At 42.2% G+C, this 139,631-nt stretch overlaps 5 protein-coding genes, 2 long non-coding RNA genes and 1 pseudogene across 9 annotated transcripts in view; 7 read left to right on the forward strand and 1 right to left on the reverse strand.

Moving 5' to 3' along the window:
- The first annotated feature begins 12,176 nt into the window (after window positions 1-12,176).
- Window positions 12,177-15,881, forward strand: LOC133128605 (myelin-associated glycoprotein-like). The gene is made up of 4 exons (XM_061242263.1): window positions 12,177-12,248; window positions 14,085-14,173; window positions 14,678-15,034; window positions 15,448-15,881. The coding sequence occupies exons 2-4, from the start codon at window positions 14,128-14,130 to the stop codon at window positions 15,483-15,485; spliced, it is 441 nt and encodes a 146-aa protein (XP_061098247.1). The 5' UTR covers window positions 12,177-12,248; window positions 14,085-14,127; the 3' UTR covers window positions 15,486-15,881.
- A 163-nt stretch (window positions 15,882-16,044) lies between these two features.
- Window positions 16,045-27,556, forward strand: LOC133128534 (vascular cell adhesion protein 1-like). 3 transcript variants are annotated; one of them, XM_061242145.1, is made up of 6 exons: window positions 16,045-16,654; window positions 16,952-17,221; window positions 17,308-17,604; window positions 24,571-24,667; window positions 24,888-24,933; window positions 25,513-27,556. In XM_061242145.1, the coding sequence occupies exons 1-6, from the start codon at window positions 16,327-16,329 to the stop codon at window positions 25,774-25,776; spliced, it is 1,302 nt and encodes a 433-aa protein (XP_061098129.1). In that variant the 5' UTR covers window positions 16,045-16,326; the 3' UTR covers window positions 25,777-27,556. The 3 variants fall into 3 exon arrangements, with proteins under 3 accessions (XP_061098129.1, XP_061098138.1, XP_061098146.1); XM_061242162.1 differs by lacking the exon at window positions 16,045-16,654 and adding an exon at window positions 16,750-16,853; XM_061242154.1 differs by lacking the exon at window positions 16,952-17,221.
- A 7,029-nt stretch (window positions 27,557-34,585) lies between these two features.
- Window positions 34,586-44,445, forward strand: LOC133138802 (myelin-associated glycoprotein-like). The gene is made up of 7 exons (XM_061257897.1): window positions 34,586-34,589; window positions 35,172-35,519; window positions 35,914-36,222; window positions 36,629-36,925; window positions 37,670-37,766; window positions 38,859-38,910; window positions 44,110-44,445. Exons 1-7 carry the CDS (start codon window positions 34,586-34,588, stop codon window positions 44,443-44,445), a joined length of 1,443 nt encoding a protein of 480 aa, XP_061113881.1.
- An 18,750-nt stretch (window positions 44,446-63,195) lies between these two features.
- On the forward strand, window positions 63,196-106,894 carry LOC133138865 (myelin-associated glycoprotein-like). The gene is made up of 8 exons (XM_061258021.1): window positions 63,196-63,295; window positions 67,657-67,745; window positions 68,417-68,773; window positions 84,730-85,038; window positions 102,594-102,884; window positions 103,633-103,729; window positions 104,836-104,887; window positions 106,559-106,894. Exons 2-8 carry the CDS (start codon window positions 67,700-67,702, stop codon window positions 106,892-106,894), a joined length of 1,488 nt encoding a protein of 495 aa, XP_061114005.1. The 5' UTR covers window positions 63,196-63,295; window positions 67,657-67,699.
- LOC133128673 (uncharacterized) lies at window positions 73,225-75,711 on the forward strand. Its single transcript, XR_009708773.1, has 2 exons — window positions 73,225-74,142; window positions 75,108-75,711. It is a non-coding gene; the product is annotated as an uncharacterized LOC133128673 (long non-coding RNA).
- Window positions 98,429-101,119, forward strand: LOC133128690 (uncharacterized). The gene is made up of 3 exons (XR_009708779.1): window positions 98,429-98,627; window positions 100,463-100,512; window positions 101,032-101,119. It is a non-coding gene; the product is annotated as an uncharacterized LOC133128690 (long non-coding RNA).
- Window positions 106,895-118,605: 11,711 nt separating the features above from the next.
- LOC133138943 (free fatty acid receptor 2-like) lies at window positions 118,606-119,597 on the reverse strand (annotated as a pseudogene).
- Window positions 119,598-132,045: 12,448 nt separating this feature from the next.
- Window positions 132,046-139,631, forward strand: part of LOC133139006 (myelin-associated glycoprotein-like) — a 31,677-nt gene continuing 24,091 nt past the window's right edge. The window contains exons 1-5 of the mRNA XM_061258277.1: window positions 132,046-132,094; window positions 135,331-135,403; window positions 136,222-136,578; window positions 137,978-138,286; window positions 138,887-139,183. Of these exons, the coding sequence (XP_061114261.1) occupies window positions 135,358-135,403; window positions 136,222-136,578; window positions 137,978-138,286; window positions 138,887-139,183 (1,009 nt within the window). The 5' untranslated portion in view covers window positions 132,046-132,094; window positions 135,331-135,357. The remainder of the gene's footprint in view (window positions 132,095-135,330; window positions 135,404-136,221; window positions 136,579-137,977; window positions 138,287-138,886; window positions 139,184-139,631) is intronic.

Here is a 139,631-nt window from a genome sequence, read left to right on the forward strand (position 1 = left end):
CCTGATCACTCCCTACTCCCCAGCTAGACCACTCCGGTCTGCCAGCTCTGGTCGCCTTACGATTCCCTCTCTACGGGCACCTGGCGGTCGAGCTGCACGTTCACGCCTGTTCTCCGTTCTGGTTCCTCAGTGGTGGAATGACTTGCCTACCACTGTCAGGACAGCAGAATCCCTCCCCCTATTTCGACGCAGACTCAAAACACACCTCTTCAAACTCTACCTTAGTCCCCCCTCCTGATTTACCCCGCCCCCCCCTTCTGATACCCCTATCCCTGTCTAACCCCCCCCCCCCCCCCAAAAAAAAAAAAACAAAAAAAAAAATATTGCACTTATATGACGACTATATGTTTAGAACAGCAGTCCAGGTGTATTTTTCTAGTTCTGGATGTGATGCTTTGACTTGTGGTAGAACCTATGCACTTGTAAGTCGCTTTGGATTAAAAGCGTCTGCCAAATGAATTAAATGTAAAATGTAAAATGTACATTTTCTCTGAAAGTTAATTACAGGCTCACATTCTGGGCATATTTCACAAAAAGCCACACATGAGCAGTTCCTCTTTTGTGTGAGTTTGTTCTGTTGGTCATTGTAGTGGAGTGCAGTGGAGAGAGACTGGATGTTCTTCTGTCTGACACGTTGAAATAAACTGGATATCTTTATTCATCCTGTCTATAATAGAAGCATTTTCGGTTCATTTTATTGCGGTTTTCAGTAAAGGAATATATCAATTACTTCTGAATCCACAAATAAAGTGTTTGCAAAGCATTAAAGGTAAAATTAAGTCGATAGATAGATAGATCGATAGATAGATAGATAGATAGATACTTTATTCATCCCGAGGGAAATTTTAGGCATCCAGTAGCTTATACATACACACATATACACACATATCTCACACACATAAAGATAAAAAATCACTCACAGAAAAGTAAGAAGTAAAGAGCATGTGAAGTGATTACAAAGGCCTAGTAGGGACTGGCCCTGTGATATATTGACCATGATAAGGTGCTATGGTAGATTGTGTGCAATTGTGGTAGTGCAAAAGTACAAAGCAAACAGTCAACAGTGCAGGGATTTACTCAGTGCAAGTTGTGCTTGTTGTTAAGTCTGACTACGGGCATACCATGAGTGTGAACATAAAATAATTGCTTAACAAAGAATAATAATATAATTTAAGCATAATAGAGCATAATAAGTCAACAGGGGTAAAAGTGAGTCCAGATTGTGTAGAGGGCTAATACAGCCTGTTAGGACAGTCAGACAGATATTGGTTAGAGGATGGTAGACAAAGGTGATGTGGTGGAAGGAGCAGAAAGAGACTCATGCTGAAAAGTCCAATTCTCTCCCCGTTTTGTGTGATGTTGTATAAAGACCCCCATGCTCTACTTTATTGTGTGGCTTAAACAGCAGTTTAGTTTGTTGATTGTCCAGTAGTCGATGTTGGGTCTATTTATCTTAAGTAAATATTACTGTTCCTACAAAAGTCATACTAATGAAGAAAATCATATATCTTATCATGCCTACTGCGCCACCATTACTCAATGCTCCCGGGATTAGCATTATTGCGGAATCTCAGTTCGGCAGAGAACTCAGAGGCTGAGGGTCTCGCCAACACAATCGGTGTGCAGTCGGTGTGCATTTAGAGGGCTCCTTAGAGCTAACTTGACAAGAACCGATGTGGAAACGTAATTTAGGCTGTAAAGGTACAAGAGGAATTACAGTCATGGAGATCACGCAAGTTACAAACAAAATAATTTATTCGCAGGCAGGCAGGTTATTAGCTTTAGATACAATAGTCAATTACAAAATACACAAATTAAGAATAGAGTAAATAATCATACCTAGCCTGCTTTGGCTACACACAAACACAGAACATACATAGTGTGGGAAGCCACAGACTTCCCTATACATCTGCTACACATGTACATACGCAGAATATGTGTCGAATGCGATCTTCCCTATACATACCCAGGACAACGTGTACTGTGTGGGAAGTCGATTGCTGTCACCCTCTGGTAGGACTGCAGATATGATTTGCCAATGCGTTCCTCCAGCACCGACGTGTTTAGCAAGCTAGCTCGCTCAGTAACATAAATACAGATACATTGAAACTGCTGCCTTGCAGGCTCACTGTGGAAAGGAAACCGTCAAATGTGAAACCATTTTCTTTGTACCTGTTGCATAGTGCGTGTTACTTGATAAAGAGTTTACAACAGCTAGGCCATATTGCCCGTCTTTAGTTTTCCACAGCTCTGACAATTCACTGTTTAAACTACAAAAATAAAATACACCGATCAACCTGCTTAAACCAGTTTTTCATGATTAAAAATGCTTTAAACTGTATACACTTGTCTATAAACACTTAATATTTAAATATATGCATACTTGTATAAGCAGATTATTGTAAGTGATAATAGTTGGGGGGTGCATAGTTATGTTATTTCAATACATAATATATTTTTTCGAGAGACTGTTGTGTGTGAAAATTCCAGGACATCAGCAGTTTCTGAGATATTCAAACCATCCTGCCTGGCACCAACAATCTCAGACACAACACTCAAAATGGTAAACAGTTGCTCGCTGAAAAAATATTTGATACATGGTTCAAAATGGTTATTCTTGTGGTTCTAAATAAAGGGAATAGTGGAAACGGTAGAAGAGAGTGGAATGTTTTAACAAAATCAGAATACTGTAAAAAATATATAATTACAACATACAGTGGGGTTGTTTCACAGTTTTTGTTTACAGTTGCAAACAAGCATTTTTTGATGTAATGTAATTGAACTATCCCCCCATGAGCATACTTCTTTAGCCCCCACTTTCTCGGCACCCATACAGGCGGGAGCCTGTGGGGGAAAAACCTATGCATTGTTCCCAAAACAGATGTCTTCCTGAACCCCCTGTAAATCACCCCCTCCTCTCACATTTATATCAGGGCTCAGGCCTTAAACTCATCACTCATGGCCTTTACGGCATGGGAAGGTTTGGGAGAGCACCTCCTGCAGGGCCCAGACATTCTTCTCTTCATCCTACCTTCATTACTCTTTCCCTCTCATCTCCCTCATTCCTCAGTCACTGAAAAGATGCATAAAGCATTGGATGTTTCATGACAAAGCCAGTTTAGATATTATTCATGTTTGGTATCATTTTCCTTGGCTCAGTATGACTGGTGCAATGGTCTAATTTCCGAGGACATCATAACCATCCAGGAACCAAGGGAAAACTGTGCGGAAATCTGTCCCTGTGAAAGCAATTGTCCTCACCCCCTGACCGAAATCTCACTGCCTAGGGAGACCTGGCTCTAAATTCCAAATGGGCAAGATCAAAGGCCTGATTTTGGATTTAAGGAGACTAAACCAAGCAAGTAACCGACTTCCCACACCGTGCATATTCTGTGTCTGTGTGTAGCTGAAGCGGGCTGGGTAAGATTATTTACCCTGTATTTCTTTTATTAATTTCTGTATTATGTAATTGATTGATGAATTCTAAAATAATGACCTACCTGCCTATTACAGTTTTTTACAATCGTTTTCACACTTCTCAATACCATGTCCACTTTTTCAAAACTCTTCACACAGTGTGCTTTTGAAACACACACCTGAGCACATCAGTTAACATTTGGTGCAAAATGCACTTCAACCACCAAAACACTTAATATTTCACCCAAAAGTGACTCTTGCTGCCATAACTATAGCACATGCTTTCTCCCATAAGACTACTTTGTCACTCAATGTTCAATGAACTACAAAACACAAACAACTTGGAGCATTGCTAAATACATATATTATGTGTTTCCCTTTCCTCTATTTTTGCATCCACAAATATTTCAAGCCAAGCAGCTAAAGAAACTTCTGATCTGTTGGTTTGCCTCTCACAATAGATGTCATGACTGAGTGTGGTAAATTGTAACTGTAAATTAATGAATGTTTTACTATATTGGAAACCCAGAATAACAATTTTTACTGTGTAATGTAAAACAATATATGATAAAGAAACAAATCACAAAAGCAACAGTATTCTTCAGAGGGTTTACAGTATTTTGACATTTGTTCTCACAGTGCAATATACTGTAATTCAGAAAAGAAAAATACAATACAATCAATTACTCTAAATACATTACAATCAATACAGTTTTTTACAATCGTTTTCACACTTGTCTCAATACCATGTCCACTTTTTCAAAACACTTAACACATTCACCATATCATTAGACTATGTGAACTAAACTGTGGATATTTTTGCATTGCTTTCATACTAAAGGCATTCAATCACCACTTCTTCCAAAATTCATGAATACCTCTCTCAGTCAATGTTCACTACCAGCAAAAGTTTGTCCAAATACAGCAAATGTTGCAGACATTTAGGTACTCTGTTCAAAACAGTTAACTTTCAGTTCAAAACCCAATAAAATTCTGATCATTGTGGAAGGAAATATGCTGCATTTTGGCAGAAAAATGAAACTATATGCTTGAAATACGTAAGACAGATCATTCTGATTTGAGCAGAAAGTTTATTCAGTTTATTCAATTTTTTTGTTTGCAGCCTTGTTACCATCTGTGCAAAAGTGATCATACTTGCATTGAAATGTGCATGTATATAGGATAAATATAGATGTAGTTGTTACTGAAGAGATTTTTCCGCTATTACTGCTGTATATGTACTGCTGAAACACCTGGCTGTCATTTCAGTGAACAACCTGCCCAGGTGTTTGTTGTTTGTGCCCCGTTACCACATACACAAAAGGGGCCATCTTTGGATTGGCATTTGAATTCTTTAGCCTTGGTGGGGAAAATGGATGCAGCCAGAGGCAGAGGAAGAAGACGTTGTGGAAGAGCAAGAACAGTTGTGTCTGATGAAATCAGAGCCACAGTCATTGGTAAATCATGGTCTGTCCCTGAGGGAAGCAGGTTGAGGGTTCAACCAAACTTGGCTAGATCCACAGTGGCTTCAATAGTGAGGATTTTCAGGCAAACCAACAGGTACTATACAGTATTTGCAGCATTCTGACTGAAGGAGTTCAATTGATGTGTATATTACAGCAGTACTGTGATTTGAAAAGTCTCCAGATGTATCAGTGCACATTTGTCTGTGACACACTACAGGACCCAGCGGTTACCTCACACAGTCACACAGGGGGAAGGGGAAGAATGTTTATGCCTCAACAGGAGGATACAATAGTCGGGATGGTCATTGTCAACAACAGCATCAGGCTAAGAGAAATATGCAACAACATAATCGCAGACAACAACATATTTCCAAACACTGACAGTGTAAGCACTACAACCATTTCAAGAGTGAAACATCAGATCAGCATGAAACGGTTGTACACTGTCCCCTTTGACAGGAACTCTGAGGGTGTCAAGGTACTCAGATACCAATATATGTGAAGGTGTAGGGCCACCACCCACATGAAAAGTCACTTCCAGATGCAATGCCGGCTGGGTGTATGGACATAACAGTGGAACACATCCAGGGCTGGAAAAGCCACACAAAGATATGTTTTCCTCGGTGTATAGAAAGAGATAACAGGAGTGATGGAGTGATGTTGATGAAAATCTATGGCCAAATGCAGAGGACAGGATGGATGGGCCAGGCCAACAGTAGACTTCTGATACTGATAGGCAGACAATATATGTGCGAATTACTGTATATAGTGAAAATATTGCTTTTTGGTATGTATTTGTTATTGATTGTAATGTATTTTGAGTAATTGATTGTATTGTATTTTTCTTTTCTGAATTACAGTATATTGCACTGTGAGAACAAATGTCAAAATACTGTAAACCCTCTGAAGAATACTGTTGCTTTTGTGATTTGTTTCTTTATCATATATTGTTTTACATTACACAGTAAAAAATGTTATTCTGGGTTTCCAATATAGTAAAACATTCATTCATTTACAGTTTACTGTAAATTTACCACACTCAGTCATGACATCTATTGTGAGAGGCAAACCAACAGATCAGAAGTTTCTTTAGCTGCTTGGCTTGAAATATTTGTCGATGCCAAAATAGAGAAAAGGGAAACACATAATATATGTATTTAGCAATGCTCCAAGTTGTTTGTGTTTTGTAGTTCATTGAACATTGAGTGAGAAAGTGGTCTTATGGGAGAAAGTATGTGCTATAGTTATGGCAGCATGAGTCACTTTTGGGTGAAATATTAAGTGTTTTGGTGGTTGAAATGCCTTTTGCACCAAAGGTTAACTGATTTGCTCAGGTGTGTGTTTCAAAAGCACACTGTGTGAAGAGTTTTGAAAAAGTGGACATGGTATTGAGACAAGTGTGAAAACGATTGTAAAAAACTGTAACACATACATACCAAAAAGCAATATTTTCACTATATACAGTAATTCGCACATACATTGTCTGCCTATCAGTATCAGAAGTCTACTGTTGGCCTGGCCCATCCATCCTGTCCTCTGCATTTGGCCATAGATTTTCATCAACATCACTCCGAATTGCGTGCCTTTTCCAGCCCTGGACGTGTTCCACTGTTATGTCCATACTCCCAGCAGCCATTGCATCTAGAAGTGACATCTGTTCATGTGGGTGGTGGTCCTAAACCTTTACATATACCTTCATAAACTTCATATTGGTATCTGAGTTCCTTGACACCCTCAGAGTTCCTGTCAAAGGGGACAGTGTACAACTGTTTCATCCTGATCTGATGTTTCTGTAGCATTCTTGAAATGGTTGTAGTGCTTGCACTGTCAGTGTTTGGAAATATGTTGTTGCCTGCGATTATGTTGTTGCATATTTCTCTTAGCCTGATGCTGTTGTTGACAATGACCATCCCAACTATTGTATCCTCCTGTTGAGGTGTAAACATTCTTCCCCTTCCCCCTGTGTGACTGTGTGAGGTAACCGCTGGGTCCTGTAGTGAGTCAAAGACAAATGTGCACTGATACATGTGCTTTTCTGGAGACTTCTCAAATCACAGTACTGCTGTAATATACACATCAATTGAACTCCTTCAGTCAGAATGCGGCAAATACTCTATAGTACCTGTTGGTTTGCCTGAAAATCCTCACTATTGAAGCCACTGTGGATCTAGCCAAGTTTGGTTGAACCCTCAACCTGCTTCCCTCAGGGACAGACCATGATTTACCACATGATCAATGACTGTGGCTCTGATTTCATCAGACACAACTGTTCTTGCTCTTCCGTGATGTCTTCTTCCTCTGCCTCTGGCTGCATCCATTTTTCACTTTTGCATAGATGGTAACAAGGCTGCAAACAAAAAAATTGAATAAACTGAATAAACTTTCTGCTCAAATCAGAATGATCTGTCTTACGTATTTCAAGCATACAGTTTCATTTTTCTGCCAAAATGCAGTATATTTCCTTCCACAATGATCAGAATTTTATTGGGTTTTGAACTGAAAGTTAACTGTTTTGAACAGAGTATCTAAATGTCTGCAAAATTTGCTGTATTTCTACAAACTTTTGCTGGTAGTGAACATTGACTGAGAGAGGTATTCATGAATTTTGGAAGAAGTGGTGATTGAATGCCTTTAGTATGAAAGCAATGCAAAAATATCCACAGTTTAGTTCACGTAGTCTAATGATATGGTGAATGTGTTAAGTGTTTTGAAAAAGGGGATATGGTATTGAGACAAGTGTGAAAACGATAGTAAAAAACTAATAAATTCTTCTGATTTTACAGTTTTTAACAATCGTTTTCACACTTGTTTCAATACCATGTCCACTTTTTCAAAACTCTTCACACAGTGTGCTTTTGAAACACACACCTGAGCACATCAGTTAACATTTGGTGCAAAATGCACTTCAACCACCAAAACACTTAATATTTCACCCGAAAGTGACTCTTGCTGCCATAACTAGAGCACATGCTTTCTTCCATAAGACCACTTTGTCACTCAATGTTCAATGAACTACAAAACACAAACAACTTGGAGCATTGCTAAATACATATATTATGTGTTTCCCTTTCCTCTATTTTTGCATCCACAAATATTTCAAGCCAAGCAGCTAAAGAAACATTTGATCTGTTGGTTTGCCTCTCACAATAGATGTCATGACTGAGTGTGGTAAATTTACAGTAAACTGTAAATGAATGAATGTTTTACTATATTGGAAACCCAGAATAACTATTTTTACTGTGTAATGTAAAATAATATATGATAAAGAAACAAATCACAAAAGCAACAGTATTCTTCAGAGGGTTTACAGTATTTGGCGTTTGCTCTCACAATGCAATATACTGTAATTCAGAAAAAAAAAACCAATACATTCAATTACTCAAAATACATTACAATCAATAACAAATACATACCAAAAAGCAATATTTTCACTATATACAGTAATTCGCACATATATTGTCTGCCTGTCAGTATCAGAAGTCTACTGTTGGCCTGGCTCATCCATCCTGTCCTCTGCATTTGGCCATAGATTTTCATCAACATCACTCCGAATGTTATCTCTTGCTATACACCGAGGAAAACATCTCTTTGCATGCCTTTTCCAGCCCTGGATGTGTTCCACTGTTATGTCCATACACCCAGCAGCCATTGCATCTAGAAGTGACATCTGTTCAGGTGGGTGGTAGTCCTAAACCTTTACATATACCTTCATAAACTTCATATTGGTATCTGAGTTCCTTGACACCCTCAGAGTTCCTGTCATAGGGGACAGTGTACAACTGTTTCATCCTGATCTGATGTTATTGTAGCACTCTTGAAATGGTTGTAGTGCTTGCACTGTCAGTGTTTGGTAATATGTTGTTGTCTGCAATTATGTTGTTGCATATTTCTCTTAGCTTGATGCTGTTGTTGACAATGACCATCCCAACTATTGTATCCTCCTGTTGGGGTGTAAATATTCTTCCCCTTCCCCCTGTGTGAGGTAACCGCTGGGTCCTGTAGTGAGTCAAAGACAAATGTGCAGTGATACATCAGCTTTTTCTGGAGACTTCCCAAATCACAGTACTGCTATAATATACACATCAATTGAACTCAGAATGCTGTAAATACTGTATAGTACCTGTTGGTTTGCCTGACAATCCTCACTATTGAAGGCACTGTGGATCTAGGCAAGTTTGGTTGAACCCTCAACCTGCTTCCCTCAGGGACAGACCATGATTTACCAATGACTGTGGCTCTGATTTCATCAGACACAACTGTTCTTGCTCTTCCGTGATGTCTTCTTCCTCTGCCTCTGGCTGCATCCATTTCCCCCACCCAGGCTAAAGAATGCAAATGCCACTCCAAAGATGGCCCCTTTTGTATATGTGGTAACGGTGCACAAACAAAAAAGACCTGGGTAGGTAGTTCACTGAAATGACAGCCAGGTGATTCAGCGGTACATATACAGCAGTAATAGTGGAAAAATGTCTTCAGTGACAACTACATCTATATTTACCCTATATATATGCACATTTCAATGCAAGTATGATCACTTTTGTATAGATGGTAACAAGGCTGCAAACCAAAAAAATTGAATAAACGGAATAAACTTTCTGCTCAAATCAGAATGATCTGTTTTACATATTTCAAGCATACAGTTTCATTTTTCTGTCAAAATGCAGCATATTTCCTTCCACAATGATTAGAATTTTATTGGGTTTTGAACTGAAAGTTAACTGTTTTGAACAGAGTATCTAAATGTCTGCAAAATTTGCTGTATTTGTACAAACATTTGCTGGTAGTGAACACTGACTGAGAGAGGTATTCATGAATTTTGGAAGAAGTGGTGATTGAATGCCTTTAGTATGAAAGCAATGCAAAAATATCCACAGTTTAGTTCACATAGTCTAATGATATGGTGAATGTGTTAAGTGTTTTGAAAAGGTGGACATGGTATTGAGACAAGTGTGAAAACGATTGTAAAAAACTGTAACTTGCATGATCTCCATGACTCTAATCCATTTTTTTCGGCCTAAATTCCGACTGAATACTCAGGGGAAAAATTTTGACCAAAAACCAACTGATGGTAAATGGCAGGCATTTATATAGCGCCTTTATCCAAAGCGCTGTACAATTGATGCTTCTCCATTCACCCATTCATATACGCACTCACACACCGACGGCGATTGGCTGCCATGCAAGGCCCCGACCAGCTCGTCAGGAGCATTTGGGGGTTAGGTGTCTTGCTCAGGGACACTTCGACACAGCCCGGGCGGGGGATCGAACCGGCAACCCTCCGACTGCCAGACGACTGCTCTTACTGCCTGAGCCATGTCGCCCCCTGATCGCCCCCTGATCAGTGGCTTAGTACTTTAGTGGAGTCCCCAAGTTTGGAAAGGCAGCCAAGTTCTGCCAGTAAAACGGGATTAGTGGTGCATGGTTCTGGTGATTTGATGTGAAGAGAACCCATGGACGTTCTACGTTGGTTCTTCTAGTTTCATTTGGAGTCAGATAACGAGTAAAACATTATTATTACATGACATTAATGACATTTGGCTTATCCAGAGCAATGTACAACAAAGTGCAAAGTGCATACCCATAACCAGGGATAAGTGCGCTGAAGTACAATTTCAACTACTACCTGCACAACAAGGATAAGGACCAGGGCCTATTTGATCATCGGATTTCATTTTACTTTTTTTATTTATTTTTTCGTTCATACTGCGACACGCAAATGTATGAACAAACCACTTACCTAGCCAAACACTGCGTACCTAGCCAAACAAAACATCTTAATACACAAGAAAATATCACAGGTAAAGACAGCAATTAAGGTTTTGAGGTAGGTAGGGAGGGACAGGGAGAGGTGCAGCTTTAAGAATTGTATCTTCAGTCTGCGCTTGAAGATGGCAAGAGATTCTGCTGTTCTGACCTCCACAGGGAGGTTACACCACCGTGGAGCCAGAACAGACAGTAGTCGTGAGCGGGAGGTGGAAGTTTGGAGATGCACCAGGTTGCCTGTGGCGGCTGAACAAAGAGGTCTGGCAGGCGTGTAGGGTCTGATGATGTGAAAGGTTCTCCGTGCACTTGACGCAATTCAAAGCCCTAGTTGTAATGGAATTTGATGAAATGATAGGCCTATATATTTCCCTTGGTGCAAAATTTTTTTTTTTTAACATTCCCAGAAATCCGACGCTGATGCAATAGACCTAACGCATTTTTCGGATGTCTTTCTGTCACAGCTGCTGAACGTGTCGGCTAACTTCATCTGTGTATCAAAGAGCATTTTGCAACATGGGAGTATATAGAGGAGCATCTTTTCCATTGTAACTATTGCCGTCTGTCTGCTGACTGTGTTTTGGGCATTAATGCTAATTAAATGTATTTTATTTTAACTCTCAGGGCAGACTCTAGTACTTTGTTACATACAAATTCTATGGAGCTGGACTGTTTGGGCAACAATTGTATGATACATACATATTAACAGTTAACAGTTTGGGTGACCACATTTTGCTTTGCGAAAAAGAGGACACTCAGCCCGAGAGCGCACGCCGGGGGGTGGATACTCAAAAGATACTCAAAGATACTCAAAGTTTACTCAAAGATGCTTTGTAATTGTTATGTATTGATTTAAAGTATGCCTCTTCTGTAGAACATGAATGGAAAATTCAGCTATGTAACAAAATAATATCGCTCTATAACAAGTCTTAGGCTTTAGTTATCTCTAATAGAATGTAATAATAGTACGAATAATAGAATAATAGCCTCAAAAACAAATGCTCATTTAACAAAAATAAAAAGATAATTATTCTTCGATCTTTAGTTTTCTTCAGTCTTCCTTGTCTGCCCATTCAGTTACTAAGTGCGATGCGCAATACAAACTGGTAACTGTGCGTAACCCCAGTGTGGCGCCTTATATAACATTATAAATAGTTTATGCGTAACGTTACACTTACGGAACGAAAAACAAGATTTAAAAAAAATAATTGGGGGGGGGAAATAGTCTTTGGAACAAGCAAAGCAAAAACCCGGACATTTGAATGAATTTGTAAAACCCCCTGGACATTTTTTTAGGACCCAAAGAAAGGTCATGACTGGGTAAAAGAGGATGTTTGGTCACCCTAACCAACAGAGAAAGGCACCTTGAAATATTATAGACAGAGAAAAGGACGTTTTGTTTCAGTAGTTCCTCCAGACAATGGTGGATATGTTGCAGATGTCACATTTCAAAAGCATGTTAGTCAAATATATTCAAAGCATCACAGAGGAAGGAGATTAAAGCCACACATAAGCACTTCCTCTTTTGTGTAAGTTTATCCTGGTGCTCGGCAGGCTGAGGGTCAGTGTGCCCTGGAGAGAGACTGGATATTCTTCTGTTCTACAGTAAGTATATTTCCACTGGAGAGAGACTGGACATTCTTCTGTTCTACAGTAAGTATATTTCCACTGGAGAGAGACCGGACATTCTTCTGTTCTACAGTAAGTATATTTCCACTGGAGAGAGACTGGATATTCTACTGTTCTACAGTAAGTATATTTCCACTGGAGAGAGACTGGATGTTCTTCTGTTCTACAGTAAGTATATTTCCACTGGAGAGAGACTGGATATCCTTCTGTTCTACAGTAAGTATATTTCCACTGTCAATAATGAGTGTTTTAAATTAATTACTTCTCAGGATACATGGCTGTCAGTGATTTTGCCTAAAGATGATCAATTATTGTATCAACACTGTATGTCTCACATATTATAATACATGTAGATGTAATCAATTTTATGCTTTTACTGGGATAAATGAAATAAGCTTGACTAAGTTCAGTGAAGTTTGTACAGTGCCAACAGAGTCACAATGAAGACACATGGACAGGTTATGATATTTTCTGTGGTAGGGGGAACCTTTGGGGCAAAATGGGGCATTGCGACCAAAGCAAATGTTAGTTATCAGAGTATTCATTAATTCACGCTGGTTTTTGTTCCAACAACAATTGCACTCCCGGAACTTTAACAAGCTGTAATGTTTTCCTGCTTTTCATGCTAAGAGGGATTTCTTACTATCATAAGCCTCATTATGTCAGACAAAGTGATGCATGCTGAGCAAAAACGTCCTGTAATCACATTGCGCTGATTGTGCTAATTCGCGGATACCTACATAAAAAGAGAAAAACTGATGAACTGAAATGAACTGATCAAATTCTAGACTGAGTTGAATCAACAGCTATTCATTGGTGAAAGTATGGACATATGGCCAGTAGAACTAACCATTTGGTAGATAATGATGAAGACGAAGACAAATCAAATGATGAGCCAAACCTGTATTGCAGGTTTAAGAAATTGCATCGCAGTTAAAAAATAAATAAATAATTACACATCTAATTATGAATTATGTCATTTGATCAGCTAAAATAGTTTACCTTTTTAAGTAATTGTTTGCAATATAACACAATAAGCAGGATTTAAACTTTGGATTCTTATTCGCATTGGTGTGACGACCATGCCTGGTCTTCCTCAGCTGAGGTTGTAGCTGTCGTCCAACAGGTGGCAGTGCTGTGCGCTATCCCTCCCTTCCCCTGGAATGGTCTAATTGTTGATTTCTCACCTGAGAGACCCTTGATAAGTGGCTTCACCCAGATGAAGTTGATTGTATACTTCAAGGGTTCTGATTATCTGTATGTTTACACTAGGACTCGGAACTGTACTGTCCTCTAAGGTCCTCTTAGCACTCATACTTGTGTTTGATTTGCACTTCATTGTACGTCGCTCTGGATAAGAGTGTCTGCTAAATGCCATGTGATGTAATGTAATGTAATGTAATGGCTTGCCTCAAAACATGAAAAGCACAAATTGTATGATTGTAATTTTGGTCGGAACGAAAACCAACATACACAGAAGTGTGTTGAGGTTGGAAACCACTGCCATGGAAAAAATTGCAATATGATCAAATAAAATACAGCATATGCTGCTGTCCATTTATTCAGTGAATAATGTGTAGTTGAGTTTAAGTTGTCAAAGACCTCCCTGACATGACTAGAATATTCTATACATGTAAAAAGAACTTTCAGCTATTTTCTTAAATTGCAATCAAGTAGCCTTCGAAAATAAAGATGCAATGACACAGAATAACATGATTTTATCATCATAAATAAAACGCAGGTAAATCAAATGCATCTGTCCAATCAAGTGAGTCCCTTGCTGCTGGTTTGATGAGTGTTTCACCTCTCCAGATCAGCTCCACCCAGTGCCTCTGCTCCTCACTAATACTGAGACATGATTGGAGCAGAGAGACTCATCCTCATTGGCTGCCTGCTGCAAGGTATGGCTTGGTGTGGGTGGGGTTATAGAATGTTCTTTGGTACATTACAGGGGCTTAAACAATGAGTGCTTTCATGGTGATTTATCATATGAATATGAATTTCTCTATGCAAATTTAAAGGGAAAAAAAGTTATTGGCTGCAAAAAATGAAAAAAATACATTTGTAAGAATATAGAGTAAAGTTAGTGGTGAAAAATAAATCATGCATCCTGTCTGGTCACAATATTTGAAAGAAATATGCATACTTATTTTGAATAATTTATTATATTTATGTTTCTAGGTATGATGTATTGTAGAAGTCGGGTGTTGTGTGCGTGCTGTAGGATCAGTAGTGTAATATTGTGAGAGAGCTGTGCTGTAGGATCACTAGTGTAATATTGTGACAGAGCTGTGTTGTGTGTGTGCTGTAGGATCACTAGTGTAATATTGTGACAGAGCTGTGTTGTGTGTGCGCTGTAGGATCACTAGTGTAATATTGTGACAGAGCTGTGTTGTGTGTTGTAGGAGCCCTGGGCAGAGAGTGGGCAGTCTGGATGCCTCAGAGTATAGAAGCTCTGAGTGGATCCTGTGTGCTGATACCCTGCGGATTTGAGATCCCATCTGAATATGACCCAGACATGGCACAGTGTACACAAACAGTTAAAGGAATGTGGTCGAAGGGCGGAACTCTTTTGTTTGATTCCAGCAGGCAGTCCGGACCTCCTCTGCAGGGGAAGATTGCTGAAAACCTAGCACAGAAGAACTGCACTACAGTCCTGGAGAACCTTCCACTGAGTCATAGTGGTCAATATAACTTCAGATTAGAATGCAATGCAAGACTCAAAGCGACGTTTTCTCAACCTGTTGAAATGAATATCAAAGGTAGAATTATTTCGACTCAATGTCAAATTTGTGTGTAAACATTGTTTTGTTTTTGTTCCATAACTGTAGTACCAGGGACAGCATGGTCTGATGATTGAGAGGCACTGACAAGATATGAATGCAGACAGTGTGTGTGTGAGAGTGCGTTCTGACTACTTTTAATTCTTCCAAAAATCCTGCTCCAAAATTGTGACAGAGGGCTCTGTCCCGGGCTGCGAGCAGCACTACATACACCAAACCGCCATAATCATCCCATGTTTGTGTTTGTTTGTTTCGTTTTCATTCCGCAATTCATACCACAAACACACAAACATGAATGCCTTTGTTACTTTGTTACCATTTATCGTTGTCCAGCGGTTAAATGTTGTAGTTTGTTGTCTGTGTTTTCGTTTGTCTGTGTTGTTAATTTGCAGAACACTTCCGGGTACGGCAGCCTGCCGTATTAAACTGAGGAGCAGAAATCGAGCTGGCTTTCTGGTGCCCATCTTGATTTGCACAGGCGCGTTGCCAGCCAGAATTGGAACGCACCATTGTTCGCAAGTTTGACTGTTGATAACTGGCTTATGGGATAATGTAATCCCAATGATGTAATTAGTCATTTTAGTTAATTTAACAGAACTGTGCAGAGATACAAATAAGATGCAATCACCTGTGTAGGGTGGGGATAGTAAAGAGTACAGTTGTCATGTGGGAGGGGCTAAGCCTTTAGACGGAGCCCCGACCTTCCTTCTGGTTAGAGAGAGGAGTTTTGTTTGTGAGTTAAGAGCCAAGAGTGTAGCTGTGCCATTGATCGGAAAGTAACTCTTTTTCGTGTGTAGTCATTTGTTTTGTTTGTATTTCTCATTGTAAATATATTTATATTATATTTATTTATATTTATATATATATATATATATATATATATATATATATATATATATATATATATATATTTTTTTTTTTTTTTTTTTTTTCATGGAGCACTGCAAATAAATCTGCTGCACTAAAATGTATATGGTGGTGGAGCTGTCTATTGTGTGATCGAGGACCATCAGGCCTACACTAGACGACAAAAATATAACATTCATGCATGTAGTGGCCTTGCAGAATGTATGCACTCAGTACAGAACAGACTTCACATGTGCTGTTGCCTGTTTATTTCATGAAAAGATTGTAATTTATTTTGGAGCCTTTGAGCATTTTTATAGTTCAAATTGAATATTTGTTAGCCAGGCACTGTTGATGTGGTGATTCGTTTGTGCTCTGAGTCCTGTGTGACTCTCCAATCCTGAGACAGACAGTAACCCATCCTCATGTCTCCATGTCTCCTAGACTCTCCACCCAAACCCAAGTTAACCACAGAGGAGGTGGCGGTGATGGAGGGGACCTCTGTGAGTTTGAGCTGCTCTGCTGCAGCCCCCTGTCCCAAACTCCCACCAAATCTGACATGGACCCCCAGACTAAGTGAGAGTGTGGATCAACTGCAAGAGAATGAGGATAAAACCACATCTGTGTCTTCTGTTCTGACCTTCACTGCTTCCCACCTCCACCATGGGCAGAAGATCATCTGCAGGGCACTTTACACACTGCAACAAGGAGGCAATCAGACGTCTGAGGCCAGTCTGACTCTCAGAGTTCTATGTAAGACAGCCACATTTCACAGTATTATTCTTAGATTGAGTAAATCAAGGAATATTGAATAATAATAATAATAATAATAATAATAATAATAATATAATAATAATAATAATAATAATAATAATAATAATCATCATCATCATCATCATCATCATCATCATCATAGTCATAAAATTGACATTTGTTTAAAGCTTTTCCAATGGTTAGTACACTGCTCAGAATTAACAATAATAATAATTATCAATAAATTCAATAAAATTACAAATACAATTATATAATTCATATTTTCATATCTTCTAGATGCTCCTAAGAACACCTCAGTGTCAGTCAGTCCCTCTGGTTCAGTGTTAGAGGGCAGCTCAGTGACTTTGACATGCAGCAGTAAAGCCAGCCCACCAGTGCAGAACTACACCTGGTATAGAGTGAATGGGACAGAGATGAACATTGTAGGAACTGGACAGAATCTCACCTTCAATGTGACTGAGTCCAGTGGCAGTGAACAGTACTACTGTGAAGCACAGAATAAACATGGCAAGGAGAACTCAACAACTGTACTGCTGAATGTGATATGTAGGTTCAGTGTTTGATGATTATATCATATTCATTTTATACAGTATAGAACTGTGTTGTTACTAACTGTGGCACCCTGTGTTCAGACATGCCTCAGATCTCTGGCTCTGGGAGCTGCAGCAGAACTGCAGCAGAGATCAGCTGCTCCTGTGAGAGCCGTGGGAATCCCTCTCCCAGCATGGAGTGGCGTGTGTCTGGACTGCGGGTCACTAACTCTACTGACAGAGTCATCAGGGAGGAGCAGCTGGGGAACACAGGCCTGAGGAGCTCCCTCACCATGCGCCACTCACAGAGAGACACGGCCACTCTCCTCTGCCTCAGTACCAATGCTCTCGGCACCTCCAGCCTCCAGCTCCACGTCCCGTCTCCACAGCAACAGTCAGGTAAATGGACACATTCCTTAACACACATTGGGTCTCATTCATGAAACGTTAGTAAGTCTATGTGCAGATTTGCACATAAATGTCCACGCTACTAAAAACCTACTCCGGATTCATGAACGCCGCGGGAAACTCAGATCTGATCGTAAACTCGTGTGTATGATGATGAATGCCAATCCATCGTAAAGTGAAAGCGCGCACCCGGTAATCAGCAATTAGCATAAATCCCCGCCCATGAATAGACAATGATTACCATATAAGGAGGTGTAGACGCATCCAGTCGACCTGTCAGTCATCATGGCGCAAACAAAGAGAGAAAAAGAAAAAAAACTTTTCCGAAGCGGAGATCGAAATCATTTTGGGTGAAGTGGAGTCAAGAAAAAATATTTTCTTTTTTCTTTTTTTTGTATAGGCAGGCTATATTCTTACCAATGAGCCAGCCGTTCCTCACAGCTCCATCCTCCAAACGCGTGCCAACTGCTATTACGCAGGATAAATGCATCATGTGTCCCACCAGGCCACCGTGCCACAATGTTTAACAGCACACACCTTGCATCCCAGATCAGTTGCACATTAAAGGAATGAAAGTTTTTCCGGTTTATGTAAGCAAATGCATCACCAGATGGAGCCTTGATGCGTACGTGTGTGCAGTCTATGGCACCGATGACACCTGGCATGTTTGCAATTGCACTGAATCCCTGCATCACTTCTACCTGCCGTTGTGCGTCATAGGGAAATTCGCTGTACTCTGGCACTAGTTTTAAAATACCATTGAGCACAGCAGGGAGGATGCGGCTCATAGTTGGTTGCGAAATGCCGGACCTGTCACCTATCTCGCGCTGAAAGGTCCCTGTGGCTAGAAAACCAAGCACAGATAGTACCTGTAGATGTGCAGGGATGGCATGGCTGCGTCTTGTTGGCCTTGTCAGATTAGGCTCCAAAATGTTGCATAAATGCAACAGAATTGGTCTTGGTAGTCGGAAACGACTAATCAACCATTCATCACTCTCAGGCAACATATCTGCCCGATCCCTGAAATACCTTAGCGTCTTAATTGCGACAATGACAAGCATTATTTATGTGCATTCTTGAATTTATACAAGCACTACGCGTGGCCAGCAGCAGGTGTAGATTTTGTTAGTAGCTACGAAAAGATTGATGAATGCCAAAAACCCGTAAATTTCCCTCTACTCACATTTTACACACAAATTCGTTCTGCTCACGTTTCATGAATGAGACCCATTGAGTTCATATCTTGATTTGGCTCTGTAGTCCACAGTTTCAATTTCGTGATGAAAGTATTTACATTTGGTAAAACTGCACATTGGCAGCTTTTATTAAAGGGCATTATACATCTTGGTTTCACCATGAAGAAATTACAGCACTTTTTATTCACAGCCCCCCCATTTCCAGGAAGTGTAATCTTTGGACACATGACTTAATTTCAGTTCTTTCTGATAAGTCAGGTGTTCATTTCAGCCTTAGCACATGCAGAGAAATAAGAAGAAGTCAGAGACGTTGGCCAAACCTTAGGTATACCAAAATAACGGTTTGGAACATTGCAAAGAAGAATGAGATCACTAAGGAATATCTCTATAGTTTATGCCAGAAGAAATCTCACCATAATGAAGAAAAAAAGCTCAAAAACTTGTCCAAAAGATGAGAACAGGCTATTTATACCTATCTATAGGCTATTTAAAGGGACGGGCGATCCGATTAAAGGTAGCAAATTATTTGTTCATTCATAGTGACAACAATGTAACAGCAGTCGTCATACTGACTTAAATGCAGAGCTACAATAAATAAATAAATAAAAATAATATAAAACTGCTAATAAAAGCCTTGCTATGCATTTTGGGAAACACCAGTGCTCGGACAGATAAAGACTCCCAAACGACATTTACCTTTTCGGGAAACTCCAGTTCGACCTCAAGGTATCACTTGTAGGGCCAGCTGTCTTTACTCCGGTCCCTGATGGCCAGCCCTGTTACTGGGTGAATGGGAACACGGGACAGAATGCACCATACCATATTATCAAAGATAACAATTACCTGTGATCCACTGTCCAACACTGCTGAACATGCATGGTCATTGCTCTTCACTGCAATGGTGGGTGAGGGTCCCGCTAATCCCTCAGGTAGACGGTTGAACCTCATGACATCGACTGGACATTCAAATCTTGGCTCTCATCTTTCAGCTCCTCCTTGGTATGACTTCTTTATGTGTTTCTTTGAGTCCTCGGGATCAGTGCATTTGCTAGCAATGAGCCCATTCTCACCACACCTATCGTATAAGTACTCATCTGTAGCTTGCGAGGACCACGATCAGGCTGTGAAGAGAAAACCATATAAATAAAAGTACATACATGTCCTGTTATAAAGTTGAAGTAGAGATGAGGTAGAGGGGTGGCAGGAACACCAGTGGGTGGCACTGTCAGGCAAGGGGACAGGCTTGGTGCTACAGCTGAATCAGCAGTGGCTGGAGGGAGTTGTACGGCTGGTCATGGGCTGGAGCTCCGGGCCATGAGGGGCTGCGCAGGAAAAGTTGGGCTAGCGCTCCAGGCAGGTGCCCATAATGGGGAGAAGAGGACATTGACCAATTACCTGGACCCCCTAACAATCACAGCAGGAGAGAGAGAGGTGCCTGCGTGTGATACGTTAGAAGGATACAACACGGTTATTTGCTACTTAAACATAGACGTAACATGATTGAAGTCCAACATGTCTTTTATCAAAATCCATTGAAACTATTAAAAAGTAACCAGGGATTTTGGACTTGACCTGGCTACAGTCACAATTTTGACAGTTCAAACTGCCACCAACTGCCATGTATGAGCGCTGGAAGTAAACCAGTAAAAGCTATTGTTGCGTCACCATTTTCGAGCTCCATAAATGTAAACAATGGAATGGTCAGTGAAATCTGCCTGTTTTCAGCATTTAACATTGATGGAATGGTGGTAAAATGAGCGCTTAAAAGCCACAAAAACAGTCATTTCATCACAATAAAATTCCACTTAAGCAGAATTATTGTCCACAACACGTAAATTTTACGGTTAAACTGAGATTTTAATCATAATATTCATGTTTATTTCTGCAAAAAAAATGTTTTGGTTGTCCTCCCTAACAGTAGTAACACTCTGCCTTCTGCTCTCTACTGGTCCGGGCTGAACAAGAATCTCCACAATAGGGCCAATGCATTCACCTTTGTTGTCTGACTCCATTTGAATAAATCCAGCCCTTTGATCTTCGTCTAAAAATGGTCCAAATCCAACTTTGGTCAATTTGGATTTTGAAGCATTGCTCTCCAGGTGGTGGGTGCTGGTCAAGAGACAGATGGCTTCACGTGGGCCGGTTTCCACAGTTCTGGATGGTTACCAAGTCCTAGGTTTACTGTTGTGGAAATTAGACCATTGCACCAGTCACACTGAAACAGGCAAAACAATACAAACATGAATATACCCAAAACCTGCTTTGTCATGGAACATCCCATGCTTAATTCATTCCAGTGACTGAATCCTGAGAGTATTGAGACAGAGTGATTGACAAGAGAACAGATGGTCTTCCCTTGTTAGCCTTTCATGCGCCCTAACAAGGTGCAGAGAAGGGACTATGGCCCACTGGAATAGAATGGTGTGTTGTTGCGGGAGGTTGTAAACTTTTATGGCACCACCACCAGAGGAACGCCGCTTCACCTGCTCACTGGCAGTGTGTAGCAGTGCAACTAATAAAGGGTATTCAAACCAGTCCGCCTTACAAAGTGGTTCGATGACTGAAAGTTTAAGAGCCTGTGGTATGTGTCCAGATGCTAAAGAAGCATTCACAATATGTTGGAGTAGTGCTCCAATCACTGGTAGTAGCTCCTTCAAAAGCTTTGTTGGGATAGGGTCTAGAAGACAAGGAGAAGATTTTGAAGAATTAACTATGGTATTAAACTCAATGAGCTCTATTGGAGTAAAAGAGTTTGGATAAGCCATTGGTCCTTCCGAGGATTCTGCATCTATGTGTTGAGTGGATGGAAGGACAGGCCCTATAGGTGGGGTGGCAGAGGAACTTTGAATCTTGTCCCTGATTTTTCATAATTTTGTCATCAAAGATTTCATTTCATGAAATCATTGCTTCTAAACCATATTGAGACACAGGGATCAACATGATTCTTAGTCAGTCTGGCAACAGTTTTAAACAGGTGCCTAGGACTGTTTATATTTTCATCAATTAAGGTAGAGAAATATGATGAAGGTGCTGTAGAGAGGGTTTGTTTATCATTTAGTTGGCTGTCATTCCAGGCATGGAGGAATACCTGCAATTTCGTAGAGCGCCGTCTGTGCTCAAGTTGGCGTGAAGCTTGCTTGAGAGCATGAGTATAGTCATTGTACCAAGGTGCTAATTTCTTATGGCAAACTTAAAAAAAAAGAGGTGCGATAGTATCCAGGGTTCTGCAAAGTATGTTATTTATGTCTTCAGTCAGCTGATCAATTGAGTTAATGCTAGTTGTGTATGCATTTTGGCTGGAGCCAGTGCCCAAATGAGTCTGGGATCTCATTAATAAAAGCATTTGCAGTCCTGGAGGAAAACTTATGGCTAAAGTAGAAAGTAGGATCTGGTGACACAAGACAAACTTGTGAAACCTTGAAAAGTAATTAAATAATGGTTTGATTTGTAGGCATGACTGCTATATTTGCTATTTCTGTGTCATAAGTTAAGACCAGATCGAGAGTATGGTTATGGGAATGTGTGGACTGATGTATATGTTGATCAAAGCCAATAGATTCAATGATAGACAGGAATGCTGGTCTGAGATAATTACCTTCACTATCCATGTGAATATTAAAATCCCCTGCAAATACTACTTTATCTGAATTAACAACCAGTCTGGAAAGGAAATCTGCAAACTCAAGTAAGAAACCACTGTATGGGCCTGGTGGCCTGTATACAATCACAAGGACAAACTGACTGCTTTTTTGTCCGGATGTGCAAAACTGAGAGCAAAAAATCGAAGCCAGATTTCAAAGTAGCATGGAGATTGGAATTATATACAGCAGCAACACCTCCTCCACGACCCTCAGACGGGGAACATGAGTATAACTGTAACCAGGAGGGGTGGATTCATTTAGGGCAATATATTCATCAGTTTCAAGCCAAGCTTCAGTTAAACATAGGATTTCACTTTGCTGATTGGTAATTAATTCATTTGCAAGAGTTGCTTTAGGAGCTGGTGATCTGATATTAATCAATCCAATCAATCTCAGTTTGGTTAGCCACATTATAAGTAGAATGACAGGGTCTGATTTTCTTTAGATTAGCCATACAAATCCTTCATTGGCTTTTTAGCAAAGCTTAATGTAGGTCGGGGTACAGACACTATCTCAATAGTATGAAACCTGGACAGCAGTTCTTGGGAACAAGCAGAAATCTGTGTAAGACAAAAGGTCTGCTGCCTGGCCTTGGCTCTGGTGGGTCAAGAAATTGAATTTCTGACATTATAAAATACATTTCTAGAGAGACGAGCAGCACCCTCTCACAAGGGGTGAAACCATCTCTTCTCAAAAGACCAGGCCTCCTCCAAAAGGTATTCCAATTGCCGTTTTGCTGGGCACTGAACAGACAACCGGTGATTTTGTGATGTTAATCTGCTGTAGACCGAGTGTCTAATCACCACGCCGATAGTATGTTTTTCAACTCCTGTTTGATGAATCAAGCAAAGTGCATACCCATAACCAGGGATAGGTATGCTGAAAGGAAGTACAATTTCAACTGCTAACAGTACAACAAAGATAAGGACTAGGGCCTATTTGATCATCAGATTAAAAATAATATATATATATGTATATATATATATATATATATATATAATACTGCACCACGCAAATATATGAACAGTGCAACTTTCATGACAAATAAATAAATAAATACTTCTTGATCAGTTTTGGTTGTTGTGTGTGTGTAAAGTGTAATTCCTTCCGTTTTCATGAAAACAATGTGACATTGTTGTGGGGAAGCTGTTGCTAACCAGACATTACGAACTGGGCAGGCAAATAGATGTTCAGACCTTTGGTCTTGTGCAGTTATTTCTCCTTTTCTCTATAAATATTGGTCCAATTCACACCAATCCAAGTGTTTTGGTGTCTGGGATAGTCAATAAGCAACTATAATCATAAACCATATTTCTTGGGAGAAAAACTACCATTGAACGGATGTTCTGGTGGAAGCGGCCACTTCCCTGTGTGCTATTCAGAACACGGTGAGTTTACGTTATGGGTAGCGCCATCTTGAAGGAATGTTTTGACCAGGGTTGCTAGAGTGGGCAGAGCTTAGGAATGGTGAATTACCATTTACGTCATTTTCATCACCACTTCATTTGCAAAGATACAGCTGATGCACCAGCAAAGAAGAATGTGGAGGAGCAACAGGAAATGCGACCGGATTTCATATTTCCTTACATTTTTTCATATTTTCTCATTGTGGTGGGTGCGGAATGGATTTATAGCCAAACGGTAGACCAGTATTTGAGGATTTCAAATCTGCACTGAGCTCATTTTTGACAAAAATCGAACCTGACGCAGTTTCTTCAGTATTCTGTAAAAGAGAGAACTACACGATGACACACCCTTTCTCATGATGTGACGCTCTGTCTTGCTTAATTTCCTTATTTCCTTGAAGTAAGACAGAGGCGCGGGACGTGACAGCAATTGTCACATTTGAATTAATATTATGACCATCCATTGCGACGTGCGTTTCTCATTGTGGTGATCCCCAAAATGAGAGGGGAAAGGGATGATAGGCTAAAACTCCTCCTACATGGGATACTTAGAGGATAGGGACCCTCAGAGCTGCTACGGTAGTGAGGAGTGACAGTAGGTTTTTCCCGTTTTGTGAATTGTGATTATTGTTAATAAATGTTAGCAATGTTTATGTCCTGTTGTTGAAAGTGTGTTTCTCTTGTGTGTTTCTAACTGAAATGCCCTTTGCTCAGGTTTGAACATTACCTCACTGTTGATTGGTGCAGCTGCTGGTGTTGGTGCCATGATGGTTATATTCCTCATCAAGAAGGCCATTCAAAAGCAGGCCAGGTGTGTACGCAGGTTTTCATTGTCACCAGTTACAATGGCCAAATGTACTTCTGATTTGAAGGGGCAGGTAGTTTGAAGCAGAGATAATTACAGGGGTATGTTGGCTGTGATGCTTCCATCCAATTACAAGAGAGATAGTGTAAAACTGATCTCAATGGTGAAAATACTGAAAACTGGGCCTGTGATGTATTTTGGCAGTGATGTTGTGTGTTATTCCCAGGAAAAAGACGGACAGCCAGTGTTGTGAAAGGAAGGAAACTGAAGGGGTGAGGATGAGCCCTCTGTTTCACAGTTATGCGCACATGAACAAACATGCACAGCTAACCTTAAAGGTACAATAGGTAATATCAGACTTCTAACGGTCTAGAGAGGATTAGCAGCAACAAAAACCTTCAAACGACATCCCTCCCCCTTCTCTGTAAATGCACTGACGCTGAAACACCACTGGCTGTGGTAAGTAAAACCAATTTTCAACCAATGAACTTGAATTATTGTACAGTCATGGTACAGTTTTGGTACATATTGCCGGCCCGTCAACTGTATGTTTTGGGGGAGTCAACATGTCAGTGAGCCTTTTTCAATGATAGGACCTTGTTTTAACACAAAAATCTTATTTATTGTACCTTTAACTTTTTAGTCATAATTAAAGAACATGCATGGCATGAAACACAATGGAATCTATCATCACTCACACATGCACATACCCACACACGCCCAAACACATGAACATGCAGGCACCTGAACATGCACACGCACACTCCATTAGGGGAACTGTATCTAGAATTTCCCAGATAGGAGCAGTTGAGAAATGCACAGTTTTAAAAGAAACAGCGCTCGCTTTGCAGAGTCCTCCCCCAGCAGAAGAAGACCCAGTCTACGCCAACCATGCCATGGCAACCACCCAACCCAGGGACCCACAGCTGGGAGGAACAGACCCACAGCCCCTGGCAGAGGACCGAAACAAGGCAGAGCTGGAAAACATGCATTACGCCTCGATAAAGCACTCCCCCCGCTCCGTGGAGACACAGGGCCAGGATGCCCGTGAAGGAGCCGCAGGTCACGGTGACGATGTGGTCTATTCACAGGTGGCCCTGAAGAAGAAAACCTAGAAGGGGTAAGCAGAGGAAGGGGAGGCGGACTGGGGGGGAGTCCAACCATTTTTTCTTACCTGGAGGAGCGGCCATTCTTCACAGGAAAAATTTGAGGGAAAAGCAGAATGCAATAATCCACCACGGTCCTTCATCAATCTCACTCCCTCATAGATTTGTAAGCCAGTCATAAGTAACATTTGGTCTCATGCGCTGGTCAGCTTGCTGACTTCCCCCTCCTGGAGTATAGATTGTTAGCCCCCACCGTTGGCACGCATGCCTGTGGGGGAGAGCTAGAGAAGGATTCTTAGAGGCGCCTCCTTGGGCCCTGGAGGCCCCCCTTTTCTCACATTCCTACAGGATTTGAGTACAGGAGTACTGGAGAGGGCATAAAGATGTTTCATGATAATCCCAGGTCAGAATATAGTGATGTTTGGTGTTATTCTGATTGGTTCAGTGCGACTGGTGTAATGGTCTAGTTTTTGTAACAGTCTACCTTTGATATCACAACCATTCAGGAGCCGAGGGGAAACTGGGCAAAAGCTGTCTCTGTAGAAGCCATGTGTTTTAGCCCCCTGCCGGGTGGGCCTGGCTGTAAATTATAGATGGGTGACTCACTTTTTAGAACTAAGGCCTGGATTTCGGAGATAAGGAGAAGAAACCAAACAGTCTGGAATGTCTCCTTTCCTTTCATTCACCCAAATCAGGTTTATCCAAAAGGTATATTACCATGAGAGGCACAAAAACATATTTACAGCATAATGCAGTTATCATGAAAACTCCCAACTACAGCATTCATAGATATGATGGGGCGGCCTGTAGCATGGTGGTTAAGGTCAGGAAGGGCTGCCATGTGTGAGGGGCCTGAGAGCTGGGGTTCCAATGTTGTTTAGACTACCTGTTGGGGAGTTAAGAAAAGAATCCTCCCGAACATTGGTGACCTCCCTGTGACCCCATACCTGGTCACTTCCGAGGGGGAAGACTCCGGACAATGCCACAGTGCCCTCATTTGGGCACTGCTGTCATTACACCGGTGACTGCTCTCTTAGATTAAATATTCAAAACTGCTATTAAGATAGTAAATAGACCCGGTAACACCTTGAAAACATTGCCCATGTGATCCTTGTATTATTGCATTAAGTCTTATGTAATGGTAACAGGAATTGCATGTAAAATGGATAATCAGGAGGGAAGTTTTATGATAACTGCAACATAATAAAACATAAGGGTAATCTGTTTGGTATGGATGTGATCCGATAAAATCAAGGAATCGGATGAGATACATTTCATACCAAATGGAATTTAATAAACTATTGTTTCAGTATCCCAAGGGAAAACCTACACGTCCTCTCTTGGTAATCATCTAATTTTCCCTACTCAACAACCCCCAACGGTGGGGGTCTAAATTCCAGATTTGACCACCCCTCCGGGTTGATTTATGGCACTGCCGCCTGGTTCCAAATGTATGATTTGGCATAAAAGCGAGGGAGACAGACCAATCTGGGAAGATCGTATTCGACTTCCCACACAACATGTCTTGTGTATGTATGCCTGTATGTGTAGCAGGGGAAGAGCGTATTCGACTTCCCACACAGCATATTGTACGTGTATGTAAGTATCAGGAAGATCGTATTCGACTTTCCATACGGCATATTCTATACTCTGTGTTTGTGTGTAGTCCAAGCAGGCTAGGTATGATTATTTACTCTATCTCTATTCTTAATTTGTATATTTTATACTTGATTGTGATATTCTAAAGCTAATAACCTACCTGTCTGCGAATAAACTATTTTGCTTGTAACTTGCGTGATCTCCATGACTCTAATTCATCTTGTACCTTTTCAGCCTAAATTACAACTGAAATACTCAGGGGGAAATGGTGGCCGAAGACCGACCGATCGGCGGGGCGGTACACCTGTGGTAGTTCTAAGCTGTGCGGCCAGCAATTTCTGTCCCTTAAGGGTCGGGGGACGCATGGCTCTTGTAATCTGGTGCGAAGGGAACCCATGGGCGTTACGGCTGGTTCCTGCCAAATTAGCTCTAAGGAGCCCAGTTAATGCTACGCCGACCTGGGCTCGCAACTATCAGGGCAGGTTTGCAAGTATTGTGTTGACTGGACCGGCAGCCTCTGAGTTCTCCACCGAACTGAGATTTCAGCAGTAATGCTAATCCCGGGAGCATCTATTGAGTAATGGTGGCGCAGGTACAAGTCGAATGTAATCACTCCCGAGGTCCGCGTAAGTTGCAAACCCAAATTTCTAAATTATATTTTAAATGGAGTCAGATAAACGAGTAAAACTATAGTAACCACTAAGCGTACAATACGACCCCGTTTGAGAACGGAGAATATTAAGAATTGTACTGATCCGTTTCTGGCCAGCTATAAGCGGGATATGGGGCAGGTCAATCCATATCCGACCCATGGCAACGGACCCAGTATATTCTTAAATATAATTGTGCTCTGTTCTTGTACGGAGGATAATAATTAACCCAACTAATGTTCTCCCAGCAACGCCAGAAGGACAATCACGCAAAACCCCCTTCGGCCCCCGCTAAATTCCGTCATTGGGTTAGCTGTGGGGTTTTACAGATTCATCATTATTACATTACATTACATTACAGGCATTTGGCAGACACTCTTATCCAGAGCGACATACAGTTGATTAGACTAAGCAGGAGACAATCCTCCCCGGAGCAATGCTGGGTTAAGGGCCCTGCTCAAGGGCGTGTCCCAGTCATTTACCTTAACCACTACGCTACAGGCCACCCCGTCATCAGTCCACAATGCATTGCATTGAATGCATTGAAATGCTTTGAAACATATCGGACTAACAAGAATCTACATTATTTCTGACTTGAAGAACCCAGCGGCATTAAGGATGTAGGAGCCGCGTAACCACAGCAACACTTCCCGTCATCTTTAAAAAACACAGATTCCAGAACCATACGACCGCTACAGAGACGAGTTGCAGCTCCAGTTCCAACCTCAGAATCTCTTAATTTGGAACTTCTAAATGTGCAGTCTCTCAATAATTAATTCCTCCTGCTGCATGACCATATGATGGACTACGATAATGGGCTTAGTATTATGTGTCTAACTGAAACCTGGCATCAGCCTGGGGTCTACTCAGACCTTTATGAGGCATGCTCCCCGGGCTATAAATACACTGAGAAAGGCTGCCGCTCCAAACGTGGTGGTGGTCTTGCCATCTCGCACCAAGCTGAACTGCCTGAAATATATAATCTTTTGAATGTCTCACTGTTAAATGCAACCTCCTCTCCCTTCCCATCAGTATTTTTCTTATCTACTGTAAGAACCCCCCAAATACAACAAAAGGCGGATGTATCTGAGAGGTGAAGGAAACATCTGACCAATGCTACTGGAACAGGGTTCATTTAATTTTGTTCGCATTTATCTGACTCCAAAAGATAAATTAAACTGATCCTCTGTTCTTACAGTTCAACAAAAGGAACTGCCAATGTCCAGCAATAGTGATCGTTATCTATTTGTATAGACCCGGACGTGCCTGTGGCCTGTATAGCCTACAATGATACTATGGGGTGCAGGTATCCTAGGTTGTCTATGTCTGTAAGGACTCTAAACTTCTGAGTGTGCAGTGGTGCGAGTCAAGAGGAAACAATTTGAACCTGCATCCTCTTGACTCGCACCACTGCACACTCAGAAGTTTAGAATGTGCAGTGAAGCGAGTCAAGAGGATGCAGGTTCAAATTAATACAATTTATTCGACAATGTGCATTGCAGAAATATAATTATGTGGAAAGGTGCAATATGAATGGCTGTACGTGAATGGTACGCAGAAGGTCGTATTATAGAGTCTCCTCAAACTATTCCACGTTTCCATCTATATACCCCAGGTTTACAGGAAAAACAGCAAATCATCAAATAAAGAGTCACAAGACGGTGGTAACAACAATGGCCCTGCTGATGTTATCTCTGTATGTCCAACACATCTGGTTAACCTTTATAGCACAGCTGGATGCTGACTCACAGGTAACTTGCATTACCTGTGGTTTATTCCTTCAAGATCTTTATTCAGCAACCAATGTAACACACCACCAATGACACCAAACTATTTCCCACAACACAAGCAATCTAAAGACACTAAACACTGTACATAGAAAACCCATGATCTATACAGTACTATTTCACCTCAACAGTTCTGGGAGTGTTCCACTGAATTGCTCAGAGGCAGCACAATGATGGGAGCAATAGTTCGGTATTTTTATCAAACCTTGCTGACTCTGTGTCAACATGGTCAACACAGTGTTTCCTTTTGGGGGTCTGCAGAGAGGCACACTTATGTAAAATGCCCTAGACTACCAACCCCCTAGATCCAACTCATCCCTCACTCCTGAAATAACCCATCTTCTCACATCACTCTGCTCTACCTCAACCAATATTTCAGTCCTCTGTGATTTCAATATTCAACCTTCTAATCAGCAGTTGAATTAGTTGAGTTTTACAACAAATCTCTGAGTGATATATTCAACCTCCATGCACCAATCAGAACCCGGTGGGTTGGCCTTTCCCACTCTGCTCCCTGGTTCACTCCTGAATTGAGAAGAATTAAATCTCCTGGACGCATTCTTGAGCATTGTTACAGTTACCAGGCTCTCTGTCCAGAAACTGGCTTATCGTGAACACCAAAGGACTTCTCCCAAAGCCCTGAAGGAGCCTCATTCAACGTTTTACTCCAACCTCTCCACTGACTCCCCATCTCACACTGGATCAGATTCAAAAACTTTCTCCTCTGTCACGTCTGTGCCCCTCTTCCTATTGTTTTTTCCTTTCTCTGCTTTAACTCCAGTCCTTGATTTACCTATCTTTTCATTATACGTATACGCATTTCCTTCCTGTCTTGTTCCAGCTGTTTCTTGTTGTTTTTCATTCTCTCTTCCCCAGCATCCACACCTGTTAATTGTTTAGTTCATTTGTTCTTATATTTAAGCCTGCCTGTTTTGTTCTTTGGTTGCTTGTTTGTCAGTTCTGTTTTCCTTTTGCCAAGTTCTAGCCTCTATTTTCTGTCCTGTTTACCTGTGTGCATTCTGCTCTGCTCAGCTCTGCAATAGGGTGTCCTGTAGCGTAGTGGGTAAGTTCCATGACTGGGACCCGCAAGGTCAGTGGTGTGATCCCTGCTGAAGCCACAATAAGATCCACACTGCTGTTGGGCCCTTGAGCTAGGCTGTTAACCCTGAATTGCTCCAGGGGAGGATTGTCTCCGGCTTAGTCTAATCAACTGTACGTCGCTCTGGATAAGAGCGTCTGCCGAATGGAATGGAATGGAATGGAATGCTCTGTTTTGTTTTTGGTTTCCTTAATGACGACCCCTGCCTGGCTCTTTGGATTCTGTATTTTTTTGGATTGTGGATTTCTGTACCTCTGCCTTGTTTGGACTAACTACCCGTTTTTTTGACCTTGCCTGTTTTCTGGAATTTGTCTCGTTCTGCCTGTATTTAATAAAGCCTGCCGTATTCTCCTTATCCCTTAGTCTGTGATTGGTTCCTCTTTCCCTTGCATTCCTGACTCTCCTCACTGTTGTAAGTGTATGTGCCTAAACAACAAAGCAGCCAATTATCTTTCAGAACTGCACACTCAACAGCATTCCTGTCCAGTCTTTGACTTTTCACCCCCAAGACCAAACACTGCTCAATGGGGGATCGGGCCTACTTTCAGCTGATCCCCATCAAATTATGGTTAAAATTTTATGTCACATCATATCACGACATCATATTTTATGTCACGCTTTGGGATTACAACAGTGGTATGCAGAACAGCATCTGTGAAGACATAATAAATCAAACATCTAAATAGATAGGCTACAGCAGCAGAAGACCAATAAGTAAAAACTACATCACTTCATGACGTGACCTGTACCATCAACCTCATTATCATTGTATCCTTCAAACCCAAAGTGCTAGAGTACAGAAACGAAATAACATAAATATGTCCCCGTCCAATGAGTTATGGTGCTCACTGAATGTAATTTCGATTGCAGAATTTATTGTTTACCTTTTCTGCAGTTGATACTACTGTTAATGGTATGTGTTCACATACAGTATATAGATTTATTGAGTCTCATGGGCTATTGCACACATTTAGCTCATTGCATATTTTTTTCTTTGGAAGTTGTTGCTTCAGTTTACTCTGAGAAAAAGTAATACACATACAACCTACTTTGTCCAGAATTATCTACACAATGACCAGAAATTCTGAAATGTGTATGGTGCCAGAAGGCTTGAATTGAACTGTTGCATGTTACAGTAGATTTGAAACCTTGTTTTTGATGTTTCTCAATTTTATGTCTAGACTGGGGTGATGGAAGGAAGTATTAAGCCATTAACCACTGTACATGATGGGGTAGATTTGAAAGTTTGCCTTCCTGTTTTAGACAAGTGTTTCTCAGCCCTGGTCCTGGGTATACCCACTCTGTGTAATAATAATTTGTTTATTGAAATGCGACTGCATGGACATAATTTGTTGTGTTGTGAAGGAAATGTTACTGTTCTTCAAAGCAACATTTGTAAGACACATGATCTATTTTGGCGTATTAATATTATCACAATGTGAAAATGAGAATGTTTCATTTCAGTAGTTGTTTCAGAGAAGGGTGGGTAGGTTACATCTAGCCACACATTTCTCTGGAAGTTATTTGAAAATTACAGGCTCACATTCTGGGCATATTTCACAAAAAGCCACACATGAGCAGTTCCCCTTTTGTGTGAGTTTGGACTGGTGCTCTGCAGGCTGAGGGTCAGTGTGCAGTGGAGAGAGACTGGATGTTCTTCTGTCCGACACGTAAGTACACTTCCACCTGAGTAACGCTTGGCGCAGTTAAACTACAGATTCTCTTCAGGCTGCTGATCTTATTGAAGTATATTTAAACAAACTGGAGATCTTGATTAATCCTGTCTATAATAGAAGCATTTTAGGTACATTTTTCTCAGGATTTATTGGGATTTTCTTTTTTTCATCTATCAATTACTACTGAAGCCACGAATAAAGTGTTTGCAAAGCATTAAAGGTCAAATTAAATGTTACAAATACCACCCTGCTCTACTTTGTTGTGTGGCTTAAACAGCAGTTAAGTTTGTTTATTGTTCAGTTCAATGTGTAATAGATGTTAGGTCTATTTATCTTTCGTAAATATTACTGTTCCTACAAAAGTCATACTAATGAAGAAAATCATAAATCTTATCATGCCTACCGTATAGCATCTGTATTTCTCTCATCAACAGTGAGCTCTGCCTAAAATAATTAAATTAATGGATCCATTAGCATCCTGTGCTTAATTTTGCACACAATGTGTACAGTTCTCTGACTATCCAGAGAGCACAGCTACATTGGACCAGCATAGGTGCCCGGTCACACTCTGTTGGTTGGAGATAGTCACGACTGTATTTAGTGTATGAGGTCATTTTCCCATTGGAAAGATGTCATACCTATCATCGCTCTGCTATGGAGTCATATTTGTATCAAAACTATCAAGCATTTCTGATTGAGCGCAAATAAATGAATTTTGTTCAGAAAGTTTCATGAGTAAATATTTTTGTTTAAAACTGTTTTGAAAGAGTGTGGTAAGATAAATATCTCTGGACCATCCTCAACAAGCTTTATCTCTAAAATAAGGCCAGCAGCATCAGCGCTTCCTTTAAATTAAACTTCTTTATTGAACAACATTCTTTGCTGTTGCATGTAGGTAAGTGTATTTTGGTTTTGTTCTCTCTTACCACAAATAGTTGAATGATTAAACTAAGAGTGAATTTTTTTAACAGTTTTGTATGAATCATAATCCTGCACCAAGCAAAATACCCAGCAGTCATGAGTCACACCTGTCCTGAACTCTGACCTCTGCTTTCATTCTGTATCATTCTATACTGTGACAGGCTTTGGTTTGGACGGTCAGATTTTGTTGCACTGTTAAAATGAATGAAGTCAATGAAGGTGGTGATATGATAAAATCTTCTTGCAGCTGTGTTTGGGCTAGAGAGTGATATTTGTCCTGTTTTTGGTTAGGGAGAAGGGAGAACAAGGCCATTCTATTGGATGTGTTTTCAGTATAGGATACTTGGACAGACCACTGGAAGAGCTGCTGTCGTTACAATGAAATACACGTGTGTTCTGAGAAACTCAGAGTCGTGCGGACAGTTCCAGGGTCGAACGTGTAAGGGCTGAACGGTGCTGTTTATTTTGTGAGGTCATGTGTTCATTCTTTTGGCTCTTTCAGGACACCCGGAAACACATAACAGTGCATTTCACGTGGATTCATTGATCTCTCAGACAGATTTATCTTTAGGAAATTCACAGACCTGATTTGAGTTTGTTCCAAGGGTGTTTGGCTGTAGGCCACGCAGGAAAGAAGCAGGTTTCCAATGTTTGGCTATAAATGTATCGACTAAACCCTTCTGCAGTCCCTTGGCCATCAAATATGTAACATATTGAGCCTTATACAGTATATTAACATATTAAGCTTCATACAATGTATTAACACATTGTGGTTCATGCCAGTTTATCAGACGGGCCCTCCCAACATACAAATAATACACAGACATTTTCTAAATAGTACTTGATTTTAATTGTTCTCCAGAGGGTGTTGGTGCTGTGTTCTAACGTCAGTTCCTCTACTCCCCAGAGACATGAATGAAGCGGTGTGGCTCATTCTCATTGGCTGCCTGCTGCAAGGTGAGTCCTGAAAGAGGAGGAGTCTAACTCTATCCTAGAGATGAATGTTGATCCAAAGGGATTACTGTAAATAATTACAGTATAAAAACGTGAATTCAGGAATTGTATATATACAAACTGGTGTAGATAATGGGTGTGGTTGATACTAATTATTATTCCATATTTCAGTCTGCAAGGTTTTTGTTTTAATATGAATAAAAATATTGACACTGAAATTTTGTATTAAGTGTTGTTTGGTCTGTAAAGATGCCGTTGTGCGTGTAAAAGCTGCCCCAAATTTCCTTACACCTCATGTATTCACAGAGCTGTGTTGTGTGTGTGCTGTAGGATCACTAGTGTAATATTGTGACAAGGCTGTGTTGTGTGTGTGCTGTAGGATCACTAGTGTAATATTGTGACAGAGCTTTGTTGTGTGTGTGCTGTAGGATCACTAGTGTAATATTGTGACAGAGCTGTGTTGTGTGTGTGCTGTAGGATCACTAGTGTAATATCGTGACAGAGCTGTGTTGTGTGTGTGCTGTAGGATCACTAGTCTAATATTGTGACAGAGCTGTGTTGTATGTGTGCTGTAGGATCACCAGTGTAATATTGTGACAGAGCTGTGTTGTGTGTGTGCTGTAGGATCACTAGTGTAATATTGTGACAGAGCTGTGTTTTGTGTGTGCTGTAGGATCACTAGTGTAATATTGTGACAGAGCTGTGTTGTGTGTTATAGGAGCCCTGGGTGGAAAGTGGGCAGTCTGGTTGCCTCAGAATATAAATGCTCTGCATGGATCCTGTGTGCTGATTCCCTGCGGATTTGATACCAAGTCTGATTTTGAAAATAAACTGCCACAGGCTAAAATACAATGGCTTAGAGACAAGGATAATGCTGTAGTGTTTGATTCTAAAAGCCAATCTAAATCTCATCTGCAAGGAACGTTCACTGGAGACCTGCCTAGCAAGACCTGCACTACACTCCTAGAGAACCTTCCAAAAAGTGGCCGTGATAAATATTACTTAAGATTAGATGAACCCATCAAATGGTCTTATAGAGGAACATTTCTTCAACTTGATATCACAGGTAGTGCCCTTTCTGGTCAATGACACAGTTTTCTTTGTTTCATTAGTAGTAATGTACATAGTAATGTAATGTCAGAGTGTGTATGGTTAAGCGGCCATTCTTCAGAAAGCTCAACTTCAAAATATACCGTAAATATCCCATACCTGAATGGCATAGCATTGCAGAACGTATGAGGGTATGAACTAGTACAGAAAACATTTGACAACCTGGGCTGCTACCTGTTTATTTGCAGAAAGAATTGTACTTCATGTTGGTGTCAAATTGTCTTATTCACTTTTTATGTTTTAATTTGTGTGTATTCATCCAACACTGTTCATGTGGTAATTAGTGAGTTCTGTTTGACTCTAATCCTGAGACAGACAGTAACCCATCCTCATGTCTCCATGTCTCCTAGACTCTCCACCCAAACCCAAGTTAACCACAGAGAAGGTGGAGGTGATGGAGGGGACCTCTGTGAGTTTGAGCTGCTCTGCTGCAGCCCCCTGTCCCAAACTCCCCCCAAATCTGACATGGACCCCCAGGCTGAGTGACAGTGTGGATCAACTGCAAGAGAATGAGGATAAAACCACATCTGTGTCTTCTGTTCTGACCTTCACTGCTTCCCACCTCCACCATGGGCAGAAGATCACCTGCAGGGCACTTTACCCACTGCAACAAGGAGGCAATCAGACATCTGAGGCCAGTCTGATTCTCGGAGTTCTATGTAAGAGAGCTGGAATGCACAGTATTATTATTTTGATTTAGTAAATCAAGGAATATTAAATAATAACTTCAGTGTCAGTCAGTCCCTCTGGTTCAGTGTTAGAGGGCAGCTCAGTGACTCTGACCTGCAGCAGTAAACCAGCCCACCAGTGCAGAACTACACCTGGTATAGAGTGAATGGGACAGAGATGAACACTGTAGGAACTGGATAGAATCTCACCTTCAATGTGACTGAGTCCAGTGACAGTGAACAGTAATACTGTGAAGCACAGAATGAACATGGCAAGGAGAACTCGACAACTGTACTGCTGAATGTGATATGTAGGTTCAGTGTTTGATAATTATATCATATTCATTTAATACAGTATATAACTGTGTTGTTACTAACTGTGGCACCCTGTGTTCAGACATGCCTCAGATCTCTGGCTCTGGGAGCTGCAGCAGAACTGCAGCAGAGATCAGCTGCTCCTGTGAGAGCCGTGGGAATCCCTCTCCCAGCATGGAGTGGCGTGTGTCTGGACTGCGGGTCACTAACTCTACTGACAGAGTCATCAGGGAGGAGCAGCTGGGGAACACAGGCCTGAGGAGCTCCCTCACCATGCGCCACTCACAGGGAGACATGGCCACTCTCCTCTGCCTCAGTACCAACGCTCTCGGGAACACCAGCCTCCAGCTCCACGCCCCGTCTCCACAGCAACACTCAGGTATATGGACACAATTCTCTTCTTAATCATGTTATCCATCATCTTTATATTGACCATTTGCATCATATTTTAAAAGCAAAGAAATTATACCTACTTTCTGCGTATCTGATCATTCTCCTGTTGCATACGCATGATTAAAACATGCAAGTAGCGGGTCTTTGATTAATTGATAAAATATCTGATAAACTTCAGTTGGGATTCCATCTAGAACTGGTCTTTAACGAGGGTGAACAAGTTAATTGCAGAATGGAGCGCCTCTTCTGTAATAGGCCCTTCACACAGGCTTTTTTGTACAGTGGAAAGTCTAATTCGTTTTTTTGGAAAGAAGGGTTAAAAAGACACATCATGAGACAGGTGTAAATTGAAATGAAAATATATGATTGGCTTCTTCTCTTGAGCTTGAAGTAAATATTTCCCGACTATTTGTAATCTCATTATAATGATTTCATTATACTTTTTTTGGATGAATTTCTATAAGAAAGATGTACAAGCTTTTGACATTTTTCTCCCTCCTTAATCCATTTAGCTTGAAGCCACTTCCTCTGCTAACTATTGCCCATCCTGAAGAACACATGACACTTACTTACCTGTAGATTTCGACATCATGACCCAGTGTAGCACGCCCATATGTGATCTAAAATATAATCATTTCCAGCCTGTTTCTTCCCTCTGATTGGGTTAATAAATGCCTATGGATTTGTCAAATGTGTTTCTCAATATCGAATTGAAATGTTCTTTGTCCAGGTGTCAGCATTCCCTCACTGCTGATTGGTGCAGCTGCTGGTGTTGCTGCCATGGTGATAGTGTGCCTCATCGTGAAGGCCATTCAAAAGCTGGCCAGGTATGCATTCTGCTTTTCATTGTTACCAATTCCTCTGGCCAAATTGACATTGAGGGGGTGGGTAAAGCTGTCTCCTTACTCCCTGAATAAATTAATGAAATAAATATAGTGTGTTGGTAACAGGCAACAGAACAACACCAACTGAGATTGGTGGATTTTTTCCAGCTATTTTTTTACCATCCCTTCTGGCTGAGCTGAGGAAGGGATACTGCAAATCACTCCTTCTTAGCAGGTTTTGATTTGCTGATGTGGTACTGAAATATCTCCCCACTACTGGGGAATATTCTCGCTGCCGACTGTAGTATGCTAGTTTGCAAGTTGATGTATTCTTCAAGGGTTCCGATTGTATCTGTGTGGTCACGCTAGGACCCGGAACTCTGGGGTCCTCATCACACGCATGCACTTTGTTGTACATCGCTCTGGATAAATGTCTATAAACTAATGTAATGTCATTAAATATTAATGAAAGTTCAAATGTAAACACAGTAAAGTAAACAATCCAATCAGGAATAAATGCTTAAAATGTCAGTTGGTTCTCCTTGATGATTATAACGGGAGCGTGCCTATGTTCCCTCAGCCCTCTGTCCCCTCAGATCAATGCTCCCTCACATCAGTCCCTCCACCCAGCGTGTAGTGGTGAGAGAGAGGTGGGTGAACTCTGTCGAGTGCAGAGATTATCCCCCTTGTTTCCACTCATTGATTAATACAGTTGATGTGAAAATAGGTCATCACAATTTTCTCAAATTGACACAACATAAAGACCGTGTACACCAGTGTTAATTTTGTTGACAATAATTAATTTTGTTCCGTTATAGTTTCCGTCAACGACATTTTTTTCACCGATGAAAATGAGAGAACTAAATAAAAATGAATTCATGATGACAAAAACTATGACAAAATATATATTGACACTTTCGGCAATTAATAAAAATAATAGGACATAAAAAATCCAAAAAATGAAATACGACAATACCTGGGTCATGAGCTGGCCCTAGGGCCCCCTTGACGCTGAGGGAACATAGGCCAGACCCCATTATAATGATAGCAGGGCGTGTGGTTTATATTGGTAGTGATGTTGTGTGTTATTCCCAGGAAAAAAAGGGACAGCCAGTGTTGTGAAAGTGGATGGAAGGACACAGAAAAGGTGAGTCTGAGCCCTGTGTTTCACAGTTACATTACATTACATTAATGGCATCTGGCAGACACCTCTTCTCCAAAGCGACGTACTGTTGATTGAACCACCGAACTTACGGGTCCCATTCATTTACCTTCACCACTATGCTATTGGCCGCCCACACACACACACACACACACACACACACACACACACACACACACTCTTATGCCAAAACAGAGTTTAGCCAGTGAGGAAAAATATGTCTGCCTTAAAAGGTGGGAATGTATATTTCATACTCAGTATATCGTAATAAGGCAAATAAGGTACATATTTGGTACAGGTAGCAGTTGAAATTGTACTTCCCTCTCGGGTCTTTCAGCGAACTTATCCCTGGTTATGGGTATGCACTTTGTTGTACGTCGCTCTGGATAAGAGCGTCTGCAAAATGCCAATAATGTAATGTAAAAATAAGGTATGTCATCTCACCATGTTTTTTGAACACTGAATTAGCTCACCGTGTTCAGAATAGTGCAACTATTGAAATATTGAAATAAATATGTCCAGATCGGCTTTGGTTTTTGTGTGTTTGTAAAGCATAATTCCTTCCGTTTTCATTAAAACTTTGTACGAGTCACATACGCAATCTATTTCAGCATAGTGCTCCCCTGTGACAGTGTTGTGAGGAAACTGTTGCAAACGAGAGACTACGAACTGGGCAGGCTAGTAAGGTGGTGTTCGCACCAACTTGAGCTAACACAGTCTTCCAAACACAGGGACGTTGTGCAGTTATTTGTCATTTTCTCTATAATTGCATGAGTTTAGGTGAGTTTACGTTACTAGAATGACAAGAACAATTGCAACAACTTTAGATAAACAGGTCCTGATGGTACATACAAAAGAGTACTCAAAGAGGAAGAGCTAATTGTCTATAAACCATGTCAGTTCTTTTTTTAGACTGGAAGATAATGTAATGCTAATGTAGAAGAAGACGTACCATGCTGATCCAGGTAACTACAGGCCAGTCGGTTTAACATTCGGTGAGCACTTTATTAGGTATTACTATTAGACTTGTGAGCCACTACATCTGGTCTCAGTTTCCATCTCCAGGGTTCTGGTAGTCTGGGGCAGCCTGTAGCGTAGTGTTTAAAGTAAATGACTGGGTCACGCAGGGTTGGTGGTTCTCTTCCCGGTGTAGCCACAATAAGATCCCTTGAGCAAGGCCCTTAACCCTGCATTGCTCCAGGGGAGGATTGTCTCCTTCTTAATCTAATCAACTGTACGTCGCTCTGGATAAGAGCGTCTGCCAAATGCCAGTAATGTAATGTAATGGTAGTCATCAGCCTTCACAGTGTATTCCTGGTGCTTGTTTTTAACCTACGATATGGAGTGTACACACATGTACAGACACATACCGACACACACCATTAGTGCATCACTGTAACCAGGTGTGTGGTATTGCTGCGGACCGTCCACTAGATACGGTAAAGTGTAATTTCGTTATTGCTAATTTGAACAATCTGAGGTTAGGGCTTGAGCCAGTCTGTTTGTTGTATTGCTGTTTGTTGTATTGTTAATCACTCATACTGGTTGCATACCTGTAGAGTGATTGAACGTTTGTTTGAAATTGCTGAGTTTGTCAGGAGTTTGTCAGGAGATTAGCGCTGATTTGATACTGCTTGTGAGCGATTTGTAGGTGCTTTAAATAGGCGTCTTCAGAGCGACGCCAGCGTATATTAGCCTTGCGGTAGTCGTCCTTCTTCATTAGTGCATCATTGTAACCAGGTGTGTGGTATTGCTGCGGACCGTCCATTAGATACGGTAAAGTGTAATTTCATTATTGCTAATTTGAACAATCTGAGGTTCGGGCTTGAGCCAGTCTGTTTGTTGTATTGCTGTTTGTTGTATTGTTAATCACTCATACTGGTTGCATACCTGTAGAGTGATTGAACGTTTGTTTGAAATTGCTGAGTTTGTCAGGAGTTTGTCAGGAGATTAGCGCTGATTTGATACTGCTTGTGAGCGATTTGTAGGTGCTTTAAATAGGCGTCTTCAGAGCGAAGCCAGCGTCCCAGTTTGCTATGCTGTTATGTTTCACCCCATCCCAGTGTGCTCTCTCCCCCGAAGACACTCCCTGCGACGTGGGCCTCCACGGCGTCGGAACCCCTCCAACCTCAGCTACCCCCTGCTCACCCCCTGTAAGGACTTTGCTGTCACAGGGGGACTATGGAACTGCCAGTCTGCCACTCGGAAGGCTGACTTCATCCCTGCGTATGCCTCCCTCCAGTCCCTACAATTCCTTGCCCTAACTGAGACCTGGATCACACCTGACAACACCGCCACTCCCGCTGCCCTCTCATCCTCCTTCTCCTTCTCGCACACTCCCCGACCTTCTGGCCGTGGCGGTGGTACTGGTCTTTTAATTTCCCCCTCGTGGAAATTCTCTGTTCTCCCCCTCTCTGACCTGTCCATATCCACTTTTGAATTCCATTATGTTGCAGTATCCTACCCTACTAACCTTTTTATTGAAGTTATCTATCGCCCTCCAGGGCCCCTGGGAAGCTTCCTTGATGAGCTAGACACCCTTCTCAGCTCCTTCCCTGAGGATGACACCCCGCTGATTCTCCTTGGAGACTTCAACATCCACCTTGAAGCCTCCCAGGCTGCTGCCTTCCTACCGCTACTCCACTCCTTCGGCCTCTCCCTGCAACACTCTCCTCCAACCCACAAGGCAGGCAATGTCCTAGACCTTGTCTTTGTGAGGAACTGCTCATGCTCTGATTTCACTGTTACCCCTCTGCATACATCTGATCACAACTTCATCTCATTCTCCCTCCCTCTTCCTCCCCATCCTCCTCCCCCTCCTCCCACCCACACTTCCTCAGCCCGCCGTAACCTCCGCTCCCTCTCACCCTCTTCCTTTGCCACCACTGTCACCGCCTCACTCCCCCCTCTCGAATCCTTCTCCAAACTCCCCGCTGACTCTGCATCTGCCGCCCTTCTTTCATCTCTCTCCTCTGCTTTTGACTCCCTCTGTCCCCCTGTCTCAAAGCCGCCTCGCACATCCCCCCCGTCCCCTTGGATATCTGACACCCTCCGTACCTCCAGGGCCAGCCTCCGCGCAGCGGAGAGGAAGTGGGGGAAATCCAGAGACACTTCAGACCTCACAACTTACCAATCTCTCCTGGCGGCATTCTCTTCCGCTGTCACTGCCGCCAAAGCTAAATACTATCAAACACAAATTCAGAACTCCGGTTCTAACCCCCGGAAACTTTTCTCTATTTTCTCCTCTCTCCTCAACGCACCGGCTCCTCCTCCTCAGTCCTCCTTCGCTGCTGATGACTTTGCTGATTTCTTCGATGAGAAGGTCACAGTCATCCGCAGATCCTTTACAACCACCGCCCCCCTCACTGTGCCCTTCCCCCCTCTAGGCCCATCCCTTCCTTTTCCACTTTCTCCCCCCTTACAGACTCTGATGTTTCTCAACTCCTGCTCTCCCACCGCCCCACAACCTGTGCCCTTGACTCTATCCCCTCTTCTCTTCTCCAAACTATCACACCTGACATTCTCCCATTTGTCACCTCCCTTGTCATAGAACGAGCCGCTTCTACTCAACTTTCTTCTTTCTTTTCTAACAACAACCTGCTAGACCCCCATCAGTCTGGCTTCAGATCGGGCCACTCGACAGAGACTGCGCTCCTCTCCGTCAGTGAGTCACTCCATGCCGCACGAGCAGCCTCCCTCTCCTCTGTCCTCATTCTTCTAGATCTCTCTGCTGCCTTCGACACTGTGGATCACTCCATCCTCCTGTCTGCCCTGTCAGCAACGGGCATCTGTGGCACAGCCCTGGACTGGATTGAGTCCTACCTCTCTGGTCGCTCCTTCCAGGTTGCCTGGGCTGGTTCGGTATCGACCCCTCGGCCCCTCGCCACAGGAGTTCCCCAGGGCTCAGTCCTAGGCCCGCTTCTTTTTTCTCTTTACACTCGCTCCCTTGGCCCTGTGATCACTGCACATGGGCTATCCTATCACTGCTACGCGGACGATACCCAACTCTTCGTCTTGTTCCCGCCGTCTGATACGCAGGTTTCAGTCCGTATCTCTGCTTGCCTGAGGGACATCCAGAGCTGGATGGACAACCACCATCTAAAGCTCAACCCAGGCAAGACTGAAATGATATTCATCCCTGCTAATACCTCTCCCCATCTGGATCTCTCCATTTCCCTCGGGGATACCACACTCACGCCGTCACCCAGTGCAAGGAACCTCGGCGTGGTGATGGACAGCAGACTGTCCCTTTCCGAGAACATTGCGGCGGTGACCCGGTCTTGCAAGTTCTTCCTATACAACATACGGAGAATCCGCCCCTTTCTCACCCCCTACTCGACCCAGCTCCTGGTCCAAGTGATGGTTCTGTCCCGCCTGGACTACTGCAATTCCCTCTTGGCTGGCCTCCTAGCGTCCGCCATCAGACCCCTCCAACTTATCCAGAATGCAGCAGCTCGTCTGGTCTTCAACCTTCCCAAATACTCGCACGTCACCCCCCTGCTTACTTCCCTCCACTGGCTGCCTGTCATGGCTCGCATCAAATTCAAAACATTGGTGCTAGCCTTCCAAGCAGTTAAGGGGTCTTCCCCAGCTTATCTACAAAAAATCATCAGACCCTACACCCCTGCCAGACCTCTTCGTTCAGCCTCCACAGGCCGCTTGGCACCTCCCCCTCTCAGAACCTCCACCTCACGCTCACGACTGCTGTCTGTTCTGGCTCCACGGTGGTGGAACGAACTCCCCGTTGAGGTCAGAACTGTAGAATCTCTCCCCACCTTCAAACGCAAGCTGAAGACACACCTCTTCAAGCAGCACCTCTCCCCATCCCTCCCTACCTCTCTGTGAACCTTAATTGTTGTCTCTGTGACTTGCTTTGTGTATCGGTATTTTTTAGTTGGCTAGGTAAGCAGTGTTTTGATAGTTAACTTTGGTCACTTTTGTTCTGTTTGTTTGTTTCTTGTTTAAAAAAAAAAAAAAAAAAAAAAAAACTATTGGCCCTCGTCCTTATCTTTGTTGTACAGGTAGCAGTTCAAATTGTACTTCCCTCTAGGGTCTTTCAGCGAACTTATCCCTGGTTATGGATATGCACTTTGTTGTACGTCGCTCTGGATAAGAGCGTCTGCCAAATGCCAATAATGTAATGTAATGTAACACCAGAATTGCATAAACACACTTGTTTTGCAGAGTTCTCCCCAATCAGAAGAAGAACCAGTCTACTCCAACCACTCCATGGCAACCACCCAACCCAGGGACCCACAGCTGGGAGGGACAGAACCACAGCCCCTGGCAGAGGACCGAAACAAGGCAGAGCTGGAATCCATGCATTACTCCTCGATAAAGCACTCCCCCCGCTCCGTGGAGGCACAGGGCCAGGATGCCCGTGAAGGAGCCGCAGGTCACGGTGACGATGTGGTCTATTCACAGGTGGCCCGGAAGAAGAAAACCAAGAAGGGAAAGCAACAGGATGGGGATGGACTGGGAGAGGGGCAGGGGGAAAGGGAGGGGCAGCGGGAGGGCTAGGGAGTGGATTCGGGGGAGAGGTTAGCGGGTGGGGCAGGGGTATGGGGTGGGGCAGCGGGGGAGATGGGGGGATGAAGAGAGGGTGGGACAGGGGCAGCAGTAAGGTAAGGGAGGTGGGGACAGGGGGGCAGGGGGCAGGGACAGGGTGAGGGGAAGTGTGGAGGGGCAGGGGTAGGGGATAGGGTGTGAGAAGGGGGAGGGACAGGGCACCTCGTATTGTGCCTGGAGGTGTGGTTGCTTGTAGGGCCCCACTTCAGATGCATCCAAAATGGAGTTGATGAAGTTGGGGCCAGAGTGTGGAAGTGTGCGTAGGACCTGAAGAAGGAAACGGAGTGGAATTTTGCTGAACTCACAAAAAAAAAGTATACTTGTATTTGTTGTTAATTGTATTAATCATAGCTTATTTACTCTTCTATTGCATATTGGATGTCATTGCATAAGCACTTAAATTGCAATGTACTGTAATGTTATTAAAATGATTTAATCTTGGGTGTTTGTCCGACTCTTTCTGATGCTGTTGTCTGCCATTTTTGTAAAGCCTATGCAACATACAACACAGCACACCCAGTATTAATGTAAAATACATTGTGATCCAGATAAGTGACAAAAATATGCATACCAGTCCTGTATATGATACATATATGCAAACAATGTCTCCATCAAATTCCCTGTCCAGACTGCTTAGTCAGCCTACATCTATACAGTTCTCCATTGATTTGCAAGCTAACATGTGCATCTTGCCGTACGCTCAACTGTCTTTGAAGGAAGGTCAACCACACAGTTAATTCACCTCATCTGTGTGTGTGTGCGTGTGTGTGTATGTGCATGTGTATGTGTGTGTATGTCTGCATGTGTGTATCTATGTATGTTTGTGGCCATTTTACCAATGATGGAGGACAGACAGCAGTTATAGTATTTCCATTTCCTGGATCATATTTGCCCATTTGCCCATGTCATATGTCAAGCTGCATGGTCATGGTCCAAAGAACTTGTATTTTGTGGGTGTGCATGCATGCACTGTATGCATGCAAGCTGCACACTACAACAGAACAATGCTTATCTTTTCTTAAGCAAGATCAAACTAGACATCAAACTATGTTACCTATTTAGCACAGAAGCACACGTCTACTGTCACCCATGACCAAGTTCAGTTTCAGGTTGAGGTCTTGCTTCCTGTTTGAGGAAAGTTTATAGCATTATAAAGGAGTCAGATGAGCTTTGCTGAGGTACTGGTTCTCTACTGCCAAGGTAAGAGAAAGCTCTATGCAAACTTCAATATACTCTTCAAGAACCAATGCCAGATAAATGCATCAAACTGTCATCACACGTACATCAATGGATACATGCTGATATACAGCACTGTATGCAAAGATGTAAGTGTCGTCTTCTTCTTCTTCTTCTTCTTCTTCTTCTTCTTCTTCTTCTTATTCTTATTCTTCTTCTTATTCTTCTTCTTCTTCTTCTTCTTCTTCTTCTTCTTCCTGATCCGCAATTATTGTAAGCCAGTCATAAGTAACATTTGGTCTCATGCGCTGGTCAGCTTGCTGACTTCCCCCTCCTGGAGCATACATTGTTAGCCCCCACCGTTGGCACACATGCCTGTGTGGGAGAGCTAGAAAAGGATTCTTAGAGGTGCCTTCTTGGGCCCTGGAGGCCCCCCTTTTCAAGGGTCAAGGTGTAGATTTGACCCAAGGTGTGAGATACTAATCTCGTCCTTAATCGGACAATCTAATGCTGACATAAGAATCACTTGTGGTAATTGAAATGGAGTTATAGGACATTTTGAACAATAAATGTTAAAAATGTTAGCTCCACCAAAAAGGAACATACAACATTCTTTACAATCAACATTTTGTACAAATATTTATTACTGTCAAATAAATAGTTCTTGAGTAAAAGTATTTATTCATTAAAAAAATAAAGAAATGATCATGTTTATTGCACTGCAACAGGCTTTTCTTTTAATGATATTGTTTTCAGAAAACAAAGCCCTTTTGCAGTGCAGAGCAGGCGACCTTCATTGTGAGGCATTTGCCCATGAAAAAAAAAGAAGAAAAATGCAGTTTGTACTATTTTACAGTATACGCAAGTGTAATTAAAGTTTATATCAATTATTCTTAGTATATTATTTTTTCACGTGGGATGTGTTTACAGCAGAGATCTCAGCCCACTAAATCCCAGCCAATCAGACTCAGCTCAACTCCAGACTGTGGTGCCTGATGTTCTGTGCTCACTGAGAAGCACAAGGCATCAGATTGGTTGGATGTGTCTATTTTTGGTTTCTATGATTCGATTATTTCGATTATTATTTATTGCTTAATTTGTAATATTATATACTTTATTTGACTGATGTTATGCATATGAATATATTTTTTTAAAGGAACAGGGATTATACGAATACAAATGGGGACTACTCCCCCCCCCCCCCCCCCAGGGGGAGGAACAGAAAATGACTAACGACCAAATCAGAAATAAAGCCTAAAACGGCTATAAAAAAAATAAAACAACCCTTAAAAAACAGGGTGAACTACCCAACCAAAATAAGTGCTTAAAGGTGAGCACTGAAAGCCCCTGACCGGGGATAAAATACAACCTAGAAAAAGACTAGGCACGAAAATAAAAACCTTGAGACGCAGCTCAGGAAAAAACGCAAACCAAAATACATTTTCCGGGGACAACGTCCCTCAACCACAGGCTCACACGAGCACGGAAATAAAAGAGAAAGAAAACAAAGAACCTTTAGGAAGGCCTCAGCAGTGTACACACAATCGCGAACTGAACACCTTCCTTACCTAAGTGGATCAGAAACCCAAACCAGCACATTACCTGACTCAGAAACAACTGAGTCTTACCAGCTTTGTGCCAGAGCGAACAGTTGACACTAAAGCGTTGATAGACTGTCAGCACTGGCCTTAAATACTCTCAGGAGGTAGGCTCCCCTGGCACTAATGAGGGCCAGGTGAAAACAATGAGCCCCTGCCCTCTGGTGGCCCCAATCGGTCACTATCTCCCACCATGACATAAAGGACCTGGTTAAATCAAGGTTTAATAATAATAATAATAATAATAATAATAATAATAATAATATTATTGTCCTGCACCGCCACAACTCCATGGGGAACGCCACCTGCCACCTGCCCATAGACACCGCACACGGTCTGCTTATTTTATTATTATTATTATTATTATTTAGTTGTAGTACTAGTAATAGTAGTGATAGTAGTGATAGTAGTAGTAGCAGCAGCAGTAGTAGTAGTAGCAGTAGTAGCAGCAGGGGCAGTAGTAATAGTTGTAGTAGTACTAGTAGCACTAGCTGTAGGAGTAGGACCAGTGTCTTTACATTACATTACTTTACAGCCATTTGGCAGTACGTCTACTTTTATTTTTTTTATTTTTTTTAATAGTAGTAGTAGTAGTACTCGTAGCACTAACTGTAGGAGTAGTACTAGTGTATTTACATTGCATTACCTGCATTTGCCAGATGCTCTTATCCAGAGCGATGTACAACAAGGTAGATACCCATATCCATCGTTGTTATTACTTTCATGATATTATTTTAACTTTTTTTTAATTGTATTATTTTTGACATTTTACAGGTAGTAAATGTACTAGCAGTAGCATGCATCTGGATAGTCCTTTTAGCAGTAGTATTATAATACGTAATAATAATAATCAGTTCGGTAGGGCATTGTTAGTGGATTGGCACAGTCTATATCTTCTGTCTAAATCTCTCTTCGGCATGGTAATATTTATCAACATTATGAACTTCAGCTCTGAGAGTAAGTGATTGTTGAAATGAGATTTCATGTCTCTCTCTCTGTGCTAAAGATTTTGTTACTGTGGTACTGCATCCTTGGGTGTTGACATCAGTGGTGTGCGGGTGTGCTGTTAGCAGTGGTTTTCTTTCTGTGTAAAAGAAGGTAAGGCGATGCAAGAATACAATGTTATCGAGGATGAGCAGTGGCGTTGTTAGGGTCTATCTAGTGTTGAGCCTCCATTACATTACATTGAATCACAGGCATTTAGCAGACGCTCTTATCCAAATCGAACACAGGGACAGGTGCGATGAGGACCCTATTACCCTAGAGCCTAGCCCTGAATTTTTTTTTTGTTTGAAAAATTAAAAGTTGGCTGGTGCTGGACAGTAACTTGCTTGTTTCGGCAATCTAATATAGCCGGTACTTTTCATTGGACAGCGCTGTCTTTCAATTCAGATAAAGGGCAATGATACTAGCATAGCTAGCACACGGAAATTATGTCAGAGTGAGAGATTGAGAAAATGTTATCAAATAATGTTACGAAAGAATGATGGCAATAAACAGTAAGAGATGTAACGTTAGACCACCGGGGACCGGGGTTCGAGATTGTCACTGTTTTTTCCCCCGTTTATTTCCATTTTTATCTCTCGACAGAAGGAAAGAAGAAAGCTCTACACTTGGCAGGCAGCGGTTCAAAGCTGACCCGGCCACACTGAGCGAGGACCAGTGCCAAATGAACAAGGCCAGCGTCGAGTCCTCGGCCACCTACATTAACTGCAACAGTATCCCGCTAACCAGGAGAACACAGGCATGTGCTTTTTGGTCTGTCTGGCTTGATTTATGATAGTGTTGTCTGATCGACAACTACTCTCTGTTTTAGCTGCAACTACTGTGTATACATCAAACGTCTTCTAATACAGTATACTGAGCATTGCCTAAGGCTTGTCTTTGTCAATGAATGTAAAATACGGTCATCATAATAACAGAGCACTTCATTTTTACAGTTCTTTTATAAAAAGTATGTAGCTCAGAGTACACCATTTCCGAAAACATAAAAGAAAGCTAAAATGATGTATTAAAACAGTTCCAAAAAGGACAAGGGCAAATTATACTTAATACCCTCCTATTATGTTTACGACTGCTTTTATGTTTGGGATCAAATTGACACCCGACAGTTTAAATAAAAGCAAAATTATTGCAAAATGAACATTTTGACACTTTGTGTGTCACCTTATAATTGTATGTGACAGTCCTTTTATCCATAGATATGAAAAATCTGTGAGAAACATCTCATTTTAGAGCCTGAGGTGCAGGAAGTGAATGTTTGGCACCTGTATGGGAAAGTGCCACTAGAATAATACACAAAATTATTCTGGTGGCACACAGAATCTGAGACATTTTCTGACAAAATAAGCCTATACAACACACACAAAGTTGGTAGAGGACTTCTGAAAACAAATCATACAGTATCACGGTGAAATAAGGTAATATGAAATATGAAATAACAGGTTTTTAAAAGATGTCAAACACTGTATGGGGTAAAATTGATCCTAAACATAATAGGAGAGTTAAAGGATAAAGAAGAATTAAGTTAATACAGAAAAAGACCAATTACGGAATACGAAAAAGAAAACACATCAGAGTTCTTACATACATCTTATGAGCGCAGCGTGTAGCCAAGTGGCGGTCAAATCATCTGTACACAGAAGTCACAATAGCAATAGCAATAGCTTTCTGCCTACCCTCACCTTCATTTAAGCTTTTTAAATTTAATTTGAGCTTCCATGTACATGTGCTATCCAATGCATGAGCTATCCAACACATCAGCAATCCCATACATAAACTGAGCCTCCTGTACATGAGCTATCCCATGCATAAACCGAGCTTCCCTGTACACGCTGATTGGTACCTTGCTTGGCAGCCTATTTTCGTTGGTGTGTGTGTGTGTGTGTGTGAGAGATAGAGAGAGAGAGAGAGAGAGAGAGAGAGAGAGAGAGAGAGAGAGAGAGAGAGAGAGAGAGAGAGAGAGAGAGAGAGAATGGGTGAATGAGAGGCATCAACTGTCAAGCACTTTGGATAAAAGTCCATTTACCATTTACCAGGCTTGGCAAGTGATCTGATGACCTATTGCATAGTTTCTGCTTTGATTCAACTTATGATTGTTCAACCTATGCAGCAACCTGGACTGCAAACAAAGCATATAAGTACTGCCCCCTGAACAAACTGAAATAAAGTTTTTGTGTGAATGCTTTTGTTTCATTTCTATATTTCATATAATACATGGGGAGAATGTTTTGGATTGATATATTCATATGTATTGATATTATCACATTTAAATAATAAACACTACAAATTATGACAAAGTATTTCCATACACAACAAGGATAAAACATGCTGATCACATTCACACTTGGGAATAATTTTCAATACAGTCTTATGGACTGGAACCTTGCACTTTATCATGAAATTATTATTGCTTTATTCAAAAAGAAAAAAAGGAAAAGTATGTTTTCTTATGAATGAGTGTCACAGTGGAGAAGAAGAAGAAGGAAGTGACGCTGCACAGGAAGTAGGGCAGGTCCCAGCGCATGCCGGATGCAGCCTCGTGCATCTTCAGCGGTAGGAAGAGGAGGAAGAGTTGAGCAGCAGGACGTCGGTGGGCGTGGCCTTGCTCCGGACCTTAACGCTGAAGGCGCAGAGGGACAGGATGCTGGCGGGAAGGCCAATCAGGAACGTCAGGATGTAGACGGACAGTATCACCACATGGTTCGCCCTCATCGTGAGTTTCATTGGGCAGTCTTTGGGCTGATGGTCACTGGCCGGTCTTGTGGAAGCTGAGGCGAACAGCAGGACATACTAATCATCAACTAACATTCAAAACCACATTGTCAATTTACAGCTCTGGAAAGCAAGGAAGACTGATGCCTGGAAATGTCAGGTGCACTCACAAAACAATTATATCCAACCGCCTGGCCTGACCAGCTTCAGCCAGTTGATCAGTGTGACCACCTACTCTACCAGTATAACCAGCTTCTTAATACCCACTTGCTCACATTTTTTTCCGCTTGCTCACTTCACTCGCGATGGAATGTTCCCTGTTCTCTTGTCTGTCTTTGTGCTGGCCAAAGGCATACTATTTGGAGTGTAAGCTACAGTCAGAAAGTTCTGGCTGATGAAATTCATTGTGCAGAGCTTAGCCTTGTGCCTTCCTGAAGAAATGACATTGCTGTAAGTCTATGAGCCTGCCTGATAATTAAGCTGAGAAATGACATTTGGATGTAATATAAATGCCAAGTGAACATGTGTAAAAGGCAGGAATTTTAATTATGTAGTTAAAAACAATTTTGTTTAGCTTACATTTTTCATTCTTCTACAGCTTCAACATGTAATCACCAATTTAATCAAGTTTAGCATATAAAAAAGATAAGATAACACTTTCTTTATCATATGTAGTTTTATTCAATATATTTAATATAAAATATGTAAAAATATGGTTCCAGTTGGCTTTATCTAACGTTAACGTTATCCACTAGAGGGCAGCACTCTATTCGTATTTAGAGTGAATTTCCTCACAGAGCAACAATTCGGTAATTTGATATGGAAGATTATTAAATTGACTTGTAATAAAACGAAATGGACTACATTAAAAATAAAACTGTTCAATAAATCCCAAATGGTGTCTAACATGACCTATTGAATGTCATTCTCACTCCCTAGTATCTGGAATCTGCATATCTCCAGCCCAAGATCTCAAATTGCGCTAGAATCTCGCCGACTCCCGAGGTAGTTTTAAGCAAAAGTGCCAAATGAGCTATAAACTCCAGGGATGATAGCCAGGGGTGTTCTCTAAATTTCCTGAAAAGCACAAGTTGATAGGACACTCGTAGCCACTATGGCGAGTGTTTGTTTGACTGAAGTGACTAGCGAATTCTCAAAATGGCTTCTGTGTTGAATAGGAAAGGAAAGGATAGTTGATTCCAAATGAACCAGTAGCATGTGATTGGACGAACAAAATGTCAATCTTTCAGCCCTGGACACAATGCATGGTGAGGCCAGGCCTCCGTTGCCCACCCATTTTTAGTGATCTGGCCAATCACATATTGGCATGAAAAAAAATGCATTACATTGACTTCTATGAGAATCTCATTTCCTAGGGGAGGCCTGGCCTGGCCTGGCCTCCCTTAATACAAACTGATAGGGAAATCTGGCCTGTTGCTTTACAATTGCAATATTGGGTTTTAGCCATGGGAAAATTTAGATTTATGAACAAAACTAAAATAATATGAATATAAAAAATAAAAAATATGTTTTTTGTTAAAATAAATAAATAAAATAAATATATTTATTGTTTTTTTTAAATCTCTCTCTTCTCTAAAATTATTGGGGAGGCCAGGCCTCCTCCACCTCTATGGAGGAGCCTCCACTGCATCAGACACATTCTCAAAGGCACGGCCACTTTCATCACATTTCCTCTATCCTCTCTCACAGGAAACGGTGGCTTGAGCAGATGTCTTATCATTTAAATGTCAGATTCTTCAGATTCTTTTCGAATGTTAACCCATGCAAAATGTTTTTTTAAATAGAGAAATATATTTATTTTCAGGATAAAACCGCTTGAGATGTACAATACCATCTCTTCTTTCGAGAGGGTTCTGACAAAACGTGGAACTGGTATCAGGGCCGCCGCCCTCTGTTTCAGAGAGAAAGCCATTGCAGTTGGCTGTACGTTATGCAGTGGTGACACTGAATTTGAGAATTAGACAATATTTCAGCATAAATTATTAAATATAACATCTAGATATATCAATATGTTTTTGAAGCATTTTGATATACAGCATCTCCATAATCAAGAACAACTGGGATACCAGCTTCTTTTTTACTTTCATGGTAAAACAGTTCTTTGATCTGTGCAAAACACCAAGGGAACAGCAAATCTTTTCACATAGATAATAAATGTGATTTCTGATAATTCAGAGCGAATCCATAGCCCAGATATTTTACACAATTAACCTTAGTGAGCAGTGCACCACCAGATATATCTAAATATGGGCAGAAAATTTAATGAGCCTTTGCATTGTACCAACCAGCATGATGTAGGACCTGCCAGCTTTAAACCTATATTCAAATGTTCATGGCTGTCGGCATAAGCCGCTATTTAAGATACAACTTGATCGCAATACCATTTTATAAATAAGGCTCATGGTCTATCAGCACGGTATTAGTACACGTGATATGATATTAAGTTACTGTATAGCTAAGCATTCAAAAGGCACATGCACAATGTGCTTCATTCAACTGAGAGCAACTGATTAACCTAGTCAAATTCCTTGTTTGCATGAAAAACACTATTAAGTTATTAACTATTACTTGGACTATTAAGTTGTGTTTTGATTCATTCTGACGAATGTAGCATGTGAAATGGTTGGGCCGTATGTGCTCTCACATGACGTTATCAGTCAGGAAGTCCCCGCCAAACACTGACTAGGTAATGACGGGACTGGGCGGAGAGCCAGAAGCGACCGAGAGTAAAAACCATCCTAAACGAACGTGCGGACGCGCTCGTCACTAGATACCCCTTTCCTACTAAGGAGCGGCCCCAGACGCTCCTTCCGCCTCCCGCCTGCGAAACTCACGAATCAGTTCTGGGTCCAGAACATTCCTCGAGGGGACCCAACAGCGCTCTTCAGGGCCAAACCCCGCCAGAATGCGACGCACCGTATAGACTGGACCCCTGTCAATTAGCCGTGGAGGTGGTGGAGATACCTCCGCAGGGGCCAACACACTTGTCAACACCGGTTTAAGGCGAGAGACATGGAATGTGGGGTAGATTCTCATAGAACGGGGTAGTTGGAGGCGCACTGTAACGGGGTTGATCTTTTTGATCATTTTGAATGGCCCTACGTATCAAGGCGCGAGCTTACGTGACTTGACCCGTAAAGGCAAATCACGCGTGGACAACCACACCCGTTGTCCCACCCTATAGCAGGGCGCCGACCGGCGACGCCTGTCGGCCAACCTCTTTTGGTTGGCAATAGCCCTTAAGAGAGCAGCCCGCACCTTGCTCCAAGTGGTCCGGCACCGTCAAACAAAGACCTCCGCAGAGGGCACTTCGCCCCCTCTCTCCAATTCCGGGAACAGTGGTGGAGGATATCCGAACTGCGCCTCGGAAGGCGAGAGACCTGTGGAAGCATTTTGTAGTGAGTTATGGGCGTACTCCGCCCACGTGAGTTGTGTTGGGGAATTTCTTTTCCTCTTCCGCGTGTTCGTTTAGGTGGGGATGAAGACAGGACACTTGAGACCAAATTCAATGATAAACTATTTAATGAGACAACTTAGTAAGCAAGGAATACAGATAACAACTGAGCAGACTCTCAACCAATTTGCTCAGCTGACATCCAGGAGCGCGCACACCCTTCTTCCAACTTCAAACCACTCTTTATTCCCTCATGAGTCTATGCTGATTGGTCGGCGTCTGTGCTGGACTGACAACATCTGCTTCTCCTCCAATCAGAAGGCATCCTCATCTTTAATTCCAAGAAGCCACAGTATTTTCTTGTGACTTCAAGACAGTTATTTTCGACTGTTAAGAGCGATCTGGGTGACCTAGGTCACCCGCCTAGAAGTTCCTGTTTCCCCTAACTGTTCACTATTTTAAAGGTTGCGATTAACACCATGTGGTTGAAACTTCCTGCATGCAGCGTTAGTGCAGTTGCAAGCACTTTAACATAATTCCACAGTTGGCGGCTCCACAAAGTGGGGTTGTCAATTGCAAGGCACCAGAGCGTGTTTTTGAGTGTTTTGAGTGTCTGCCCATTGGTTTCAGGGTGGAAGCCAGACGAAAGGCTCACCGAAACACCCAACAGAGAACAGAACGCCCGCCAGAACTGAGAAGTGAACTGGGGTCCGCGATCCGACACCACGTTCTGAGGCAGACCGTGCAATCTAAATACGTGGTCGACCACCAATCGTGCGGTCTCCACTGCCGATGGTAGTTTCGGCAGTGCCACAAAATGAGCCGCCTTAGAAAAACGAGCCACCACCACTAGAATGACCGTTTTACCCTCCGATGGTGGCAATCCTGTGATAAAATCCAACGCTATGTGGCTCCAGGGACTCCTAGGAACAGGTAATGGGCGTAGCCGCCCTGGTAGTGGACGGTGGGAGCCCTTGCTGTGCGCGCATACCGGACACGCGGCCACAAACTCACGGAACTCCTTTTCCATCCCGGGCCACCAGAACCGTCGGGACAACAAATTTTTTGTACGGTGAACCCCGGGATGCCCCGCCAGCTGTGAGGCGTGTCCCCACTGTAACACTTGGGCCCGGGCCCCAGCGGGCACAAAGAGGCAGTTAGGTGGACCGCCTCCTGGATCCGGCTCTCGGCGTAATGCTCTTCGCACTGCCGACTCCCCTCCCAAATAATCGGCGCCACAATTTTAACCCCCGAGAGAATTGGTTCATGATCGTGTTCCCTGTCCGTCTTGTCGAAAACCCTAGAGAGGGCGTCGGGTTTAGCGTTTTTCGACCCGAGCGGTATGTCACCGTAAATGAAAAACGCGCAAAAAACAGCGCCCAGCGGGCCTGACGCGAGTTGCGTGTTTTAGCGGTTTGAATATATTCTAGGTTCTTATGATCCGTCCACACCGTGAACGGATGCTCCGCCCCCTCCAGCCAGTGCCGCCAGCTAGTTTGACTGCTAGCAATTCCCTGTCCCCCACGTCGTAATTTCTCTCGGCCTGTGACAGCAACCGAGAGAAAAACGCACAGGGATGCACCTTTTGATCTTGGGGAGACCGTTGAGATAGAATGGCCCCTATCCCCAGCTCGGAGGAATCAACCTCTACAGTAAATGGCAGGGATGGGTTCGGAGTTATCAGGATGGGTTCTGAACAGAACCTTCTCTTCAACTCGACGAATGCCGCCTCCGCACGAGGTGTCCACACAAAACGCGCCGGGGCATTCTTTCTCGTGAGCGCAGTGATAGGTGCGACTACCGTGCTAAAATTACAAATAAAAAGTCAATAAAAATTAGTGAATCCTAGGAATCTTTGTACCTGCTTGATAGATTCCGGGGTGGGCCAATTCTTTACGACAGCGATTTTTGCTGGATCCATCTCCGTTTTCCCTGGTGATACGATAAACCAGAGGAAGGATACCGAGTTTGCATGAAATACGCACTTCTCCGCCTTAACAAAAAGGTGACCCTCCAAAAGACGCGTTAGCACCAGTTTCACATGACGAATGTGCTCAGAGATCGTAGCGGAGAAGATCAGAATATCGTCTAGATAGACAAACACAAACTTCTCCAGCATCTCCCTGAGCACATCGTTGACAAGTGCCTGGAATACAGCGGGGGCGTTGGGAAGGCCAAACGGCATAACTAGATATTCATAATGGCCAGAATGCGTAGTGAAAGCTGTTTTCCACTCGTCGCCCTCTCGTATGCGTACGAGGTTGTACGCATTACAGAGGTCTAATTTAGTGAACACTGATGCCATCTGCAAACACTCAAACGCAGAATTCATCAGCGGCAGGGGATATCTATTTTTCAGCGTAATAACGTTCAGCCCCCTGTTATCAATGCATGGCCTTAAGCTCCCGTCTTTCTTTTTAACAAAGAAAAAACCCGCTCCCGCTGGTGATGACGACGGCCTGATGAACCCATTAGCTAAGGCGTCACGAATGTATTCTTTCATGGCCCTGCTCTCAGGGGCCGACAAAGAATAAAGTGCGCCCCGGGGCGGAACTGTACCAGGATGTAAATCGTACGACCGATGTGGAGGTAGCGTGGTCACGCGTTATTTACTGAATACTTCGGCCAACCCGCAATAAACCCTCGGGACATTGGTTGGAAGCGGGAACCCCATAGCCCCTACCATCTGGTCCTCAACCCTGACTGACTGTGGTTTGAAACAGGCTCTCGGTGTCCCAGTCAGTCCCATCACTGCCCTCACCCTCGTCAATAGGACGATTCCAATCATACTCTGAGTCCCACTCTAGACTCCCTTCCTGCTCCTCCCCCTCCGGCATCCTGACAGTAGGACTAACGGGCTCCTCGTCCAATTCGGACCCTATGTCAGTCTCTATGGGAGGGACTGAAGAAGTATACATATGATTGGAATGAGCAGCGCATTGCGGACCCCACCGGGACACGGGATTGCTCCCGGTGGCCCCCAAACGGGATCCGCATAACCACCCGCTCTGTCTTGTGACGAACCACCCCGGACCCCAATGGGCGGCCGCCCAGCGCCGTAATGGATTGAGGCTGCGGCATCGACCGAACCGGTAGGTTTTTTTGTTTAGCCCACTGGCGGTCAAGAAAGTTATCCAACGCCCCAGAATCGATAAAGGCGTCCGCCCTCACTATGACCCCCTTCCATGTCAGTTCAACCAAAATCACTGTGCGAAAGCTAATACCTTCAATAGGTCCCACTAGTGACTTTCGCTCCACTAGTGGGACTGTTCTTTTGCTTTAAGGTCAGGGCAGTTTCTTATCATATGCCCGGATCATTTGCAGAAGAAACACAGCCCTTCTCTCCAGGGTCTCTCCGACTCTGCCAGCTCTCTCTCGCTCACGTTCCCGAATCTGATTGTCTATACGAATCGCTGCAGAGATCAGCGAACCCAAATTCCCCGGTGGTTCCAATGTGGCCAGAGCGTCCCTGACCGGGTCTGACAAAGCGCCTGTAAGTAGTGTCATAAGCGGTTCGTCAGCCCACCCAGTCTCCCCTGCCAAAGCCTGAAACACCACGGAGAACTCTGCCACACTCTGCCACACTCTGGTCACCCGTGTCATTTCCTGTATGAGGAGTTGGGAATTGTTCATTAAAGGAGTTTGTGCCCGGATCAGCGGATCCGCCCAAGTCAGAGCAGTCCCGGTCAGTAACGATAAAATAAATGCCACTCGGGAATCTTCAGTAGAAAAACGAGAGGGCTGAGCTTCAAAAAAAATCAGGCACTGGGAGAGGAACCCCCTACATTTACCCGCCTCTCCCCCGTACCGCAGCGGCAGCTGTAATTTGGGCTCCCTCACCCCGGGTGTAATGGACTGGTGAGCGGACCCTGCAGATGGGGAAGAAGTGAGTGATTGGGGGTTGTCAGGAGATGGCGCCTGTGCCCGCGATGAGCGGAACTCGCTCGCTAGTTACCGAAAACTATCGTCGAGACCCATCAGCACATCTTGCTGCCCACCTAGCCTGGCCAAGATCTCATCCTGGCGATGAAATACGACTGTCTGCTGCTCCGCTTCAAGAGAAGAATCTCCCATCTCGCTCCCTGAACTGGTCGCTGGCCTCTCCATAATGGCTTTTGTGTTCTGTAATGACGGGACTGGGCGGAGAGCCAGAAGCGACCAAGAGTAAAAACCATCCTAAATGAATGTGCGGACGCGCTCGTCACTAGATATCAGGAGGAAAGGGAATGGGGATACACAGCCACAAAATAACTTTTGAGGGAAAACAGAAATGAAGCCAAAAACGGCTATAAGAAAATAAAACAACCCTTTAAAAACAGGGCGAACCACTTAACCAAAATAAGTGCCAGAATTGAGCACCAGCGGTCGCAGACCGAGGACAAAATAAAGTACAACCTAGTGGTAAAAAGCTAGGCACGAAAATAAAACCTTGAGGCGCAGCTCAGGACTAAAATGCAAACCAAAATACATGGACAACGTCCCCCAACCACCGGCTCACACGTGCCCAAAAGGAAAACCAAAACCCTTGAGGAAGACGTCAGTGAACGTAACACAACCAGCTGAATGCCTTCCTTACCTTTAATTCTCTTTGACAGATAGAGAATGCACACCAGCACAGTACCGGACTCGTAAAGTTCGCAGAGTCTACCTTGTGCTTTACCGGCTTTGTGCAAGAGCGAACAGTTGGACACAAAAGCATTGAAAGGCTGTCAGTACTGGCCTTAAATACTCCTCCGTGGGAGAATTCCCCTGGCGCTAATGAAGCGAAGGTGAAAACAATGAGCCCCAGCCCTCTGGTGGTCACACTGGGTCATTACCTCCCACCATGACAGACTACCAGTGAGGAAGTCACCTCACTCCTCCTCAATTAAAGCAGTGAGACCTGACTAGCTGATGCTCAGGTAAGAACACTTTGGGTTTAAACTGTTTTCCCTGGGGGCGCCACTACGCTGAGTAATCATATTTCTGAAAATGAAATGTGAGCAGAATGCCTCAGTATCAGAGATGGGTGCAGTACAGACAGGAATAGATCTGAATTTGTCTTCAATCACTCAGAGGTCAACCTTACACACCTTATTGAAGGGCTGAAATGCACTGTAGAATCACATTGACTGGATTCAGTCAGCGTAGTGGTTACGGTAAATGACTGGGAGACGCAAGGTTTGTGGTTCTAATCCCGGTGTTGCCACGTTAAGATCCGCACAGCCTTTGGGCCCTTAACCCTGTATTGCTCCAGGGGAGGGTTGTCTCCTGCTTGTTCTAATCAACTGGAAGTCGCTCTGTATATCTGCCAAATGCCAATGATGTAAAATGCAGAAGCTTGTAAAAATGACATTATGTGAACTCATAAATCACCACAGTCACTGTGCTGCACTTATAATTCAAAGAATGCAGGCATAATTGGACATTTTTAAGTTTACACTTTAAGCACTGCAGTGTTCATTTAGCAATGAAAGAGTTTTTTTTCTCACATTTTACTCTCAATATGAACAGAAGCACTGCCCTAAGACTATCAATTTATGCACTAAGGTGTTGCTTTTAATAATTGTGTGTGTGTGTGTGTGCATGTATATGTTTTTATGTCTTTGTGTGCATGGCTGTGTGTGTGTGTTTGTGTGTTTCTGTGTGTGCATATCTGTCTGTCTGTGCGTGTGTGTGTGTGTGGTTGTGTGTCTCTGTGTACGTGTGTGTGTGTGTGTGTGTGTTTGTGTATGTCTGTGTGTGCGTGTATGTGAGTGCATGTCCATGTGTGTGTGTGTGTGTGTGTGTGTGTGTGTGCGTGTATGTGAGTGCATGTCCGTGTGTGTGTGTGTGTGTGTGTATGTGTGTGTGTGTATGTCTGTGTGTGTGTGTGTCTGTGTGTGCGTGTGTGTATGTGCATGTGCATGTCTGTGTGTGTGTGTGTGCATGTCTGTTTGTGTGTGTGTGTGTGTGTGTGTGTGTGTGTGCATGTCTGTGTGTGCGTCTGTATGCTCCATATCGTAGGTTAAAAACAAACACCAGAAAGACACTGTGACCGCACAAGAAGAGGCTGATGACAAGCAGGACACTGGAGATGGAAACTGAGACAGACACAGTGGCTCATTAAAACTATGAGCTTGTTGTATTTCCTTAAAAGCTGATGTCTTTAAAAGCAACCACTTTTCTAGGGTTGCATTAATGACTGTACGCTGTCAGTTGTCACTTACAGTTGGGTGGAAAAATTTGGGCGGAAAAATTTGGGCACCCTTGGTTTAAATGTCTGTTACAGTGAATTGGTTCATGATCAAAAGCAAACCCTAATTCTAAATGGTACAGTTAAACATTCTTCCTGCAAATTGTATTTTCATTTTGTATTGTTTAAAAATTGTAAAACGACAGGGTACCCAAACTTTTGCATTGGGACTTTTTTTTTTTTTTACTCTAAAGAATTAAAATAAATGTGATGTTGCTTTAAATTTGAAGAAACGTGGCATGTTTAACAATTTAGAGATCAGGCTTGCTTCTGTTCACTTCGATATTAATTGTAAAAGGCATTTTGAGCAGGGGTGCCAAAATCTTTGCAACCCACTGTAAATTTGGCAGTTACCTGTTTTTCTGCAACCCTGTGAATTTTCAAAGAGGAGACCAAGAGTTGTCCTTCGAATGGAATCTTGACGAAAGAGTAAAATAAATAAATAAATAAATAAATAAATGTGAATGGAAATGTGCTGTTAGATGCGAAACATATATATATATTTTTTTTTATTTGTCTTTATTTAATGTGCAGACTGATTGCATTACGGATTTATGTGAAACTTTCTTACTACTGCATGAAAGGGCAGTTTTTTATGTTGTTTTAGACCAGGGGTCACCAGCACGGTGCCCGCGGGCACCAGGTCACCCCCAAGGACCACATGAGTCGCCCGCAGGCCTGTTCTAAAAATAGCACAACTCACTAGTGAGCTGCATCTAAAATTTTATTTTATTCTGTTGCTATTTTTTTTTTTTATCACACTTGCATTTATATAGATTTAAAAATGACAATATCTTAAAAATATGTTTATTATACATGAAGTTTAGATAAGTTTAGGTGAACTCTGACCTACTCTAGTTCAAAGGTCAGTATTGTGCATGTGAAAAAACAAACTGGTAGCCAGTCACTGGTATGACTCAGTACCCATGAAGTAGCTCTCAGTTTCAAAAAGGTTGGTGACCCCTGTTTTAGACGATATGAAAAAAGTGTGCAGCATTGAGGTTAGAGCAATGAGGTTAGAAAAAGGGAGAGAAATGAACATTGATTCTTTTTTGAGCGTTTCTTTTTTCTCCATCCTGATACCCTTAACTTTGGTTTAAAATACTGTAAGTTTTACAGTAAACCTACAGAAAACCGACAGCAGGATATGATTTAGGTATTTAGGTATTTTCTGTGATGCCATGATAAAGAAAAGACTGATGGGCATTAATATTGGATTTGTAAAATCTATTAAGGTAAAAACTATTGTATATACAGTATGACAACAATTCTCTTTTATGATTGCTCTGTTAATCTGTCGATATGACATGTGAAATAAATAAATAAAAGTTTGCTGGTTCCTAATTGATTACTTCTGAAACACGAATCATACTTACGACACACAAGCTGGTTGGTGCCTTGCATGGTGTGTGAGTGTGTAGGAATGGGTGAATGAGAAGTGTCTACTGAACAGCTCTTTGTATAAAGGCGCTATATAAAAGCCAACCATTTACCATTGGACAACATTCTCTAATAAGGGGGGAGGCATGGCTCAGGCAGTAAGAGCAGTCGTCTGGCAGTCGGAGGATTGCTGGTTCGATCCCCCGCCTACAGTGTCGAAGTGTCCCTGAGCAAGACACCTAATCCCCAAATGCTCCTGACGAGCTGGTCGGTGCCTTGCCTGGCCCCGATAAATTATAACTACATCGTCTTTATAGTGAAGTGATTCTTGTCAATAATGATGATCAGTACATTTGGTAATATGTTTGTGTGTGCGTGCTTGCTGTCTTTTGTACATTATGGTGGGAGGAAGTACAGTAAAAACACGCAGAGAAGCAGTCTCAAAAGGACAGTACAAATAATAACATTTGAATCATAGCACATACATGAGAAAATATGTTTCCATAAGGATCTAATTCTAATATATTTCTCGACGTATAAAGGTAAGTAAGAAAGTAAGTCAGCCTTTATTTATATAGCACCTTTTAAAACTTGGATTACAAAGTGCTTCAACATAAAACACCACATCCATACATAACAATGCAACTTTATAAAATACCTCATCCCTCTACTAAAATTTGGGTTTCAGTTATTCTGCATTTCGTGGGTGGAACAATCTGCAAAAAACAAAAACTTTGAATTTGATTTGAATAATCTAATGAATGATTCAGTGATAAAAGTATGCTTCAGCTTTTAACCTCTGCTATGCTCTGTAATTTCTGTTACATGACTGTCACATTCCCTTTCTGATGTTTGGAACTTGACTGTGAACCATCTTGTTGGGTAAGATCATGCCACACATACAATGTACACAGATGTATTCCTGCAGTAGCTCATTTTCAGTCTGCTGACTGTGTTTGGGCATTAATGCTGATTGGCTTATTCTGATTGAATTCTCTGTTAATGTGTCATGGAGCCAAAGTAGTTTAATGATCAGAGCAACAATTGTAATTTTGTATTTTTGTTAATACTATTGTATCATGACAAAGAAGAAGTTGATGTTCAGTAGTTTTATCAGAAATGAGTGGAAATCTCAAATTAACCGCACATGTTCTACGTATATTAACCAATAATAAACACAGCAACACATGTTCTTCAAAACACCACATAAGTATGAGCACTTCCTCTTTTGTCTGAGTTTGTACTAGATCTGCAGGGCAGAATCAGTGTGCCGTGGAGAGAGACTGGCTATTCTTCTGTTCTACAGTAAGTCAATTTCTACCTGTGTAACGCTTGGCTCAGTCAAAAGACTGATTATGTTCTCAGGCTTAGCATAAGTTTAAATGCTGGCATAGCATTTAATTAAAAAGTACTGTTCTGAAGCGCATGCATCCTCTCAATAATGCAAGTGTATTTCTCAGGATACGACGTGGCTGTGATTTCGTTTTTTCCTTAGTGATATTACAATAATTAAAATATAATTTGAGCATTGACAGTGTATGTCACATATATGTACACGCTCTGTAAAGGGGAGTGCAGATTGGGAACCTTTACATGTTCGTCTATCATTCAGCTATAAATCCATTATGCTTCACAATGAGAACATATTCAAAAAATAGAAAAAAAAAGTGTATATAAAATCTACCCGAGTCCCGATCGACAGGCGAACTTGATCAAAACATTATTTCAAGACGGCGCTACCTGTTTCATGAAGCCAGCTACCACAATAAATTCTAGATTGTTGCTGGAGATCAGATACCATTTCTTTAAGCTGACAACTAGCCTTACATTTTGCTGTTGAACTTCGTATTTGGGCCTCCAGTCACCAGTGGTGTCCACCCTCACTCAGTAACTTCAGCACCCTACTGTTAAAGAGTATCGCTTCAAAATTAGCCGTGAGCTTACTTTCCTTTAGCACTGAGACGAAGATGTTGAAGATTGGTGAGATTGATTATTGTGACAAATCTTTTTTTTTTTAATTGAAAATGCAGTTGTGTTCCAGTTTGTTCTGCTTTGCTTGTTGCATGCCTCTGCACACACCTTTGCCGGTCACTCTCAATGCTCCAAATAAAACAATTTGCTTCACATCAATTTCGTAAAAATAATTGTTTATTTCAACAAACATAGGCTAACGTTACCGTCTTGAAGCGACCGCTTCCACCAGAAGTTGGCATCCGTGCAATGGTAGTGTTTCTCCTGAGGAATGTGGTTTATGATTATGAGTACGGCAGATTCTTGATTATGGCAGCTTTTTGATTATGGAAGCTTCCCCGCCACACTGTCATGGAGAGCACCATTACCTCTTCACTGTATGCTGAAACGGATCACGTACGTGGCTCGTACCAAGTGTTTATGAAAACCTAAGAAATTACGCTTTACACAAGGAAACGCTGATCTGGAAGTAATTTCTTATTGATTTGTCATCAACATTGCGCTGTTCGGATCATCGTGATTTAACTTCGAGTTCTAAACATGGTGAGTCTACGTTACTGGTAAGAACAGAAAGCCTGCACAAATAATGAACATGCAACGTAACGTGCAAAATAATCTAAAGCACAACCGTCCTGGTTTAAAAGTTAAAGTAAAACTGATTATGGAGCATTACATCAAGTGTATGATTGTCTGCCTCAGCTATTTTTGACGCTGCACCTTCAGCTGTTGTGTGCATCTTTTCGGATATTTAAAACTGCACGATTCACAACATGACAACAACACATGACGGCAAGAGGCTCTCTGTTACAACGCGATCACAAGTTACATTTACATTTTTGTCATTTGGCAGACACTTTTAATCCAAAGCGATTTACAAGTGCATAGGTTCTTCCACAAGTCAAAGCATCACATCCATAACTAGGAAAATACATAGGAAGAGTTTGAAGAGTTTGAAGAGGTGTGTTTTTAGTCTGCGTCGAAATAGGGGGAGGGATTCTGCTGTCCTGACAGTTGTAGGCAAGTCATTCCACCACTGAGGAACCAGAACGGAAAACAGGCGTGAACGTGCAGCTCGACCGCTAGGTGCTCGTAGTGAGGGAACCATAAGGCGACCAGAGCTGGCAGACCGGAGTGGTCTAGCTGCGGAGTAGGGAGTGATCAAGGATTGTATGTCGGGTGGGGCAGTTCCCTTCGCAGCCTGAAATGCCAACACTAGGGCCTTGAAACGGATGCGTGCGGCAATAGGAAGCCAGTGGAGGCCAATGAGAAGCGCGGTGACGTGAGCCGACCTGGGCTGACTGGTGATCAGGCGGGCTGCAGCATTCTGGACCAGCTGGAGGGGCTTGATGGCACACGATGGGAGACCGGTTAGGAGGGAGTTGCAGTAATCCAGGCGGAAATGACGAGCGCCTGGACTAGGAGCTGGGTGGCTTTCTCTGTCAGGAGATGACGGATACAGCGTATATTGTACAGATGGAGTTACAGATGGAGTTCATTTTGTAAGAACATCTCTGTCACGTTTCAGGTCTGTCTCGCTATGTTTTATGTTTATTCATTTTGTATTAGTCTTGTATTGTCTTATCATGTATTATGTTAGTCTAGGTTCGTCATGTTGTTTAGTTATGTTTCGTTACGATTTATTTTCTTGTCATGTTTAGTTATGTCTCGTTACGATTTATTTTCTTGTCATGTCTAGTTATGTTTTCGTACTATTATATTACCTTGTTATGTTGAGTGATTATCGTCTTAGTTTCGCTTTGTGTTATGTTTTGATGCATATTTATTGTTACGTTTACTGGTCGTTGTTATGCATACACTTTTACATGTTTTTCCGCAAACCTTCCGTTCCGCCTTTTCTCTCTCTCTCTCTCTCTCTCTGTCATTTCACTCCCTAATTGTTTCCATTTGTCTATTTACTAAAACTACTAACGCTAGATCAGGATTGGGTAGAAACTAACAAACTAATCATGTGTTCATGTTACCTTACGTTTCTCGTGCATGTCATTTACTAATTTACTAATGCTAGGGCAGGATAGGTTTATTACTAACGATTACTAATCTCCTTGTTAAACTTGTCATCCATCGCACCTGTTTTCCATTTCCTTGCTACGCTCTAACTAATTGTCTGCACCTGTCTACACCCGCATTTATAGCCCAGTCGCGCTACTGTTCACTGCGAAATTGTCTGCCTCTGTTTACCACGCAACTCTTGAGCATTGACCACTATTGATTACACGTTACGATCCAAGCCTGTTACCGACCATTGTTTATTGATTTCTGTTTTGTGACCATCGTTTTTGTACTTTTGCTTCGCTGATTGTTTCATGGTTTCGACTCCCGCTTCGCCCACGACTACGCCTCTGCCTGCCGTCCGTCTGTTCATCTGCCCCGCTGACAGCTCTCCTGCTACCGGACCTCCCTGCACGTCTACCGACTACGAGTTTGCCTCTTCCCTCTGCACCGTGCTTTTTGTTTGTTTACTTTTTGTTTGGCTGGATCTACGTGTATGGACTTTGCTTGTGTTGACTACTCTCCTGGGATTCGTCCCGAATAAAGCCCTGAGGGGTCTTTATATTACTATTGTTTCTGAGTCGTGCATTTTGGGTCCAACCCCCACGCACCCGTCTCAATCTCGGCTATGATGCCAAAAAGCAACACAATAATGTTTGTCGTCTAGTTCCATTTACACTATATGCATTGCTAGTTTTCACAGTTGTATAAATACTACTGAGAATCTCACTTGGATACACTCAGTGAGCAATTTATTAGGTAGACCTACACACCTTCTTGTTAATGCAAATATTTATTCAGCCAATCATGTGGCAGCAACTAAATGCATTAAAGCCTGCAGACATGGTCAAGAGGGTTGATTGTTGGTTCCAGACAGGGTGTATCTCAGAAACACCTGTGATTTTCACATGCAACAGTCTCTAGAGTTTGCATAGAATGGTGCAAAAAACCAAAAACATCCAGCGAACAGCAGTTTTGCAGGCAAGAACACATTGTTAATGAAAGAGGTCAGAGGAGAAGGGCCAGACTGGTCGAAGCTGACGATAGCAAGATGACAATAATGCAAGTAAACATGTGTAACAACAGTGGTCACTGAAAACACTACTGCCATATGAACATAAATTGCAAGGAATTTGAGCTTGCTCACATTTTAGTCAAAAATTAAATGATTGCATAAACAGTATAATCTCTGAATCCGTTCAATGTAATTTGATGCTATGGACTATCTGAATGATGAAACACCATTCCTAACAGAGACTCATCTTTTACATTACATTATATTATTGGCATTTGGCAGATGCTCTTACCCAGAGCAACGCACAGAAGATTTGACTAGGTAGGAGGCAATCCTCCCCTGGAGCAATACAGGGTTAAGGGCCTTGCTCAAGGGCCCAACGGCTGTGCGTATCTTTTTGTGGCTACACCGGGATTAGAACCACTGTCCTTGCGTGTCCCATTAATTTACCTTAACCACTACGCTACAGGCCCCCCCTGCATAGTCATAGCTTTCAAAAATAAAAATACAATGACTGAGAATAACTCAGGATTTCAGCGGAACAATTAAAATGCAGGTAAAATTCTGTCCAATCTGCCCCATGCTGCCGGTTGATAACAGGGCTGAATAGGAGGTTCCCACAAACCATCTGCCTATTGCAGCAGTTGATGAGTGTGTTTCACCTCTCCAGATCAGCTCCACCCAGTGCCTTTGCTCCTCACTAATACTGTGACATGATTGGAGCAGAGAGAATCATCCTCATTGGCTGCCTGCTGCAAGGTAGGGCTTGGTGTGGGTGGGGTTATAGAATGTGCATTGCTACATTACAGGGGTCTTAAACAATGAGTGCTTTCATGGTGATTTGACTAAATACTAAAATTAATTACTTTGTGAAACTAAAGCAGGAAGAAAGCAGTTGGCTACATGAATGAATATATGTAGGAACATTTGTGGGAATACAACCTAAAGTCACTGTTGATAATTAATTTGGCTACACAGTAAAAATGGCTGGTATTAATAGAACTCTAAAAGAGCACACAAGCCCAATCGGGAACATAAACTCTGTGGTTGATTTGTCTTTCAACTATTTTAAAAATGTAATGGCATGTCAAAATGTCCATAGGCTTAATGGGAAGTATTGCATTTACAATGATTTTACTCATGTAAAAGCATGCTAGCGTGCTAGCGTATTTATCTGTATTGAGCCTTTAGGATCACGAGTGTAATATTGTGACAGAGCTGTGTTGTGTGTGTGCTGTAGGATCACTAGTGTAATATTGTGACAGAGCTGTGTTGTGTGTGCTGTAGGATCACAAGTGTAATATTGTGACAGAGCTGTGTTGTGTATGTGCTGTAGGATCACTAGTGTAATATTGTGACAGAGCTGTGTTGTGTGTGTGCTGTAGGATCACTTGTGTAATATTGTGACAGAGCTGTGTTGTGTGTTGTAGGAACCCTGGGTAGAAAGTGGGAAATCTGGATGCCTCAGAGTATAGAAGCTCTTAGTGGATCCTGTGTGCTGATTCCCTGCAGATTTGAGATCCCATCTGAATATGACGCAGAGCTGGCACAGTGTACACAAACAGTTAAAGGAAAGTGGTTGAAGGACAAAACTCTTTTGTTTGATTCCAGCAAGCAGTCGGGACCTCCTCTGCAGGGGAAGATTGCTGAAAACCTAGCACAGAAGAACTGCACTACAGTCCTGGAGAACCTTCCATTGAGTTATAGTGGTCAATATCACTTCAGATTAGAATGCGATACAATACTCAAAGCGACGTTTCCTCCACCTGTTGAAATTAATATCACAGGTAGAATTCTTTCGACTCAATATCAAATATGTGTGTAAACATTGTTTTGTTTTTGTTCCATAACTATAGTACCAGGGACAGCGTGGTCTGATGATTGAGAGGCACTGACAAGATATGAATGCAGACAGTGTGTGTGTGAGAGTGCGTTCTGACTACTTTTAATTCTTCCAAAAATCCAGCTCCAAAATTGTGACAGAGGGCTCTGTCCCGGGCTGCGAGCAGCACTACATACACCAAACCGCCATAACCATCCCATGTTTGTGTTTGTTTGTTTCGTTTTCATTCCGCAAGTCATACCACTGTTTTCATAGAGTGCGCTAAGTTCGGGGGCGCTCACCCGGCTGCTAGCTCACGTTTCCCAGGGAAAACACATGCAACACTTCCACTCCATATTCTCACCCTAACAGTGAAATTGCTCGTTTAAAAAGACACAAACATGAATGCCTTTGTTACTTTGTTACCATTTATCGTTGTCCAGCGGTTAAATGTTGTAGAGTTTGTTGTCCGTGTTTTCGTTTGTCCGTGTTGTTAATTTGCGGAACACTTCTGGGTACGGCAGCCTGCAGTATTAAACTTAGGCGCAGAAATCGAGCTGGCTTTCTGGTGCCCATCTCGATTTGCACAGGCGCGTTGCCAGCCAGAATTGGAACGCACCATTGTTCGCAAGTTTGATTTTAATAAGTTTAACTGTTAATAACTGGCGTATGGGATGATGTAATCCCAATGAGGTAAATAGTAATTTTAATTAATTTAACAGAACTGTGCAGAGATACAAATAAGATGCATATCACCTGTGTAGGGTGGGGATAGTAAAGAGTACAGTTGTCATGTTCCTGTGGGAGGGGCTAAGCCTTTAGAAGGAGCCCCGACCTTCCTTCTGGTTCAAGAGAGGAGTTTTTTTTGTGAGTTAAGAGCCAAGAGTGTAGCTGTGCCATTATTCGGAAAGTAACTCATGTTCGTGTGTAGTCATTTGTTTTGTTTGTATTTCTCATTGTAAATATCTTCTTTTTCCACACAACATATTTTTTTTCATGGAGCACTGCAAATAAATCTGCTGCACTAAAATGTATATTGTGGTTGAGCCGTATTTTGTGCGATCGAGGACTGCCCAAGACCATCCGGCCTATGCTAGACGACGAAAATATAACAGTCAGACGTCATTCATGCATGTAGTGGCCTTGCAGAATGTATGCACTCAATCCAGAACAGACTTCACATGTGCTGTTGCCTGTTTATTTCTTGAAAAGATTGTACTTTATATTGGAGCCTTTGAGCATTTTTATAGTTGATAATATGTTAGCCAGGCACTGTTGATGTGGTGATTAGTGCTCTGAGTGCTGTGTGACTCTCCAATCCTGAGACAGACAGTAACCCATCCTCATGTCTCCATGTCTCCTAGACTCTCCACCAAAACCCAAGTTAACCCCAGAGAAGATGGAGGTGATGGAGGGGACCTCTGTGAGTTTGAGCTGCTCTGCTGCAGCCCCCTGTCCCAAACTCCCCCCAAATCTGACATGGACCCCCAGGCTGAGTGACAGTGTGGATCAACTGCAAGAGAATGAGGATGAAACCAAATCTGTGTCTTCTGATCTGATCTTCACTGCTTCCCACCTCCACCATGGGCAGAAGATCACCTGCAGGGCACTTTACACACTGCAACAAGGAGGCAATCAGACGTCTGAGGCCAGTCTGACTCTCACAGTTCTATGTAAGAGAGCTGAAAGGCACAGTATTATTCTTTTTATTTAGTAAATCAAGGAATATTGAATAATAATAATAATAATAATAATAATAATAATAATAATAATAATAATAATAATAATAATAATAATAATAATCATCATCATCATCATCATCATCATAGTCATAAAATATACATATGTTTCAAGCTTTTCCAATGGTTAGTACACTGTTCAGAATTAACAATAATAATAGTCAATGAATACAATACAATTAAAAATACAATTATAGAATTCATATTTTCATATTCCTAAGAACACCTCAGTGTCTGTCAGTCCCTCTGGTTCAGTGTTAGAGGGCAGCTCAGTGACTCTGACCTGCAGTAGTAAAGCCAGCCCACCAGTGCAGAACTACACCTGGTATAGAGTGAATGGGACAGAGATGAACACTGTAGGAACTGGACAGAATCTCACCTTCAATGTGACTGAGTCCAGTGGCAGTGAACAGTACTACTGTGAAGCACAGAATAGACATGGCAAGGAGAACTCGACAACTGTACCGCTGAATGTTATATGTAGGTTCAGCGTTTGTAATTATTAGATAATTACATTTATCATATTATTATTATATGTGTAGAGCTGTGTTGTTACTAACTGTGGCACCCTGTGTTCAGACATGCCTCAGATCTCTGGCTCTGGGAGCTGCAGCAGAACTGCAGCAGAGATCAGCTGCTCCTGTGAGAGCCGTGGGAATCCCTCTCCCAGCATGGAGTGGCGTGTGTCTGGACTGCGGGTCACTAACTCTACTGACAGAGTCATCAGGGAGGAGCAGCTGGGGAACACAGGCCTGAGGAGCTCCCTCACCATGCGCCACTCACAGGGAGACACGGCCACTCTCCTCTGCCTCAGTACCAACGCTCTCGGCACCTCCAGCCTCCAGCTCCATGACCCTTGTCCACAGCAACACTCAGGTATATTCATATACTGAATGGCTGTTTGAAATACTTCAACTGTATGCTGTAAAGCCTGCACAACACAGTTATAAACTTGATGTAACACTGTTATTACCATTCACGACAGCTTATTAAAGTTTTTTTTAAGTGTCTCACTTTTACTCCACCTTGATACCCTTAACTTTGGCTTACAATACTGTTGGTTTCCTACAGAAAACCTACAGCAGGATATCACGCATCAACATCGTTTTTCTGGTGATGTGTTTCCAGGATCTGTATTCAATGGAATTGGAGGATTAGAATACTCAAATTAAAGTGTAATACACGGGGAATCAACATTTAACCTTTTCATACACAGCACACTGTTGGGTTTCTGTCAATGAGTAAAGTCTGATGTCGTATGAATATTGTTTAGGCATGAATAAGGTCCAACCATTGACGGTTTTTTCCAGGACTACACCCACCACTGGTATATGTTGCCATTGCAGCACTGATTTGTCTGATTGTGCTGACTGTTGGATTCTGTCTCCACAAAAATAAAAGGTCAGTACACATATATCTTTTTAAAATATATATTTGGTATCCAACTGGGGTGGAGAATCTCGTTATGTGGCTTTGGCATGCAGTTCACGCACACCCAATAGACCAGCAGTGCGGCTAAATCGTAATGCACACACTGCTAACTGACTGCTAACCTACGAAGCTACTGGCCACCCTTGACGCTGGAACAGTCAGGCTCTGACCCGACACTGTGGCTCATCCTTGCCCCACATCATGATGCCTTCTATCAGGCACTCAGAACGGGTCAGAACAAGACAAAAGGAATAAGCTAAACTCGATGTTTGGGGACAAAACTGTTATGTACGGCACTGAAGACCCAGACGCAGACCAGGGGATAATCCAAAAATGTTGTTATTAATTCCGAGTTCGAAAGCCAAGAGATCCAAGACAATGCCAAAAACAGAAAGCAAAAGAATAGTGAGTAAACAGGCAAAAGGGTCAAAAATCCAATCAGTCAAAGGGAGAAAGTACAAAAGGGCGAAGGCAAAAATCGAAGTCACTAAAACAAAGCAGATAATCAAAAACCAGGAAAGCAAATGGGCAAACAAAACAAGAGGGCAAGGCAAACTCGAAAATCAAAGTCAAAGGGGTGTCTTCAGGAATCTCAAAAATAGGCATACAAGGAATTTGGCTCTATAAATGATCAACGTTCTGACAATGGGTAAAACAGAGCCTGAGGTTTAAATACATGAGGGAAGGTGACAATCTAGGCGGGGCTGGGAAAAAGGTGGGCTAAACAAATAGACAACAGGTGGGGAAACATAATAGGGTAATAATATAATAACGGGCGGGAGACGAAAACGCGGACTGGATGCACGTAAACAAACATGTAAAACATACGGCTCCGGATTAGGGAGTAGACATTTGCATAGATTGAAGACGTAGTGATAGTCAGAGACAGATGCAAACACTTCACTGAAACTAACTGAGTAATCAGGGATAGCATAGGGAGGCGGAGTTATAGAACAGTGAAGAAACACTCAGAGATTGCGTAAGTGGATTAGTTACGTGAATAATTGTAACTACCCAATAAAAGTGACTGTTAGTTAGTTAGACAGACAGTAAGTGTATTAATCGGATTAGTACTGTACAATATCTAGATTAGTATTAGTTAGTAAGAATAGTGCTTTACAACATTTAACTACCAAGAGAAGCCGGAAGTAAGAACTGCGAGATTGGAAGAAAAGTTGAAATCCTGAAAACTACCGTAAACACCCGAATAGTGGGACACGCAGACAGGGGAGTGACTCGGCTGGTAAACATTCAGACGCAGACATAACAGGGGATAACAAATGTGAAACTGTAATGGAAAACAATAACCAAGGATGTATGAAAATGAAGAAATAACAAGAATAAACATTAATACAAACAGGACAGATACAGAAACAGGTCAAAACAGGTATCAATATGAAAACGCTGGAGAGTATGGAATAAACACATAACAATCTGGCAACTAACTGCACAAACAGAGGGGTTTTTATTCACAAGTAACGAGAGGGAATGGGAATCAGGTGGGGAAACGATCAGGAAGTGAAACAGGTGAAACGAATGAATGAAGTGACAGGGAGACAATGGTGTGCATGGAGGTAACAAAAACATGAAAACGCTAACAACATAGGCTGAATACAGAACATGAAAAACACAAAACCTAACACCTTCACCGAATGAGCCATCCAGCAGCTGAGCACTGCTTTTAAAAGTGAACTTAATGCAGATCAAATATACATTATTCTGTCATTCATATTATAATATATCATATTTTCTTTTTTCTCTTTAAGCAGCATTGTGAATGAAAATTGATTTGGATGGATGTTGCCAGACATCTTTGGCCAATTCCCCTGTAACCAGGCAATTATGCTGTTCGTAAAATGTCATTAACATGAAATCTACCCCATACAGTAAATGATTGAGGTCTGCAGAGACATACTGTGTAAACACATTCTCTCTCTACTCTGATTTTCACGTCTACAGGTTGTCTAGAAGGCTGAAGGTGAGTCTCTCCATCCTTTCCTCCTCTTCCTCTTCTGAAACACACTGACTGCAGCTCAGCCTGATTTCTCCTGTATGTTACATTTGCACCATCTGTGTGACTTTTCCTTTAAAGGGAGGGAGGGACGGTGACACATACGGCAGTCTGCAGCTCGCCATCATCAGCCCTGAATATGACGTGCTGCAGGTGAATAAGTGGGACACTGAGAAATATGCAGCAGGGGGCGCCACTACGCTGAGTAATCATATTTCTGAAAATGAAATGTGAGCAGAATGCCTCAGTATCAGAGATGGGTGCAGTACAGACAGGATTAGATCTGAATTTGTCTTCAATCACTCAGATGTGAACCTTACACACTCAGCGGAAGGGCTGAAATGCACTGTAGAATCAAATTGACTGAATGAAATCAATCAATTTAATTGTAATGCAGAAGCAATAAAAAATAAAAAAACATAAATTACAAATGTGAAATCATAAATCACCACAGTAAATTTGCTGCACATATAATTTAAAGAATGGAGGCATAATTGGACATATTTAGATTTTACAACTTAATGCACTGCAGTGTTCAATTAGCAATAAAACAATGATTTGTTTTTCCACGGTTACTCTCAATATGAAGAGAAGCACTGCCCATGTATGCACTAAGGTGTTGCTTTAAATAACTGCGTGTGTGTCTGTGTGTCTGTGCATGTGTGTGTGTCTGTGTGTCTACATGTGCGTGTGTCTGTGTTTGGGTTTGTGTGTTTGTGTGTCTGTATGTGTGCATGGCTGTGTGTTTGTTTCTGTGTGTACCTGTGTCTGCATGTGTGTGTGTACATGTGCGTGTCTGTGTATGTGTGTGTGTACATGTGTATATGTGTTTGTGTATGTATGTGTGTGTGTGTGTGTGTGTTTGTGTGTCTGTGTATGCATGTATGTGTGTCTACATGTGTGTGTGTGTTTGTGTGCATGCATGTCTGTGTGTGTATGTGTGTGTATGTGTGTGTGCGTGTGTGTGTGTGTGTGTCTGTGTGCCCGTGTGTGTGTGTGCATGTGTGCGTGTCCGTGTGTGTGTGTGCATGTGTGCGTGTCCGTGTGTGTGTGTGTGTGTGCATGTGCGTGTGTGTGTGTGCATGTCTGTGTGTGCGTCTGTATGCTCCATATCGTAGGTTAAAAACAAACACCAGAAAGACACTGTGACCGCACAAGAAGAGGCTGATGACTACCAGAACATTGGAGATGGAAACTGAGACAGACGCAGTGGCTCATTAAAACTATGAGCTTGTTGTGTTTCCTTAAAATCTGGTGTCTTTAAAAGCAACCGCTGAATGTAGAGGGTCACGTTTATTTATGTCCAAAGGATATTTTATGATATGAGGAGGTGATTATATTGTATTCAACCTGCAGAGAAAAACTTCCTCTGAGGGTAATTGGGTAATTTTTTCCATCCCAATTTTTCCTGCTCTTTACAGAATCCATTTTCCACACAGTGCTTTCTTTAAAATTTCCCAAGTTTGACTTTTAATTTATTTAATTGATGTATACTGTAGGTTGTCAACTTAAGTTAACAAGTTTTGAGAACATCAAATCAATTTTGCATCATGAATTTTCAAAGACTGCACTGGGGCAGCATAACAGTACATTTGAAGTATCCAAAACCACAACGGCGTTGCTCTACTCTTTTTTTAATCTTGTTTTCGTGAATCTTTTCTCAATTTCATGTAGACTGTGTGTATGAAGGAATAATAAAAACTTTACACTGGTTCATGACAAGGACATTTTAAAAAGTCTCACCTTTTAACAATGTGACTATTTTAATATACTTAAAAACTCACACATTAAGTTCATCAGTAGTAATACATACACTCACTGAGCACTTATTATTAGGAACATCTTTGCACCTACGTAATCATGTGACTATCCAATCAAGCAATCATTTGGCAGCAGTTCAATGCATAAAATCATGCAGATGTGTGTCAGGAGCTTCAGTTAATGTCCATATCAGCTATCAGAATGGGAAAAAAAGTGATCCCAGTGATTTTGACCGTGGCATGATTGTTTGTGCCAGACAGGCTGGTTTGAGTATTTCTGTAACTGCTGATCTCCTACGATTTTCACACACAACAGTCTCAGTTACTCAAAATAACATCCAGTGAGTGGCAGTTCTGTGGATGGAAATACCTTGTTGATGAGAGAGGTCAACAGAGAAGGGCCAGACTGAGTCGACCTGACAGAAAGGCTACAGTAACTCAGATAACCGTTCTGTACAACTGTGGTGAGAAGAAAAGCATCTCTGAATGCACAACAGGTTGAACCTTGAGGTGGATGGGCTACAAAAGCAGACCATGTCGGGTTCTAGTTCTGTCAGTCAAGAATAGAAAGCTGTCGCTGCAGTGGGCACAGGCTCACCCAAACTGCACGGTTGAAGACTGGAAAAACACACCCTGGTCTGATGAATCTCAATTTCTGCAGAGGCATACAGATGGTAGGGTCAGAATTTTGCACCAATGGCATGAATCCATAACCCAACCTGCCTTGTGTCAACAGTCCAGGCTGGTGATGGTGGTGTAATGGTGTGGTGGAATGTTTTCTTGGCACACTTTGGGCCTGTTAATACCAATCATCCATTGCTTGAATGCCTATTTGAATATTGTGGCTGGGCATGTGCATCCGCTTCTCATTGGCCTCCACTGGCTTCCTATTGCCGCACGCATCCGATTCAAGGCCCTAGTGTTGGCATTTCAGGCTGCTAAGGGGACTGCCCCACATTCCATACAATCCCTGATCACTCCCTACTCCCCAGCTAGACCACTCCGGTCTGCCAGCTCTGGTCGCCTTACGGTTCCCTCTCTACGGGCACCTGGCGGTCGAGCTGCACGTTCACGCCTGTTTTCCGTTCTGGTTCCTCAGTGGTGGAATGACTTGCCTACCACTGTCAGGACAGCAGAATCCCTCCCCCTATTTCGACGCAGACTCAAAACACACCTCTTCAAACTCTACCTTAGTCCTCCCTCCTGATTTACCCCGCCCCCCCCTTCTGATACCCCTATCCCTGTCTAACCCCCCCCCCCCAAAAAAAAAAAAAAAAAAAAAAATAATAATAAAATTGCACTTATGATGACGACTATATGTTTAGAACAGCAGTCCAGGTGTATTTTCCTAGTTCTGGATGTGATGCTTTGACTTGTGGTAGAACCTATGCACTTGTAAGTCGCTTTGGATTAAAAGCGTCTGCCAAATGACTAAAATGTAAAATGTAATGTAAAATGTGCATCCCTTCATGACCATCTTCTCATGGTTACTTCCATCATGATAATGCACCATGTCACAAAGCAAAAGTCGTCTCAAACTGGTTTCATGAACATGAGAATGAGTTTGATGTTATTCAGTGGCCTTCCCATTCTGAATCCAATAGAACAGCTTTGGGATGTGGTAGATAGGGAGATTCGCAGCATGAATGTGGAGCTGACAAATCTACAGAAAATGTGCGATGCAGTCAGTTCAACATGGAACACAATCTCAGATTGAATGTTTCCAACATCTTGCGGAATTGAGGCTGTTTTGAGAGCACAGGGAGGCCCGACGCAGTATTATTATAGTGTTCCTAATAAAGTGCTCAGTGAGTGTATAGCATGTAAACAGCATGTAAATCATGAGAAAAATGTGTATGGTCCCAGAAGGCTTGAATACAGTAACTATTGCATGGTAGAGTAGATGTTTCTCAATTTCATGTGTAGACTGGGTGATGGAAGGAAGTGTTAAGCCATTAACCACTATACATGATAGAGTTGTTTTCAAAGTTTGCCTTCCTGTTTTAGACAAGTGTGGGTAGGTTACATATGGCCACACATTTTCTCTGAAAGTTAATTAAAGATTACAGGCTCACATTCTGGGCATATTTCACAAAAAGCCACACATGAGCAGTTCCTCTTTTGTGTGAGTTTGGACTGGTGCTCTGCAGGCTGAGGGTCAGTGTGCAGTGGAGAGAGACTGGATGTTCTTCTGTCCGACACGCAAGTACACTTCCACCTGAGTAACGCTTGGTGCAGTTAAACTACATACTATCTTCAGGCTGCTCATCTTATTGAAGTATATTTAAACAAACTGGAGATCTTGATTCATCCTGTCTATAATAGCATTTTAGGTTCATTTTATTGTGGTTTTCAGTCAAGAAATTATGTTTTTCTTTTTTTTCTTTTTTATCGATCAATTACTACTGAATCCACAAATAAAGTGTTTGCAAAGCATTGAAGGTAAAATAAAATGTTACATAGACCTCCATGCTCAACTTTATTGTGTGGCTTAAACAGCAGTTAAGTTTGTTGATTGTCCAGTAGTTGATGTTGGGTCTATTTATCTTTAGTAAATATTTCTGTTCCTACAAAAGTCATACTAATGAAGAAAAGCATAAATGTTGTTGCATCTGTATTTCTCTCATCAACAGTGATATTAAACAAACAAAAACCACGGTGCCGAGGGAAGAGGCAAACTCGTAGTCGGTAGACGTGCAGGGAGGTCCGGTAGCAGGAGAACTGTCAGCGGGGCAGAAGTACAGGCGGACGGCAGGCAGAGTCGTAGTCGAGGGCGATGCGGAAGTCGAAACCATAAAACAATCAGCGAGACAAAAGTACAAAGACGGTAGGCGAGGACGTGGTCAAAAACAAGCGGTGGTCAACAAAACAATCAATAAACAATAGTCCGTAAACAGGCTTGGATCTTAACGTGAATCAATCAGTAAATAATGCTCAAGAGTTGCGTCGTAAACTAGATGCAGACAATTTCGCAATGAACAGTAGCGCGACTGGGATATAAATGCAGGTGTAGACAGGTGTAGACAATTAGTTAGAGCGTAGCAAGGAAATGGAAAACAGGTGCGATGGATGACAAGTTTAACAAGGTAATTAGTAATCGTTAGTAATAAACCTATCCTGCCCTAGCATTAGTAAATTAGTAAATGACATGCACGAGAAACGTAAGGTAACATGAACACATGATTAGTTTGTTAGTTTCTACCCAATCCTGATCTAGTGTTAGTAGTTTTAGTAAATAGACAAATGGAAACAATTAGGGAGTGAATGACAGAAAGAGAGAGAGAGAAAAGGCGGAACGCAAGGTTTGCGGAAAGACATGTAAAAGTGTATGTTTAAACAGTAACCAGTCTCCGTAACAATAAACATAATTCAAAACATAACACAAAACAAAACTAAGACGATAACCACTCAACATAACAAGGTAATATAATCGTAACAAAACATCACTAGACATGACGAGAAAATAAATCGTAACAAGAAATAAACTAAAAAACATGACGAACCTAGACTAACATAATACATGATAAGACAATACAAGACTAAGACAAAATGAATAAACATAAAACATGGCGAGACAGACCTGAAACGTGACAATAGGTCTATAATTACTTGGGTTGTTATGATCTTTTCCTGGTTTACGAATTGGTACGATTACTGCTTCCTTCCAACTGGTGGGTAATCTCCCTTCTTCCCACACTTTATTATAAAACTCTATTAAAACTTATTTTGATGCTTCACTAAGATGGTGTCATGGTGGGAGGTTATTCCCGTGGTGACCGCTAGAGGGCCTGGGATCATTGTTATCACCTGTTCCTCGTTTGCATTAGGGGAATGGCCTCCCAGCTGTGTATTTAAGGCCAGTTTGTATGAGCCTCAGTGCTTTTGTGTTACTGTTCGCTCTAACACCAAGCCGGTAAATGCACACGGTAGACTCGAGGTTTGAGTCATGTACTGTGCAGGTGTGTGTTCACTGATTTAAACTTCCTAACAAATTATTCTAAAAGGTAGGAAGGCGTTTGGTGTGGTTCTACCGACGCCTTCCCTAAGGGTTTATTTTCTTCTTTTATTTTGGGCTCGTGTGAGCCGGCGGTAGAGGGACGTTGTCCCCGGTAAATGTATTTTGGTTTGTGTTTATTCCTGAGCTGCGCCTCATGGTTTTTGTTTAGCCTACGCTGTTTTTGGCTAGGTTGTATTTTTATTTCATTGCCCCTGATTGGGCACTCTCTGTGCTCGTTATTCGGCACAGTTACTGGTCGGTACACTCGCCCTGTTCTCAAAGGGTCGTTTTATTTTCTTCAGCCATTTTGGGCTCCTTTTCTGTTTTCCCTATTAAGAATCGCCTTCGGGTTTGTTTTTGTTCTCCCCCCTGTTACGGGAGTTATTCTCATTTTTTTGTCCCACTTATCCCTGTACACTGCCCCTGGGATCTAGGAGGGGTATTATTTAGTCGCACTTGGTCCTCCGCTCCAACCCCACCCTGATAGATGGTGCAGCATAATATAACAAATTAGATCTTTGCCTGGTGATGTTATCCCTGATTTCCTAATTACAAAATTAAGCTCCACTTGAGTGAAAAGTGTGTTTATAATCTCACTCGACTTCTCTCCCTTTGCTCCACTGTTCTCTCTAATAGTTGTCTCTCTTCCCTTTTTAATTTCGTCATTAATATTGTTTGAGCTATGCACTTTCACAAATGTCTCAGCAAGCATTTCAGCCTTCTCCCCATGAGACACAGCTGACCTTTCTCCATTATCTAAAACTGGATATCCATATTCTCTCCTTTTGAAATTGAAAAATAGCCTCAAAAACAAATGTTCATTTCACAAAAAGAAAAAGATAATTATTCTTCCATCTTTAGTTTTCTTCAGTCTTCCTTCTCTGCCCATTCAGTTACTAAGTGCGATGCGCAAAACAAATTGGTAACTGTGCGTAACCCCAGTGTGGCGCCTTATATAACATTATAAATAGTTTATGCATAACGTTACACTTATGGAATGAAAAACAAAATACAAAATAATAATTTAGGGGAAAGCAAACTTTTTTTAGGACCCAGGAAGAGGTCATGTCCAGTTAAAAGAGGAAGTATGGTTACCCTAACCAACAGAGAAAGGCACCTTGAAATATTATTGACAGAGAACAGGAAGTTTTGTTTCAGTAATTCCTCCAAACAATGGTGGGTATGTTGCGTAAGTCACATTTCAAAAGCATGTTAATCAAATATATTCAAAGCATCACAGTAGAAGCAAATTAAACCCACACATGAGCAATTCCTCTTTTGGGTGGGTTTGTACTGGTGCTCTGCGGTCTGAGGGTTAGTGTGCAGTGGAGAGAGACTGGACATTCTTCTGTTCTACAGTAAGTATATTTCCACTGGAGAGAGACTGGATGTTCTTCTGTTCTACAGCAAGTATATTTCCACTGTCAATAATGAGTGTTTTAAATGAATTACTTCTGAGGATACATTGTGGCTCTCAGTGATTTTGTGTTTTGCCTAAAGATGATCAATTATTGTATTGAAAATATGTTTGTCTCACATATTATAATACTTGTAGATGTAATCAATTTTATGCTTTTACTGGGATAAATGAAATAAGCTTGACTAAGTTCAGTGAAGATTGTACAGTGCCAACAGAGTCACAATGAAGGCACATGGACAGGTTATGATATTTTCTGTGGTAGGGGGAACCTTTGGGGCAAAATGGGGCATTGCTACCAAAGCAAATGTTAGTTATCAGAGTATTCATTAATTCATGCTGGTTTTTGTTCCAACAACAATTGCACTCCCAGAACTTTAACAAGCTGTAATGGTTTCCTGCTTTTCGTGCTTAGAGGGATTTCTTACGATCATAAGCCTTATTATGTCAAACAAAGTGATGCATGCTGAGCAAAAACGTCCTGTATTCACATTGCGCTTATTGTGCTTAAGTAGGCGGATACCTACATAAAAAGAGAAAAACGAAATGAACTGATCAAATTCTAGACTGAGTTGAATCAAGTATGGACATATGGCCAGTAGAACTAACCATTTGGTAGATAATGATGAAGACGAAGACAAATCAAATAATGAGTCAAACCTGTATTGCAGGTTTAAGAAATTGCATCGCAGTTAAAAAATAAATAAATAATAAAACATCTAATTATGAATTACGTAATTTGATCAGCTAAAATAGTTTACCTTTTTAAGTAATTGTTTGCAATATAACACAATAAGCCAGATTTAAACTTTGGATTCTTATTCATATTGGTGTGAAGACCATGCCTGGTCTTCCTCAGCTGAGGTTGTAGCTGTCGTCCAGCAAGCATTTCAGCCTTCTCCCCATTAGACACAGCTGACCTTTCTCCATTGTCTAAAACTGGATATCCATATTTTCTCCTTATCCCATTAATTTTTTTAATCATCCCCCATATTTCTCCTATTAGCCAATGGTTTATCCCCTACGCTCTATCAGAGCAAAGCCAGTGTTGCGAGCCTTAAATAATTTCATTTCTATCTTTGGGATTTCTGAGATTGTCCAAAGTGATCAGGGTACAAGCTTTATGTCTGGTACATTTGCCTATGTTTTGAAACTGTTAAACATCAAACATAACATCTTGTCAGCTTACCATCCTGAGAGTCAGGGGTCCTTGGAAAGATTTCATCAAACTTTAAAATCTAAGTTGTGGGCTTATTGTGTACTTGCCAAGTTACTGGGAAGAGGGGTTTCCATGGTTGCTCTTGGGAATTAGGGAAGTGGCCCAGGAAAGCACAGGTTTTGTGGCCCTTTAACAGTGTTGCCTGATAGTTGGAAAACAACTGAACCTTCCCGAAATGTGCTTGACTAAGAGTGGTTTCAAGCTGGGGCTTTATCGAGCTTGTGTCATGGCTAAGAAAAACCTTACTGTCTCACAAGACAAAATTAAGCATTTATTTGATCGCCACGCTGAAAACCGCCAGTTTTGGCCAGGGGATCAAGTTTTGGAGCTCTTGCCTGTTTTGGGATCTCCCTTCAAGGCAAAGTTTTGTGGTCCTTTACACGGTGGAAAAACACCTTACTGATCGAAACTATTTGATTCAGACTCTTTAAATATATTTTCCTTTTCTGGTCTCCATGTTTTGTTGTTGATTGCTTGAATGCCGGTCGTGACATTGGCAAGCCTCAAAACATGAAAAGCACTATGATTGTAATTTTGAATGCAACGGAAACCAACGCAGAAGTGTATTGAGGTTGGAAATCACTGCCATGGAAAATATCGCCAAATGATCAAATAAAATACAGCATATGCTGCTGTCCATTTATTCAGTGAATAATGTGTAGTTGAGTGTAAGTTGTCAAAGACCTCCCTGACATGCACAAAGAATATTCCATACATGGAAAAAGATGGAACTTTCAGCTATTTTCTTAAATTGCAATCAAGTATCCTTCGAAAATAAAGATGCAATGACACAGAATAACATGATTTTTTCATAATAAATAAAACGCAGGTAAATAAAATGCATCTGTCCAATCAAGTGAGTCCCATGCTGCTGGTTTGATGACTGTCTTTCACCTCTCCAGATTAGTTCCACCCAGTGCCTCTGCTCCTCACTAATACTGAGACATGATTGGAGCAGAGAGACTCATCCTCATTGGCTGCCTGCTGCAAGGTAGGGTTTGATGTGGGTGGGGTTATGGAATGTTCTTTGGTACATTACAGGGGGCTGAAACAATGAGTGCTTTCATGGTGATTTATCATATGAATACGAATTTCTCGATGCAAATTTAAAGGGAAAAAAAGTTATTTGCTGCAAAAAATGAAAAAATACATTTGTAAGAATATAGAGTAAAGTTAGTGGTGAAAAATAAATCATGCATACTGTTTGATCACAATATTTGAAATAAATATGCTTACTTATTTTGAATAATTTATTATATTTATGTTTCTAGGTATCATGTATTGTAGAAGTCATACTAGTTGTGCATTTGAGTTTTATCTGGGTCCCATATATACTAGGCTTTGTAGTGTAGTGTATTTTTTCTGTGCTGTAGGATTACTAGCGTAATATTGTGACAGCGCTGTGTTGTGTGTGTGCTGTAGGATCCCCAGTGTAATATTGTGACAGAGCTGTGTTGTTTATTGTAGGAACCATGGGTGGAAAGTGGGAAATCTGGATGCCTCAGAGTATAGAAGCTCTTAGTGGATCCTGTGTGCTGATTCCCTGCAGATTTGAGATCCCATCTAAATATGACCCAGAGCTGGCACAGTGTACACAAACAGTTAAAGGAAAGTGGTTGAAGGGCAGAACTCTTTTGTTTGATTCCAGCAAGCAGTCTGGACCTCATCTGCAGGGGAAGATTGCTGAAAACCTAGCACAGAAGAACTGCACTACAGTCCTGGAGAACCTTCCATTGAGTTATAGTGGTCAATATAAGTTCAGATTAGAATGCAAAACAATACTCAAAGCGACGTTTCCTCAACCTGTTGAAATGAATATCAAAGGTAGAATTATTTCGACTCAATGTCAAATTTGTGTGTGAACATTGTTTTGCTTTTGTTCCATAACTGTAGTACCAAGGACAGCGTGGTCTGATGATTGAGAGGCACTGACAAGATATGAATGCAGACAGTGTGTGTGTGAGTGCGTTTTTTCATGGAGCACTGCAAATAAATCTGCTGCACTAAAATGTATATTGTGGTGGAGCCGTATTTTGTGCGATAGAGGACTGCCCAAGACCATCCGGCCTACGCTAGATGACAAAAATATAACATTCAGACGTCATTCATGCATGTAGTGGCCTTGCAGAATGTATGCACTCAGTACAGAACAGACTTCACATGTGCTGTTACCTGTTTATTTCATGAAAAGATTGTACTTTATTTTGGAGCCTTTGAGCATTTTTATAGTTGAATATATGTTAGCCAGGCACTGTTGATGTGGTGATTAGTTTGTGCTCTGAGTGCTGTGTGACTCTCTAATCCTGAGACAGACAGTAACCCATCCTCATGTCTCCATGTCTCCTAGACTCTCCACCCAAACCCAAGTTAACCCCAGAGAAGGTGGAGGTGATGGAGGGGACCTCTGTGAGTTTGAGCTGCTCTGTTGCAGCCCCCTGTCCCAAACTCCCCCCAAATCTGACATGGACCCCCAGGCTGAGTGACAGTGTGGATCAACTGCACGAGAATGAGGATAAAACCACATCTGTGTCTTCTGTTCTGACCTTCACTGCTTCCCACCTCCACCATAGGCAGAAGATCACCTGCAGGGCACTTTACACACTGCAACAAGGAGGCAATCAGACGTCTGAGGCCAGTCTGACTCTCAAAGTTCTATGTAAGACAGCTACATTTCACAGTATTATTCTTAGATTGAGTAAATCAAGGAATGTTGAATAATAATAATAATAATAGTAATAATCATCATCGTCATAAAATTGATATTTGTTTAAAGCTTTTCCAATGGTTAGTACACTGTTCAGAATTAACAATAATACAAATAATCAATAAATACAATACAATTACAAATACAATTATAGAATTCATATTTTCATGTCTTCTAGATGCTCCTAAGAACACCTCAGTGTCAGTCAGTCCCTCTGGTTCAGTGTTAGAGGGCAGCTCAGTGACTCTGACCTGCAGCAGTAAAGCCAGGCCACCAGTGCAGAACTACACCTGGTATAGAGTGAATGGGCCAGAGATGAACACTGTAGGAACTGGACAGAATCTCACCTTCAATGTGACTGAGTCCACTGGCAGTAAAAAATACTACTGTGAAGCACAGAATGAACAAGGCAAGGAGAACTCGACAACTGTGCAGCTGGGAGTTAATTGTAGGTTTGCCATTGTGTCAATTATATGTTCATTTCAATGTTTTGTGAAATATATATTTTTATACTTTCGCTTATTATAATGTTATTATTACAGAAATATTTACAGGAACACTGACATCTGTATATATTTGACAGTGGTACAATTTCTGTTCTGTTTGAAATGAAATAATGAATAGACTGCAGACTGTCACCTCTAATTTGAGGCTACAGGCACATTGCACATCCTTGTAGGACATACCTCAATTTCATCCATAGCCTCCCTACTTCATAGTACCAAAAGTAATTGGACAGTTGGATTCTGATTAGTCAGCTGAATTCAATCACTTTTCTTGTGCAGGTACAAGAATGTTTTCAGTATCTAGTCTTGATTCAAGGCTTTATTGCCTTTGGAGTCTATTATTGGTGTTTGTCAACATGGGGACTAGAATTGTGACAATGACAGTTAAGGAAGCCATTCTGAGGCTGAGAAATAAAAAAGCAGTCAGAGACATAGGACAAACAGTATGTTTTCTAAAATAAACTGTTCAGAACATCTTTAAGAAAAAAGAGAGCACTGGATAGCTCAGGGGCTGGGAGGCCAAGGAAGACCTTAACAGTTGATGACCAAACAGTTCTCACCATAATGAAGAAAAACTCTCAAACACTTTTCTGACAGATCAGAAACACTCTTCGGTAGGTAGGTGTGGATGTGTCAGTGACAACTGTCCACAGAAGACTTCACTTCACAGAAGACTTTGCCTTTTAAAAGACAAATATTTTTTTCTTCCAGATCCTCCTAAGAAGACCTCAGTGTCAGTCAGTCCCTCTGGTTCAGTGTTAGAGGGCAGCTCAGTGACTCTGACCTGCAGCAGTAAAGCCAGGCCATCAGTGCAGAACTACACCTGGTATAGAGTGAATGGGCCAGAGATGAACACTGTAGGAACTGGACAGAATCTCACCTTCAATGTGACTGAGTCCACTGGCAGTAAAAAATACTACTGTGAAGCACAGAATGAACAAGGCAAGGAGAACTCGACAACTGTGCAGCTGGGAGTTAATTGTAGGTTTGCCATTGTGTCAATTATATGTTCATTTCAATGTTTTGTGAAATATATATTTTTATACTTTCGCTTATTATAATGTTATTATTACAGAAATATTTACAGGAACACTGACATCTGTATATATTTGACAGTGGTACAATTTCTGTTCTGTTTGAAATGAAACAATGAATAGACTGCAGACTGTCACCTCTAATTTGAGGCTACAGGCACATTGCACATCCTTGTAGGACATACCTCAATTTCATCCATAGCCTCCCTACTTCATAGTACCAAAAGTAATTGGACAGTTGGATTCTGATTAGTCAGCTGAATTCAATCACTTTTCTTGTGCAGGTACAAGAATGTTTTCAGCATCTAGTCTTGATTCAAGGCTTTATTGCCTTTGGAGTCTATTATTGGTGTTTGTCAACATGGGGACTAGAATTGTGACAATGACAGTTAAGGAAGCCATTCTAAGGCTGAGAAATAAAAAAGCAGTCAGAGACATAGGACAAACAGTATGTTTTCTAAAATAAACTGTTCAGAACATCTTTAAGAAAAAAGAGAGCACTGGATAGCTCAGGGGCTGGTAGGCCAAGGAAGACCTTAACAGTTGATGACCGAACAGTTCTCACCATAATGAAGAAAAACTCTCAAACACTTTTCTGACAGATCAGAAACACTCTTCGGTAGGCAGGTGTGGATGTGTCAGTGACAACTGTCCACAGAAGACTTCACTTCACAGAAGACTTTGCCTTTTAAAAGACAAATATTTTTTTCTTCCAGATCCTCCGAAGAAGACCTCAGTGTCAGTCAGTCCCTCTGGTTCAGTGTTAGAGGGCAGCTCAGTGACTCTGACCTGCATCAGTAAAGCCAGCCCGCCAGTGCAGAACTACACCTGGTATAGAGTGAATGGGACAGAGATCAACACTGTAGGAACTGGACAGAATCTCACCTTCAATGTGATTGAGTCCAGTGACAGTGAACAGTACTACTGTGAAGCACAGAATGAACATGGCAAGGAGAACTCGACAACTGTACTGCTGAATGTGATATGTAGGTTCAGTGTTTGATAATTATATCATATTCATTTTTTACAGTATAGAACTGTATTGTTACTAACTGTGGCACCCTGTGTTCAGACATGCCTCAGATCTCTGGCTCTGGGAGCTGCAGCAGAACTGCAGCAGAGATCAGCTGCTCCTGTGCGAGCCGTGGGAATCCCTCTCCCAGCATGGAGTGGCGTGTGTCTGGACTGCGGGTCACTAACTCTACTGACAGAGTCATCAGGGAGGAGCAGCTGGGGAACACAGGCCTGAGGAGCTCCCTCACCATGCGCCACTCACAGGGAGACATGGCCACTCTCCTCTGCCTCAGTACCAACGCTCTCGGCACCTCCAGCCTCCAGCTCCACGCCCCGTCTCCACAGCAACACTCAGGTAACTGGACACATTCCTTAACACACAGTGAGTTCATATCTTGACTTGGCTCTGTAGTCCACAGTTTCAAATTTGTGATGAAAGTACATATAAACAGAAAACCATATAAATAAAAGTACATAAATGTCCTATTATAAAGTTGAAGTAGAGATGAGGTAGAGGGGTCGCAGGAACACCAGTGGGTGGCACTGTCAGGCAAGGGGACAGGCTTGGTGCTACAGCTGAATCAGCAGTGGCTGGAGGGAGTTGTACGGCTGGTCTTGGGCTGGAGCTCCGGGCCATGAGGGGCTGCGCAGGAAAAGTTGGGCGAGCGCTCCAGGCAGGTGCCCATAATGGGGAGAAGAGGACATTGACCAATTACCTGGACCCCCTAACAATCACAGCAGGAGAGAGAGAGGTGCCTGCGTGTGATACGTTAGAAGGATACAACACGGTTATTTGCTACTTAAACATAGACGTAACATGATTGAAGTCCGACATGTCTTTTATCAAAATCCATTGAAACTATTAAAAAGTAACCAGGGATTTTGGACTTGACCTGGCTACAGTCACAATTTTGACAGTTCAAACTGCCACCAACTGCCATGTATGAGCGCTGGAAGTAAACCAGTAAAAGCTATTGTTGCGTCACCATTTTCGAGCTCCATGAATGTAAACAATGGAATGGTCAGTGAAATCTGCCTTTTTTTTGGTGCTGTCGGGATTCAGCATTTAACATTGATGGAATGCTGGTAAAATGAGCGCTTAAAAGCCACAAAAACAGTCATTTCATCACATTAAAATTCCACTTAAGCAGAATTATTGTCCACAACACGTAAAGTTTACGGTTAAACTGAGATTTTAATCATAATATTCATGTTGATTTCCGAAAAAAATGTTTTTGGTTGTCTTCCCTAACAGTAGTACCACTCTGCCTTCTGCTCTCTACTGGTCCGGGCTGAACAAGAATCTCCACAATAGGGCCAATGCATTCACCTTTGTTGTCTGACTCCATTTTAATAAATCCAGGCCTTTGATCTTCTTCTAAAAATGGTCCAAATCCAAATTTTGTCAATTTGGATTTTGAAGCATTGCTCTCCAGGTGGTGGGTGCTGGTCAAGAGACAGATGGCTTCACGTGGGCCGGTTTCCACAGTTCTCCCTAGGTTCCTGGATGGTTACCAAGTCCTAGGTTTACTGTTGTGGAAATTAGACCATTGCACCAGTCACACTGAAACAAGCAAAACAATACAAACATGAATATACCCAAAACCTGCTTTGTCATGGAACATCCCATGCTTAATTCATTCCAGTGACTGAAACCTGAGAGTATTGAGACAGAGTGATTCATGTGCCCTAACAAGGTGCAGAGAAGGGACTATGGCCCACTGGAATAGAATGGTGTGTTGTTGCGGGAGGTTGTAAACTTTTATGGCACCACCACCAGAGGAACGCCGCTTCACCTGCTCACTGGCAGTGTGTAGCAGTGCAACTAATAAAGGGTATTCAAACCAGTCCGCCTTACGAAGTGGTTCGATGACTGAAAGTTTAAGAGCCTGTGGTATGTGTCCAGATGCTAAAGAAGCATTCACAATATGTTGGAGTAGTGCTCCAATCACTGGTAGTAGCTCCTTCAAAAGCTTTGTTGGGATAGGGTCTAGAAGACAAGGAGAAGATTTTGAAGAATTAACTATGGTATTAAACTCAATGAGCTCTATTGGAGTAAAAGAGTTTGGATAAGCCATTGGTCCTTCCGAGGATTCTGCATCTATGTGTTGAGTGGATGGAAGGAAAGACCCTATAGGAGGGGTGGCAGAGGAACTTTGAATCTTGTCCCTGATTTTTATAATTTTGTCATCAAAGAAATTAATGCTTTTAAATTAATTGCTTTTAAACCATATTGAGACACAGGGATCAACATGATTCTTAGTCAGTCTGGCAACAGTTTTAAACAGGTGCCTAGGATTGTTTCTATTTTCATCAATTAAGGGAGAGAAATATGTTGAACGTGCTGTGGAGAGGGTGTGTTTACACAGGATTTCTAGGCATGACTGCTATATTTGCTATTTCTGTGTCATAAGTTAAGACCAGATCGAGAGTATGGTTATGGGAATGTGTGGACTGATGTATATGTTGATCAAAGCCAATAGATTCAATGATAGACAGGAATGCTGGTCTGAGATGATCACCTTCACTATCCATGTGAATATTAAAATCCCCTGCAAATACTACTTTATCTGAATTAACAACCAGTCTGAAAAGGAAATCTGCAAACTCAAGTAAGAAACCACTGTATGGGCCTGGTGGCCTGTATACAATCACAAGGACAAACTGACTGCTCTTTTGTCAGGATGTGCAAAACTGAGAGCAAAAAATCGAAGCCAGATTTCAAAGTAGCATGGAGATTGGAATTATATACAGCAGCAACACCTCCTCCACGACCCTCAGACGGGGAACATGAGTATAACTGTAACCAGGAGGGGTGGATTCATTTACGGCAATATATTCATCAGTTTTAAGCCAAGTTTCAGTTAAACATAGGATTTCACTTTGCTGATTGGTAATTAATTAATTTGCAAGAGTTGCTTTAGGAGCTGGTGATCTGATATTAATCAATCCAATCAATCTCAGTTTGGTTAGCCACATTATAAGTAGAATGACAGGGTCTGATTTTCTTTAGATTAGCCATACAAATCCTTCATTGGCTTTTTAGCAAAGCTTAATTTAGGTCGGGGTACAGACACTATCTCAATAGTATGAAACCTGGACAGCAGTTCTTGGGAACAAGCAGAAATCTGTGTAAGACAAAAGGTCTGCTGCCTGGCCTTGGCTCTGGTGGGTCAAGAAATTGAATTTCTGACATTATAAAATACATTTCTAGAGAGAAGAGCAGCACCCTCTCACAAGGGGTGTAAACCATCTCTTCTCAAAAGACCAGGCCTCCTCCCAAAGGTATTCCAATTGCCGTTTTGCTGGGCACTGAACAGACAACCGGTGATTTTGTGATGTTAATCTGCTGTAGACCGAGAGTGTCTAATCACCACGCCGATAGTATGTTTTTCAACTCCTGTTTGATGAATCTTCTGAAGAGGGTGCAACAAGATTACCTCATCAAAAGATTCCGGCAGACTCCAGCAGACTCTGGGGCCAGCCAGAGATGCAGGAGGGAGCATGTGACTTATGTCCCTGTCACGTCATAATTTATGGGAAAAAATCTGTTTCCATCAGCCTCTGTCTGACTGGGCAGTCTAATACGCTTCTGTGGTTGAGCTCCCCCCAATCCCCAACACGCCCAGGGGAGTCCTAGTTGGAATTACATTAGATTGATTGAATTTGGGTGAACAGGGTGCAAAGTGCATACCCATAACCAGGGATAAGTATGCTGAAAGGAAGTACAATTTCAACTGCTAACAGTACAACAAAGATAAGGACTAGGGCCTATTTGATCATCAGATTAAAAAGAATATATATATGTATATATATATATATATATAATACTGCACCACGCAAATATATGAACAGTGCAACTTTCATGACAAATAAATAAATAAATACTTCTTGATCAGTTTTGGTTGTTGTGTGTGTGTAAAGTGTAATTCCTTCCGTTTTCATGAAAACAATGTGACATTGTTGTGGGGAAGCTGTTGCTAACCAGACATTACGAACTGGGCAGGCAAATAGATGTTCAGACCTTTGGTCTTGTGCAGTTATTTCTCATTTTCTCTATAAATATTGGTCCAATTCACACCAAATCCAAGTGTTTTGGTGTCTGGGATAGTCAATAAGCAACTATAATCATAAACCATATTTCTTGGGAGAAAAACTACCATTGAACGGATGTTAAATTCTGGTGGAAGCAGCCACTTCCCTGTGTGCTATTCAGAACACGGTGAGTTTACGTTATGGGTAGCACCATCTTGAAGGAATGTTTTGACCAGGGTTGCTAGAGTGGGCAGAGCTAAGGAATTGTGAATTACCATTTACGTCATTTTCATCACCACTTCATTTGCAAAGATACAGCTGATGCACCAGCAAAGAAGAATGTGGAGGACCAACAGGAAATGCGACCGGATTTCATATTTTTTAACATTTTTTTATATTTTCTCATTGTGGTGGGTGGATTTATAGCCAAACGATAGACCAGTATTTCCATCCATCCATCCACTATCTTAACCCGCTTATCCTGAACAGGGTCACAGGGGGGCTGGAGCCTATCCCAGCATACATTGGGCGAAAGGCAGGAATACACCCTGGACAGGTCGCCAGTCCATCACAGGGCACAACTCACACACTCATACCTATGGGCAATTTAGACTCTCCAATCAGCCTAACCTGCATGTCTTTGGACTGTGGGAGGAAACCGGAGTACCCAGAGGAAACCCACGCAGACATGGGGAGAACATGCAAACTCCGCACAGAGAGGCCCCGGCCGACGGGGATTCGAACCCAGGACCTCCTTGCTGTGAGGCGGCAGTGCTACCCACTGCACCATCCGTGCCGCCTAGACCAGTATTTGAGGATTTCAAATCTGCGCTTAGCTCATTTTTGACCGAAATCGAACCTGACGCAGTTTCTTCAGTATTCTGTAAAAGAGAGAACTACACGATGACACACCCTTTCTCATGATGTGATGCTCTGTCTTGCTTAATTTCCTTATTTCCTTGAAGTAAGACAGAGGCGCGGGACGTGACAGCAATTGTCACATTTGAATGAATATTATGACCATCCATTGCGATGTGCGTTTCTCATTGTGGTGATCCCCAAAATGGTAGGGGAAAGGGATGATAGCCTAAAACTCCTCCTACCTGGGATACTTCGAGGATAGGGACCCTCAGAACTACTACAGTAGTGTGGAGTGACAGTAGATTTTTCCCCTGTTTTGTGAATTGTGATTATTGTTAATAAATGTGAGCAATGTTTATGTCCTGTTTGTTTCTCTTGTGTGTTTCTAACTGAAATGCCCTTTGCTCAGGTTTGAACATTACCTCACTGTTGATTGGTGCAGCTGCTGGTGTTGGTGCCATGATGGTTATATTCCTCATCATGAAGGCCATTCAAAAGCAGGGCGGGTGTGTACGCAGGTTTTCATTGTCACCAATTACACTGTCCAAATGTACTTCTGATTTGAAGGGGCAGGTAGTTTGAAGCAGAGATAATTACAGGGATATGTTGGCTGTGATGCTTCCTTACCCCCAAAATTGAACTGAGAAGCTCCTCCAATCACACTTTGTTGGTAACAACCAGCATTACAAGAAAATGAAAGAGAGATAGTTTAAAGCTGATCTCAATGGTGATTATACTGAAAGCTGGGCCTGTGATGTATTTTGGCAGTGATGTTGTGTGTTATTCCCAGGAAAAAGACGGACAGCCAGTGTTGTGAAAGGAAGGAAGCTGAAGGGGTGAGGATGAGCCTACTGTTTCACAGTTATGCGCACATGAACAAACACGCACAGCTAACCTTAAAGGTACAACAGGTAATATCGGACTTCTAACGGTCTAGAGGATTAGCAGCAACAAAAACCTTCAAACCACCCTTCTCTGTAAACGCACTGACGCTGAAACACCACTGGCTGTGGTAAGTAAAACCAATTTTCAGCCAATGAATTATTGTACAGTCATGCAATGTTTTGGTACATATTGCCGGCCTGTCAACTGTATATTTTCTTGTTTTAACACAAAAATCTTAACTATTGTACCTTTAACTTTTTAATCATAATGAAAAAAACATGCATGGCATGAAAAACAATGGAAACTATCATCACGCACACATGCACATACCCTCACACGCACACACACATGAACATTCAGGCACCTGAACATGCACACACCATTAGGGGAATCGTCGAAATGCCCCAGATAGGAGCAGTTGAGAAATGAACAGTTTTAAAAGAAACAGCGCTCGCTTTGCAGAGTCCTCCCCCAGCAGAAGAAGACCCAGTCTACGCCAACCACTCCATGGCAACCACCCAACCCAGGGACCTACAGCTGGGAGGGACAGACCCACAGCCCCTGGCAGAGGACCGAAACAAGGCAGAGCTGGAAACCATGCATTACTCCTCGATAAAGCACTCCCCCCGCTCCGTGGAGACACAGGGCCAGGATGCCCGTGAAGGAGCCGCAGGTCAAGGTGACGATGTGGTCTATTCACAGGTGGTGCTGGAGAAGAAAACCGAGAAAGGGTAAGCAGAGGAAGGGGGAGGCGCACTGGGGGGGTAGCCCAACCCCTTTTTTTCACCTGGAGGAGCGGCCATTCTTCTTGGCAAAATTGGAGGGCAAAGCAGAATGCAATAATCCACCACGGTCCTTCATCAATCTTACTCCCTCATGGATTCATCATTATTACATTACATTACATTACAGGCATTTGGCAGATACTCTTATCCAGAGCGGCATACAGTTGATTAGACTAAGCAGGAGACAATCCTCCCCAGAGCAATGCTGGGTTAAGGGCCTTGCTCAAAGGCCCAACGGCTGTGTGGATCTTATTGTGGCTACACTGGGATTAGAACCACTGACCTGGCGTGTCCCAGTCATTTACCTTAACCACTACGCTACAGGCTGCCCCGTCGTCAGTCCCCAATGCATTGCATTGAATGCATTGAAATGCTTTGAAACATATCGGACTAACAAGAATTTACATTATTTCTGACTTGAAGAACCCAGCAGCAAGCAGCAGGTCGTGATGATGTAGGAGCCACTTAACCACAGCAACACTTCCCGTCATCATTAAAAAACACAGATTCCAGAACCATACGACCGCTACAGAGACTAGTTGCAGCTCCAATTCCAACCTCAGAATCTCTTCATTTGGAACTTCTAAATGCGCAGTCTCTCAATAAAGAATTCCTCTTGCTGCATGACTATATGATGGACTACGATAATGGGCTTAGTATTATGTGTCTAACTGAAACCTGGCATCAGCCTGGGGTCTACTCAGCCCTTTATGAGGCATGCTCCCCGGGCTACAAGTACACTGACAAAGGCTGTCGCTCCAAACGTGGCGGTGGTCTTGCTATCTCGCACCAAGCTGAACTGCCAGAAATATATAATCTTTTGACTGTTAAATGCAACACCCTCTCCCTTCCCATCAGTATTTTTCTTATCTACTGTAAGAACCCCCCAAATACACCAAAAGGCGGAAGTATCTGAGAGGTAAAGGAAACACCTGACCAATGCTACTGGAACAGGGTTCATTTAATTTTGTTCTCATTTATCTGACTCCAAAAGATAAATTAAACTGATCCTCTGTTCTAACAGTTCAACAAAAGGAACTGCCAATGTCCGTCAATAGTGATCGCTCTCTATTTGTATAGACGCGGACGTGCCTGTGGCCTGTATAGCCTACAATAATACACTTAGTATGTATCTTGTGACGGCACTGGTGAATAGGCGAGTGACTATGGGGTGCAGGTATCCTAGGTTGTCTATGTCTGTAAGGACTCTAAACTTCTGAGTGTGCAGTGGAGCGAGTCAAGAGGATGCAGGTTCAAATTAATACAATTTAATCGACAATGTGCATTGCAGAAATATAATTATGTGGAAAGGTGCAATATGAATGGCTATACGTGAATGGTACGCAGGAGGTCGTATTATAGAGTCTCCTCAAACTATTCCACGTTTCCATCTATATACCCTGGGTTTACAGGAAAAACAGCAAATCATCAAATAAAGAGTCACAAGATGGTGGTAACAACAATGGCCCTGCTCTGTATGTCCAACAAATCTGGTTAACCTTTATAGCACAGCTGGATGCTGACTCACAGGTAACTTGCATTACCTGTGGTTTATTCCTTCAAGATCTTTATTCAGCAACCAATGTACCACACCACCAATGCCACCAAACTATTTCCCACAACACAAGCAATCTAAAGACACTAAACACTGTACATAGAAAACCCATGATCTATACAGTACTATTTCACCTCAACAGTTCTGGGAGTGTTCCACTGAATTGCTCAGAGGCAGCACAATGATGGGAGCAATAGTTCGGTATTGACAAGCACTGTCTTTTTATCAAACCTTGCTGACCCTGTGTCAACATGGTCAACACAGTGTTTCCTTTTGGGGGTCTGCAGAGAGGCACACTTATGTAAAAAGCCCTAGACTACCAACCCCCTAGATCCAACTCATCCCTCACTCCTGAAATAACCCATCTTCTCACATCACTCTGCTCTACCTCAACCAATATTTCAGTCCTCTGTGATTTCAATATTCAAGTTGACTCCCCCTCAAGCCATTGTGTGGCAGAGTTTCAAAACCTGCTTGAATTCCCCCCCCCCAACCTTCTCATCAGCAGTTGAATTAGTTGAGTTTTACAACAAATCTCTGAGTGATATATTCAACCTCCATGCACCAATCAGAACCCGGTGGGTTGGCCTTTCCCGCTCTGCTCCCTGGTTCACTCCTGAATTGAGAAGAATTAAATCTCCTGGACGCATTCTTGAGCATTGTTACAGTTACCAGGCTCTCTGTCCAGAAACTGGCTTATCGTGAGCACCAAAGGACTTCTCCCAAAGCCCTGAAGGAGCCTCATTCAACGTTTTACTCCAACCTCTCCACTGACTCCCCATCTCACACCGGATCAGATTCAAAAACCTTCTCCTCTGTCAGGTCTGTGCCCCTCTTCCTATTGTTTTTTCCTTTCTCTGCTTTAACTCCAGTCCTTGATTTACCTATCCTTCCATTATACGTATACGCATTTCCTTCCTGTCTTGTTCCAGCTGTTTCTTGTTGTTTTTCATTCTCTCTTCCCCAGCATCCACACCTGTTAATTGTTTAGTTCATTTGTTCTTATATTTAAGCCTGCCTGTTTTGTTCTTTGGTTGCTTGTTTGTCAGTTCTGTTTTCCTTTTGCCAAGTTCTAGCCTCTATTTTCTGTCCTGTTTACCTGTGTGCATTCTGCTCTGCTCAGCTCTGCTATAGGGTGTCCTGTAGCATAGTGGGTAAGTTCCATGACTGGGACCCGCAAGGTCAGTGGTGTGATCCCTGCTGTAGCCACAATAAGATCCACACTGCTGTTGGGCCCTTGAGCAAGGCCATTAACCCTGAATTGCTCCAGGGGAGGATTGTCTCCGGCTTAGTCTAATCAACTGTACGTCGCTCTGGATAAGAGCGTCTGCCGAATGGAATGGAATGGAATGGAATGCTCTGTTTTGTTTTTGGTTTCCTTAATGTCGACCCCTGCCTGGCTCTTTGGATTCTGTATTTTTTTGGATTGTGGATTTCTGTACCTCTGCCTTGTTTGGACTAACTACCCGTTTTTTTGACCTTGCCTGTTTTCTGGAATTTGTCTCGTTCTGCCTGTATTTAATAAAGCCTGCCGTATTCTCCTTATCCCTTAGTCTGTGATTGGTTCCTCTTTCCCTTGCATTCCTGACTCTCCTCACTGTTGTACGTGTATGTGCCTAAACAACAAAGCAGCCAATTATCTTTCAGAACTGCTCACTCAACAGCATTCCTATCCAGTCTTTGACTTTTCACCCTCAAGACCGAACACTGCTCAATGGGGGATCGGGCCTACTTTCAGCTGATCCCCATCAAATTATGGTTAAAATTTTATGTCACATCATATCACGACATCATATTTTATGTCACGCTTTGGGATTACAACAGTGGTATGCAGAACAGCATCTGTGAAGACATAATAAATCAAACATCTAAGTAGATAGGCTACAGCAGCAGAAGACCAATAAGTAAAAACCACATCACTTTATGATGTGACCTGTACCATCAACCTCATTATCATTGTATCCTTCAAACCCAAAGTGCTAGAGTACAAAAACGAAATAACAAAAATTTGTCCCCGTCCAATGAGTTATGGTGCTCACTGAATGTAATTTCAATTGCAGAATTTATTGTTTACCTTTTCTGCAGTTGATACTACTGTTAATGGTATGTGTTCACATACAGTATATAGATGTATTGAGTCTCATGGGCTATTGCACACATTTAGCTCATTTCATATGTTTTTCTTTGGAAGTTGTTGCTTCAGTTTACTCTGAGAAAAAGTAATACACATGCAACCTACTTTGTCCAGAATTATCTACACAATGACCAGAAATTCTGAAATGTGTATGGTGCCAGAAGGCTTGAATACAGTCACTGTTGCATGTTACAGTAGATTTGAAACCTTGTTTTTGATGCTTCTCAATTTTATGTCTACACTGGGGTGATGGAAGGAAGTATTAAGCCATTAACCACTGTACATGATGGGGTAGATTTGAAAGTTTGCCTTCCTGTTTTAGACAAGTGTTTCTCAGCCCTGGTCCTGGGTATACCCACTCTGTGTAAAAATAATTTGTTTATTGAAATGCAACTGCATGGACATCATTTGTTGTGTTGTGAAGGAAATGTTACTGTTCTTCAAAGCAACATTTGTAAGACACATGATCTATTTTGGCGTATTAATATTATCGCAATGTGAAAATGAGAAAAATGTTTCATTTCAGTAGTTGTTTCAGAGAAGGGTGGGTAGGTTACATCTAGCCACACATTTCTCTGGAAGTTATTTAAAGATTACAGGCTCACATTCTGGGCATATTTCACAAAAAGCCACACATGAGCAGTTCCCCTTTTGTGTGAGTTTGGACTGGTGCTCTGCAGGCTGAGGGTCAGTGTGCAGTGGAGAGAGACTGGATGTTCTTCTGTCCGACACGTAAGTACACTTCCACCTGAGTAACGCTTGGCGCAGTTAAACTACAGATTCTCTTCAGGCTGCTGATCTTATTGAAGTATACTTAAACAAACTGGAGATCTTGATTAATCCTGTCTATAATAGAAGCATTTTAGGTACATTTTTGTCAGGATTTATTGTGATTTTCTTTTTTTCATCTATCAATTACTACTGAATCCACGAATAAAGTGTTTGCAAAGCATTAAACGTCAAATGAAATGTTACAAATACCACCCTGCTCTACTTTATTGTGTGGCTTAAACAGCAGTTAAGTTTGTTGATTGTTCAGTTCAATGTGTAATAGATGTTAGGTCTATTTATCTTTCGTAAATATTACTGTTCCTACAAAAGTCATACTAATGAAGAAAATCATAAATCTTATCATGCCTACCGTATAGCATCTGTATTACTCTCATCAACAGTGAGTTCTGCCTAAAATAATTAAATTAATGGATCCATTAGCATCCTGTGCTTAATTTTGCACACAATGTGTACAGTTCTCTGACTATCCAGAGAGCACAGCTACATTGGACCAGCATAGGTGCCCGGTCACGCTCTGTTGGTTGGAGATAGTCACGACTGTATTTAGTGTAGGGGGTGATTTTCCCATTGGAAAGATGTCATACCTATCATCGCTCTCCTATGGAGTCATATTTGTGTCTAAACTATCAAGCATTTCTGATTGAGCGCAAATAAATGAATTTTGTTCAGAAAGTTTCATGAGTAAATATTTTTGTTTAAAACCATTTTGAAACAGTATGGTAAGATATTTGATAAGAAGATAAATATCTCTGGACCATCCTCAACAAGCTTTATCTCTAAAATAAGGCCAGCAGCATCAGCGCTTCCTTTAAATTAAACTTCTTTATTGAACAACATTCTTTGCTGTTGCATGTAGGTAAGTGTATTTTGGTTTTGTTCTCTCTTACCACAAATAGTTGAATGATTAAACTAAGAGTGAATTTTTTTAACAGTTTTGTATGAATCATAATCCTGCACCAAGCAAAATACCCAGCAGTCATGAGTCACACCTGTCCTGAACTCTGACCTCTGCTTTCATTCTGTATCATTCTATACTGTGACAGGCTTTGGTTTGGACGGTCAGATTTTGTTGCACTGTTAAAATGAATGAAGTCAATGAAGGTGGTGATACGATAACATTTTCTTGCAGCTGTGTTTGGGCTAGAGAGTGATATTTGTCCTGCCTGGGAGAACAAGGCCATTCTATTGGATGTGTTTTCAGTATAGGATACATGGACAGACCACTGGAAGAGCTGCTGTCGTTACAATGAAATACACGCGTGTTCTGAGAAACTCAGAGTCGTGCGGACAGTTCCAGGGTCGAACGTGTAAGGGCTGAACGGTGCTGTTTATTTCGTGAGGTCATGTGTTCCTTTCTTTGGCTCTTTCAGGACACCCGGAAACACATAACAGTGCATTTCACGTGGATTCATTGATCTCTCAGACAGATTTATCTTTAGGAAATTCACAGACCTGATTTGAGTTTGTTCCAAGGGTGTTTGGCTGTAGGCCACGCAGGAAAGAAGCCAGTTTCCAATGTTTGGATATAAATGTATCGACTAAACCCTTCTGCAGTCCCTTGGCCATCAAATATGTAACATATTGAGCCTTATATAGTGTATTAACATATTAAGCTTCATACAATGTATTAACACATTGTGGTTTGTGCCAGTTTATCAGACGGGCCCTCCCAACATACAAATAATACACAGACATTTTCTAAATAGTCCTTGATTTTAATTGTTCTCCAGAGGGTGTTGGTGCTGTGTTCTAACGTCAGTTCCTCTACTCCCCAGAGACATGAATGAAGTGGTGTGGCTCATTCTCATTGGCTGCCTGCTGCAAGGTGAGTCCTGAAAGAGGAGGAGTCTAACTCTATCCTTGAGATGAATGTTGATCCAAAGGGATTACTGTAAATAATTACAGTATAAAAACGTGAATTCAGGAATTGTATATATACAAACTGGTGTAGATAATGGGTGTGGTTGATACTAATTATTATTCCATATTTCAGTCTGCAAGGTTTTTGTTTTAATATGAATAAAAATATTGACACTGAAATTTTGTATTAAGTGTTGTTTGGTTTGTAAAGATGCCGTTGTGCGTGTAAAAGCTGCCCCAAATTTCCTTACACCTCATGTATTCACAGAGCTGTGTTGTGTGTGTGCTGTAGGATCACTAGTGTAATATTGTGACAGAGCTGTGTTGTGTGTGTGCTGTAGGATCACTAGTGTAATATTGTGACAGAGATGTGTTGTCTGTGTGCTGTAGGATCACTAGTCTAAAATTGTGACAGAGCTGTGTTGTGTGTGTGCTGTAGGATCACTTGTGTAATATTGTGACAGAGCTGTGTTGTGTGTTGTAGGAGCCCTGGGCAGAGAGTGGGCAGTCTGGATGCCTCAGAGTATAAAAGCTCTGCGTGGATCCTGTGTGCTGATTCCCTGCGGATTTGATACCGCGTCTGATTTTGAAAATAAACTGCCACAGGCTAAAATACAATGGCTTAGAGACAAGGATAATGCTGTAGTGTTTGATTCTAAAAGCCAATCTGAATCTCTTCTGAAAGGAACGTTCACTGGAGACCTGCCTCGCAAGACCTGCACTACACTCCTAGAGAACGTTCCAAAAAGTGGCCGTGATAAATATTACTTAAGATTAGATAAACCCATCGGATGGTCTTATAGAGGAACATTTCTTGAACTTGATATCACAGGTAGTGCCCTTTCTGGTCAATGACACATTTTTGTTTGTTTCATTAGTAGTAATGTACATAGTAATGTAATGTGAGAGTGTGTATAGTTAAGCGGCCATTCTTCAAAATATACCGTAAATATCTCATACATGAATGTATAGCATTGCAGAACGTATGAGGGTATGAACTAGTACAGAAAACATTTGACAACCTGGGCTGCGACCTGTTTATTTGCAGAAAGAATTGTACTTCATGTTGGTGTCAAATTGTCTTATTCACTTTTTATGCTTTAATTTGTGTGTATTCATCCAACACTGTTCATGTGGTAATCAGTGAGTTCTGTTTGACTCTAATCCTGAGACAGACAGTAACCCATCCTCATGTCTCCATGTCTCCTAGACTCTCCACCCAAACCCAAGTTAACCACAGAGAAGGTGGAGGTGATGGAGGGGACCTCTATGAGTTTGAGCTGCTCTGTTGCAGCCCCCTGTCCCAAACTCCCCCCGAATCTGACATGGACCCCCAGGCTGAGTGAGAGTGTGGATCAACTGCAAGAGAATGAGGATAAAACCACATCTGTGTCTTCTGTTCTGACCTTCACTGCTTCCCACCTCCACCATGGGCAGAAGATCACCTGCAGGGCACTTTACCCACTGCAACAAGGAGGCAATCAGACATCTGAGGCCAGTCTGATTCTCAGAGTTCTATGTAAGAGAGGTGGAATGCAGAGTATTATTATTTTGATTTAGTAAATCAAGAAATATTAAATAATAATAATCATAGTAATCAATAATGAAATTGTAATTTGTTTCAAGCTTTTCCCAAGGTCAGTACTCTGTACATAATTAACAACAATGATAATTAAATAATGTCAATAGATACAATTATATAACACTTCAGTGTCAGTCAGTCCCTCTGGTTCAGTATTAGAGGGCAGCTCAGTGACTCTGACCTGCAGCAGTAAAGCCAGCCCACCAGTGCAGAACAACACCTGGTATAGAGTGAATGGGACAGAGATGAACACTGTAGGAACTGGACAGAATCTCACCTTCAATGTGACTGAGTCCAGTGACAGTGAACAGTACTACTGTGAAGCACAGAATGAACATGGCAAGGAGAACTCGACAACTGTACTGCTGAATGTGATATGTAGGTTCAGTGTTTGATAATTATATCATATTCATTTAATACAGTATAGAACTGTGGTGTTACTAACTGTGGCACCCTGTGTTCAGACATGCCTCAGATCTCTGGCTCTGGGAGCTGCAGCAGAACTGCAGCAGAGATCAGCTGCTCCTGTGAGAGCCGTGGGAATCCCTCTCCCAGCATGGAGTGGCATGTGTCTGGACTGCGGGTCACTAACTCTACTGACAGAGTCATCAGGGAGGAGCAGCTGGGGAACACAGGCCTGAGGAGCTCCCTCACCATGCGCCACTCACAGGGAGACACGGCTGCTCTCCTCTGCCTCAGTACCAACGCTCTCGGCACCTCCAGCCTCCAGCTCCATGTCCCATCTCCACACTCAGGTATATGGACACAATTCTCTTCTTAATCATGTTATCCATCATCTTTATATTGACCATTTGCATCATATTTTAAAAGCAAAGAAATTATACCTACTTTCTGCGTATCTGATCATTCTCCTGTTGCATACGCATGATTAAAACGTGCAAGTAGCAGGTCTTTAATTAATTGATAAAATATCTGATAAACTTCAGTTGGGATTCCATCCAGAACTGGTCTTTAACGAGGGTGGAACAAGTTAATTGCAGAATGGAGCTCCTCTTCTGTAATAGGCCCTTCACACAGGCTTTTTTGTACAGTGGAAAGTCTAATTTGTTTTGTTGGAAAAAATGGTTAAAAAGACACATCGCGAGACAGGTGTAAATTGAAATGAAAATATATAATTGGCTTCTTCTCTTGAGCTTGAAGTAAATATTTCCAGACTATTTGTAATCTCATTATAATGATTTCATTATACTTTTTTGGATGAATTTCTATCATGAAGATTAAAAAAAAAGCTTTGAACATTTTTCTCCCTCCTTAATCCATTTAGCTTGAAGCCACTTCCTCTGCTAACTATTGCCCATCCTGAAGAACACATGACACTTACTTACCTGTAGATTTCGACATCATGACCCAGTGTAGCACGCCCATATGTGATCTAAAATAAAATCATTTCCAGCCTGTTTCTTCCCTCTGATTGGGTGAATAAATGCATATGGATTTGTCAAGTGTGTTTCTCAATATCGAATTGAAATGTCCTTTGTCCAGGTGTCAGCGTTCCCTCACTGCTGATTGGTGCAGCTGCTGGTGTTGCTGCCATGGTGATAGTGTGCCTCATCGTGAAGGCCATTCAAAAGCTGGCCAGGTGTGTATTCTGCTTTTCATTGTTACCAATTCCTCTGGCCAAATTGACATTGAGGGGGTGGGTAAAGCTGTCTCCTTACTCCCTGAATAAATTAATGAAATAAATATAGTGTGTTGGTAACAGGCAACAGAACAACACCAACTGAGATTGGTGGATTTTTTCCAGCTATTTTTTTACCATCCCTTCTGGCTGAGCTGAGGAAGGGATACTGCAAATCACTCCTTCTTAGCAGGTTTTGATTTGCTGATGTGGTACTGAAATATCTCCCCACTACTGGGGAATATTCTCGCTGCCGACTGTAGTATGCTAGTTTGCAAGTTGATGTATTCTTCAAGGGTTCCGATTGTATCTGTGTGGTCACGCTAGGACTCGGAACTGTACTGACCTCTGGGGACCTCATCACACGTCCCTGTGTTCGATCTGCACTTTGTTGTACATCGCTCTGGATAAATGTCTATAAACTAATGTAATGTCATTAAATATTAATGAAAGTTCAAATGTAAACACAGTAAAGGGTAAACAATCCAATCAGGAATAAATGCATAAAATGTCAGTTGGTTCTCCTTGATGATTATAACGGGAGCATGCCTATGTTCCCTCAGCCCTCTGTCCCCTCAGCCCTCAATGCTCCCTCACATCAGTCCCTCCACCCAGCGTGTAGTGGTGAGAGAGAGGTGGGTGAACTCTGTCGAGTGCAGAGATTATCCCCCTTGTTTCCACTCATTGATTAATACAGTTGATGTAAAAATAGGTCATCACAATTTTCTCAAATTGACACAACATAAAGACCGTGTACACCGGTGTTAATTTTGTTGACAATAATTAATTTTGTTCCGTTATAGTTTCCGTCAACAAAATTTTTTTCACTGACGAAAATTAGAGAACTAAATAAAAATGAATTCATGATGACACTTTTGGCAATTAATAAAAATAATAGGACATAAAAAATCCAAAACATGAAATACGACAATACCTGGGTCATGAGCTGGCCTTAGGGTACTTTTGGAAGGGCCCCCTTGACGCTGAGGGAACATAGGCCAGACCCCATTATAATGATAGCAGGGCGTGTGGTTTATATCGGTAGTGATGTTGTGTGTTATTCCCAGGAAAAAAAGGGACAGCCAGTGTTGTGAAAGTGGGTGGAAGGACACAGAAGAGGTGAGTCTGAGCCCTGTGTTTCACAGTTACATTACATTACATTAATGGCATCTGGCAGACACCTCTTCTCCAGAGCGACGTACTGTTGATCGAACCACCGATCTTACGGGTCCCATTCATTTACCTTCACCACTATGCTATTGGCCGTTCACACACACACACACACACACACACACACACTCTTATGCCAAAACAGAGTTTAGCCAGTGAGGAAAAAATATGTCTGCCTTAAAAGGTGGGAATGTATATTTCATACTCAGTATATCGTAATAAGGCAAATAACATACATATTTGGTACAGGTAGCAGTTGAAATTGTACTTCCCTCTAGGGTCTTTCAGCGAACTTATCCCTGGTTATGGATATGCACTTTGTTGTACGTCCCTCTGGATAAGAGTGTCTGCAAAATCCCAGTAATGTAATGTAAAAATAAGGTATGTAATCACACCATGTTTTCTGAACACTGAATTAGCTCACCGTGTTCAGAATAGTGCAACTTTCATGAAAAATATTGAAATAAATATGTCCAGATTGGCTTTGGTTTTTGTGTGTTTTTTAAAGCATAATTCCTTCCGTTTTCATTAAAACTTTGTACGAGTCACATACGCAATCTATTTCAGCATAGTGCTCCCTTGTGACAGTGTTGTGAGGAAACTGTTGCAAACGAGAGACTACGAACTGGGCAGGCTAGTAAGGTGGTGTTCGCACCAACTTGAGCTAACACAGTCTTCCAAACACAGGGACGTTGTGCAGTTATTTGTCATTTTCTCTATAATTGCATTACATTACATTACATAACAGGTATTTAGCAGATGCTCTTATCCAGAGCGACGTACAACGAAGTGCAGATCGAACACAGGGACAAGTGTGAAGAGGACCCTAGAGGAAAGTTCCGATTTTGGTCCAAGTGGTCCAATTCACATCAGTCAAAGTGTTTCAATGTCTGAGATAGTCAATAAGCAGGCATAATCATAAACCACATTCCTCAGGAGGAAAAACTACCATTCGAAGCGGCCACTTCCCTGTGTTCTGTTCAGAACACGGTAAGTTTACGTTACTAGAATGACAAGAACAATTGCAACAACTTTAGATAAACAGGTCCTGATGGTACATACAAAAGAGTACTCAAAGAGGAAGAGCTAATTGTCTATAAACCACGTCAGTTCTTTTTTTATACTGGAAGATAATGTAATGCTAATGTAGAAGAAGACGTACCATGCTGATCCAGGTAACTACAGGCCAGTCGGTTTAACATTCGGTGAGCACTTTATTAGGTATTACTATTAGACTTGTGAGCCACTACATCTGGTCTCAGTTTCCATCTCCAGGGTTCTGGTAGTCTGGGGCGGCCTGTAGCGTAGTGTTTAAAGTAAATGACTGGGTCACGCAGGGTTGGTGGTTCTCTTCCCGGTGTAGCCACAATAAGATCCCTTGAGCAAGGCCCTTAACCCTGCATTGCTCCAGGGGAGGATTGTCTCCTGCTTAATCAAATCAACTGTACGTCGCTCTGGATAAGAGTGTCTGCCAAATGCCAGTAATGTAATGTAATGGTAGTCATCAGCCGTCACAGTGTATTCCTGGTGCTTGTTTTTAACCTACGATATGGAGTGTACACACATGTACAGACACATACCGACACACACCAGAATTGCATAAACACACTTGTTTTGCAGAGTTCTCCCCAATCAGAAGAAGAACCAGTCTACTCCAACCACTCCATGGCAACCACCCAACCCAGGGACCCACAGCTGGGAGGGACAGACCCACAGCCCCTGGCAGAGGACCGAAACAAGGCAGAGCTGGAAACCATGCATTACGCCTCGATAAAGCACTCCCCCCGCTCCGTGGAGACACAGGGCCAGGATGCCCGTGAAGGAGCCGCAGGTCACGGTGACGATGTGGTCTATTCACAGGTGGCCCGGAAGAAGAAAACCAAGAAGGGAAAGCAACAGGATGGGGAGGGACTGGGAGAGGGGCAGGGGGAAAGGGAGGGGCAGTGGGAGGGCTAGGGAGTGGATTCGGGGGAGAGGTTAGCGGGTGGGGTAGGGGTATGGGGTGGGGCAGCGGGGGAGATGGGGGGATGAAGAGAGGGTGGGACAGGGGCAGCAGTAAGGTAAGGGAGGTGGGGACAGAGGGAGGGGCAGGGGGCAGGGACAGGGTGAGGGGAAGTGTGGAGGGGCAGGGGTAGGGGATAGGGTGTGAGAAGGGGGAGGGACAGGGCACCCCGTATTGTGCCTAGAGGTGTGGTTGCTTGTAGGGCCCCACTTCAGATGCATCCAAAATGGAGTTGATGAAGTTGGGGCCTGAAGGATGCGTAGGATCTGAAGAAGGAAACGGAGTGGAATCTCAGCATGCGAGTACTCCAGCATGGTCTTTAATGATGACGCTGAACCTTATGAACCTCGGAGATTGTTAGCAGGGGAGAGGACACTGGCGTTGACTGTCCGCCGCTTCTCCGCCTGAGCTAGATCTAACTTATCTATAGTTGATTTTACGGACTTTTTTTTAAAGATTATTAGTTGTTTTTAAGCGTCGTCGAGCTTTTTGTCCGTCTAAACCCGCCGTTTCAGTCATCCATATTCGGATCACCTGCACTCCTGGTTTACTTCAACGTCCACCACGCTCCAGCTCATGTCTCGACCAGCGCTGTTGTGAGGTATTTCCCTGGGCAGTGTTTCAGCTGTCCCCGGTGCGGGTTGGCCTCGTTGCCTGGGACCGCTACCTCCACAGTAGCCAGCCCTTCGCTAGCGGCACTGGATAGCCTGGCTGGCTAACGGGTAACCCAACAATGCTGAAATATTTCACCTCTCAGCTGCTGGAATTTAACAACTGCACGACCCCCTCGTGCATTTCAGTTATCAAACAACTTGGACTTCTACGCCGACTTCGTTACACGCATAGAAGCTCCCGTCAAAAGTTTGTCTACTGCACGCTCTGTCGCACCTCGTACACGTCATCAGAACATCGTCGCACCTGGATTTAGTAGCAGCACTGGAAACATAGTGAGGCTGCCTCACTCCAGGCTGCACAGAAAACGTAGAGTGGATTTCACACTGCACAGGCTGCACAGAAAAAGAGGAGTGGATTTCACAGTTCTTCGCCCCATACAGAGATTCATTACTCCTTCTACCGTCAAAATGGAATTATTGAACATTCAATCCCTCAACCTCAAATCCACTTTCATTCATGACCACATACTGGACAAAGGGTTGGACCTCATGTGCCTCACGGAGACGTGGCAACAGCCAGGGGTCTATACCACTTTAAATAAAGCTTGTCCCCCCGGTTACAAATACATTGAAAAATCCCGTAGCACTGGCCGCGGTGGTGGCCTGGCCGTATTCCACCGTTTCGATCTGGAGTTGTCCCCCCTCTCTCTGCCTAACCACTCGTCATTCGAATACCTAGCATTTAAATGTAAACCCCCCTCCCCCACGACAATTCTGCTCATCTACCGCCCACCCAAACCAAACTCTGCCTTTATCCCAGAAATGCATGACCTTCTCACAACCCTCTGTACAACATCTGCCAATATCATTATTCTCGGAGATATAAACATTCATGTTGACACCCCCTCCTGCCACTGTGCATCTGCCTTTCTACAATTACTGGACTGCCTAAACCTCACTCAACATGTCAACGTCCCAACACACAACAGGGGGCACACATTAGATCTGGTCATCACTGACTCTGCCCCCATCAGCAGTCTCCTTGTGTACGACCTGGGTGTGTCTGATCACAGGGTCATTGCACTGGAGCTGCCATTTCCACCCCCTCACACCAAGCCCAAGCGCCAAATCTCTTTCAGGAACATCAAAAACATTAACACAGACGCCTTAATTTTGGACCACCAGCACCTCTCCTCTGCAAATTTTTCATCAGCCAGCGATTCAGTGGCTTTTTACAATAATACCCTGACCAGTCTCGTGGACCTCCACGCCCCAGTCAAAACAAGAACGGTTACTTTCTCACGCTCAGCTCCTTGGTTCACCCGCGAGCTGCGAAAAATGAAGGCAACTGGGCGTGTCCTTGAGCGACGCCTCAAGGCCACGGGCCTCACCGTCCACAAAATGGCCTACAAAGATCATCAAAAGGCCTATTCGAAATCCCTCAGAGACGCACAGTCACAGTTTTATTCCAACTTAATTAACAATAGCCCTGGCAACTCCAAGCAGCTATTTTCCACGATAAACCAACTACTCAAACCGCAACTTCCCACACACACAGACATCACAGAGGAACAGTGCAATAACTTCATTACCTTTTTCAGAAACAAAGTCGACACCATCCGGTCCCATCTCATCGGCCCCTCCACTCCACCTGCCCCCACTGCCATCCCACAGCCAGGGATCTCCCAGCCTCTCTGCTGTTTCTCCAACATCACACAGCGAGAGGTTGAGGACATCATCAATACGATGAAATCCTCCACCTGTGCCCCGGACCCCGTTCCCACCGCTCTGGTTAAATCAAGCATTTGTGCCATAAGTCCCCTGATCACCAAAACCAAAAACCTTTCCCTCCAGTCTGGCCACGTTCCCTCTGTTCTAAAAACTGCCATCATTACACCCCTCCTCAAAAAACCCACCTTGGACTCGGCAGTCCTTGCCAATTACAGACCCATCTCCAACCTCCCTTTCCTTTCCAAGGTCCTGGAAAAAGTGGTAGCTGCACAGCTCCAGGACCATCTCCAACTCAATAACATTGCAGAGAAGTTCCAGTCTGGCTTCCGCACCGCCCACAGCACTGAAACAGCACTTGTCAGGGTTACTAATGATGCTGGCTCCTGATGCTGGGCTGCTCCCCGCCTGTGGAATGCCCTCCCTGACTACCTGAGAGCACCACAGACCACTGATGCTTTTAAAAGAGGGCTAAAAACCTACCTGTTTACCAAAGCTTTTTCTTAGTTTTTACATTTTATACATGCCATTGGGTGTTTTATTCCCTGTTTTTACCCTGTAGCACTTTGAGATTTGGTCTCCAAATGTAAAGTGCACTACAAATAAAATGCATTGTTGTTGTTATTATTATTATTATTATTATTATTATTATTATTATTATTATTATTATTATTATTATTATTATTATTATTATTATTATTATTATTATGATGTTTTTACTGAGGCGGCACGGATGGTGCAGTGGGTAGCACTGCCGCCTCTCAGCAAGGAGGTCCTGGGTTCGAATCCCCGTCGGCCGGGGCCTCTCTGTGCGGAGTTTGCATGTTCTCCCCGTGTCTGCGTGGGTTTCCTCCGGGTACTCCGGTTTCCTCCCACTGTCCAAAGACATGCAGGTTAGACCGATTGGAGAGTCTAAATTGCCCGTAGGCATGAGTGTGTGAGTGAATGGTGCATGTGCCCTGCGATGGACTGGCGACCTGTCCAGGGTGTATTCCTGCCTTTCGCCCAATGTATGCTGGGATAGGCTCCAGCACCCTGCGACCCTGATCAGGATAAGCGGGTTCAGATAATGGATGGATGTTTTTACTCTTCTGTAAATGAAGAAGCAGCCTCCAGCATTCTTTATTCATTAAACTTCACTTAGGGATGTTTTTAGGGGAAAAAGAAAACTGTTAAATATTCCGTTTGAAAAACATTTTTGAATTAAAAAAAAAATAATAAAAAATAAAAAATAAAAAAAGATTTTTTGCGAATTTAAGAAAAAATGGTTTGCCGGGTTAATTTTGCTGAACCCACAAAAAAAAAATACTTGTATTTGTTGTTAACTGTATTAATCAGAGCTTGCACTTATTTACTCTTCTACTGCATATTGGATGTCATTGCATTAGCACTTAAATTGCAATGGACTGTAATGTTATTAAAATGATTTAATCTTGGATGTGAGTTTTTGTCCGACTCTTTCCGATGCTGTTGCCTGCCATTTTTGTTCAGCCTATGCAACATACAACACAGCACACCCGGTATTAATGTAAAATACATTGTCACCCAGATGAGTGCATACCAGTCCTGTATATGATACATATATGCAAACAATGTCTTCATCAAATTCCCTGTCCAGACTGCTTAGTCAGCCTACATCTATACAGTTCTCCATTGATTTGCAAGCTAACATGTGCATCTTGCCATACGCTCAACTGTCTTTGAAGGAAGGTCAACCACACAGTTAATTCACCTCAGTTCTCTACTGCCAAGGTAAGAGAAAGCTCTATGCAAACTTCAATATACTCTTCAAGAACCAAAGCCAGATAAATGCATCAAACTGTCATCACATGTACATCAATGGATACATGCTGATATACAGCACTGTATGCAAAGATGTAAGTGAAAGAATGATATATGTCTACTGTGAAATACCAGAGATACCCTCAGCATTCATAATACATTTTTAGGATAACTGCGACTGTATTGTGAGGTGTTTTTATTATTATGCACCTGATATATTTTGTTATCTATATATCTCTTGGCATTATTTGTTTAATCTTTTCTGATTATATTGTTGCAGCATTTTTTTAAAGGTAACATCTACCTTCTGTATTATGATGTTTAGTGTATTGACACTTCCTTTATAATATTCATATAATTGGAGAGTTGGACCAGAACAATTGTAGAAGGAAATGGCATAATTCATTTCAATATAGCCTCTCTCTTCATATTCCTTAAAATTGAAAAGTAAGAGGACAAGAAATCGGCCAAAATAGAGTTCTGTGAGGGTTAATTCAGTACCATGCAATCTGATTAGTTAATATTCGCAATTAGGTCAGCACAGTATTTCTTTTTTATGTGAAAAGCTTCTTTATGATTTTATGATATCAGTGTTAATATTTGACCAAGTGTTAATTTCCACTTTTTCAAGAACCATATGGATGTTGGTTACACACACACACACACACACACATACACACACACACACACACACACACACACACAAACACTCTCAGAACCACACACATACAAAGGAAATTACATTTTAAAGGATGTTTCTTTTCAGGGTGGGAGTCACATTTTGAGCTGAAGGCATTAATGACTAGACAGAGACTATTTCCTGCATTAGTACTTCCTGCTCGCAAGATGTTCAGAAACAGACTGACTAAACTGGTTTGTCTTATCCTGGCAGGTAAACCAGCAAATGTTCCATAAAGATCTTTTTTTTTTTTTTTTTGGTATCAACATTAATTGATCTGTGCACACTGTGTACTTAACTGAGTCGCTTTTTTAAATAGAGCACTGTATAAATGGATTGTATGTATAAACTCAAACTGGTAATGAGAGTCTAGTAAAGGGCTAGAATGTAAATGTGTGGTTAATCACTCACCTGTATGATGGGGAGACTGTGAGGCATGACACACTTGGGTCAGTTTGGTCTTCCTCTTTTCTTCTTCTTCTTCTTCTTCTTCTTCTTCCTGATCCGCAATTATTGTAAGCCAGTCATAAGTAACATTTGGTCTCATGCGCTGGTCAGCTTGCTGACTTCCCCCTCCTGGAGCATACATTGTTAGCCCCCACCGTTGGCACAAATGCCTGTGTGGGAGAGCTAGAAAAGGATTCTTAGAGGTGCCTTCTTGGGCCCTGGGGGCCTTCCTTTTCAAGGGTCAAGGTGTAGATTTGACCCAAGGTGTGAGATACTAATCTCGTCCTTAATCGGACAATCTAATGCTGACATAAGAATCACTTGTGGTAATTGAAATGAAGTTATAGGACATTTTGAATAATAAATGTTAAAAATGTTAGCTCCACCAGGGAGATGGAAAAAGGAACATACAGCATTCTTTACAATCAACATTTTGTACAAATATTTATTACTGTCAAATAAATAGTTCTTGAGTAAAAGTATTTACTCATTAAAAAAATAAAGAAATGATCATGTTTATTGCACTGCAACAGGCTTTTCTTTTAATGATATTGTTTTCAGAAAACAAAGCCCTTTTGCAGTGCAGAGCAGGCTACCTTCATTGTGAGGCATTTGCCCATGAAAAAAACGTGGGATGTGTTTACAGCAGAGATCTCAGCCCACTAAATCCCAGCCAATCAGACTCAGCTCCACTCCAGACTGTGGTGCCTGATGTTCTGTGCTCACTGAGAAGCACAAGGCATCAGATTGGTTGGATGTGTCTATTTTTGGTTTCTATGATTCGATTATTTCGATTATTATTTATTGCTTAATTTGTAATATTATATACTTTATTTGACTGATGTTATGCATATGAATATATTTTTTTGGGGGGGATTGTTTAACAAACTGTCCTGATTGTCCTTGTAAACAACTATGATGTGTATTTCATAGCCTCTTGTCCAGGTCTCTCAGGCAAGCAATATAGATATTTAAATGTTAACGAGACTTGGGTAAAGGCTAAAGTGTAATGTCGGGGATAGGCGGAGAGCCAGAAGCGACTAAGGGTAAACCCCTATGTGTTCACCACAAAATCCCGGAAGATAAAGGAACAGGGATTATACGAATACAAATGGGGACTACTCCCCCCCCCCCAGGGGGAGGAACAGAAAATGACTAACGACCAAATCAGAAATAAAGCCTAAAACGGCTATAAAAAAAATAAAACAACCCTTAAAAAACAGGGTGAACTACCCAACCAAAATAAGTGCTTAAAGGTGAGCACTGAAAGCCCCTGACCGGGGATAAAATACAACCTAGAAAAAGACTAGGCACGAAAATAAAAACCTTGAGACGCAGCTCAGGAAAAAACGCAAACCAAAATACATTTTCCGGGGACAACGTCCCTCAACCACAGGCTCACACGAGCACGAAAATAAAAGAGAAAGAAAACAAAGAACCTTTAGGAAGGCCTCAGCAGTGTACACACAATCGCGAACTGAACACCTTCCTTACCTAAGTGGATCAGAAACCCAAACCAGCACATTACCTGACTCAAAAACAACTGAGTCTTACCAGCTTTGTGCCAGAGTGAACAGTTGACACTAAAGCGTTGATAGACTGTCAGCACTGGCCTTAAATACTCTCAGGAGGTCGGCTCCCCTGGCACTAATGAGGGCCAGGTGAAAACAATGAGCCCCTGCCCTCTGGTGGCCCCAATCGGTCACTACCTCCCACCATGACATAAAGGACCTGGTTAAATCAAGGTTTAATTCTAATAATAATAATAATAATAATAATAATAATATTAATAATAATAATAATAATAATAATAATAATGTTACCATCTTATGGCAGCTGTGTTATCAATATCATCAACTCTGTCACATGACCCATTCCAGTTTCTCCCAGCACCCTGTCTGGAGGCACCTGCGTGTGGGTGGACGGAGTCTTGTGGTGCGTGTGCCGGGTTGAGGCCAACCCCGCGGCCACGGCTTACTGGACCGTGAACGGCACCGATCCCCCAGCATCCTTTGCTTCTGCTGTGGAGCAGAAGGGCGCTGTGCTGTCGGCCGTGCTGACAGGGCTTCTGGAAGAGCGGCTCGATGTGTCCTGCACCGCCCACAACTCCAAGGGGAACGCCACCTGCCACCTGCCCATAGACACCGCACACGGTCTGCTTATTTTATTATTATTATTATTATTATTATTTAGTTGTAGTACTAGTAATAGTAGTGATAGTAGTGATAGTAGTAGTAGCAGCAGCAGTAGTAGTAGTAGCAGTAGTAGCAGCAGGGGCAGTAGTAATAGTTGTAGTAGTACTAGTAGCACTAGCTGTAGGAGTAGGACCAGTGTCTTTACATTACATTACTTTACAGCCATTTGGCAGTACGTCTACTTTTATTATTATTATTTTTTTTAATAGTAGTAGTAGTAGTACTCGTAGCACTAACTGTAGGAGTAGTACTAGTGTATTTACATTGCATTACCTGCATTTGCCAGATGCTCTTATCCAGAGCGATGTACAACAAGGTAGATACCCATATCCATCGTTGTTATTACTTTCATGATATTATTTTAACTTTTTTTAAATTGTATTATTTTTGACATTTTACAGGTAGTAAATGTACTAGCAGTAGCATGCATCTGGATAGTCCTTTTAGCAGTAGTATTATAATACGTAATAATAATAATCAGTTCGGTAGGGCATTGTTAGTGGATTGGCACAGTCTATATCTTCTGTCTAAATCTCTCTTCGGCATGGTAATATTTATCAACATTATGAACTTCAGCTCTGAGAGTAAGTGATTGTTGAAATGAGATTTCATGTCTCTCTCTCTGTGCTAAAGATTTTGTTACTGTGGTACTGCATCCTTGGGTGTTGACATCAGTGGTGTGCGGGTGTGCTGTTGGCAGTGGTTTTCTTTCTGTGTAAAAGAAGGTAAGGCGATGCAAGAATACAATGTTATCGAGGATGAGCAGTGGCGTTGTTAGGGTCTATCTAGTGTTGAGCCTCCATTACATTACATTGAATCACAGGCATTTAGCAGACGCTCTTATCCAGAGCGACGTACAACGAAGTGCAAATCGAACACAGGGACAGGTGCAATGAGGACCCTATTACCCTAGAGCCTAGCCCTGAATTTTTTTTTTGTTTGAAAAATTTAAAGTTGGCTGGTGCTGGACAGTAACTTGCTTGTTTCGGCAATCCGGTACTTTTCATTGGACAGTGCTGTCTTTCAATTCAGATAAAGGGCAATGATACTAGCATAGCTCAAGAAGCTAGCACACGGAAATTATGTCAGAGTGAGAGATTGAGAAAAAAAACAAAAAACTGCCTGTTATCAAATAATGTTACGAAAGAATGATGGCAATAAACAGTAAGAGATGTAACGTTAGACCACCGGGGACCGGGGTTCGAGATTGTCACTGTTTTTTCCCCCGTTTATTTCCATTTTTATCTCTCGACAGAAGGAAAGAAGAAAGCTCTACACTTGGCAGGCAGCGGTTCAGAGCTGACCCGGCCACACTGAGCGAGGACCAGTGCCAAATGAACAAGGCCAGCGTCGAGTCCTCGGCCACCTACATTAACTGCAACAGTATCCCGCTAACCAGGAGAACACAGGCATGTGCTTTTTGGTCTGTCTGGCTTGATTTATGATAGTGTTGTCTGATCGACAACTACTCTCTGTTTTAGCTGCAACTACTGTGTATACATCAAACGTCTTCTAATACAGTATACTGAGCATTGCCTAAGGCTTGTCTTTGTCAATGAATGTAAAATACGGTCATCATAATAACAGAGCACTTCATTTTTACAGTTCTTTTATAAAAAGTATGTAGCTCAGAGTACACCATTTCCGAAAACATAAAAGAAAGCTAAAATTATGTATTAAAACAGTTCCAAAAAGGACAAGGGCAAATTATACTTAACCCTCCTATTATGTTTAAGATTGCTTTTATGTTTGGGATCAAATTGACACCCGACAGTTTAAATAAAAGCAAAATTATTGCAAAATGAACATTTTGACACTTTGTGTGTCACCTTATAATTGTATGTGACAGTCTTTTTATCCATAGATATCAAAAATCTGTGAGAAACATCTCATTTTAGAGCCTGAGGTGCAGGAAGTGAATGTTTGGCACCTGTATGGGAAAGTGCCACTAGAATAATCCACAAAATTATTCTGGTGGCACACAGAATCTGAGACATTTTCTGACAAAATAAGCCCATACAACACACACAAAGTTGGTAGAGGACTTCTGAAAACAAATCATACAGTATCACGGTGAAATAAGGTAATATGAAATATGAAATAACAGGTTTTTAAAAGATGTCAAACACTGTATGGGGTAAAATTGATCCTAAACATAATAGGAGAGTTAAAGGATAAAGAAGAATTAAGTTAATACAGAAAAAGACCAATTACGGAATACGAAAAAGAAAACACATCAGAGTTCTTACATACATCTTATGAGCGCAGCGTGTAGCCAAGTGGCGGTCAAATCATCTGTACACAGAAGTCACAATAGCAATAGCAATAGCTTTCTGCCTACCCTCACCTTAATTTAAGCTTTTTTAATTTAATTTTAGCTTCCATGTACATGTGCTATCCAATGCATGAGCTATCCAACACATCAGCAATCCCATACATAAACTGAGCCTCCTGTACAGGAGCTATCCCATGCATAAACCGAGCTTCCCTGTACACGCTGATTGGTACCTTGCTTGGCAGCCTATTTTCGTTGGTGTGTGTGTGTGTGTGTGTGAGAGAGAGAGAGAGAGAGAGAGAGAGAGAGAGAGAGAGAGAGAGAATGGGTGAATGAGAGGCATCAACTGTCAAGCACTTTGGATAAAAGTGCGACGTAAATGCAGTCCATTTACCATTTACCAGGCTTGGCAAGTGATCTGATGACCTATTGCATAGTTTCTGCTTTGATTCAACTTATGATTGTTCAACCTATGCAGCAACCTGGACTGCAAACAAAGCATATAAGTACTTCCCCCTGAACAAACTGAAATAAAGTTTTTGTGTGAATGCTTTTGTTTCATTTCTATATTTCATATAATACATGGGGAGAATGTTTTGGATTGATATATTCATATGTATTGATATTATCACATTTAAATAATAAACACTACAAATTATGACAAAGTATTTCCATACACAACAAGGATAAAACATGCTGATCACATTCACACTTGGGAATAATTTTCAATACAGTCCCTTATGGACTGGAACCTTGCACTTTATCTTGAAATTATTATTGCTTTATTCAAGAAGAAAAAAAGTATGTTTTCTTATGAATGAGTGTTGTAGGGGTCCTCGCACGGGACTCCAAATTATGTAGGGTCCTTGCACGGGCCGCCAAATAACGCAGGGATTTTACTCTCTACGAAACCGGGGCGCCAGTTAAACGTTGTGTTGCAGTATAACTGCGAAAAGTAATCAGTCTCATAAAATTACTGTTATCAGAAATATCCAACCACAAATATAGTATTTCAATTAATTAAAATAACCAATATTAATGATTGAACATACCGATAACCTGAAGGTTGGAAGTTCTTCGAAAGACTGCTTTAACTCGGCTCTCATGTCTATGCGATTCCAAAACGGACACCGGGGTTTAATAAAATATATTTATTAAACAAACATACAAACACATAACAGATAAACTAACGGGAAGTTAGTAAGGAAATTTAGTTTGGTATGTGTGTGTGCGTGTGTGTGCCGCGCGCAAGCGCGCGTGTCGCTAGAGTTCTGGGTGTGGTAATGAGTTAGAGTTAGCTGTGAGAAGGGACTACTTGCGTAGTTTTACTATATATATGCGCAAAAGACGGCGAATCAATTCACGTACATATATATGTAGCTAACCAAACACATTACAATGGTTGGATGGTAAATATTGAAACACAGATTCACAAAAACAGTTAAGACTAATGCTGTCCTTGTAGAAGCGGCGATGGTGCTGTGAATGGTGTCCGAGCGCGTTGTCGTCTGATCCGCTGGTCCTTTTCCAGGTGTAAAAGTTCGTTGCTGTTTCGTTGTTGGGCTTTATTGGGGTAAACTGATGTAGCGTTCCGCGTACAACAATTTCCACTCACTATAGGCCACGTAGTTACCGCGAGGTAACTGGGTGTGTCCGTAGGCCTGGTAGTGCGCTGTGCAGCATTCAGCCTCTGTCCGAGTCTCGGAGCAGATGAGCTGAAGCGACTGGCCAAAAAGGGTGCGTCGAAGAGAACAAGCAGAAGAGGCAGAAAAAGCAGAAGAGCCAGAAGAAGCAGAAGAGAGATCCCAAGAACGTGTCTTGCTCTTATACGGGACCGTTTATTGCTCCCGCCATTACGGGATTGGCTGAACCAAGTTAGACGTCATTCGTGGTGGACGTCGCAGAATTCTCCTGTGGGAATGTGGAAGTTGTAGTCCCTACAGTGTCACAACTTTCCATTTACTGGCATACGAATAAGGAGTTCACCATCTGGTTTGTCGTTGATGAAAGTGATTTCCAAGGCCATATCTGGCTCAGCCCTCTTGGCTCTGACTGCATCATTTGTTGATGATTTGGGCTGGTGCCGGCGCCCCATCAGCCTGTAGAGGGAGTGCTTTATGGTGGCCTGGAAGGTGGAGGAGGAGAAGTTGAAGATGATGGGGTCCAGGCAGGGGTTTGCGGCGCTGAGGAGAAGGGTGTAGTACCTCCAGGAGGGGCTGTCTCCCTGCAGGTAGCCCAGCAGGTGGGAGAGGTTGTAGGGCAGGAAACAGACCACAAACATCAGCAGCGTGCTCAGGGCCATGCCCACGGCCTTCTGCCGCTTCCTGCTGCAGATGTGTGGCCGGGCGTGCAGGAGACGGATGCAGCTCAGGTAGCAGAAGGTGCAGACCAGGAGCGGGGCGAGGAAGAGGACGAAGAAGAAATAAAGCCGCACAGGGAGCAGGACCTCCAGCTGTCTCGCCGTGAAGTTCTCGTAGCAGACGGAGGTGTTGCCTGGCGTGTTGCCTGGCAGTAGGTGTTGGGTGAAGAAGACGATGCTGCAACTGCCGGAGCCAAAGACAAAGATGAAGGCGCCGCCCAACGCACCATAGACGGGCTTGCGCAGCAGCTTGTAGCGGATGGGGAAGGCCACGCCCAGGTAGTGGTCCACACTGACGGCCATCAGCAGGAGGGAGCTGGTGTAGATGGTGGAGAAGAAGAAGAAGGAAGTGACGCTGCACAGGAAGTAGGGCAGGTCCCAGCGCATGCCGGATGCAGCCTCGTGCATCTTCAGCGGTAGGAAGAGTTGAGCAGCAGGACGTCGGTGGGTGTGGCTTTGCTCCGGACCTTAATGCTGAAGGCGCAGAGGGACAGGATGCTGGCGGGAAGGCCAATCAGGAACGTCAGGATGTAGACGGACAGTATCACCACATGGTTCACCCTCATCGTGAGTTTCATTGGGCAGTCTTTGGGCTGATGGTCACTGGCCGGTCTTGTGGAAGCTGAGGCGAACAGCAGGACATACTAATCATCAACTAACATGCAAAACCACATTGTCAATTTACAGCTCTGGAAAGCAAGGAAGACTGATGCCTGGAAATGTCAGGTGCACTCACAAAACAATTATATCCAACCGCCTGGCCTGACCAGCTTCAGCCAGTTGATCAGTGTGACCACCTACTCTACCAGTATAACCAGCTTTGATCAACTTTGTCCAGCGAGAGGCCAGCTTTGACCATCCACAGACCAGCTACCTCCAACCAAGAGTGTCAACACTTTAAAGGGACATTTCACGTTGGTAAATATCCATTTAAGCCATCTTAGAATCCCGGCTGGTCTAGAATATTCAACCAGGAAGCAAATTAGTTACCTGCTATCTTCATTGTAGGTAACATTGCCGAGCTAACCAGGAATTGTTTCTCTGAATTACAACAGAGTACAGATAAATTCTTAAAATCTGGTAACATCACTAGCTGGCTAGTTTGTGTTTTGATACAAATCACATGGAAATTATTTTCCAACACTATACAATACAAAGAGCAAAATGCATTTTGTATTTCAAATACAATTTTTTAAATATGATGAAGCCTATTTAAAATACTGGCCATCCACCAAAATGTTGTAATGAACAGCTGGAACAGACCAATAGAAATTTTCCGATCAGTTATTTGGTGCATAGTTTATCACACCTGCATTCTGCATTCACTCAGAGTGAAACAACACTAGTTCTATCAGTGTTATTTACAAAAAACAGAAGTCATCCGTTAAAAAAAGCACAAGAACTGATAGATGTGTTTGGGTCAGTTTATACAGCTTTCCGTTATGCTCCATTAACAACAGAACCTATGGAGCACACATTTTACAACAGCCTGATATGATTAATCTTTCCACCATTAAATCATGGACTTCCAAATTGAACTCTTATTGCAGGGAACAGGTTAAACCAAAGTGTTCTTACCTGTGCACCAGCTCATCAAGCCAGCTGTCAGGTCTCTCTGTTGAAATTGAGGCAGAGTGAGGGGTATTTATATGGCTCTTATTTATTTTAGGCAAAGCAGTCAGTGGTGACTTCCGTCTGATGACTTCATTTGTTTAAAGACTATGGACAAAAAATGTAGCATTCTCTATGTATCATTATCCAACAATACTGTGAGGCATGACACACTTGGGTCAGTTTGGTCTTCTTCTTCTTCTTCTTCTTCTTCTTCTTCTTCTTCTTCTTCTTCCTCTTTTTCATCATCTTCTTCTTCTTCTATTTTGTGCATGCAAATAATTTGACTTGATAAAATAATGTATGAATAAAGCATATTGTTCCCTTGTACAGTACTGTGCAAACATTTTTGGCAGGTGCAAAAAAATATTGTAAAATAAGAATGCTTTCAAAAATAGAAATGTTAATAGTTTATTTTTATCAATGAACAAAATGCATGAACAGAAGAAGTGAATGAACAGAAGAAAACTTTGCCTTCAAAGCAGCATCAATTCTTCTAGGTATACTTGCACCAAGTCAGGTATTTTATAGGCATATACTGTGCAGAAGTCTTAGGCACCCAAGACTTTATTATATATATGTTTTGTGTGTGTGTGTGTGTGTTAGTATAAAAGAACACATTTGAGATTTCCAAATATTCATTTTCCAGAAGATGTAATTTTACATTTTTGTATTTAATAAAAAAACAAACATATTACTGTAAGCAATTTACTACTTTATACATAAAAACTTGATCAAGGCTGTCTGAGATCAAAGTCTGCAGAAGAACTGTTGCAAGTTCTCCAACATGCTTGGAACAACCTCCCTGCTGATTGTCTTAGCCAACGCTGTCCTGCAGTTCTATATCTCAGAGAAGTGATGCAGGTTTAACGCTGAAGGGTGGTCACAAAAAATATTGATTTGATTCAGTTTTTAACTATTCTGCCAAATTACTCAAATCTAATGTAAAATGTATAGTTTGTTTACGTAGGACCTTTCATTGAATTATTTTTGAAAGAGTCTTATCTGTGCAGAATGTTACAGGTGCCTTAGACTTAGACTTAATCTTTTGCACAGTACTGTAGTCAGGTGTGTGATGAACCAATTATACCAAACAGGAGCTAATGATCATCAATTTAATATGTAGGTTGAAACACAATCATCGTGTTTAGCCTCATTTATAATCATTGTGAAATCACACCAAATATTGATTTGATTTAGATTTGTCTTCTGTTCCCTCACTTTGCATTTTGTTAATTGATAAAAAATATATTAACATTATATATATATATAACATAATATATAAACATTTTTATTTTTGAAAGTATTCTTACTTTACAGCATTTTTTATCACACCTGCCTAAAACTTTTGCACAGTACTGTAATGGTATAACGTAATATCATATCACTAGCGGGAGGTATGCTAACACTGTGCAGACAGACCACGAGCCTCGTTTATAAAAATGGTATTGCGATCATGGATATGATCATATCTCCGTACAAAGTTTAGAGGTTAGGAGGTACTGCATATACAAGGGGTGTGTGCAAATCCCCAAAGTGCACTGTGTTTGCCCTTATATAAATAATATAAATATATATATAAATAATATTTAATTGAGTATCAATTTTAAGCATGAAAAGTGCAAGAAACTGTATTTCGATGAAAATAGCTGAGCAATTATAAAGCTTGATCCCATGAGTTCAAATTTACGTTAATTTGAAATGTATATATCACAGGTGCGTAAGAAGCCGATTTATTCCAACGTTTGCAACTTTTTGTCATTTTTAGAAATCAAGTGTAAGCACAACCTGGGAAATAACCTTAGATTTATGTAAACCGCAGTACCTCATGCACCTGATTCTTCTATGCGACAGATAACGGGTTGATTGTGGGACATTGGTTCAGGTCTGAGCTGCAAGGCGTGACTTCCTGTCACAATGTGAACAAATCTGTTCAGTGCCGAAGGTTCAAATGCGAGGAGAGACGTGCAGTTGCACATGCTGTCATGGTGGGAGGTAATTCTCACTGGTGCCACTAGATGGCCGAGGATATTGTTTCCACCTGTTCCTCGTTTTCTCCAGGGGAATTACCTCCCGGGAGAGTATTTAAGACCAGCATCGACTAGTTTTCAGTGCTTTTGTGTTCAACCGTTCGCCCTTGGCACAAAGCCGGTAAAGCGCCCGGTAGACTCTAAACCTATACGAGTCAGGTACGGTGCTGGTGGATAATTCTCTCATTGCTAAAAAGGAGAAATATCTAAAAGGTAAGGAAGGCGTACAGCTGGAAGTGTTGTGTGTGCTGGCGCCTTCCTCAAGGGTTTTGTTTTTCTTTTGGACTCGTGTGAGTCGATGGTAGAGGGACGTTGTCCCCGGTGTTGTATTTTGGTTTGCATTTTTTGTCCCGAGCTGCGCCTCAAGGTTTTTATTTTCGTGCCTAGCTTTTCTCGCTAGGTTGTATTTTCTTTTGGTTTTCACTCAGTGCCCAGCTATTTGGCACGGTACCAAAGTTATTGGTTCGCCCTAGTTATTTAAGGGTTGTTTTACGTTCTCTAGCCGTTTTTGAGCTACTTCTCTGTTTCCGATTTCTAAGTTTGGTTTGTTTAATTTCCTTTCCTCCCATTGTTCCGGGAGAAGTCCTGTTCCTAGCTGGGTATCCCTATTTCGGTTCTCCCTGGGATTTAGTGACTGACACGTTCGCGTGTTGGTTAAAAAAGGTTCTACCTTTGGTCGCCCCTGGCTCTCCGCTTAGCTTCCCACGCTACACATGCAACTAGCCTCATTAGGCAAATCACTGATAAATAACCATCAGACACATTCTCAAAGGCACGGCCACTTTCATCACATTTCCTCTATCCTCTCTCACAGGAAACGGTGGCTTGAGCAGATGTCTTATCATTTAAATGTCAGATTCTTCAGATTCTTTTCGAATGTTAACCCATGCAAAATGTTTTTTTAAATAGAGAAATATATTTCTTTTCAGGATAAAACCGCTTGAGATGTACAATACCATCTCTTCTTTCAAGAGGGTTCTGACAAAACATGGAACTGGTATCAGGGCCGCCGCCCTCTGTTTCAGAGAGAAAGCCATTGCAGTTGGCTGTATGTTATGCAGTGGTGACACTGAATTTGAGAATTAGACAATATTTCAGCATAAATTATTAAATATAACATCTATATATATCAATACGTTTTGGAAGCATTTTGATATACAGCATCTCCATAATCAAGAACAACTGGGATACCAGCTTCTTTTTTACTTTCATGGTAAAACAGTTCTTTGATCTGTGCAAAACACCAAAGGAACAGCAAATCTTTTCACATAGATAATACATGTGATTTCTGATAATTCAGAGCGAATCCATAGCCCAGATATTTTACACAATTAACCTTAGTGAGCAGTGCACCACCAGATATACCTAAATATGGGCAGAAGATTTAATGAGCCTTTGCATTGTACCAACCACATGGTGTAGGACCTGCCAGCTTTAAACCTATATTCAAATGTTCATGGCTGTCGGCATAAGCCGCTATTTAAGATACAACTTGATCGCAATACCATTTTATAAATAAGGCTCATGGTCTATCAGCACGGTATTAGTATACGTGATATGATATTAAGTTACTGTATAGCTAAGCATTCAAAAGGCACATGCACAATGTGCTTAATTCAACTGAGAGCAACTGATTAACCTAGTCAAATTCCTTGTTTGCATGAAAAACACTATTAATTTATTAACTATTACTTGGACTATTAAGTTGTGTTTTGATTCATTCTGACGAATGTAGCATGTGAAATGGTTGGGCTGTATGTGCTCTCACATGACGTTATCAGTCAGGAAGTCCCCGCCAAACACTGACTAGGTAATGACGGGACTGGGCGGAGAGCCAGAAGCGACCGAGAGTAAAAACCATCCTAAACGAACGTGCGGACACGCTCGTCACTAGATACCGGGAGGAAAGGGAATGGGGATACACAGCCACGAAAATAACTTTTGAGGGAAAAACAAAATTAAGCCCAAAACGGCTATTAGAAAATAAAACTCCCTTTTCCCCTTAAAAACAGGGCGAACCACTTAACCAAAATAAGTGCCAAAATTGAGCACCAGCGGTCACAGACCGAGGACAAAATAAAGTACAACCTAGCGGTAAAAAGCTAGGCACGAAAATAAAACCTTGAGGCGCAGCTCAGGACTAAAATGCAAACCAAAATACAAGGACAACGTCCCCCAACCGCTGGCTCACACGTGCCCAAAAGGAAAAACAAAACCCTTGAGGAAGACGTCAGCGAACGTAACACAACCAGCTGAACGCCTTCCTTACCTTTAATTCTCTGACAGATAGAGAACGCACACCAGCACAGTACCGGACTCGTAAAATTTGCAGAGTCTACCTTGTGCTTTACCGGCTTTGTGCAAGAGCGAACAGTTGGACAGAAAAGCATTGAAAGACTGTCAGTACTGGCCTTAAATACTCCTCCATGGGAGAATTCCCCTGGCGCTAATGAAGTGCAGGTGAAAACAATGAGCCCCAGCCCTCTGGTGGTCATACTGGGTCATTAACTCCCACCATGACAGGACCCCCCTACTAAGGAGCGGCCCCAGACGCTCCTTCCGCCTCCCACCTGCGAAACTCACAAATCAGTTCTGGGTCCAGAACATTCCTCGAGGGGACCCAACAGCGCTCTTCAGGCCCAAACCCCGCCAGAATGCGACGCACCGTATAGACTGGACCCCCGTCAATTAGCCGTGGAGGTGGTGGAGATACCTCCGCAGGGGCCAACACACTTGTCAACACCGGTTTAAGGCGAGAGACATGGAATGTGGGGTAGATTCTCATAGAACGGGGTAGTTGGAGGCGCACTGTAACCTCTTTTGGTTGGCAATAGCCCTTAAGAGAGCAGCCCGCACCTTGCTCCAAGTGGCCCGGCACCGTCAAACAAAGACCTCCGCAGAGGGCACTTCGCCCCCTCTCTCCAATTCCGGGAACAGTGGTGGAGGATATCCGAACTGCGCCTCGGAAGGCGAGAGACCTGTGGAAGCATTTTGTAGTGAATTATGGGCGTACTCCTCTCACGTGAGTTGTGTTGGGGAATTTCTTTTCCTCTTCCGCGTTTTCGTTTAGGCGGGGATGAAGACAGGACACTTGAGACCAAATTCAATGATAAACTATTTAATGAGACAACTTAGTAAGCAAGGAATACAGATGACAACTGAGCAGACTCTCAACCAATTTGCTCAGCTGACATCCAGGAACGCGCACACCCTTCTTCCAACTTCAAACAACTCTTTATTCCCTCATGAGCCTATGCTGATTGGTCGGCGTCTGTGCTAGACTGACAACATCTGCTTCTCCTCCAATCAGAAGGCATCCTCATCTTTAATTCCAAGAAGCCACAGTATTTTCTTGTGACTTCAAGACAGTTATTTTTGACTGTTAAGAGTGATCTGGGTGACCTAGGTCACCCGCCTAGAAGTTCCTGTTTCCCCTAACTGTTCACTATTTTAAAGGTTGCGATTAACACCATGTGGTTGAAACTTCCTGCATGCAGCGTTTGTGCAGTTGCAAGCACTTTAAAATAATTCCACAGTTGGCGGCTCCACAAAGTGGGGTTGTCAATTGCAAGGCACCGGAGCGTGTTTTTGAGTGTTTGATTGGTGCGTTCCGTCTGCCCATTGGTTTCAGGGTGGAAGCCAGACGAAAGGCTCACCGAAGCACCCAACAGAATGCCCGCCAGAACCGAGAAGCGAACTGGGGTCTGCGATCCGACACCACTTTCTGAGGCAGACCGTGCAATCTAAATACGTGGTCGACCATCAATCGTGCGGTCTCCACTGCCGATGGTAGTTTCGGCAGTGCCACAAAATGAGCCGCCTTAGAAAAACAATCCACCACCACTAGAATGACCGTTTTACCCTCCGATGGTGGCAATCTCGTGATAAAATCCAACGCTATGTGGCTCCAGGGACGCCTAGGAACAGGTAATAGGCGTAGCCGCCCTGATGGTGGATGGTGGGAGCCCTTGCTGTGCGTGTCGGGACAACAAATCTTTTGTACGGTGAACCCCGGGATTCCCCGCCAGCCGTGAGGCGTGTCCCCACTGTAACACTTGGGCCCGGGCCCCAGCGGGCACAAAGAGGCAGTTAGGTGGACTGCCTCCTGGATCCGGCTCTCGGCGTAATGCTCTTCGCACTGCCGACTCCCCTCCCAAATAATCGGCGCCACAATTTTAACCCCAGAGAAAATTGTTTCAGGATCGCGTTCCCTGTCCGTCTTGTCGAAAACCCTAGAGAGGGCGTCGGGTTTAGTGTTTTTGGACCCGGGGCGGTATGTCCGAAAAACGCGCAAAAAACAGCGCCCAGCGGGCCTGACGCGAGTTGCGTGTTTTAGCGGTTTGAATATATTCTAGGTTCTTATGATCCGCCCACACTGTGAATGGATGCTCCGCCCCCTCCAGCCAGAGCCGCCATTCCTCTAAGGCTAGTTTGACTGCTAGCAATTCCCTGTCCCCCACGTCGTAATTTCTCTCGCCCTGTGACAGCAACCGAGAGAAAAACGCACAGGGATGCACCTTCTGATTTTGGGGAGACCGTTGAGATAGAATGTCCCCTACCCCCAGCTCAGAGGAATCAACCTCTACAGTAAATGGCAGAGATGGGTTTGGAGTTATCAGGATGGGTTCTGAACAGAACCTTCTCTTCAACTCGACGAATGCCGCCTCCGCACGAGGTGTCCACACAAAACGCGCCGGGGCATTCTTTCTTGTGAGCGCCGTGATAGGTGCGACTACCGTGCTAAAATTACGAATAAAAAGTCGATAAAAATTGGTGAATCCTAGGAATCTTTGTACCTGCTTGATAGATTCCGGGGTGGGCCAATTCTTTACGGCAGCGGGAAAGGGAATGGGGATACACAGCCACGAAAATAACTTTTGAGGGAAAACAGAAATGAAGCCAAAAACGGCTATAAGAAAATAAAACAACCCTTTAAAAACAGGGCGAACCACTTAACCAAAATAAGTGCCAGAATTGAGCACCGGCGGTCGCAGACCGAGGACAAAATAAAGTACAACCTAGTGGTAAAAAGCTAGGCACGAAAATAAAACCTTGAGGCGCAGCTCAGGACTAAAATGCAAACCAAAATACATGGACAACGTCCCCCAACCACCGGCTCACACGTGCCCAAAAGGAAAACCAAAACCCTTGAGGAAGACGTCAGTGAACGTAACACAACCAGCTGAACGCCTTCCTTACCTTTAATTCTCTTTGACAGAGAATGCACACCAGCACAGTACCGGACACGTAAAGTTCGCAGAGTCTACCTTGTGCTTTACCGGCTTTGTGCAAGAGCGAACAGTTGGACACAAAAGCATTGAAAGACTGTCAGTACTGGCCTTAAATACTCCTCCGTGGGAGAATTCCCCTGAAGCGAAGGTGAAAACAATGAGCCCCAGCCCTCTGGTGGTCACACTGGGTCATTACCTCCCACCATGACAGACTACCAGTGAGGAAGTCACCTCACTCCTCCTCAATTAAAGCAGTGAGACCTGACTAGCTGATGCTCAGGTAAGAACACTTTGGGTTTAAACTGTTTTCCCTGGGGGCGCCACTACGCTGAGTAATCATATTTCTGAAAATGAAATGTGAGCAGAATGCCTCAGTATCAGAGATGGGTGCAGTACAGACAGGAAATGATCTGAATTTGTCTTCAATCACTCAGAGGTCAACCTTACACACCTTATTGAAGGGCTGAAATGCACTGTAGAATCACATTGACTGGATTCAGTCAGCGTAGTGGTTACGGTAAATGACTGGGAGACGCAAGGTTTGTGGTTCTAATCCCGGTGTTGCCACGTTAAGATCCGCACAGCCTTTGGGCCCTTAACCCTGTATTGCTCCAGGGGAGGGTTGTCTCCTGCTTGTTCTAATCAACTGGAAGTCGCTCTGTATATCTGCCAAATGCCAATGATGTAAAATGCAGAAGCTTGTTCTTTTAAAAATGACATTATGTGAACTCATAAATCACCACAGTCACTGTGCTGCACTTATAATTCAAAGAATGCAGGCATAATTGGACATATTTTTAAGTTTACACTTTAAGCACTGCAGTGTTCATTTAGCAATGAAAGAGTTTTTTTTCACATTTTACTCTCAATATGAACAGAAGCACTGCCCTAAGACTATCAATTTATGCACTAAGGTGTTGCTTTTAATAATTGTGTGTGTGTGTGTGCATGTATATGTTTTTATGTCTTTGTGTGCATGGCTGTGTGTGTGTGTTTGTGTGTTTCTGTGTGTGCATATCTGTCTGTCTGTGCGTGTGTGTGTGTGTGGTTGTGTGTCTCTGTGTACGTGTGTGTGTGTGTGTGTGTTTGTGCATGTCCATGTGTGTGTGTGTGTGTGTGTCTGTGTGTGTGTGCATGTCTGTGTGTATGTGTGTGTGTGTGTGCATGTGCGTGTGTGTGTGTGCATGTCCGTTTGTGTGTGTGTGTGTGTTTGTGTGCATGTCTGTGTGTGCGTCTGTATGCTCCATATTGTAGGTTAAAAACAAACACCAGAAAGACACTGTGACCGCACAAGAAGAGGCTGATGACAAGCAGGACACTGGAGATGGAAACTGAGACAGATGCAGTGGCTCATTAAAACTATGAGCTTGTTGTATTTCCTTAAAAGCTGATGTCTTTAAAAGCAACCACTTTTCTAGGGTTGCATTAATGACTGTACGCTGTCAGTTGTCACTTACAGTTGGGTGGAAAAATTTGGGCGGAAAAATTTGGGCACCCTTGGTTTAAATGTCTGTTACAATGAATTGGTTCATGATCAAAAGCAAACCCTAATTCTAAATGGTACAGTTAAACATTCTTCCTGCAAATTGTATTTTCATTTTGTATTGTTTAAAAATTGTAAAACGACAGGGTACCCAAACTTTTGCATTGGGACTTTTTTTTTTTTACTCTAAAGAATTAAAATAAATGTGATGTTGCTTTAAATTTGAAGAAACGTGGCATGTTTAACAATTTAGAGATCAGGCTTGCTTCTGTTCACTTCGATATTAATTGTAAAAGGCATTTTGAGCAGGGGTGCCAAAATCTTTGCACCCCACTGTAAATTTGGCAGTTACCTGTTTTTCTGCAACACTGTGAATTTTCAAAGAGGAGACCAAGAGTTGTCCTTCGAATGGAATCTTGACGAAAGAGTAAAATAAATTAATAAATAAATAAATAAATGTGAATGGAAATGTGCTGTTAGATGCGAAACATATATATATATATTTTTTATTTGTCTTTATTTAATGTGCAGACTGATTGCATTACGGATGTATGTGAAACTTTCTTACTACTGCATGAAAGGGCAGTTTTTTATGTTGTTTTAGACCAGGGGTCACCAGCACGGTGCCCGCGGGCACCAGGTCACCCCCAAGGACCACATGAGTCGCCCGCAGGCCTGTTCTAAAAATAGCACAACTCACTAGTGAGCTGCATCTAAAATTTAATTTTATTCTGTTGCTATTTTTTTTTTTTATCACACTTGCATTTATATAGATTTAAAAATGACAATATCTTAAAAATATGTTTATTATACATGAAGTTTAGATAAGTTTAGGTGAACTCTGACCTACTCTAGTTCAAAGGTCAGTATTGTGCATGTGACAAAACAAACTGGTAGCCAGTCACTGGTATGACTCAGTACCCATGAAGTAGCTCTCAGTTTCAAAAAGGTTGGTGACCCCTGTTTTAGACTATATCAAAAAAGTGTGCAGCATTGAGGTTAGAGCAATGAGGTTAGAAAAAGGGAGAGAAATTAACATTGATTATTTTTTGAGCGTTTCTTTTTTCTCCATCCTGATACCTTTAACTTTGGTTTAAAATACTGTAAGTTTTACAGTAAACCTACAGAAAACCGACAGCAGGATATGATTTAGGTATTTAGGTATTTTCTGTGATGCCATGATAAAGAAAAGACTGATGGGCATTAATATTGGATTTGTAAAAACTATTAAGGTAAAAACTATTGTATATACAGTATGACAACAATTCTCTTTTATGATTGCTCTGTTAATCTGTCGATATGACATGTGAAATAAATAAATAAAAGTTTGCTGGTTCATAATTGATTACTTCTGAAACACAAATCATACTTACGACACACAAGCTGGTTGGTGCCTTGCATGGTGTGTGAGTGTGTAGGAATGGGTGAATGAGAAGTGTCAACTGAACAGCTCTTTGTATAAAGGCGCTAAATAAAAGCCAACCATTTACCATTGGACAACATTCTCTAATAAGGGGGGAGGCATCAGGCAGTAAGAGCAGTCGTCTGGCAGTCGGAGGATTGCTGGTTCGATCCCCCGCCCGGGCAGTGTCGAAGTGTCCCTGAGCAAGACACCTAACCCCCAAATGCTCCTGACGAGCTGGTCGGTGCCTTGCATGGCCCCAATAAATTATAACTACATCGTCTTTATAGTGTAGTGATTCATACAAGTGATTCATGTCAATAATGATGATCAGTACATTTGGTAATATGTTTGTGTGTGTGTGCATGAATGCATGCGTGTGTGTGTGTGTGTGCTTGCTGTCTTATGTACATTATGGTGGGAGGAAGTACAGTAAAAACACGCAGAGAAGCAGTCTCAAAAGGACAGTAAAAATAATAACATTTGAATCATAGCACATACATAAAATATGTTTCCATAAGGATCTAATTCTAATATATTTCTCGATGTATAAACGTAAGTAAGAAAGTAAGTCAGTCTTTATTTATATAGCACCTTTTAAAACTTGGGTTACAAAGTGCTTCAACATAAAACACCACATCCATACATAACAATGCAACTTTATAAAATACCTCATCCCTCTACTAAAATTTGGGTTTCAGTTATTCTGCATTTCGTGGGTGGAACAATCTGCAAAAAACGAAAACTTTGAATTTGATTTGAATAATCTAATGAATGATTCAGTGATAAAAGTATGCTTCAGCTTTTAACCTCTGCTATGCTCTGTAATTTCTGTTACATGACTGTCACATTCCCTTTCTGATGTTTGGAACTTGACTGTGAACCATCTTGTTGGGTAAGATCATGCCACACATACAATGTACACAGATATATTCCTGCAGTAGCTAATTTTCAGTCTGCTGACTGTGTTTGGGCATTAATGCTGATTGGCTTATTCTGATTGAATTCTTTGTTAATGTGTCATGGAGCCAAAGTAGTTTAATGATCAGAGCAACAATTGTAATTTTGTATTTTTGTTAATACTATTGTATCATGACAAAGAAGAAGTTGATGTTCAGTAGTTTTATCAGAAATGAGTGGAAATCTCAAATTAACCGCACATGTTCTACGTATATTAACCAATAATAAACACAGCAACACATGTTCCTCAAAACACCACATAAGTATGAGCACTTCCTCTTTTGTCTGAGTTTGTACTAGATCTGCAGGGCAGAATCAGTGTGCCGTGGAGAGAGACTGGCTATTCTTCTGTTCTACAGTAAGTCAATTTCTACCTGTGTAACGCTTGGCTCAGTCAAAAGACTGATTATGTTCTCAGGCTTAGCATAAGTTTAAATGCTGGCATAGCATTTAATTAAAAAGTACTGTTCTGAAGCGCATGCATCCTCTCAATAATGCAAGTGTATTTCTCAGGATACGACGTGGCTGTGATTTCGTTTTTTCCTTAGTGATATTACAATAATTAAAATATAATTTCAGCATTGATAGTGTATGTCACATATATGTACACGCTCTGTAAAGGGGAGTGCAGATTGGGAACCTTTACATGTTCGTCTATCATTCAGCTATAAATCCATTATGCTTCACAATGAGAACATATTCAAAAAATAGAAAAAAAAAGTGTATATAAAATCTACCCGAGTCCCGATCGACAGGCGAACTTGATCAAAACATTATTTCAAGACGGCGCTACCTGTTTCATGAAGCCAGCTACCACAATAAATTCTAGATTGTTGCTGGAGATCAGATACCATTTCTTTAAGCTGACAACTAGCCTTACATTTTGCTGTTGAACTTCGTATTTGGGCCTCCAGTCACCAGTGGTGTCCACCCTCACTCAGTAACTTCAGCACCCTACTGTTAAAGAGTATCGCTTCAAAATTAGCCGTGAGCTTACTTTCCTTTAGCACTGAGATGAAGATGTTGAAGATTGGTGAGATTGATTATTGTGACAAATCTTTTTTTTTTTTTATTGAAAATGCAGTTGTGTTCCAGTTTGTTCTGCTTTGCTTGTTGCATGCCTCTGCACACACCTTTGCCGGTCACTCTCAATGCTCCAAATAAAACAATTTGCTTCACATCAATTTCGTAAAAATAATTGTTTATTTCAACAAACATAGGCTAACATTACCGTCTTGAAGCGACCGCTTCCACCAGAAGTTAGCATCCGTGCAATGGTAGTGTTTCTCCTGAGGAATGTGGTTTATGATTATGAGTACGGCAGATTCTTGATTATGGCAGCTTTTTGGTTATGGAAGCTTCCCCGCCACACTGTCATGGGAGAGCACCATTACCTCTTCACTGTATGCCGAAATGGATCACATACGTGACTTGTACCAAGTGTTTATGAAAACCTAAGAAATTACGCTTTACACAAGGAAACGCTGATCTGGAAGTAATTTCTTATTGATTTGTCATCAACATTGCGCTGTTCGGATCATCGTGATATAACTTCGAGTTCTAAACATGGTGAGTCTACGTTACTGGTAAGAACAGAAAGCCTGCACAAATAATGAACATGCAACGTAACGTGCAAAATAATCTAAAGCACAACCGACCTGGTTTAAAAGTTAAAGTAAAACTGATTATGGAGCATTACATCAAGTGTATGATTGTCTGCCTCAGCTATTTTTGACGCTGCACCTTCAGCTGTTGCGTGCATCTTTTCGGATATTTAAAACTGCACGATTCACAACATGACAACAACACATGACGGCAAGAGGCTCTCTGTTACAACGCGATCACAAGTTACATTTACATTTTTGTCATTTGGCAGACACTTTTAATCCAAAGCGATTTACAAGTGCATAGGTTCTTCCACAAGTCAAAGCATCACATCCATAACTAGGAAAATACATAGGAAGAGTTTGAAGAGTTTGAAGAGGTGTGTTTGTAGTCTGCGTCGAAATAGGAGGGATTCTGCTGTCCTGACAGTGGTAGGCAAGTCATTCCACCACTGAGGAACCAGAACGGAAAACAGGCGTGAACGTGCAGCTCGACCGCCAGGTGCTCGTAGTGAGGGAACCATAAGGCGACCAGAGCTGGCAGACCGGAGTGGTCTAGCTGCGGAGTAGGGAGTGATCAAGGATTGTATGTCGGGTGGGGCAGTTCCCTTCGCAGCCTGAAATGCCAACACTAGGGCCTTGAAACGGATGAGTGCGGCAATAGGAAGCCAGTGGAGGCCAATGAGAAGCAGGGTGACGTGAGCCGACCTGGGCTGACTGGTGATCAGGCGGGCTGCAGCATTCTGGACCAGCTGGAGGGGCTTGATGGCACACGATGGGAGACCGGTTAGGAGGGAGTTGCAGTAATCCAGGCGGAAATAACGAGCGCCTGGACTAGGAGCTGGGTGGCTTTCTCTGTCAGGAGATGACGGATACAGCGTATATTGTACAGATGGAGTTACAGATGGAGTTCATTTTGTAAGAACATCTCGGCTATGATGCCAAAAAGCAACACAATAATGTTTGTCGTCTAGTTCCATTTACACTATATGCATTGCTAGTTTTCACAGTTGTATAAATACTACTGAGAATCTCATTTGTATACACTCAGTGAGCAATTTATTAGGTAGACCTACACACCTTCTTGTTAATGCAAATATTTAATCAGCCAATCATGTGGCAGCAACTAAATGCATTAAAGCCTGCAGACATGGTCAAGAGGGTCAGCTGTTTTTCAGACAAAACTTTGACCATGGAATGATTGTTGGTTCCAGACAGGGTGTATCTCAGAAACACCTGTGATTTTCACATGCAACAGTCTCTAGAGTTTGCAGAGAATGGTGCAAAAAAACAAAAACATCCAGCGAACAGCAGTTTTGTTAATGAAAGAGGTCAGAGGAGAAGGGCCAGACTGGTCAAAGCTGACAATAACAAGGTGACAATAATGCAAGTAAACATGTGTAACAACAGTGGTCACTGAAAACACTACTGCCATAGGAACATAAATTGCAAGGAATTTGAGCTTGCTCACATTTTAGTCAAAAAATAAATGATTGCATAAACAGTATAATCTCTGAATCCGTTCAATGTAATTTGATGCTATGGACTATCTGAATGATGAAACACCATTCCTAACAGAGACTCATCTTTTACATTACATTATATTCTTGGCATTTGGCAGACGCTCTTACCCAGAGCAACGCACAGAAGATTAGACTAAGCAGGAGGCAATCCTCCCCTGGAGCAATACAGGGTTAAGGGCCTTGCTCAAGGGCCCAACAGCTGTGCGTATCTTTTTGTGGCTACACCGGGATTAGAACCACTGTCCTTGCGTGTCCCATTAATTTACCTTAACCACTACGCTACAGGTCCCCCCTGCATAGTCATAGCTTTCAAAAATAAAAATACAATGACTGAGAATAACTCAGGATTTCAGGTAAAATTCTGTCCAATCTGCCGCATGCTGCCGGTTGATAACAGGGCTGAATAGGAGGTTCCCACAAACCATCTGCCTATTGCAGCAGTTGATGAGTGTGTTTCACCTCTCCAGATCAGCTCCACCCACTAATACTGTGACATGATTGGAGCAGAGAGAATCATCCTCATTGGCTGCCTGCTGCAAGGTAGGGCTTGGTGTGGGTGCGGTTATAGAATGTGCATTGCTACATTACAGGGGTCTTAAACAATGAGTGCTTTCATGGTGATTTGACTAAATACTAAAATGAATTACTTTGTGAAACTAAAGCAGGAAGAAAGAAGTTGGCTACATGAATGAATACATGTAGGAACATTTGTGGGAATACAACCTAAAGTCACTGTTGATAATTAATTTGGCTACACAGTAAAAATGGCTGGTATTAATAGAACTCTAAAAGAGCACACAAGCCCAATCGGGAACATAAACTCTGAGGTTGATTTGTCTTTCAACTATTTTAAAAATGTAATGGCATGTCAAAATGTCCATAGGCTTAATGGGAAGTATTGCATTTACAATGATTTTACTCATGTAAAAGCATGCTAGCGTGCTAGCGTATTTATCTGTATTGAGCCTTTAGGATCACTAGTGTAATATTGTGACAGAGCTGTGTTGTGTGTGTGCTGTAGGATCACTAGTGTAATATTGTGACAGAGCTGTGTTGTGTGTGCTGTAGGATCACAAGTGTAATATTGTGACAGAGCTGTGTTGTGTATGTGCTGTAGGATCACTAGTGTAATATTGTGACAGAGCTGTGTTGTGTGTGTGCTGTAGGATCACTAGTGTAATATTGTGACAGAGCTGTGTTGTGTGTGTGCTGTAGGATCACTAGTGTAATATTGTGACAGAGATGTGTTGTCTGTGTGCTGTAGGATCACTAGTCTAAAATTGTGACAGAGCTGTGTTGTGTGTGTGCTGTAGGATCACTAGTGTAATATTGTGACAGAGCTGTGTTGTGTGTTGTAGGAACCCTGGGTAGAAAGTGGGAAATCTGGATGCCTCAGAGTATAGAAGCTCTTAGTGGATCCTGTGTGCTGATTCCCTGCAGATTTGAGATCCCATCTGAATATGACCCAGAGCTGGCACAGTGTACACACACAGTTAAAGGAAAGTGGTCGAAGGACGAAACTCTTTTGTTTGATTCCAGCAAGCAGTCGGGACCTCCTCTGCAGGGGAAGATTGCTGAAAACCTAGCACAGAAGAACTGCACTACAGTCCTGGAGAACCTTCCATTGAGTTATAGTGGTCAATATCACTTCAGATTAGAATGCGATACAATACTCAAAGCGACGTTTCCTCCACCTGTTGAAATTAATATCACAGGTAGAATTCTTTCGACTCAATATCAAATTTGTGTGTAAACATTGTTTTGTTTTTGTTCCATAACTGTAGTACCAGGGACAGCGTGGTCTGATGATTGAGAGGCACTGACAAGATATGAATGCAGACAGTGTATGTGTGAGAGTGCGTTCTGACTACTTTTAATTCTTCCAAAAATCCAGCTCCAAAATTGTGACAGAGGGCTCTGTCCCGGGCTGCGAGCAGCACTACATACACCAAACCGCCATAACCATCCCATGTTTGTGTTTGTTTGTTTCGCTTTCATTCCGGAAGTCATACCACTGTTTTCATAGAGTGCGCTAAGTTCGGGGGCGCTCACCCGGCTGCTAGCTCACGTTTCCCAGGGAAAACACATGCAACACTTCCACTCCATATTCTCACCCTAACAGTGAAATTGCTCGTTTAAAAAGACACAAACATGAATGCCTTTGTTACTTTGTTACCATTTATCGTTGTCCAGCGGTTAAATGTTGTAGAGTTTGTTGTCCGTGTTTTCGTTTGTCCGTGTTGTTAATTTGCGGAACACTTCTGGGTACGGCAGCCTGCAGTATTAAACTTAGGCGCAGAAATCGAGCTGGCTTTCTGGTGCCCATCTCGATTTGCACAGGCGTGTTGCCAGCCAGAATTGGAACGCACCATTGTTCGCAAGTTTGATTTTAATAAGTTTAACTGTTAATAACTGGCATATGGGATGATGTAATCCCAATGAGGTAATTAGTAATTTTAGTTAATTTAACAGAACTGTGCAGAGATACAAATAAGATGCATATCACCTGTGTAGGGTGGGGATAGTAAAGAGTACAGTTGTCATGTTCCTGTGGGAGGGGCTAAGCCTTTAGAAGGAGCCCCGACCTTCCTTCTGGTTCAAGAGAGGAGTTTTTTTTGTGAGTTAAGAGCCAAGAGTGTAGCTGTGCCATTATTCGGAAAGTAACTCATGTTCGTGTGTAGTCATTTGTTTTGTTTGTATTTCTCATTGTAAATATCTTCTTTTTCCACACAACATATTTTTTTTCATGGAGCACTGCAAATAAATCTGCTGCACTAAAATGTATATTGTGGTTGAGCCGTATTTTGTGCGATCGAGGACTGCCCAAGACCATCCGGCCTACGCTAGACGACGAAAATATAACAGTCAGACGTCATTCATGCATGTAGTGGCCTTGCAGAATGTATGCACTCAGTCCAGAACAGACTTCACATGTGCTGTTGCCTGTTTATTTCTTGAAAAGATTGTACTTTATATTGGAGCCTTTGAGCATTTTTATAGTTGATAATATGTTAGCCAGGCACTGTTGATGTGGTGATTAGTGCTCTGAGTGCTGTGTGACTCTTCAATCCTGAGACAGACAGTAACCCATCCTCATGTCTCCATGTCTCCTAGACTCTCCACCAAAACCCAAGTTAACCCCAGAGAAGATGGAGGTGATGGAGGGGACCTCTGTGAGTTTGAGCTGCTCTGCTGCAGCCCCCTGTCCCAAACTTCCCCCAAATCTGACATGGACCCCCAGGCTGAGTGACAGTGTGGATCAACTGCAAGAGAATGAGGATGAAACCAAATCTGTGTCTTCTGATCTGATCTTCACTGCTTCCCACCTCCACCATGGGCAGAAGATCACCTGCAGGGCACTTTACACACTGCAACAAGGAGGCAATCAGACGTCTGAGGCCAGTCTGACTCTCACAGTTCTATGTAAGAGAGCTGAAAGGCACAGTATTATTCTTTTTATTTAGTAAATCAAGGAATATTGAATAATAATAATAATAATAATCATCATCATCATCATCATCATCATCATCATAGTCATAAAATATACATATGTTTCAAGCTTTTCCAATGGTTAGTACACTGTTCAGAATTAACAATAATAATAGTCAATGAATACAATACAATTAAAAATACAATTATAGAATTCATATTTTCATATTCCTAAGAACACCTCAGTGTCTGTCAGTCCCTCTGGTTCAGTGTTAGAGGGCAGCTCAGTGACTCTGACCTGCAGCAGTAAAGCCAGCCCACCAGTGCAGAACTACCCCTGGAATAGAGTGAATGGGCCAGAGATGAACACTGTAGGAACTGGACAGAGTCTCACCTTCAATGTGACTGAGTCCAGTGGCAGTGAACAGTACTACTGTGAAGCACAGAATAGACATGGCAAGGAGAACTCGACAACTGTACCGCTGAATGTTATATGTAGGTTCAGCGTTTGTAATTATTAGATAATTACATTTATCATATTATTATTATATGTGTAGAGCTGTGTTGTTACTAACTGTGGCACCCTGTGTTCAGACATGCCTCAGATCTCTGGCTCTGGGAGCTGCAGCAGAACTGCAGCAGAGATCAGCTGCTCCTGTGAGAGCCGTGGGAATCCCTCTCCCAGCATGGAGTGGCGTGTGTCTGGACTGCGGGTCACTAACTCTACTGACAGAGTCATCAGGGAGGAGCAGCTGGGGAACACAGGCCTGAGGAGCTCCCTCACCATGCGCCACTCACAGGGAGACACGGCCACTCTCCTCTGCCTCAGTACCAACGCTCTCGGCACCTCCAGCCTCCAGCTCCATGACCCTTGTCCACAGCAACACTCAGGTATATTCATATACTGAATGGCTGTTTGAAATACTTCAACTGTATGCTGTAAAGCCTGCACAACACAGTTATAAACTTGATGTAACACTGTTATTACCATTCACGACAGCTTATTAAAGTGTTTTTTTAAGTGTCTCACTTTTACTCCACCTTGATACCCTTAACTTTGGCTTACAATACTGTTGGTTTCCTACAGAAAACCTACAGCAGGATATCACGCATCAACATCGTTTTTCTGGTGATGTGTTTCCAGGATCTGTATTCAATGGAATTGGAGGATTAGAATACTCAAATTAAAGTGTAATACACGGGGAATCAACATTTAACCTTTTCATACACAGCACACTGTTGGGTTTCTGTCAATGAGTAAAGTCTGATGTCGTATGAATATTGTTTAGGCACGAATAAGGTCCAACCATTGACGGTTTTTTCCAGGACTACACCCACC

Source organism: Conger conger, chromosome 1 (assembly GCF_963514075.1).
Source record: "Conger conger chromosome 1, fConCon1.1, whole genome shotgun sequence".
In the NCBI taxonomy this organism is placed as follows: domain Eukaryota; kingdom Metazoa; phylum Chordata; class Actinopteri; order Anguilliformes; family Congridae; genus Conger; species Conger conger.

What these genes read in the sequence shown, in the direction of transcription:
- LOC133128605 (XM_061242263.1), top strand. Translation starts at nt 14,128, where the DNA reads ATGATTGGAGCAGAGAGACTCATCCTCATTGGCTGCCTGCTGCAAG. An exon ending in CATTGGCTGCCTGCTGCAAG is followed by an intron (nt 14,174 to 14,677) that starts GTATGGCTTGGT and finishes TGTGTGTTGTAG; the next exon opens with GAGCCCTGGGCAGAGAGTGG. An exon ending in TGTTGAAATGAATATCAAAG is followed by an intron (nt 15,035 to 15,447) that starts GTAGAATTATTT and finishes GTTAATTTGCAG; the next exon opens with AACACTTCCGGGTACGGCAG.
- LOC133128534 (XM_061242145.1), top strand. Translation starts at nt 16,327, where the DNA reads ATGTCTCCATGTCTCCTAGACTCTCCACCCAAACCCAAGTTAACCACA. An exon ending in TCTGACTCTCAGAGTTCTAT is followed by an intron (nt 16,655 to 16,951) that starts GTAAGACAGCCA and finishes CATATCTTCTAG; the next exon opens with ATGCTCCTAAGAACACCTCA. An exon ending in AAAGGAAGGAAACTGAAGGG is followed by an intron (nt 24,934 to 25,512) that starts GTGAGGATGAGC and finishes CTCGCTTTGCAG; the next exon opens with AGTCCTCCCCCAGCAGAAGA.
- LOC133138802 (XM_061257897.1), top strand. An exon ending in TCTGATTCTCGGAGTTCTAT is followed by an intron (nt 36,223 to 36,628) that starts GTAAGAGAGCTG and finishes CCCTGTGTTCAG; the next exon opens with ACATGCCTCAGATCTCTGGC. An exon ending in GCCATTCAAAAGCTGGCCAG is followed by an intron (nt 37,767 to 38,858) that starts GTATGCATTCTG and finishes TGTTATTCCCAG; the next exon opens with GAAAAAAAGGGACAGCCAGT.
- LOC133138865 (XM_061258021.1), top strand. Translation starts at nt 67,700, where the DNA reads ATGATTGGAGCAGAGAGAATCATCCTCATTGGCTGCCTGCTGCAAG. An exon ending in CATTGGCTGCCTGCTGCAAG is followed by an intron (nt 67,746 to 68,416) that starts GTAGGGCTTGGT and finishes TGTGTGTTGTAG; the next exon opens with GAACCCTGGGTAGAAAGTGG. An exon ending in TCTGACTCTCAAAGTTCTAT is followed by an intron (nt 85,039 to 102,593) that starts GTAAGACAGCTA and finishes CCCTGTGTTCAG; the next exon opens with ACATGCCTCAGATCTCTGGC.